At 40.0% G+C, this 123,306-nt stretch overlaps 10 protein-coding genes across 12 annotated transcripts; 2 read left to right on the forward strand and 8 right to left on the reverse strand.

The window, feature by feature from the left end:
* Positions 1 to 11,423: 11,423 nt before the first annotated feature.
* On the reverse strand, positions 11,424 to 12,194 carry LOC111229157 (relaxin-3-like). The gene is made up of 2 exons (XM_022755362.1): positions 12,002 to 12,194; positions 11,424 to 11,626 (listed from the first exon to the last, which is right to left on the reverse strand). Exons 1-2 carry the CDS (start codon positions 12,192 to 12,194, stop codon positions 11,424 to 11,426), a joined length of 396 nt encoding a protein of 131 aa, XP_022611083.1.
* Positions 12,195 to 16,449: 4,255 nt separating this feature from the next.
* Positions 16,450 to 20,923, reverse strand: LOC111229021 (potassium voltage-gated channel subfamily V member 2-like). Its single transcript, XM_022755170.1, has 4 exons — positions 20,339 to 20,923; positions 19,571 to 20,204; positions 18,465 to 18,590; positions 16,450 to 16,924 (listed from the first exon to the last, which is right to left on the reverse strand). The coding sequence occupies exons 1-4, from the start codon at positions 20,875 to 20,877 to the stop codon at positions 16,607 to 16,609; spliced, it is 1,617 nt and encodes a 538-aa protein (XP_022610891.1). The 5' UTR covers positions 20,878 to 20,923; the 3' UTR covers positions 16,450 to 16,606.
* A 1,137-nt stretch (positions 20,924 to 22,060) lies between these two features.
* Positions 22,061 to 24,647, forward strand: rps28 (ribosomal protein S28). The gene is made up of 4 exons (XM_022755349.1): positions 22,061 to 22,131; positions 22,424 to 22,471; positions 23,457 to 23,579; positions 24,522 to 24,647. Exons 1-3 carry the CDS (start codon positions 22,093 to 22,095, stop codon positions 23,577 to 23,579), a joined length of 210 nt encoding a protein of 69 aa, XP_022611070.1. The 5' UTR covers positions 22,061 to 22,092; the 3' UTR covers positions 24,522 to 24,647.
* Positions 24,648 to 42,270: 17,623 nt separating this feature from the next.
* On the forward strand, positions 42,271 to 49,047 carry angptl4 (angiopoietin like 4). The gene is made up of 7 exons (XM_022755118.1): positions 42,271 to 42,920; positions 43,754 to 43,864; positions 43,981 to 44,056; positions 46,761 to 46,874; positions 47,065 to 47,160; positions 47,379 to 47,663; positions 47,768 to 49,047. Exons 1-7 carry the CDS (start codon positions 42,393 to 42,395, stop codon positions 47,950 to 47,952), a joined length of 1,395 nt encoding a protein of 464 aa, XP_022610839.1. The 5' UTR covers positions 42,271 to 42,392; the 3' UTR covers positions 47,953 to 49,047.
* Positions 49,048 to 51,459: 2,412 nt separating this feature from the next.
* dpp9 (dipeptidyl peptidase 9) lies at positions 51,460 to 64,120 on the reverse strand. 2 transcript variants are annotated; one of them, XM_022755347.1, is made up of 21 exons: positions 64,022 to 64,120; positions 62,581 to 62,671; positions 62,213 to 62,451; positions 61,881 to 61,993; positions 61,320 to 61,493; positions 59,554 to 59,722; positions 59,208 to 59,318; positions 58,953 to 59,081; positions 58,788 to 58,849; positions 58,601 to 58,701; positions 58,209 to 58,386; positions 57,922 to 58,081; positions 57,669 to 57,748; positions 56,827 to 56,979; positions 56,157 to 56,292; positions 54,819 to 54,964; positions 54,499 to 54,645; positions 54,237 to 54,389; positions 53,629 to 53,771; positions 52,819 to 52,930; positions 51,460 to 52,568 (listed from the first exon to the last, which is right to left on the reverse strand). In XM_022755347.1, exons 2-21 carry the CDS (start codon positions 62,634 to 62,636, stop codon positions 52,476 to 52,478), a joined length of 2,655 nt encoding a protein of 884 aa, XP_022611068.1. In that variant the 5' UTR covers positions 62,637 to 62,671; positions 64,022 to 64,120; the 3' UTR covers positions 51,460 to 52,475. The 2 variants fall into 2 exon arrangements, with proteins under 2 accessions (XP_022611068.1, XP_022611067.1); XM_022755346.1 differs by having other exon boundaries at positions 59,554 to 59,725.
* Positions 64,121 to 64,786: 666 nt separating this feature from the next.
* rps15 (ribosomal protein S15) lies at positions 64,787 to 67,405 on the reverse strand. The gene is made up of 4 exons (XM_022754963.1): positions 67,346 to 67,405; positions 66,846 to 66,931; positions 65,904 to 66,138; positions 64,787 to 64,948 (listed from the first exon to the last, which is right to left on the reverse strand). The coding sequence occupies exons 1-4, from the start codon at positions 67,346 to 67,348 to the stop codon at positions 64,835 to 64,837; spliced, it is 438 nt and encodes a 145-aa protein (XP_022610684.1). The 5' UTR covers positions 67,349 to 67,405; the 3' UTR covers positions 64,787 to 64,834.
* Positions 67,406 to 70,324: 2,919 nt separating this feature from the next.
* On the reverse strand, positions 70,325 to 76,885 carry LOC111229025 (calponin-2-like). Its single transcript, XM_022755175.1, has 7 exons — positions 76,603 to 76,885; positions 73,844 to 73,965; positions 73,658 to 73,724; positions 73,099 to 73,236; positions 72,886 to 73,002; positions 72,070 to 72,216; positions 70,325 to 71,798 (listed from the first exon to the last, which is right to left on the reverse strand). Exons 1-7 carry the CDS (start codon positions 76,657 to 76,659, stop codon positions 71,493 to 71,495), a joined length of 954 nt encoding a protein of 317 aa, XP_022610896.1. The 5' UTR covers positions 76,660 to 76,885; the 3' UTR covers positions 70,325 to 71,492.
* A 3,614-nt stretch (positions 76,886 to 80,499) lies between these two features.
* On the reverse strand, positions 80,500 to 85,578 carry LOC111229162 (mediator of RNA polymerase II transcription subunit 26-like). Its single transcript, XM_022755371.1, has 4 exons — positions 85,309 to 85,578; positions 84,181 to 84,255; positions 82,801 to 84,088; positions 80,500 to 82,751 (listed from the first exon to the last, which is right to left on the reverse strand). Exons 1-4 carry the CDS (start codon positions 85,378 to 85,380, stop codon positions 82,339 to 82,341), a joined length of 1,848 nt encoding a protein of 615 aa, XP_022611092.1. The 5' UTR covers positions 85,381 to 85,578; the 3' UTR covers positions 80,500 to 82,338.
* Positions 85,579 to 91,840: 6,262 nt separating this feature from the next.
* Positions 91,841 to 108,882, reverse strand: LOC111229073 (CREB-regulated transcription coactivator 1-like). 2 transcript variants are annotated; one of them, XM_022755237.1, is made up of 15 exons: positions 108,756 to 108,882; positions 106,377 to 106,493; positions 104,612 to 104,737; positions 103,320 to 103,381; positions 102,590 to 102,684; positions 101,751 to 101,836; positions 101,620 to 101,660; positions 100,395 to 100,585; positions 100,107 to 100,252; positions 99,717 to 99,809; positions 97,895 to 97,993; positions 96,085 to 96,189; positions 93,234 to 93,317; positions 92,915 to 93,095; positions 91,841 to 92,091 (listed from the first exon to the last, which is right to left on the reverse strand). In XM_022755237.1, the coding sequence occupies exons 1-15, from the start codon at positions 108,879 to 108,881 to the stop codon at positions 91,886 to 91,888; spliced, it is 1,758 nt and encodes a 585-aa protein (XP_022610958.1). In that variant the 5' UTR covers position 108,882; the 3' UTR covers positions 91,841 to 91,885. The 2 variants fall into 2 exon arrangements, with proteins under 2 accessions (XP_022610958.1, XP_022610959.1); XM_022755238.1 differs by lacking the exon at positions 96,085 to 96,189.
* Positions 108,883 to 116,830: 7,948 nt separating this feature from the next.
* On the reverse strand, positions 116,831 to 118,599 carry LOC111229131 (growth/differentiation factor 8-like). The gene is made up of 2 exons (XM_022755320.1): positions 118,248 to 118,599; positions 116,831 to 117,624 (listed from the first exon to the last, which is right to left on the reverse strand). The coding sequence occupies exons 1-2, from the start codon at positions 118,597 to 118,599 to the stop codon at positions 116,831 to 116,833; spliced, it is 1,146 nt and encodes a 381-aa protein (XP_022611041.1).
* Between the last annotated feature and the right edge of the window lie 4,707 nt (positions 118,600 to 123,306).

Here is a 123,306-nt window from a genome sequence, read left to right on the forward strand (position 1 = left end):
CCCAATGTTTTTACTTGCTGAATAAATGAAAAAGACATGAAACTGAAAGAAAGACGGAAGTCTGATACTTCAAACTCATTAACATGCACATTAACATGGCGTTGGTCAGGCCCCAAACATCACCTTGTCTAATGTTGGAAGAGAAATACACTGGCTGATGGGGCTCCTGCATTGTGTATTGATGAGCGTGACTGGATAGGATGACAGCGCAAAGTGAAACCAGAGACCCTTCACAGAATTAGGCAGGGAGGGAGGCGGTGACAGTGGTGGCTGTGGTGGTGTGATTTAGCATTTTAACATTATCACTTAACAAGACAGGCCTGGCACTCAGCCCCAGTGTAGGTCCAAGGAGAGCAGGAGGTAAGGGAAGGAAGGAGGGCAATGAAAGAGAAGGAACAACAGAAGCCCAGTTCTCCCTGGCCACCTTTACCTTTCTTTTTCACAAGACAGCAAGAAAGGAAGACAGAACAACGTGGAGACAAATGGAGGAAGAGAAAACCGAGAAAGAGGGAGGTAGGGTGGGAAGGTGCACTTCCACTAGAAACTTAATTATGCATGGCAGGGCAGCTGGAGCAAAAGAGAGGAGGAGAGATGGATGGAGAGGGAAAGAGGAGAGTACCCACCTACGCAGAGGAATGAGGGGGCAGGTGGAGAGGAGGGGGAGCAGGAAGGGCAAAGGAGATAAAAATGAGTAAGAGGTGGTGGTGGTGGTGGCTGTGTTTTGTGGAGGGGTGGGGAGGTGAGGGGGTGAGGGGATGTGTCCTTCTTGCTTAAGGGTGGTTGTAGGTGGTGAAAGTTGCCAATACACAAGAGAGCCCTTTGTGTGGACTGAGCTGCAGGTGGTTCTGCAGTAACAGTTCATCTGGGCAGAAAACGGAACAAGCACATAATGTCAAAATGAACATGGGTCATTATTCTTTACATCAAGAAATTACTTTCTATTAAGACCTGTGAAAGTACGCTCTGTGATACAATGAAAACTCACAATAAAGTACCATTGATTCTTTACTAATTGCACACATGTATTGAAACAAGGCTGAGTCTACAGCCTCATTAGTTTAGCTTCTTAGGCATAGTGGTGCTTTGTGCTAAATGCTAACATTAGCATACTAACAGGCTCCCAGTAACAATGCTAACATACTGATGTTTACCATGTTCATCATCTTAGTTTAAAATGTTAGCATGCTCATATTTGACAATTAACACTTAAAACAAAGTCCAGCGGCGGCTGATGGGAACGCCATTGTTTGACCAGATGAGGGCACCAGATGAAAAGTTAAGGGATTACCAAAGTTGTTAGAGTTTATTCTGGGGGAGACGTGAATGTCTGTATCAAATTTCATAGCAATCCATCCAATAATTGTGGAGACAGCTCACTGAAAACTCACTCATTTTCTCTTTTAGATATTCTGGTCAGGACCAAAGTGGTGCACCAACAAACTATTGTCATCCCTAGCCACACGGTTAGCATGGCTAAAACCGTAATGTGGAGTGAACATGGCAAAGATGAATATTATTTTGTTAAAGTCAGTGGGTTGCAATATTTTGCAAATAGAAATCAACTGTTTCAGTGATCGTGTGGTATTCAGTACAATTCTGCACCTGTGCAGAAACCTGCTGTAGGGCTCGGCCATATACCAGCATTTAGTTTAAATGCCAAATATGGAACAAAAATTCAATTTCAGTGGCGCTGCTGTGATTATTGGATGTACTTGTTGAGATGAAGTAAATTTGTGCTGAGCTTTTGCATTGGGGCCAACTTTATTGAACTCTGACCAATTGTAAAATTGTCTTCACAGTGTTGACCTTTTAGGGATTGGAGAGTCCAACATGGAGGAATATATCATATTAGCTGTATTGCTCTATTCAGTTTTATATAACCTTGCTCTGCTGAATGACAGCCAACACCAACAGAGCTTTCGTCTTCCATTTAGCCACAAACAAAAACCGACAGAGGCCACTGCTCAGCCTGCATCCAGCTTCTAGTGCCACCTGTTTTGTGAGTGTGTGCATATAGATTTAACTGTGTTGTTTCTATGAAAACTATGACATGAAAGCTAAATATGAAACTAAATACTAACTATTAAAAATGTATGCTTTTTGTGGAGCAGAAAAATAAGACAACTAGCTTGTGTCCCCCACCCTCTTCCTCCTTTGCACCTGCCAGGTTCAGGTGAATCCTCTTTAAAGGCACATTTGCCACAGAGGAGGCCTGAACCATTAAGCCTCTGTATTCATTAATGGCTCCACTTACTGGAAGTGACAGAGAAGCAGCTTTTCAATTTCTTAAAAAGCTGCCTCACTGTACTAAGATACTGTTCCTGCTGTTGCTCTGCTCCTCTGGGCTTACGTATCCCACTGAGTCACACACCACGAGAAGGAGGAGAGGAAGAGAGAGAGAGAGAGAGAGAGAGAGAGACAAACAAACAAAGCCAAAACTGTCCTGCACAACAACAGAGAAAACATGCATACACACTTTCAAACACACACGCATATACACACACACACCTCAGCTTGCCAGGAAACCCATGCACTCTCATTCTGTCTTCATCACACACCCTGATGGGGTGGAGAACTGGAAGTTACACAAGCAGCTTAGCTCTGATTAGGTGAAGTGTATTGAATGGACTGCTCATGTTTTAACAGTAGCCCCCCCACCCCCACCCCCACCCCACCCCCACGATGGACCCAGCTGATAACAGTGACAGGAATATCGAAGGAAGCAGGCCAACAAAATGTGTGTGTGTGTGTGTGTGTGTGTGTGTGTGTGTGTGTGTGTGTGTGTGTGTGTGTGTGTGTGTGTGTGTGTGTGTGTGGTCTTTGCATGTGTGTTTCCATGCACATGAGGTATGGCTATGTTTGATTTTACTGTGCAAATATTTGTTTTGAGCGTCAGGTCTGAACACTGCTATACATGTGTATTGCAACACAAAAAGTGAAGGCCTATAGCCATAAATGTAATCATTCATCCACTACATTATTCAAATCTCTAACTATGTTTTACCATCACATCAAGTATCATCTTCTCTTACATCTTCACAGCAGCATCTTTAACGTGCACACCGGCTAAGTACTCCAACTCAGGAGTATTTTGTCAACATTACGTCAGCTACAAACAGCCCAGTCACACATGAGTGTATGAAAGGATGAGATGGAGGGAGTGATGGATGGAGAGAAAGAGGTGCAATGGAGCAATTGGGAGCAGCTGTGAAGGAGCAGCTGGAGTAATCGTTTTTCTGGGCCTGCCCACTGCTGTCTCTGCCCGTCTCTCCCCTGTCTCGTTTTTCTCCTCTTAACCTTTTCGTACTCCGTCACTCTCGCGCTCAGACAAACACGCACGTGCATTTTCCATCTTTATCAAATCCCTCTTCTTCTTTTTTTTTTTTTTTTTTTTAACTACACTGGAATCTAATGTTGTTTTTGTTCATGAAAACTGTGAAGAAATACATTCGTCAACAACCTTCTTTCCCACAACAAAGACGAGACTGAACTGATATTTTTAAAGAATAATTGTGATTAAATCTTCAGACAATACTTTTGACAAAAAACATTGATTTGTGTTGAATGCTAAGAGGTTCCAAATATTTTCTTTACAAATGTATTTAATTAAAGAAGTGTGCAAACCCAATATAAACTCAGACTGCATGACACTGCAACACTAGCACTAACACAATTACACAATAAAACCAACACATTTCTGGCACAGTGCTGAACATTATAGGATTTATTGCAGGGCTGTTGTTCAGGCTTCTTTCTGATTGTGTTGGTTTTTCTTTTTTTCTGGATACTCAGGGTTTGTGTTATCAAACAACAAGTTAAGATCACAGCAATGATTGACTCATATTGCAAGAGTTGGATTGCATTGTGTTTGCTAATGTCACCTTCACCAGAGTTCATTGTCTTATCCTCTTCAATATCTGGATGTATTGCTTAAATGAATAACATCAGACCTGACATCAGTTTTCACTCAAACTAGACTAAAATGATCACAGCATTTGTGTCAACTAATCTTCTGATGACATAATAAAAACTTTCTTAGACATTAAAATGTCCAAAGTTTTAGTCAAATTAAAAACTGACTGGTAATAAAAAGGATGAGGTTGACTAAATATAATTAAAACTAACGTATGAGAATAGCAAAAATTTGAAAAAATTAATTCCACTCACACGCACCCACACATACAAACACATAACGTGCATGGGACAGCAACTGAGTCTTGGGTGACAGCATCAGAGTGAGAGCCGAGCTGCAGGGGCCAACATGCAATATAACGGCCTCATATCAGACGGCAACAGGTGAAGTGGCATCGCGTCGCAGTCATGACATCACACACAGGGTGCTCTGGAGTAAAGGGTGAGCGGCACGAGGTGCTGAAGAAATGAAGCAGTCTGACGAAGCCTGTGGGTAAAAAGCTTTGACCCAAACACAAAGTAAAAAAGTACTCGTGTAAATCAAACTGAATCATCATAAAGAGAGAGCTCTGGGGTTACTCAAGCAGTAGATTAAGAGAGGAAAAGAGTGCAAGAATGTGTCATCTTCCACAGCTTTTGACACCATAAAAGCTTTTTTTTTTTTTTCCCAAGGGTGCAAAGAATCAGGAAGTACATGTACAATTACATCTTGTAAGAGTTACAACAACAGGAACAGTCTCCGTCTCTGAAGCGTCAAACTGATTCATTTAACAGCATCTTTGAGACGCAGCTAATAAGAACCAACTCGCACACAAACTTGTACAGAAAGGTGACACTCCTAAATGACACCATGTGTTTACAAAATAGTGATGATCGAGGACAGGTCCTTTTTTTTTTTTTTTTTTTTTTTTTTTTAAAAACACAAATTATGGGATGTGTAGATTATCAAATTTTAGCAAAATCCATTCTGGTTGTTGCTTTGCTCTGTTTTACACTCACAGTTTGGATTTGATTTTAATAAATTTATTCATCCACACTTCTATTTGAAGACAGTGCACAGTTCAGTTACATATTAATGCACATATCAAAGCTGAGCAGAATACATACATTTAGATTTTAAGTAACTGTAAATAAAATATTATCAGTATATATATTTTTCATCATATCAAAAAAAATCTGACTAAATGAAATGATATGAATATGGTTAAATGCAACAGGAAACTACAGATTCTCAATTATTCAACACTGCCATCAGATTTGTCTGCAAGCAGCAAAGCAGAGCGTCGGATTACCTGAGATGCGCTGTGGCATTCAGCTCTGCAGCTGCAGAAAACTCGCCTGCAGTTGGTTTAGCGGCGGCTGCTGCTGCTGCTGCTGCCACACTGCCCTCTACCAGCTCAGCTCTATTAGTTCAGCTTCACCACCTCCCAGTGGCCCCAAGGTTGTGACAAAGTGGTAGTTAATGTCTGTGTGTGTGTATGTGTGTGTGTGTGTGTGTGTTTGCTGCATGTGCTTCTATCTTTCCACCAGACAGTTTAAGCGGATATAATGACATGCATATGGAAGACCGTATAGGGCGAGAAAGTAATTAAGGAAGTTGAGGTAGTAATTGGCTTTGGTTCAGAGGCCACAGGCTATGAAAAATATGGGGACATCTCAGTTTTAGACAAATAAAAAATAAAACTGCCGCTATATACTCCCACAATCTGCAAAATATTAACCAAGTCATCCTTTACATCAGTTCATCAAAAGAACCAAAAATTGCAAAATACACTCTGATGAGCCAAATATGTAACATTGTACTGACAAAAATTGCAGAATGCGCTAATGCTAATAGGACAATCAGGGAGGATGAGACCCCTGAGAAAGCGACGTCGACACCGTCCATTGATCACCTCTCTGCCGTCTGAGCCGCAGCATCACTCTTCAGAGAGCTGAACACTGTAAATCCTTTTTATTAACTCCAAAACACACAGTTGATGCTTTTACTCGGCTGTAACAGAGTTTCATCTTGATATTATAATTTATGAGTCTACATAAAATGAAGGTGGCAGCCTGTAATTTATTAGATAATATACTGTGTGTTTATAATAACGGCCGTGTCTTAGAAAGTGTTTTCAATCATTGCACGGGTGGAACCATAGGTGTGAATACATTAGAACATATAGACTATATTCTAACATCAAATAGATATACTACAGATTTACTACTGTTTTCCATGGGGGATAAAAATAAGCTTTTTTGCGGTATCTAATACACAACGCTAAAGATAGTGAGGCACAAAATTCCAGTCATGCAGCTAGGAAGATGAGAGGAGATGAGAGCACATGGAGAGACAACAGGAGAGCTCCTTTGGAAGTTCTGTCTTCCTCCTCCCCCTGGGAGCAGCGTCTAAGCACACGATGCTACTGAAGCTGTCACTGCTGGTCAGGCCGTCTAAATGTTGTAAAGCACTGAAGAAGACAGACCCATCATGTCACAGTAGGAGACGGTGAATGATGCCGATGGAAAGATAACAACGTTGCACAATATATGGGATGATGTCAAGAGCTGGACATGAATTAAAGACTGAGGTCTTGACTGAGCAGTGTGCAGCAGTGGAGATGTCTTGTCTTTTTTTATTTTTTTTTATTTTTTTTAGAGCTTTTAGGTTCAGGACTAAGATCTGAACTAGAAATGTGATTAATGTGAAGCTCTGGACACAAACACAAAGTGGCTGCAAAACCAGGATTTGATGTAAAGGCTTCCGATTACAGATAATAACACGCCTTGGCCCCCTGTAATCCTGGTGCCGGATAAACGCCGGCTTTCAACCCACATGTTGTTACAGACAACTGACAGATTATTACTGATCTATAAAGCATTAATACGTTTTATTAGCCATCAGTAAACCAGAAGTTACAACTCATAAACCCTTCATCAGAACGCCTTACGACACAGTGGAGCGTACCTGTAAGGTCTATATGCATCTGTATGCTGCAGTATGAGACCAACACAACATATAGTATTAAACCGTGTTTGATGCTGCATGCATATTGTATTGGACTTCATTTAAAATCATTTTCCACCTTGTTCACATCAGCATCCAATTCAATGTTACATTCAGGATTTTTCTAAAGGCTTATTACGTCTGACTTGCCACTTACACTTCACACCACCCAAAGTCCTTTATTCAAAAGGATTTGGTGTTATAATGTCAATGCACAGTATTTTTTTTAACCCTCACATTAACAACTCTACAATCATACGACCGTCTTAAGTTGTTTAGTGAAGTGAGAACTCACAAGTCGTAAACATGGTAATCTATATTAGCTAGCCTGTTTCAAAGATCCAGCTGATTTGGTTAAAGGCCACGCTTCCACAACACTAGCAAACTTGTGATCGCTGAAGACGGAAACAATGTGTATAAGTCATCGGAAAGTTAATGAAAACCTGAGCAAATGAACACAAACTGTAGCAGTAAACTTAGGCCAAGTCAGTGCCATGGTAGTTGTAGATGTATGTAGACAGCAGTGAAGACGAGTACATGCGTGTCCGCTGACTTTACAAATTAAAAATCAGATTTCCATTTTAGATTTCATTTTCTTGTTGCTTCATTTATTTCTAATATTCATAAACAGAGTAGATCAGACCTATTTCATATACAACAAGCTTGTAATATAAGTCATCTTCAACTTTGCAGTCAAGACTGAAACACAGCACAGAACAAAGACAAGGACCCTGTTACTGAGGATTTCTTTGACACAACATCTGACAGTTTATGTTACGTAGCAGCATGCCCGGAGCACTGACAATAATGGACACACAAAAAGACATGTCAGTCATTCTCTTGGCCTCTGCTCCCATACGCACATGTGCTCACTGGTTACAAAATAAAAAAAATAAAAAAAAACAAAGAAATAAAAAAAGCTTATATGGACGTGAACTTCAGATGGGTTTTCCTGGGCTTCTACAGCCACACAGTTTCTGCAGAGCACATGCACACAGTATGTGCAAACAGACCCATGCAGAGTATGAAAACATACACACATACACCAAATATAGCATCCTTAGCCTTGACACTTTTACTGTTGGAAACAAGAGCACTGAGAGCCATTTCATTTACATGCAAATTGACACCCACCAGGCCACACACACACACACACACACACACACACACACACACACACACGCCTGACAAGCTTGTGTTCCCATGTGTTTATGTGTGTTCGTGCATGTGTGCGAGCGGTGTAGCTGCGCTGCTGGCACTCAGTGAAGGTGCTGTTCTGTCCTGCTGCTTTTCCTGCGAACTGGAACTAGACACAAAGAGACAGAAAGACAGAAGGAGAGAGAGGCCTGGATTTCATCGTCATTACTCGGTTTCGCAGCTTTTCAGTTGACAAAAAACAGGCACAAGGAGAAGCCCCATCAAAAGAGGCCTCATGCAGCCGTGCGTTTGTCATCTCATGTTGGTACTGAATAATGATGGGCTGAGGCCTGGAAGTGTCCTCTGATCAGATTTCTCCTCTTGTCACAAGGATCACCTCAATCACTTGAGGTGATTGAGCGTTTTAGAGTAATGAGCTTTGAGAGACTGATCATCATGGGAGGAAAAAGTGGCAGAGATGCAACAGAAAGGCCTGAACTTGATGCAGTGACAATAAAATTCAGAAGTTACAGCCTTATGTTGGCAGAATGAAGCAGCTCCCCAGTGTCAGCAGTGAGGAGGCGAGTGCTGCTGGCGAACGGAAAGCAGAGTACATCACTTAAAATCAGATATCTGTCACTCTCTGCTGGTTAACATGAGACACTGCATAAAGCTGCTGTGTCAAATCACATCCTACCCTCCCCTGCTCTCCCTTCCCTTCATCTATTTTAGGTGTGCACATTACTTTATTATGAATAAAATCATACTTTCAAGTTGACATTTTCATTTACAGTTGTGCAAAATGTTTGTAATTTTAGGTTTCCTGGAAATAATTATTCAATTTGGAGTTAATAATTAAGAAAATACTGGGTTTGAGTTTCTAAGTAATTTTAGATTTTCAGAAGAATTTCCTTGAAACAACTAAACCAAGTAAATATTTTTTATTTATTCAATTATTCTTAGAAACCTTCTCCATCTATGTTACATTAAATGTTTGCGGACAAGTTTTATTTTCACATGTCCAACTGAATAACTTACACAAAACAAAAATGGGAAGTTAGTGACTAGTTTGGCTCACAATTTCTATCAAAACTCACTTCTCTAAACCATAGCTCAGTCTGAACTGAAAATGTATGATAAACATTTTTAGATTCAATGCGATTTACATTTTCTGGGGATATTCCTAATTTCTTTTGCAAATGAACATCTCTAAAACCCCTTAGAAAATCACAAAAAAAATGCTTCTCATAATTTTGCATACTGTAAACAAAACAAAAAACAGTGTTGAAGTTGTAGCCCAGACCAAAACCCCTCGTCTATTTTATACCAGCGATTAATTAATTGGAAATGTACACCATCAACACTGTCCTCATTTTCCCTATAATTAGTACCACATGTCATACATTAGGAAATTAATATAAAACTACAAAACTAAAATAAAGTGCGACCTATTTTTGTAATTTAGTTTTAATTCATAATTTCATTTTAAAAACATAATTTGATTTGTAGATGATGAAATAAATGCCCTCAAATATCATTGCCTTACTTGCCCACTTTTACTCCTTGCAGTGCAATAGTAGTTTTCTAGAAAACAACTCAAGTTTACTGGTGCTAATACTTAATCAGTTCAACATAAGGGAAAGAAAAGTGAGCTGAGGCCACTCGTAGAGAGGCAGACAACTGAGGAGCACCCAGGGGTGCTACTGCGTGACCGAAGAACACTTGTGTCCCAGTTCTCTTACTTGCATGCGTAAAGGGTGGGGACCTCATGGTGCCTACCCTCCGAACCTTGCAGCACTGAGCTACACTCCAAAAGAGAAGCTACTGCAAAACAATTTATCACAAGTAAAACAAACAACTAAACCAAAAAGGACTAAAAGAACAAAGAACCACCAACAAACAACCCAGCTGACTAAACAAATGAAACCAATAAAGCAAAATAAACCATGAGGTCAAACAAAGTAGGTAGAACCAAGGCAAAAACATCCAAGGTAAAAACAACCAAGATAAAAACATTCAAGGCAAAACAGCAGGTGAACCTAGAAAAAGAATTAGTTGGCTCACCATGGTATAAAATGATGTATGTTTGTTTATTTGTTTGTTTGTTTTTTTAACCACTTACCTGCTGCCAATGCTTCCAGCCACAATTGACAGGCACCTTTCTAACCTGGCCCTGATGAGGGGGTTGGCTGGGGGAGGGGTCATCGCAGGGCTGTGTTCACAAACCCTACACTACCTGAAGCGTTCCCCACTCCACACGATTACCACAGGATCAGGGACAAGGCTCAAGCTTAGAAATTGGTTTACTGTGTTGAAAGAGTGTATGTAGAGCCAGTTGCAGGGCTGGCAGCAGTTTGCCAGATGTAACCAACTGTTAAAAACATTATCAGACTGTTGCTCTCTCTTAGCGGCTGTAGTTAAAAACCTTCCAAACAGCATCATCTGCTTCTAACTTGATCTGAATTTAACATTCATCTTCGGGTGTTTTGTCAGATAACGCAGAAAATAAAACCAGATTCTCAAAAACCAATTGTGCACACGACACAATCCGTCCGTCCCCAAATAAAACCAATTAACCAATCAGTCACTGTTGGCTGATTTCATTTGCTATTAGGAGTCATTTAGGACGCCTGCAGTATAGAGTGGCAGATAATCAGAAGCATATTTGATTATCCATTGAGGGAATTATACACCCGTCAGTGTGAGGAACTGGCCGGGTTGCAGAGATTATTTCTGTTATTATGGAGCTGAATGGCTCAGCCAATGGCTTCAATCCGATTTAGTGCTATCAGAGAGAGCACCACTGTTGTATAAGTATAAGTATTAATGTTTACATTAGGAATTACAACAAATTAATATTGTTATCATGTTGTTGTAAGTACTTCCACCTACTTGCAAACTAACCTAGAGTAACCTGGTGTCCTTGTGACGTTGCACCAATAGAAGTTGAGAAACCATCACAAAAAGGCTGAGAAATCACAGATAAGAAAATACAGTTTCATAAACAATCATCAAAAGCTTTATTTCAGTGTAGTTTGAGGGTTGGAAATAAACTTTTTTCTACAGTGAGGAAGAGAGAATAAATTACTTTAGTACAAAATAAACAATCATTTCAATTTGACAGTCTCAGTAAAACTCAGTGTACATTGTGATTTTATCTTTTGTTCTGCTTCATGACATAGACAATAATTTAATTAAATATGATCCAGTATATATAAAACTACTGATGTGCAGTGTTTGTCATCACTGGAAATATAGCAAAATCATTTTATGTGACTTCTCAAGCATTAGGCAACTTGGTAAAGTTTCCCTTTAAACAAACTTGCAGCTCAGACCAACCAAGACCAAGACTGTATTTTATCATGTGACGAGTAGGAAGCTAAGTCTAGCAAAACTGTATCAGCTCTTTCATGCTGCATCCTTTCTCGCAGCAAATATCAGATATCCTCCCAGCAGCTCGTCTGATCCGAGAGGACATGGGGTACCAGTGAGGAGCCAAGGAGACGACGTCCTCCTCCTCGTCAGACTCTGCATGGATGTGCACTGTCTCTGAAGCCCGGCATTCCTCTGTGGAGGCGTCATGGTCCCCTGTGCAGAGGAGAGGGAAAGATATGTGGAATTAAGAGTGATAACCGGAAAACACACAAGATTTCTTGGTTTCAGTTGGAAACCTTCTGTGAAACTGCAAAGGAAATAAAAATAAAAAAAAAGGTTTTGCATTTTGGAGGGAAGCCCGTATGTATTTTGCTGGGTTGATGGATCAGATAGTCACTCAAATGATGACAAACTCCAAGTAAGGCATCTTCCTGCACAGCAGCAGACACTGTTATGTAAGACGGTGCACAAATGTGGCTTTAAATGTTTAAAATGGTAAATATCACTTACATCTGTGATGATGTTTGCAAGGAGTGTCTCTCAACCCATGCACATGATATGTTTAAAAATGTAACATAAAGTACTTACAGTGAGGAGCGGGCAGCTGCTGGCCCATTTTTACGTCAGGGATGCTTCTCCTTAGCCGTGAGTTCCCACAGGATGAGACGGCCAGACGTATCAGCTCTCTGCCACACATCTTAATCCTCTCCTGTGCGTGAACCACACTCGCTGCAGCCACAAGCACCACCATGAGAGACGCCAGACGCTTAGCGGCAGCCATTGTATGATGTGTTACTGCTCCTCAGTTGGTCAGCGGAGGTAGGAACTGAACGACGTTGGGCGTGTGGAGAGTGGTGACTTCTGAGGCGAACATGAGGGGGTTTATATATTCATTGTTACCCACAGTGACGGTTTCCAAAAAACTTTGAGGCCACATGTTTGTTGGAAACATGTATTCAGCCTTGGTGAGGGAAAAGCATGTCCTGATCTGGAGCTCAGCATGATAGTGAGGCGAAGTCTCCTCAAGGTTGAAACTGTCATTAAGATTAAAAAAAAATGTCTCATAGTGAGAAAGAAAGAAAGAAAGAAAGAAAGAAAGAAAGAAAGAAAGAAAGAAAGAAGGAAAGAAAGAAAGAAATACTCTGTATTGTTTTGGGCCATTGAGCTTCACAAGAACATCACACAGCTCCGACAGAGGTCTGAGTTTGGGCCTTAATTGAGAAAAGCAATAAAACCAAGATACATTTCAAGCAGTTCAGATGCTAATAATCCCTGTGTTTACAGATCACAATGTGGTTTTAGTGGTTTTTAATTTGTTTCTTTCAGAGAGACGTGCCTAAGCTCCTATTTCGCTCACGGCATGTACGTATGTTTGTTTGAAATTTGTCATCACGTCATAATTCATGTTATTACGGTGAACAATTTTCCTTGAATGTGAGTGGCTTTTACACCTTATCTTGGCACCTCTTGAGGGATGGGAGCTAATTGGAACAGAGTGCGACTGGCAAAAAGATGTCAAGGATATTGACGCAACTATTCACACACATGGTCACCCCGGGCCATACTGTAGTTGCATAAACATGCCAGTGATGACCGTTTCATATTTGCAGCGCTGATGAAAAACATGAAAGGTGGCACTTTAATGTATTAAACGTACTTCTGGCTATGCTTGGCATTTTAACCTCTAATGACGATATCACTGGTAAGTAATGACTCTCAGTTGCTGCTCTGAGCAGGAGGTAGAGATGTAAGTATCAGTCATGTCTAAATCCTTTCACCTCACTGATTCTGATCCCTGTCCTTTATCCCTTGTAGAAGGAGGTTAAAGTCCATGCTGTTCATTACAGTCCACCCAGATATTTTCTACAGATATCGAATTAACCACACTTTGTTTGGCTCATCATATTACTCGCCACTGTACCGCTGACAGAACATTAGACTCCAGAAAAATGTTAACTGTGAACCGAAAGCTTGAAAGCTGATTGTTTTCTGTTTGGTTGATTTCTTCTGCCAAATTTTTTGTTTTGTTTTGTTTTGCACTTCAGGGCAAAATTAATTATAGATGCAAAATCATCCATGCCTCTCTTGAACAAAAGGAAACATCTGAGTTTCAAGTTTCTCTGTCTGATGTGTCTTTTTGAGGACGTAAAGTTTAAAGCTGCTCCACGTTTGTATATAAGCAATGGATCGACTGACTGTCTGTAGTGATGAACCCACAGTGAATCATCAGTGGGGGAGTTTTAGTGTCTTTTGGCTCATCGTTTTGGTTTTATGAATCGTAACCTTAACGTCTTGGTTCAGTCTGAGCTGCTCTCATGAACCTTTTAACAGCAGACAGACACAGTTAGCGACTTGCTGCTAAACCCAGTAGAGCAATTAGCATCTAAAGTGCCGAATAGAGCCAGAGTGGAACAGTCTGCTGGCTGTTTCAGTATCACCCATTTGCTAACACTTATGTATTACTTAAGATCTCTTATTGCTGCTTTAAGGTCATCAAAGGTTTTATGCCATCCACCAAACGTATCGGGTACATTTGGTGTCTGCCCTACGTTTGGTGGATGAAGTGTATATTTTACAGTAATCCTGCGAAACCTTCAACGTCTTGCTCTTACATCATGTCATCATATCATATCAAGTGAGAATTATATACTATATATCAAATATTAGCTTTTTATCAGCAATAATTTTAGTCAAATTGTTGTTCATCTATCCTTGAATATTCTGTATGTGTCTGTCTTCCTGTGTATCTGTGTCTGTCTGATTGTCTTCCTGACCTTCCCCTGATGTCCCTTTTGACTGCATCTATTCCTGTCCACTCTGTCCAGCCAGAGTCACACGAGACAGCCAAAATCCCTCAGTACTCTTGACTTTTAATTGATCCTGACGACACCATTAAACCACTGGCATCTCTCCCAATACCTTATCCTGTAATACTATTAGACAGGAGCACCGACCCTCAGACGAATGAGACAAGTGTCTGTTAATAGACACAAACGTCAAGTCTCTTGTATTTAAAGGAAAATAATGATACAAGAATGATATGAGGAAGAGATTTTTTTTAATTCAGCAAGAATTTCACTTTTGATGGGAATTGAGGAGTACATATTTTAATACATAATAAAATCTGTGTTTGACATGGTTTCCAGCCTGTATTGCATTTAATTGTTTTTTTCTGTTTTGTTTTTATGTACGATAAAGAAAATTAATGACACATTTCACAGTATTCTGTACAGTCACTGAGTAATATACTGTATAGATTTTCAACTCTGAAAAAGGAATGAAATAAATTAAATAGCTAAAAAATACCTGTAAGATTTCATAAAATGTCCTCTGCCTTTGTCACCTTCTGTTTACACTTTTTAACCAATGCAGTTTTTTTTTTTATAATATTCATACAGTTACAATCATTCATGCACAAGAGGTATAAAACTGATCAGACTGAACAAACTTCAATCTGATCAGTTTGAAATCAGTTTGAAATCTTTTGGCTACTATTGTGTCAGGAAAAATATAAATAGAATGTGGTCACATCTGTCACTAGTTCATAAATAAATTCTTACCCTTCAACAAGTATTTTTGTATTTGCATAAAACTCAAATGAAAAGATTTATAATGTTATATTGATATTTCACTCAATAATTCACTGTCCCTAAATGTGTTTCATTTGGGGGGAACTAATGACTAATACTTTATAAAGCTGTGTTTTTGTAAATCAGAGGTGACCAATGCAGGTGCAGGGTGTTTTGTCATGACCAGAGGCACAACACATCTTCAGCACAGCTGGACAGAGGGTCAGTGGGCGTAATATAACGAAATGGTACTCCAATGCACCGAACAGACCGGTCTTGAGCAGATCTACTACAAAAACTGCAGTCTTTGTCCATAGCACTGAGTGAGTAGCCAGTACAACACATTGAGATGAGATAATGCATTTGCTTACTGTACTTTTGGTCTTTGGAGAACTGTTGCCCAGGGCAGGAGCTGGTCTAATGATCTTAGCTGAAGAGCTAAACACAGCCAGCACACAGTGCAGGGACAGTTCTTACTACAGAACTGGGACATGCTTGATTCTGACATTAAAAGTCCAGCAACATTCAAGCTTAGTTCTCACTCCCTGCAGGGACTGTGCCAAACATTGACCTGCTGCTTATACAATTATAAGCTCTTATCTGCATTTTCCTGTGTGAGAAACCTATATCAGAAACTAACTGATATGCTATCACTCATAAAAGTGGCTTGTAAGCACTTGAATAGGACCTGATCGTACACACCTGATCAGATTTTCAGTGCGACTCAAATAGCGCAGGACCTCATTGACTTTTGCCCCTGTCCAACCAGGCAGGAGGTGCAAGCGGAAATCCTGGTAATCCTTGAGAACAAATTTACACTCATGATCTTAATAGCTACTGACACCCCCCCCTGCTGCACCTCCCCTCCCACTTAGGTACAGTCAAGAGCACGCTGAGCGACCGGACAGAAAGAAAAGGTGCGGTTTCCACAAGAATGCTACGCATGACGCATGGCACGTGATGGGAGAGCTTTGCACGGGTGATGTTGATGATGATGATTTTTCTCAAGTTTTCATTGCTTGAACATTTAAATATCCTCAGTCTAAAAAAGTGGAAAACAATGACTACAGTCCAACATGATGCTTCACCAGCTATTAGCCAAAATTTTTACAGAAGACTGAAATCAAAGTAATACTGTCTGTGCTGCGGAGTATCAGGAATGTAAAGTAACATGTAAGAGACCATGTAGTTGTCCAAAGCAGTTCATTAATAGCACTTCCAATGAAAAGAGTTTTTCGAAAGCACCCTGCTCCCTTCAAAGCGCAACATTGCTTCATTAATAATGTTACTACCTGACCTCCTTCTGTCAAACATCTATTTCAGTTTAGTCAGAATTGGTTGCAGCCGGGCGCTATTCTTGGAGACAGACAACAAGCTGTCCAGCAGGAGCATCTTGTCTATTTGACAGAGTAGTCATCACCCATTGCGTGCAAACAGCAATGACTATAAAGCTGAGGCTTAAAGCTTATCTCAACTTGCTGCTGCCTCATTTGCCCCCCCCCTTAGATTGTTTATCTTAAATCACACAGGCTCAGAGTTGGAGGCAGATGGGGTCTCACACTTTCTACACCCATGGGTGATAAGGCCATTTAGGGTTAGCGACTTAGTGACCAGGCAGCTTCTCTCAGTCCTCGCTCTCACGGATGGTTTGCCTTCCACTGGGCCGGTAGTGTATCTCATCATCGGAGTCGTCTGGCTGGGGTTCAAAGCAGCCGTCAAACTTACGCCTCAGACGTTTCTTGAGCTGGAAGGTGCGCTCTGTGTTTGAATACGTGTATTCCTGTTCCTTCAGCTTGGCGTAGTAGTCGGAGAACTTGTTGAACAGAATGGAGATGGGCATGCCATTGAGGATGATGCCAAACGAGATGCAGCCAAAAGCCACACAGCGGCCAAGATAGGAGATAGGGACAACATCTCCGTAGCCCACAGTAGAGATGCTGACCTGTAGGAAGAGAGTAATGTGAGCCATCTTACATGCATCATCGGAAATGTGCTTTACTATCTGCATGAAATAAATGACTGCCTGCGCTGGTTTTTATATTTTTAGATGTTTTTATATTTACAAAATATAGAGAACTTGGTGGAAAAAGAGAAGTGGGATTTCCCTTATTTTGCTCCAAAGAGAGAGGGCTCATCCTCATAGTGCTTTTCATCCTGCCCCACAATACTCTTCGGACATGGCCTCATGAGAATCCAATAAAGTTCAAATGTTTCTTTTACTAATCATTTGTGATCATTCGCATCATTCGAATCATTTGTGTTGCAAGTTGGGAACGAGCAGGATCAAATAAACCTTCAGGAATGCACTTCAACACTTTCCATCTCTTGAAAGCAATCAGTGCGTCTGGCCACAAACAAGATGCATTACACCGTATTATAGAGGATTAGACATATTTAAGTTAACAGCTGCCACCGGATAAATAAAAACCAAACGCCCTTACATGAGAGCGCAAGAACACAGAGAGACAAGTTGGTGATGTACAGTGATACTAAGGCCTGTTAGTACATTAAAAACAAAGACAGAAAAATACTGTAAAATTGTTAATGTTATTAATTCTGACTATCCCAACAAACGTCAGAGAAAATGAATCTCTTCTCTTTACCTCTGGTTGCCCTGTGAAATTCATTTATGAGGAGAAACAGAATCCAAGATAGTGATCTTATATAATACCTACTTATCCAAATAGCTAATTAGCAAAATATACTTGCAACCCATTGTGGAATGATAACACAGAACAGGCTGAAAAACTTTTTAAGTTGTCTTTTGTGTCGGCTTTATTCTAGCACCCATCCATGATATTTGATGGATATTTTTTCCTGCTTAAGACATCTATATCAAAGTCGGTTTAACCAACCTTTCACTAACAAACAGAGATTATACAATGAGTCTTTAAATATAGTGTTATCATGAATGCATTGCTTGGTAGAACCACAGAAATAGCATTGCCCTGCTCTGTGCACTTCTGTCCTGGTCTGACTAGACAGGCAGCACAAATCCTGGTATGCCTAATCCTTGACCCCTGAAATGCCCCCCCCCCCCCGAGCTTCTCCTCAGTCTCTTCAGCACAGTCAAGAGGAACAGCTTAGCAAGGTTCATAACCATGCTAACTGATCCGGAAGAATCTAAGTAGCAGCCATAAGAGCTCGTCCAATCCCCATTAAGATGAGGGGCAGTTCAGGTGTTACCTGGCATCATATAAATATGTAGTCAAATGCAGCTTAAGCTGCATTTTGTTATGTCCGTCATGGCTTGATCCCATTTTTCTTTGATTCAATACATGCTCATGGTCAAGGAAAAATGTAAGAAAGGGGAAAGCTAAAATAGATTATTACAACATTTGGATCCAGCCAAGTTTGTTGTAAAGTCACTAAAATACCATTTTTGGCCACAAAATACATAAATAAAGCCCTCATTGCTATTCATTCCTGCTGTTTTGCATTTAGGCAAAGCCCGTCTGGAGGTTGAAGTTCATCCTACTCACCGCAGCCCACCACCAGGCATCTGGTATGCTGCTGAATGGTGTCCCGGGCTGATCCACTTCCACAGAGTGCATCAGAGCAGAGAAGGTGAAGATGCCCATGGCAATGAATAGAAACAGACAGCACACCTAAATAATGACGGAGGATTATACGTCAACAGCAGTGCCCATTTATATTTGGATTGGGCTACCAATCAGGTCACATGTTAATATTGTTCATTATGACTGATCTAGAATACCTACATATTTATGTATTAACAAAATGTGCACATGGTATTTTCAGCATGAATGGTCCAAATAAACAGTAGCTGTCAAAAACTACTAAGCCAAGAATAACATATACTCTTATTTGGATGAGGCTGAGGATTTTTCCTGTACAGAAGAACCTTGTGTCAGATGTATTATATCAGTGTCGCCACAGGTGGGATCACCGAAGGGAGTACAGTAGTAAGTTGAAAAAAAAGAAGAGGAGCATCTTAAATTCTTACGCTAGCTGTGCAAATCACAGATTATAAAATTATTATTTGACTTCTGACATGATTGGCACATGTACATGGAACCTGTCAACCTTTTATGTGTTACTTCTTTTCCCACCAAAGTTTCTGTAAATCTTTCTAGGTTCCTGAGGAAGTTATGGTGAACTTGTTAGCAAAACTATTTAGTACACATCCAGTAGATGTAGTGAAACAGAAGCATCAATTTGGAGTCACGTTTATGGCCATGTAGCAAGTGTAGTAATGTTTTTGGACTTTACCAACTTCGTGAAATATCTGCCTCTTGAGCAGCTGAATGCTCCACTATCTTTATCAGCTAGCTGCTAACTAGCTAGCTTTTTAATTAAAACAGTTCCCCTCTGTGGTCGGAAATGCTGATGAATGGTGAGACTACACCAAAAACAGTAAGTTTAACACTAACAGTACAAGTTGCAAGTCACAAATCATATGATCTAGTGTTAATATAAGATATTGATTATAGCCGCTTTCTTTCAGCTCATTTGGGAATTACATGTATGCTCCTTTGTTTTGTGCGTGTCACCTCAGTTTAAGATGTCCACAATGGGTATTTTTTGTGTTTGTGTTAGATTTTTCTCATTTGATATTCCTACATACCTGCTCAGAGCACTGGCGGATGGTGAAACCAAATGCTCTCATGCCTGTAGAATGACGGGCAAGCTTCAAGATACGGAAGATGCGCATCAGCTTGACGACCTTGAGCACCTTGCTGACTTTACTGACCCTAGCCATGGTCTTCAAATCTTGCTGCCCACTGACATCTTCTGCATCTATAACAAATGTCTCAAAAATGATCTGGATGAAGTAGGGCATAACAGCCACCATATCAACAAAGTTGAGGGCACTCTTCACAAAATGTTTGATGTTGGATGTGGTGACTAACCGCAGAAAGTACTCTGAGGTGAAGAAAAGAATGGAAGCGATCTCTATCCACTCCATGTAGGTTTTGCCAGCGAGTTTGTACTGCCTGAGTTCTTTCACTGTATTCATTGTCATGGCAACAATCGAGATGAGCACGAAGAGACTGGAAAACACAGCAAAGGCTTTGGCTGACAATGAGGAGTAGGGATTCTCCATCAGGTCCCAGAGAGCCTTTCGAAGGTCTCCAAGAAACATATTCTTGTATCCTTCGTCATCCTGGTGAGGTTTAATCTCATCAAGCAGCTCCTGGTTGACCTTGAGTTGGTCTCTGATGTCATCCACTTTTTCCTCAAACAGAATACGGCAGCACCTGAGCAGAAGAAGAGGAGAATTACCACCAATTTTTACAAGAACTACTTTTCAAAATCATGCTTGAAATACACAAACAGTAACAGACCAAGCCACACAATACACGTAGTAGGCTATCAACTATCTGCAGCACACCTTGGAGTGTCCTTCAGTTTCAGTCCCCAGAATGACATCTCTTCCTCAAAGTTGACAGGGCAAAGGCTGTCCATAACCCACAGGACATTACTGCAGTAAAAGTGGAATATGTAGTGGAAAAACATGGGGTCCCTGTCGAAAAAGAACTCGTTGTTCTGAACATTGTAATCGTCACAGAGTGTCAGACGCTTGACTGGATCATCGCAGAGGGCAAGGACACCAATCCTTGTTTTTGGGTGTCGGAGGACCAAATGTTTCGGGATGTGGAACACCTTTCCACCCACGTTGAGGTTGACGATGTTTGACTGCCTTGGGTTTGGTGCGTCTTTGGTCTGATCTTTTGTTTCATTTTTTTTCTCATCAGGAGCATCAAGGTTGTTCATAGATGTCCATGGTTTCACTGAGCTGTCCTGTGAAAAAGGAAATTCATGCTCCTGTTCTTCAATGCTTTGTGAAAAACTAATTTCCCGTTTTACGGTTGCAAAAAGACTAGAGCGACGCTTCTTTAGCACTTTCACCTTTGGTTTCATAGTCTCCATTGTGACCGCTCCTTAGAAGACAAAAAACCAAACAGCAAAAGTTCTGTACCGGGTTCAGATAAAGTCAGAGAAAAACGACAACAACAATATTCCACAAGATCTCCATTTAAGCAAGATGTTGTCCCTTGAAAATTTCTGCTTACAGGTTGAAACAAAGATAAAGTAAGAGCTCCCGTGCTTGTCTCTCAGCGTGCAAGAAGATCAACTGCATGAGTTAGGGATTCAGCCTCCTCACTGATTCTCTAATCCTATTGCTGTTCTTTCTGTCAAACACAAGTTAAAAATACTGTTCACAAGGATTAGTGTTGTGATTTAAAGCTTTGAGCTCTGAGAGAGGAGGAAGAGGAGAGGGAGTGGTGTGATGACAGTATTGTATTGCTAACGAGGCTATGGATAGCTTTCTCACAGGAAATTCATATGGTACAGATAGATTACATAAGATAGCTTGAGCTACAGCATCTGTGCTGAACAATAAAGATAAGCCTCACTTTGTAATATCAAACAACAGAATTTAACATTTAGTATTAAAAAATTCTATTTTCTCTATATTTTTACGAAAGCCTTAGGTGTATCTTTTCATTTCTATTCTTCATAATCAAATCCCTGTTTGGAGTTTATCTCTGCAAAAACTCCATATCATAAATAGTTTAGTCATTTCAAAATAAAAGCAAGCCAGAAAAAAATCCAGTTTTGGATTTTTTGGATTGGAAATATACACAAAAGGGATCATGTAGATATGTAGTCTTGTAGTTTGTTGTAGACATCCCAATGAAAGAACTGTATACTGTACTATAAAAGTATTCATAGTTACTGCAAGAATTCCATATATAATACAAAACATTAAGAAACAAATCATGTACAACAGTGGGCAAAACCATGTAGAGTACATTTATCTGGGTCTTTTATTTCACATTGTAAGGTTAAATTTAAAGTACACATACAGAGAATAATGGTATGGCCCAGGTTTCCACCCATGGAAGCTTTTGTGAATGGTATTTCCCAATCTAGCGGAAAAGGAAATAGGAATATAAAATAAAATTATTTTTTTAATATAAAACGTTTTACTGTGTTCATATGTACATACGTGATTAAAATTACTTTTAATTTAATTATAATTTAATTAAAATGGTCAAATTTTAAAAAACTAAAAGATTACAGTTGAGATATATACCGTCTGCGCACCACGTGACTTCCTTTCCGGTCTAACCTGACAACATGGACGCCAGCCGCGTGCAGCCGATCAAGCTCGCAAGAGTAAGAAAATACTTAATATGGTGAAAATAAACGTAACCAGACGGATAGACAGCTTCAGAAACAATTGCTGTCTCATACAGTGCCAAAACATTGAAGCTAAATTAACGTTTAAGCAGCGATTAGCGTACGGCAGGTCGGCTCTCGTGCTTCCATCATGGAGGCCTGTTCATGCCACAACCTGTGCTGCTTCACCGTCAGTCCCGTGCATGCTGGTCTGGACTGTGTGTGGCCACTGTAGAAAACAATTATTCCTAAAGTTGTAATGTTAATCTAAATTTTGTTTTACTTTCAGGTTACCAAAGTACTCGGAAGAACTGGTTCCCAGGGACAATGTACACAGGTATGCTAACATAGCTAATGTTTCAGGGTCGACGGTTCATCTGTTTAACGTAGGGATTTGTTCGGTCTTCTCTTTCCTTAATAAGTTACCGAACAACCCCGACAAGTTTAGCATGATCATAAACGTTTTCAATGTATTTCCCCTTGCAGGTTATCTGCAGGTTGGCTTATTGTCATTTGCAAAGGTCCTAAACCTGTTTGTAGCCTTGCTATGGGTAGTAATGTTACTCAAAACGAGTGTGTGAGTGTAGCAAAAGACAGCTGAAAAATCTGCAGTACCATTGTTCCGGACTTCTGATACCCAAAAGTCACATCACAGCCTTTAATAAATAATTTTTTTTTAAATAGATGTTTTAGTTGTCTTAAGATTACTTTGGTAAACCCTTCAGAAACACTCATGTTTTCATGTGTCTGACTTTTGGCTCGCAAAGACAAATATCTCGTAAGACAATAAAGCTGGACTTGAGCTCTGCGGATGTGTTCAAACTCTTCTTGTGTTCAAACCTATTTATTAGAAAAGTTGTCAGTGAAACAGTAATTTTTGTTAGGTCTATTAAATAAAGCTGTATAAACTTGTCCTATATTATAAATAGGGAAAAATGCCCACTACAGTTTCATGGAGAATATGTCGATGTTTGCAAATACTTTTTTCTGTGTTAAGAACACAAAGATAACCAATTTCCAGTCATGTAAACAGGGAGAGGAGTAAATTCTTATATTAAAGAACTTGGAATTGGAGAACTTTTGATATTTTTTGCTTGAATAATGACTTAAATGATAATCAGTTAAAATGACCCAGCCAAATGATCAATCATTTTAGCTCAGCACATTTATAAATGTGATTGCTGTAATTCCTTCAGTTACTGGGGGGTACACATTAAGTCATGGCTGCACCAGTTCCTGTGTAAATAATTGTCGACCATCATGTGAGATTTTAACGTGCAAAGGTCTTAACTTGTTAATGTAATTTATCTGTGTACCTACAGGTCCGTGTTGAGTTCATGGATGATAGCAACCGCTCCATCATCAGGAACGTGAAGGGCCCAGTCAGAGAAGGAGATGTGCTGACACTTCTGGAGTCTGAAAGAGAAGCCAGGAGGCTGCGATAGGTGAGGAGACATGAGCCCAGCTATGTCTGTTAACCCATTCACCAGTGTGTGTTTGACTTTATATCATTGACACCATTAAACTGTCAACATTATAAGCCTTCCAGCAATTTGAAGATGTAGCTTTGGGCTCTGGTGATGTGTAATAGACACATGTACTTGGACATTTTATAGACTAAACAGCAATATTTTTAAGGAAAAAACCCAGCAGTTGTAATAAACATAGTTTTTGCACAAGAATTTATCACAGTGTAAGAGACATCATGAACTCCAGTGTGAGGTAATGATACAACTGTGCAATCAATATGAATAAATTTTGATGCAAGTGAGTAGATTAAGTAGTTGCATTGAACAGCATTATATTGTGCAATTTATGTAAATGGGAGGTGAGGAAAACATTACAGCTTTTAATGAAGTGTAATACAAAAACACAGCAGCTTTGTACTACCATGGAGTTGAATGGAGCTCTTTGGCACTTTTTACGAAAAATGAACTGTTTCACAAAGATACGGATTATTGCTTGGCATTTGAACCGTATTATATGTTGTACTGGTGTTCATATTTGATTTAAGCGTAGCTGTGACCCACTTGATCTCCTGGCCCTGATGACATTGGCTTGCCCACCACTTTCAGTGACAGTTGAACTCTTGTGACTTGTGGTTTACCATGCATTTCAGCCATGTCAGCGTACAGGGTTAGTCCTGTGGTCCTCTGTGCTGATCTCAGGACTCACGGTGCAGAAACACTGATCGATTTTTGGCAATATTAAATCTGATACTTCACAATCAATTACTAAATTACCTGAAAGGAGAGTCTGTAATATTTCCCTGTTCTTTGTTAGTGTCCTGTTTACGCAGAAGCATTGAAAAAGACGGTTTTGTTTTTGTTGGCTGTTGAATGTGAATATTTTTGAGATGGAGTGTGACTGATCTCTTGTCTTCACAGTGCCCACTGAAGCTGTGAGGTGCCGATCCAGCGCTGTGGAACAGAGGACACCATCAGTTTCACTTGGAATGGCCTACATCTCATTTGTTCAGATGTTTTGAAATAAATTTGGTTATTAAGATGGAAGTGTGGAAGTCCTGTGTTTATTTTATAGTAGATGTGAACTGTTTAAGGTTTTTTTTTGCTTACCATAATTAACAGACTTTGAGGCTTTGATGATTTATAGAGTAAACAATATTTTTTAAAGTTGTGACAACTGTAATAACTATAGTTTATTAGTTGTATTTATTACATTTGTGTATAATTAATTGCAAAATAATTTATCACAGTACACAGTCAACCTTTTGTCTGATATGTGGTCAATTTTGCTCACCAAAGTTTTTTTTTTCTGTTACTTGTCAGTAGAGGTATACAGGCAACATGCTTGCACAGAGATGTGTAAATAAACTCTGGATATTGAGGCAGAGTGCCAAGTTATGGAAGTGACATCAGCCTATTAAATTTCAATCGGTGCACTGCAATGGTAAAATACATGATTTATAATTGAACTGTAATCCAGAGTCTCTTGCCGTAAGAGAAACCTTAAACATGTAAAATGAAATAATTCATGTTAATGTTCCTTTTTAAAGTATCAAAAACCAGTGTTTATTTTATCTTGTTTATATGTAGTTTTCCTACAAGCATGTCCACCATAAACAACACTGTAACTTATCTGACCACTGAAACTAGAGCAGATTATTTTTAAATTACCAAATGTCACAAGGGCAAGTTGATAGAAGCTAAATTTGTTGTTCTGTTGTGAGTGTTGGGTTGCTTGATGCTATTTTTGCACATTTATTTCCACAAATGCATTTTAATGTGTCTCAATATACATACATCTACAGAAAAGGAACATTATTACTACCAGGTTCAGGTTGTGCGGTTTGCATTCTGTCCAGCAGAGTGCAGCATCGCTCTGATCATCACAATAGTGATGAGTAATTTCAAGACAACCGTTGTTTTAGAATAACTAACTAAACAAGCCCCTTTGCTCTGCCTTATTTAACCTTTAACTGAAGAATATTCATCTCTTTCATGTATTTTTAAACACAAAACTCTGTATACAGGCAAAAATTAGGTGCAGAAGCAACAACATTAAAAACACCTGTCTAAAATTGTGTAGGTCTCCCTCTGACCTGCTCTGAAGGAGTCGTGTGGCATCAGGCACGATGACGTTGGCAGCAGACCCTTTAAGTTCTGTTAGTTGCTAAGTGGGGCCTCCATGGATCGCACTTTTTCCAGCAGATCTCACATTATTGCTCCATCAGATTGAGATCTGGGGAAATTTAGAGACTGTTAACATTTGAACTCTTTGTCATTTTCTTCAAACAATCCATGAACATTTTTTGCAGCTGGAACAACCACTTTGACGATGAAGAAACAAAACACAATCTCATAAATAAATGTGGATTTTTAACCGAAGTGTATCTAAGCATATTTTATGACCAACAATGTTTCAATTTATATATTTTTTGATGAATTTTAAAATAAAATTTTTGAAAATTGAACAAAAATGTACCACAAATGTGTTTATCTTGATTTTTTTTCAATTCTTTCTCACCATATTTCCATATTTCATGCAGTTGTTCCTTTCTTCTGTTTCCTAAATCTACATGTTCCAACAGTACACCACGCAGTGTTCTGACTTTTTCATGGTTGCTTATGATCCTGGCTTAGCATAGCTCTGTTTAATGCTGGGGAACAAATAACTTGAAACCAATTTATTTTTGCTCTAATGGTCTTTATGGAAGTGTACAACCTAAATAATGGTATGAAAGATATCTGAATATGAAATGAAGTATTTCTACACTGGGATAGAGTTTGTAAATCAATGCACTATAGGAATTTAGAAATCGCCATAAAACTCTTTCTGCACATCTATATATTTAAATATTATACTATATATTTATATTTAAAACTTTTATGTGTGAAAGTTGTTTATGAGCATGAAGTTGCTTGGCTGGATTCCAGCATGAGGTTCATGAAGTGCCTGTTTGAACAAGGAAAGCAGGTCAGTTTGGGCTGTGTGTTGCTAAGTGGCTGCCTGCTGTATGTATGTGTAGTGTAGGTTAAATGATTTTCCATTTTCCATTTTACTTTGACCTACTTTACACAAGGCTTTGAACTGACCTGGGGGTGTGGAAAAGTGAATTTATTTTAGCTGTAAAAACAACATGATGTGGAATCAGGGCACCTGCCAGACACAGCTCTACTACAGCATACTGCTTTGATATCTGTATGAATACAGCTTTAAAGGGGAACTCATTTATCTGTTTAACAGCATTTCATAGTCATTAATAAGTTGACCAATTACAAAAATACTCTAAAAAGGTGTTCCTTCAAATCAGTTTTTACAATATAAGCCCAAAAACCCAACAACACACCATTGTTTGAAAGTGTTTCACTGTAGGGAAAAATAGAGGTGCTAAAGAATGTCCAAAATAAACATTGCAACAAAGGAAAGTGTTTTACTCGTGGTTGCCACAGTTAATACTTGTGCATATCCATGCCAAAAGTAACACAGGTGCACCCACGTTCCTCTCACGGTGCAGATTATTTATAGGATTGCATCTGCAGTTCCTGAGGCTTACAAACTTTACTGCAGTTTCAACCAGGAGGGCATCAACCAGTAACATGGAACCAGAGAGGGAAACCGACACCAAACCACAAATTAAATTCTGGCAGCTATCCATTAAGTTAAAGTAAGACGTGCAAGACCAAGTAGAGCATGCTGGCACTTGACAGCCAGACTCAGTGAACCAGAAAGAGAGATGATAATACAGTGACAGAAGCGAGAGAGAGAGAGAGAGAGAGAGAGAGAGAGAGAGAGAGAGAGAGAGAGAGACAGAAAAACAGTTTTCTGATCTTCTTAATTCTACAAATCCAGTCAGAAATCAGGGTGTAAATCTGGCTTAACAGTATTTATCTTGCCGAACACCGATGCCTACATCTAACAGTATGTTTGTACAGTGTGCCTCCAGAGCCCCATGTGTGCATAAACAAATGAACAAGTTGCCCAGTAGTCTGTGTATCAGAAAACAGATTTACAAATCCCACAGTCTGGATCTGACTGTTAATCACCTGCACTTGTTTCATTCTCATTTTGACCTAAAGGACAGAAAATAAAAGAAAAAGCAATAGAAACAGACGATCCAAGTATATTTTTCAGCAGGATTCACAGTCAACAACAGCCCTGTGCTTGAAAAACGCTTGGTGGACCCTTCCCCCCCCCCCCCCCCATGTCATCATCATTCTACACCTCTCCATCTCCTCACTTCACCCACCCATCCAGAGCTACGGGTGGCATGTGTTTACCATCTCTCCATCTCCCCCGTCTCCCTCCCTCTCTCTCTCCCTGTCCCAAGGCCACTCCCTGTTTGTCTGCATGCCACCAAGGTCTAACTGAGCCGGGAGAAAACACCAGCAGTGGACATGTCTGTCTGTCTGTCTGTCTGTAGGCAGTATCTGGGATCTGCAACATTAAACCAGACACACAAATATCAAGGACACTGCGCCTAGAGGTGCAGAAGTGTCGCTCCTATTTTAACTCTGTTGGTATGAAATGTTTGCTGCTTTCCAAATTTAGACCAAAATAAGGGCAACATTTATCTGTATTCGTTATCTCTGATTTCATTTTATCATATCATACAGGACATATTATGTACCCATGTAACCCTTAAGTTTATTTAGGATTTTGGCACTTGATCTTACCTGAACCCACAAAGCAGCTAATCGTGGCCCATATTTAAGTTAGGGTTTTCTGACCCCAAACATCACTGTTTTTGTTCACTATCACCTCTTTCACCATCTTGCATGTTTAAGCCACATCAGGAGGCTGTTTCCAACAAGACAGCTAGAGAAAACCACCGTACACTACCTGCTCACCACCAAACGGCAGGAAGACACAGGTAGCAACTAGCTGGTAAACATAGTGGAGAATTCAGCAGCTAAAGAGACAGATATTTTCCTCAGGTGTTTGGCGGAAACCAAAACAGAGCTAAAATGAGATTGAATATTTAACATAAATTCAACAAGAAGCCAGAAACATGATTCCAAATGAATGATAATGTTTCTCCACGAGTGAATAAGCAAGTGTTGGCTAACAATGTCATCATATCAACTTTGAAGTTGATGATGTCAGTGGCCGAAAATTTTTTCCAGGTTTATGCAAAAGTGTATAAAAAAGTGATAAAATCGTATCCAAGTATTCATGCAGAAAAGTGCCCCTTTGCTATTATGATGTATTATATTGTTGAATTGTTACTTAATACTGTTACATGATGAAGCTGGTGAAGGTGGATTAACTTGAACTTTAACTACTTGAATTTACAATTCAAGTAAACAGTAAATAAATGTAAAGTAAAGTACCTCAAAGCTAAGGTAATGTAAGTACAGTACTGGAGTAAATATACTTTGCCAGGGGTGCTATTTAAGGTTCTTCACAGATTAATTATCTGTGTAACAAATGTACTGTACAGTGACACAAGTTCAAACTGCAGATCATCTTGTCGAGCTGGTGTAGAGAGGCTCACGAGAATTGAAGGAACTTGGCAGGAGGCTTTGGGCTTTGTTGCTCCCATGCTGGTTAACAGGATGTGCAGCAGGGAGGTCGTGGAGTCTCCAGGGGGAGAGAGGCCTCTGATTTACACACTCTGATCTCTGCTATGACCTGGGTCACGGCCCTCAAAATTTACAAATGGGGCCCATAGGACACAAGGAGGGGATGCCAAGAAGACAGTCCCTCCAGAGGTAACTAAAGGACATTCCCTGCCCCTCTCTCTGCTGGTTTCTGTCCTCTTTCTCACAATCTCAAACCTTTCTGATCACTGAACTTTAGTACACCCTGCTTCTCTACAGACTCCCCTTGTTTCCTGCCTTTAACTGCAGAAGGTGAGGCTGGTCTAATTAGGCTCCAGGGGGATAAGCCAAAAGGAGAGCTTTACAAACAAAAAAAGGGTGAAAATAAATGCTAAAGATTAGAAACTTGGCATGCATAGCATATCTCACATTATATCTAGGACACTCAAATCACTAACGAGAGAGACAATTAAAAAACAAATATCTTTGAGAATAGGCATTAAATGAAACCTTTGTATATGTGTGAGAGCAACAACAGTGTAGAGAATAAATAAATACAAGACCAGAAAGGGTAAATGAGAGACAGCTTGAAGGATGACAACAAAAAGCCAAGCACAGCTTGGACATTCTTGATTTACTTTTATGTAAGCAAAAGTGCAAAAGGGGGAGACTTCATTGTGCGAAGGTCATAAAAACAAGCCATCCATTTATTTTTTGAAGGCTCCGTCCCCCACAATGCATATGTCTTGTAAAATATCTTTGCCCACAATTCCCTGCACAACTGTGTCACAGCACAAACAGCAGGTGCGCAGACAGACAGACAGACAAAGTGACGGGCTGAAACACAGGGTCAGACGCTTGGCTGTTGATAATAACGGAGCCTGTTGTGGAGGGCGGGGTTGAGAAAGAGCTGTTTTGGAGTTCTGTGGCACATGTCCTTTAATAAACATCGTAAAACAAAGCTTCTTGGACTCTGTCCCCTGGCCTGACATGAATGCTGGCACAGCGTACTGGCCATATATACAGTTAGGTGGTGTTCCAGAGAAGTGTTTGTGTTGCGCTGAGGGAGAATCTGATGTGATCAGGCTTGTTTTATGACTATGACACATGAGGCCTATAATTCTAAGATGACAAGCAGCTTCAGATTCAAGTTCACCTAAGAGAAACTATTTCCTCTCCAGTTTACACTTGTTACCCACCACCACTGAATAAGAAAGCCTCTTAACTATGTGATCAGTTTCCTACTCAACATGGTCCTAAAGGAACAGTTCGACATTTTGGAATATACGCCTATTTGCTTTTTTGCCGAGGGTTAAATAAGAAAATCGATACAACAGATATATGTATGAGAGTTGTATCAATCTTATCCTCTTGGCAAGAGAGTGAAGAAGTGTAGTTCCCAAAATGTCCTAATCCATTAACATCTGAGCCATCTGTTATCTTCTGATGAGGAACAAAAGTTTGTAGTAGAAACACTAATTGTATACTCAGCAATTTGCAGGAGGAAAGGACATTATCTGGGTTAAAGGTTGTGTTGATGTTCTGTCTTCTTTTGTTTCTTTATTCAGCGTTCAGGTTTGTTTTCTCTGCTAAAGAAAGGGACAGGCTGTGTCAGTATGAACACAGGTACACTATGATATACAGCAGTCAATGACACCTGTAAAAACCCGAAACTCGAAAATAACTCCCTGCAGGGTTAAATTTCAGTGGCATCACATACTGATTCTATATTATGATCCTGGAAGACATTTTACAGGCGCTCAGCAGTAAAAACCCTGAGCTGCTGACACACTTAATTAGAGATCAGGATACATTCAGGAAACACAGCTGGGTCAATATTTAGCCGGAACAAACTAAAATGGAATTTGACAAGTTAAAATCCAAGTTTCGGGAGCAAAAATATTTACCAAAGTTTTAAGAGACAGGTTACTCTAACCTTCTAGCATTTCAGGTTTGCCTTGACCTGTCCTTTACGCCGGTGTTTGAATATCTGCTCAGTGAGTGCGTAGGACAAATGTTTGTCATGGCAGCTCAGAGGTGATGGTGCCACTAACTCACCTCCTGTTGGCAATGATCAGCTCTGCATTTTCAACGCAGCCACAAAGAATGCATCATCTTAAATTAAGGCTCATGTGTGAAATAAAGTAACACTAAATACCACAACAGGTCATTTTAGCTGGATCAAAACTGCTGCACACGCTAAAGTAATAACTGCAATCACAGGACTGTTTCTGTTGATTCTATCCACAGAGAGGAGTCTCACAAAATAAGGATCCCTGGACTGATTTACCTCCAAAACTCTGAAACAACCTGTTGCATCCCTGACTTAGTTGTGAAAATATAGAAAAATACAAAGCTGAAAGCACTTCCTGGGAGCACTCAATTTCAATTAGATTTCAGGATTTGAGATTAATTTGGATCAGGGATCAGTCATTAGAGATTACAGGGGTTTTAATAGAGTGCCTCAACAGATGGTTAGAAGTCAGAGACTCAGTGTGACAGCTGATAATTCTTTAAGTGCATAGGTTGCTTTTCCATTAAACGTCTTGATTTAAAAAGACTCTTGCTTCTAACCGGTCTTGGCTCACATAACGCAGTCCAAACCACAGCAAATGAACTAAAACACCCTTCACTATATGTAACATGCATAGTACACGTATTCACTTTCTTGCAGAGAGTTAAATGAGAAGATTTAACATGTCTGTACAGTAAATAGGAAGCTACTGCCAGCAGTCGGTTAGCTTAGCTTAGCACAAAGACTGAAAACAGATGGGAACAGCTGGCCTGGCTTTGTCAAAAGGTAAAAAAAACCCCACCAGCATCTTTAAATCTCACTTACTAACACATTTTTATCTTATTTGTTTTAATCCATGCAAAAGTGCAAAAACAACAAGTTGTGGTTTTATGGGTTGTTTTACAGTGGTTTTTGAAGTCACCGTGAGGTTGGCAGGTAATTGGTAAAACTGCAAAGTGACATTGTTACACTTTGGTTTTTGAACAAATTAAACAAACATGATAAAGCATGTTCATTTTCAGCTTTCGAGGTGCTGGTAGGCAGGTTTCATTACCTTTGGATAGGGCAAGGTTAGCTATTTCCCTGTTTCCAGTCTTTGCTAAGCTAAGCTACACATCTGCTGGCTCTAGCTTAATGTGTAACAGACGGACATGAGAGTGGTATCAATCTGAGAGCTGCCTCTGACATACAAAAGCTTTTTGAAACTGTATGCTGCACAACAAGACTTCCAGAGGGTGAGTGGTTTCCAAACAAATGTGCAGTATATTGTCCTTTCTGCATCAGAAATAAGAGACATAAATGTATGATTTCTGCAAAAATCCTTGCCAAGGTTCTGGCACGCCGACTGGAAGATGTTCTTCCTTCCATTATATCACCAGACCAAACAGGTTTTATTAAGAATCGTTATTCTTTTTTCAATGTCAGACGCCTTTTTAATATCCTTTATAGCCCCTCTCCACCTGGTGTGCCAGAGGTCATCCTCTCACTTGATGCTGAAAAGGCGTTCGACCGCGTGGAGTGGGGCTATCTTTTCAGCACGCTGGAGAGGTTTGGATTTGGCAATAAATTCATATCATGGATCAGACTTTTATATACTTCTCCGGTGGCTGCTGTTCGTACTAATAATAATTTGTCCCCTTTTTTCGAGCTTAAACGTGGTACAAGACAGGGATGCCCCATGTCACCGCTTCTTTTTGCAGTTGCAATGGAGCCACTAGCTCTAGCTCTGAGGCAAAACACTGATATCAGAGGAATTCAACGAGCAGGGGAGGAGCACAAAGTCTCGCTTTATGCGGATGACATGCTGCTATATATATCACAACCCCTTTCAAGTCTTCCTAAACTAATGGTCTTATTAACAGAATTCGGCAAACTATCCGGCTACAGGGTCAATGTTCAAAAAAGTGAGCTGATGCCTGTTGGCACTAGTAATAATGAGACATCCTTAATTTCACTCCCCTTTAAAATTAGCCCCAAAAAATTGAAATACCTCGGTATATGGATTACAGATAAACATAAAGATCTTTATGCTGCTAACTATCAGCCCCTGTTATCAAACTGAAATCAGGATATCGAACGATGGGATCCCCTCCCTTTCTCTCTGGGTGGAAGAATTAATACAGTAAAAATGAATATACTACCCAAGTTTTTATATATATTTCAATGCCTTCCCGTCTTTTTAACCAAGTCCTTTTTTACCAAATTAAACAATCAAATATCAAGTTTCATTTGGAACAAAAAACCGCCCCGGATAAAAAGAAGTGTACTTCAGAGACCTCGCTCAATGGGAGGGATGGCACTCCCTAATTTCTTGTATTACTATTGGGCGGTTAATATTCGAGTATTGTTATATTGGATGGGTAACGATAATAATAACACTGACAATGAATGGCTAAGTCTGGAGGGGGCATCTGTAAACTCCACTTCTTTAAAAGCCTTACTGTGCTCTAAGTTGCCATATATACAACCCATTTCTAACTTTACCTCTAACCCGGTTGTTTTGCACTCAATCAAGATCTGGAACCAATTTAAAAGATCCTTTGCACTTACAGATCTATCTCAGGCTGCACCAATTGCAATGAATCATATGTTTGTTCCATCATTAATAGATGGGGTCTTTGATATGTGGTCCAGAAGAGGTATGGTATCACTGTATGATCTGTATATTGATAGCAGCTTTGCCTCCTTTGAACAGTTGGTACAAAAATATCACATTCCCAAATCACATTTTTATCGATACCTGCAGCTTCGGAATTTTGTATTCTCAAACTTTAAATGTTCTCCCTTACGTCCTCCAACTGGTCTGCTGGATTCAATTTTTGATCATAAACTAGCCAGAAAACGAACTATTAGCACAATATACGAAATACTGTGTTCTCATAACTTGATGCCTTTGGAACTCCTCAAAAATAAATGGGAGACAGATTTAAATGAGCAAATCACAGACGACACCTGGCACAAAATAATACAGGGAATTTTTTCGTCTTCCATTTGTCTTAGACATGCTGTCATTCAGTTTAAAATTGTACATCGACTGCACTGGTCTAAAGTTAGACTCTCTAAGATCAATGCTGATATAGACCCCACTTGTGATAGATGTGGGCGCGATCCAGCTACTCTCTTACACATGTTCTGGACATGTCCAAAGCTTTGCACTTTCTGGCAGTCCATCTTTAAGACCTTCTCTAAGATCTTTGCGAAAAGGCTTGTACCATCTCCATTCGTTGCGCTTTTTGGTGTAACCCAGATAGACTCCCATCTTGAGAAGTGGGAAAGAATAATGGTGGCCTTCTGCTCTCTGCTAGCTAGGAGACTGATATTATTGAAATGGAAAGATCCAGCACCTCCAACATACAGTCATTGGGTTAGGGAAATCATGTACCATATCAAGTTGGAGAAGATCAGATACACTATCAGGGGGTCCACTAGAAAATTCTATAACATTTGGCAGCCTTTCTTAATATCTGTTGAAGATATGGAGGCAGACAATATAATACTGTAAACCTCTACTGTTGTCCTCTGTCGTCATTATTGTTATTATATTTCTTATTCTCCCTTTTTCTTTTTTTTTTTTTTTTTTTTTTTTTTGTCTGCTATTTAAATTCTGTATTCTTGAAACGTATGTATTTTAAACTGTGAACTCTGTAAGTCTGGTATTTGTGGGGGGTGTTTTTTTTTTTTTTTCTTCTCTTCTCCTGTGTGTTCTGTTGGACCTATGCTAAATTGTAAACCATTATTTGTAAAACTGAATAAAAATACCTTGATCAAAAAAAAATGTATGATTTCTGCAGAAGTGTCAGTGCTACAGAGTGCACAGCTGCTGTGGTGCAGTTACAGGTCAGAACCCCTTCTGTTCTGGAAGAACACTTTGTAATTCAAGCCTTCTTTCCTTTTCCCTTTCCAGACCACCGGCTGCTTTGCACTTGACAGTAAGAGGCTTCCTGCCAATACCCGCATCTTTCCCAGAACAAGCCTCATTCATAGTTAGATCCCTCTTCAGTTCGAGTGTCCCCTCCATCTGACCTGCTTCCACCTCCACTCTTGTTGATTAAAATTAATGGGGCAATGAATTAGTATCATTGTGATCAGTAACCTACACCCAGCAGCCTCAAGTGCTCCTTCCTCTTTGGTAAACATGGTATACGTGCTTGAATGTTTTACAGGAGGCCAATTAGTTCATGGGAATCAGGCTTGATAACTGGGGCACACACCGCCATGGGGCCGATTTTTGGGGACAAAGCTGCGTCCTCTGAAACTCTGGGGAGACTAAACAGCCACTGCTTATCACGTCTGAGGGTTTGGGTCCATTAAATGTAAAGCATGGGTTCTGGAGAGCTCATTTAGCACCCACAGCTGCGGGTGCAATTGGAGCAGAATTCCCAGACAATGTAAATGTGTGTTATATATAGCAACTGCATTTAGCATGGAATTCATCCTTGACCTTGGTAAGTTGTTTTGGTCTCCAGTGGGATTTTTTTTCTGTGTAAACACTGCAGGATCCAGGCCATATACATATACACATGCTTTTGTTAAGTCACAAATAATGCATCATTTCCTTGTATGTATTCATTAGTACAATGTTATATTATAATATAACATATATAAATATACTGTATATATTATATATATTATAACAATATTTTGACATTTGAAAAATATGTTTATTCACTTTGCCAAAGGTTGGATGAGACAACTGATCCCACTCTCACATGTGTGCATTAACTATGAAGTTTCCGCCAGCTTCATAGTTTATCTCAACATAGTGACTGTAAAAAGAAAGTCTGCCGTTTTTAAACATCATTTTTTGCACAGATTAAACAAATGGGTCATAACATGTTAGTGAGCTTCAGAGATGCTGGTAGGTGGGTTATTTCTGTCCTTTAGGCAGAGCCAAGCTAGCTCTTTCCCTGTTAATATTGTTTATGCGAGCTGTAGCTTCATATTTAAAAGACAGATGGATATTATTGATCTTTTCAATAGATTAATCAAGTTTGACATTTTGAGAAATCCACTTATTCATAAAGACAAGAAAGGGGGAGAAACAGCTGACCTGGTTCAGTGCAAAGGTAAAAACAAAAAAAAAGTTAGCATGTTATGTTTTGTGTGTTTAATCTGTGCAGAAGTGTAAAACTGGATGGCTAACTGTTTCCATGTTTCCACTGTTTATGCTAAACTAAGCTAACCCAACCATGTCCTGCCCGGACAGATGTGAGAGTGGTATCAGTCTCCTCATCTAACTCTTTGCATGAAAGCAGATTCCCACTATGTGTCCCAAACTTTCCCAAGATTTGGCACAATCACTTTAAGCATCAGCTGTAGTTCTTCAGTGCAGTCTGTTCTGTCATCGGCCCACATGGTGTCTTGCATGAGAAACAGACTCAGTAAGTGAAGCTTGGGCTTTGTTTTACGCCAGTTGTGTAACTGTGGGGCTTCCTGCCTGGAAGTGAAGACAGATCAGGGCTGGAAGGCAGAAATGACTCAAAGTGTCCTTGCTATTTTTCACCAATCTGCCCTGACACTAAATGTCCCGGTACTCACTCAAGAGGATGTTTTTGTAAGTGTTGTCTTTCCTAAATGTAGCCACTGCAGTTAGCCCAAGGATCAAGTCTAATACTGTTTGCAGTCTTACAAGGATAGCTCTTATTTGTTTGGTGACAGAGTAAGAGCCTAACCCAAGAATACTGTAAATCAGTGCAGAGAGAAAGAACTGACAGCGTACACAGCTGCTGAGGTCAACCACAGTCTATATGTATTTACATTATCCAAACTGGGATATGCGTACATTCTGTACTTTAATGCTTCCTGCCATCTGGGTCACTCATTTAGTCCATGAGCAGTGAAAGAACTGAGGGAAAAGCATGAAGCGTCTGTTGAGGTAAAAACCAGTCTTAGAAGTAAAAGTATCTCATCGCAAACAAATACTGACCCAGCCAAGCAGAAGCAGTAACAAAAACACATTCATTTGTATCATGTAGCACATGTCTGTGCATGTGTAAGCTGAGATGTAGCCTGAGGAATGTAAAAGGAGACAGCAGTGTGTATGTGTATGTGTATGTGTATGTGTGTGCATCTAAGCATGAAAGACAGATAGAGTACATGTATGAATGAAATGTGTGTATGTGTTCATTAAAGTCTTTGGTCAGCTGCACAAACAGGGCACTGGAGCACACGGACAACAGTTATGCATTCTTTTGACTTACATAACTTGTCTTATGTCACAAAGTTTTTGACTGTTCTCTTCTTTTCTAGAAAAGAAGTAACTGCTACATACTTCTAATAAGAACTATTCCAACTTTGCAGGATGTTAAAAAAAACAAACAAAATGCAGCTATTTAAAGCCTCAGAAAAGTCAAATATTTGGGAACTGACAGAGTCTCTTGATACATGCTGATGCAAAATGATGGACCAACCTTGTCCAAAGAGAGCAGGACTCAACACAGGAAATCTCTTACATCCTCTCAGCCTGCTCCCCCCCTGCCTGGGCCTGTTTCTGACGAACCAAACCAGAGGTGAAACGAGTCACACCCGCCGGTTTTCATTTGCGTCTGTGCCATGTCACATTCAGTACGCAGCTCCTGGGACAACAATAGTACAACAGTCACCAAAGGGTAATGAATGAATAAATGAGCAGGGGTCAAGTCTGAACAAAGAGGAACGTTATGCTCTCGATTTGCACCACTTGGGGGCGGTAGTGTGTTTCATCTGGCTGTTCTGGAAAATTGGTTCAAGGCAAACGTTTTCTTCTGCACGTCTGGTGGGGCCCCAGTGTGTGTGAATGAGGATGTGTGTATCTGTCAGCAGGTTTGTCTGTCCTCACTGATTTATTTGCTTGATGGCTGAAAAAATGTTGTAATGTAATCGTAAATGTCTCTGTGAATTGCTGAGATGAAAATCATGTTTTCTGAGGTCATTTGTTTCCGAATATGAGGTGAAATATGGAAATATTAGAAAATTTGAAACTGATTAATGGTGGCATTTTTATATTGGCAGAAGCACACGTGTAACTAACAACATTAAATAGCTGTATTCCATTTAGTTATACCAGTTTCAGGGTCTCAGCACAGTCACTGTTACTAGTAACACCCGTGCTGTTCATTCTGTTCAAGTGAAAATCTAGCATACTGTACATTCCTGACCACACCCCAACCAAAACTATAAAAATATCATTGCTTCATCAGTTATGATTACGGTGTGCCTACAGAGCAGCATCCATCCTCTTGTGTTTAATTAGGGCAGACAACTCCCTGCTGTTCACCCGTATTTACTTCTCCAGACCGTCCTGACTGACGTTTCTACTCAATCACAAGACAATCATAAGCTCCATTCACTAACCCCTGCACCGCAGTGGCCACGCAGTGGTTTTGGTCTGCTACTCATGAATATCTCATCATATAAGAAAAGAGGGAAATAGGACAGGTGATGATCCGTTACCCTATCTGACTCCAAGAGATGTGATGTAGGTAGGTACACATCTGAAGACAACCAGTATGTGTGTGAAATTGAGTGCCTTATTTTGATGATGGAGTCTTGCTTGGATATTCATATGCTGAGATCTCATAGGTCTGAACAGGAGCATGCAAGATGAAAATCTATAGTTTCTTTTCCTCCGTTTTCAGTTTTCCTTTTAAAAACTGGTCTAACATCTTTATTCTAGATTTTTTACTTCAATTAAATGAATTCAGATATATACTTCTGACAGACACATGTGGAAAATCAATACATACAAAACCTCTAATAAAATAGTCCCAAATGGAAAAGATCACAGATCAGTGTCTATCCATGGGAACCAGAGGTTTACTGCTCTAACAGGCTCCAGCACCTGTTTTTTTTTCTTCCGCCCTCTTTCCATCCTCTTGTACATGACTAAGTCTGGGGGCCGCACTGGGATTTACAGATGTTCTGTGTTCGGAATCTGGGTAAAAGGTCACCATGCCGGCTAGCGATGGGAGCGGCCATTTTGGGAAATTGAATAAGCAGCTGTGGCGAATCGTGGATCCGGTGATGATCCAGTGACACGGGACTGTACGGCTTTGCGAGTACAAATGAGAGGAGAGAGGATACAGAGGAGACAGATTCCTTCAAACCTCGCACATTAATGTTTATTTAATTCATTTGTTTAGTCTTCTCTAAAGTAAATATATTCCTACTTGCAACCTGATGATTAGTCTGTTGGTTCTTGCTTGAACTGGTTCAGTGTGCTCTGGATGAGATCCAGTGGTGGAAAGTTACTGAATGCATTTTTACTCAAATACTGTACTTAAGTACATTTTGAGATATTTGTATATTATTGCAGTATTTTCATTTCATGTTACATACTTTTACTCCACTACATTTTGAAAGAAAAATATAAGATATATAATATAAGAAAAAAAACATTTTTTTTATTCTACTGACATCATTATACTGACGATGTTATTTTGTAGATTATAATTTTACATACAAACATATATTATACATGAAAGAAGGAAAATTCATGATTGGTAACAATGAAAATAGGTTCATTGCTTTCAAACAGTATATTGATAAGAATTAAACTTTCATGACGAGAACATTAAAATGCTAATAATTAAATAGCAATCCGCATTAGACTACACTACATAATAAGTAGCCTACCTTTGAAACTTTGAGTTCATGTTTAATAACATATGTATTTTTACCTAAGTAAATTTTGAACGTAGGCTTCTTACTGATAAGGAGTATTTTTGCACATTGGTATTACAACTTTTACATAAATAAAATATCATAATACTTCTTTCACCACTGATGAAATCACAAGGATTTTAAATGCTGAGGATCTTGTTGAATTATTATGCAAGTCTGCCTTTGTGGTTATGAACAAAACATGCATGAGTCATCCAGCAATTACAGTATCAAGAAAAACTGGATTTCGCCTGTAACAATTTGAACCAGCACATTCAGCGATAATTTTCCACAGCTGAACATCAGACGGGTCTTTCATGTTCGTTTAAAGAAAATTAATTCTCCCCATGTCTGACATTACACAAAGCCAAAAAAATGAAGGCCTGCAGTCCATCTTTCACACCCTTACTGTGCACCCCACTCATATCCCTGACAGTTCTCCAATGTCCCAGAAGAATGCAATAAATGTAATAAGGCACATACGTATACATACATACACATGTACAGTCATGACGCTCATACCAGACTGTCATAAAGTTCAGCTATTAGCATGTTCCTCCTTGTACCTGCTCCACACACATACTCTCCAACCACTTGGCCTTTCATTTACCTGTGAAAAATACTTAAGAAAATATCAAAGAATATTATCATTCAATGATGGTGAACTGTAGCTGAAAGAATATGAATCATCACCGCAGCTGCTACACAAGTCTGTCAGTTTGAAAAAACAAAAGCAAATCTGTCTACAATGACCTCAGGGCTCCTATGAAATGAAAAAGACTACCTGGAATTTAATGAGAAAAGCCTATTTTTAACCAGAACACTGCAGTCTTTGCTTGCTTCAGTGGAAACCACTCTCTGCCAAGGCTTTGGGAAAAACAATGCTAATAATGTTTGTTACATTCCAGCGTGTAAATGAGGGCTGTAATTCCTCTGCACTGTGTTTCCCCTCTCAGCACCGTCAGCAGTCTCCCAGTTACCTTTCACCTACTTAGTCTGGGCTGCAGACAGGAGAGGGTTAAACCGGCTCCTTCTTTGTGGTCTGGCCCCGGATCACGTATGGCCTGTGATCTCTGTAAAAAAAAAAAACCCTTCTGCTCGTAATGTGGGCATTCTCTGTGCTGTGAACTTTCCCCTAATTCTCACAGTCCTCACAGATCAAATCTTTGCTGAGGAGCACCTCAGGCCACATCGTTTGCATGTTCCTCTCCTGTCTGTGACTGACTTCGTTCATTCCTCGCATTGTCCAAGAGGAGATATCTAGGACAGCCTGGTATACTTGCTCTACAATAGCTGTTTTTTACGGGCTTTTAAGAATCATATTTGAATCATTATCTGATCTATCTCTGTCAGTCAAATGAAATATCAAGGATGCTTTATTAAGTGGAGTACAATTTACACTTTTAATAAGATTGTTGTGAAGGCTAATGATTGTAATCAGGCTAATTAAGTTAGAGGGAAATTGTTTTAACAATCTGTATCTGTTTTTAAAGCTATGTAATTATCTACTGTACATAAATCAACTTGAATCTTTTTGTTGCGCAGATCAATTCATGTTCCCTAATTCTGCCTGAATTCTTTATCAGTCTTGTGAGGAAACTATTTAGGATTTAATATTCAAATGCAATATATCTATTCAATACAAATCTGAATCACATTAAACTAACCTAGACAAGACAGCATGTGATCCCAATGGATACAGGGAGTATAAACAGAGCTGAGTAAGAGACACAGTAATAGTAAAATCAGTAGCCTGAATGACGAGGAGCAAAGATTTCATCTGGCGTGAGGTTGCGGGACGTTGAATACATGGAAAATGTTTCTACTGACAGGAAGAAGAGGCTCAGAGTCTCCGCTCAGATAGTGATGAGTATAAAGGTCTGGCCTTCATCTTTCACTGGCTTCAGTGTGGGTGGTCTGCTGACAGCCCACAGTGGCATTTGCCACTTTCACTTTCACAATTCACACTTCAGTAAAAGGCTGCTTAAAAGTAGGTGTTTGCTGATATTTTAAAATGGCCTTTTAAACAAGGCTCTGCAGAGCTACAGTGATGTGTTTTGGACTGACTATGAGCATAATCAGGGCTCTGATATCTTTATCAACCAATTTCAGGATGTTCCTTATGATGATGAAGGGATTACCTCACTTATTCACAAATACTACACATGATATACTTAGTGTTAATTCAACAATACTTCACAGAAAATGATTTGTTTCACTGCTGGGGATATCAATTGTTTAGTTTCCTCCAGTAGATAATGTATTCCCTGTCTCCCACAGTGCAGAGATGAAAGCCAATCTTTTTGTTATATCATGTCCCTCCTCCGCCTCTGACATGAATAGTTAACAGAGAGATGGAGGAGGGACAGAAACCTGAGAGTAGCTGCACCCCTCCCTCTCCTCAGCTGGCCAATGGCAGGCAGCTTACAGCCTAGAGTTGAGGGCTGTGAAACTATATAACAGTGGTGCTGTGACTGTTCAGCCAGGAGCCTCAGCTCTCATAATCAACTTAGCAAGACAGGGCAGGACACTGCACACTTCTGCAACAAGGCAACACACATTTCAAAGCAAGATTTCAACACTTAAGGACAACGGGAGAAATGAAGACAACGCTAGCAACTCTGACTCTCTGCCTGGTGGTACTCCTGGCCACAGGTTTCCCTCTCGAGAGGAAAGGGGGATCACCCGGCGGTGCCGGTGCCAAGGAGAAGCGTGTACAGTATGCAGCATGGGATGACGTGAATGTCATTGCCCATGGCCTGCTGCAGCTGGGCCAGGGGCTGAAGGAGCATGTTGACAAAACCAAAGTCCAGATGAGGGACATTTCCACCAAGTTGAAGGTCTTCAATCGTACAGTGACTGAGCTGGGAAAGGAAAGCCAGAGGCTGCGAGTAGAGGGGGAAGCCCTGAAGGTTCAGGCCCAGGGACTGGAGGACAGAGAGGGGCAGCTGCTGAATGTCACAGCCGAGCTGAAGGAAAAGGCAGAGGAAATGCAGCAGGAGAGGAGGACAATGAGTGAGAGGATGAGCCGGCTGGAGAGGAGGGTGGACAGCATGCTGCAGGGAGACGCGGTGCTGTCTGAAACAAACGCTGGTGCCAAGAACAAGAGCGATGTTCGCAACATCCAGGTGAGAATGGAAGCATTTCAGTCTATGGGTTCTGATGATGAGAATTTGTTTTAATTTGTTTAAATAATCAGAATTGTGTTATCTGGATTAGTTTGGGAAGAAAATCAGCTAAATGAATCTGTCCACTTTATGCAAAGTAGCATTCCTATACTAAATATTACCATAAAGCCATAATATTGCAATTGCAACAGATGGTTAAAGGGACTCTTCAAGTTAGTGGATCTACAGTATGCATGGATAGTTGGCTTTTATGGTGGGGCTTTTCTCTGAGCTCAAGGGCACTAAATGAAAATGCAAAGAGGGCAAGCAGTGGGCGGTGGGTGTGGTGGAGTGGAGTGGAGAGAGGTTGGTTAACAAGCCTGCAAGGCATGGAGGACGGAGTGTGCAGTACGTGCAGGGAAACACTAAACGCTGCCAGACAAAGGGATCTGCAGGCATCAGCTACAAGAATGTGTGAATAATTTTCCACAGCTGTCACATTTTACAACGTGGAGAGATTCAACCATGTGACACACAGTTGAAGGGGCTTACGAGAGCTGTGCTGTCTTTGTAGTTTTGCTTTTACAAAGCAGTGTGTGAGCCTGAAAGGCTTTATAGTGGGATGGAAAATCAGTGAGGGAGTTACATAACCGCACCACAGACAGTTGGAAAGGACAAATGCTTGTCATTGAAGGGTGGAAATGTCTATGTCTCCTGCAAGTGGCCCTGTTCGATATGTTAATTCTACTGTTTCTTGCAGTGGTATTACTGTGCCATGAGCACACACAGGCAGAGTGTAGAATAAAGTTGATAAAATACTAAAAAATGGTACCTTTGTGTTAATCTTCTGTCAGGTGATGCTGGAGGCTCAGAACAAACGCATTGATGATCTGATGGAGAGGATCAGACTCCAACAGGAGAAGCTTGACAAGCAGAATGTGCGCATCAGGACTCTGCAAAGTCAGGTGAGCAAGCATTACAACCAGCAAACCAACATCTCTGCATTCCCTGTCATAAAAATTGTTGAGACGTATTCTATTATTTTTGCCACATTTTCATGACTGATTCTGAACTTTTTCAGATCCAGCAGTCACGACAGAGACCCTCCCCACAGAGCAGCGACACCGACAGCCCGGAGCAACGCGACTCACCAGCCGGTAAGTAAAACCCCCTCCTGACACTGTCTTAAGTCTACTAGAAGAAATCTGACGCCAAATGTGGCGGGCCATCTGTTTAGTAAGGCTACAAAGAAGCTTAAATCACTGGCAATTAAAATCAAGGAATGGAATCAATTTGGGACACGCTTCTCTGCTCAGCTTGACGCCTGTGGAGGACTTTTTCACAGACTCTGTGGCTTTTAGCCTTTAAATCCTAATGACATTGTTCGGTTAATACAGGATAACATTAACAACAATGACACAAGTAAAGTAAGTGAGGATAAGTTGTTTAAAAGCATTCAATTAGGCCAACAAAACAAAATATATGTTTATTTGGTTTGTCTAGACCTTATTTCCACTACCCCAGAGAAAAGACATCTATTGGGATAAATAGTAGTAGAGAAGCTAAAATGGGGAATTAACATTGACAGTCTTTTGTCAGTGGCCCTCATACTGTTGTGTACAGTCATTGTAAGAGGCAGTAAATGATGCCCTCAGTGTGAAGCAACGCCACGCAGCTGCTGCTCCCAACTGAACTGAACTGTGACTGGCGCAGCAGTCATAATGACTGCTTTCATCCAGACTGTACCAGACTGGATACACTCCAACTGCGGAAGAGCTGAGACTCCCAGCTTCCTTAGCCCACCACATTTTTGTCTCACTTTACTTATGTTTAGTCTTCAGAGCGCAGGGTGAGGGTGATGATGGGAGAAAGAGAGGAATAAACACAGAAATTTATACATATTGAATAAGTAGATTATAATAATGAATCAGAGTGAATTTGAACTTGTATATCTGCTTCTGATGGCCACAAATGTGAACTGGGTGAAAGGTGAACATGGCTGAGGCAACAGTTGAGTTCAGCCAGTCAGTACAAATCACAGTAACACCTCCGAGCTCTGACATCAGCAGGATTTGAGGAATGAGGAAAAAGAAACGAGTTTCTCTGGCAAGGTTTCAACTGGGGGAAAGGTCGCTGGTCTTTGAGAGCGTTCAGTCAGGGTCACACAGCTCAATGGGATTTCTCACACTGATCATTTCTGTGGTGTCAAGGGGTGGGGGTGGGGGGTAAGGGAGGGAAGCCTGGAAAAGGCAAAGGGAGGCTTTGTAGAAATCTAGCATGCAATGTTCCTCAGATTACTGTCCTTGTGCCTGAGCCAAGAAAAAAATGAGGGAAAACAAGGTGGAAAATGGGAAAAGCCAGTCTAAATTTATCTGTGAACTTTGTACAGATATCCTCCAGTGTTTTGAAGACCCCCACCCCCCTTTTCTTTAAGACATCCAGCCTCTGTGTGTAAAACAAACATTTGTACATCCCTCAAGAATGAGCAACCTTTCCCCTAGATCTGTCAGGGAGTCAGACATCCCCCTCCGCATCCTCCCCCTCCACCTCAGTCATCCTCTCCTCTCCTCCCCCATCCTTACACACAAACACACCCTCCCCACCTCCACCTCCTTCTTCTCTCCCATTGTAATGAATAAGAAGTGTGCCAAAGTTCAGGAGAACCCCTGACCCCAAGGTAGACTACAGCCACAACTGGCCACACAGAGTTCATGCCTCTAGAGGAAAAGTCATTACACAAAAATTAGGTTTTGTGTTTCTGCGATCAGCTGGCATGCTTACATTAAAACAATGACCAGCAAAAAACAGCAAATCAAATCAAAATGAAAAATTACACTTTACTGTAATTTTTTGTGTGTGTGTAAATGTATTAAATAGCATCATGTGATGATGTCATCCATGTTAAAAAAAAAGGATTACTGGAGGGGTGCTATTAGTCTCGTGCCTCATTAGCCACATGACAGCTTCAATTGGCTCTGGAGTCCCCTGCTTTGTGTTCCTGCCGTCTCAGATGTCCCTTTTCTGCAACAGCCCCCAGCCCTCCTCCCCTCACCATCCTCTGATCACTCCCTTTGCATGCGCCAGCCATGCACCAGCCATGCACTCCTGCATCACAGAGCGGCTGCTGTGCACGTGAGAGAGGTGTGACAAGCCAAGGAGGGAATGGGGAGCCAGAGACAGGGGGTGGGAGGGGGCTTAGGAATGTAGAGGCTAGTAGTGTGCAGACTGGAGGGCCAAGCAGCCATAAAGAGAGACGTCTGCTTGGGAACTGGGAGAAAGGTCATATTTATAACCGAGAAAGAAATTCTCACTCACTCTCTTCCTTGTTAAGGCTAGGTCAAAGGCTCTATCGGGTACACACGCATATCTCCAGACTTGCTGATAAACTCACTTGGAGCGATAGTCTTATTTGCAAACACTCTGCTCTCGCAGCGCAGAGAAACCTGTCGCTGAGAGGTTCCCTAACTGTGATTGACCTACTTATCAAAGCTGAGTAGAGTAAACAAGCTCCGATTCACAAGTACCTCTTTCACAAAACACATACGACAGAATCAAATCTAAAAAAGCCTCAAATTAGGAAACATGTACAAGAAAAAAGATGATTCAATGACCTAATACACTATTGCAACATTGGGCAGCGGTCCAGCAAATTTACTCTCAGTTTTACAAACACTGTAACAGTACAAAGTTCAGGGGAGTAAAGCTGAAGAAACACAAATCTGTTAAATATGTCACATATAAATAGCATGGCTTGCAGGTTGGTTCACACTTTGTACACTGTGGGGTCTTGCAGTGATACTTTACAGAGCTGTTCCTTTTAACATTGTGTCTTTTTTTTCCCCTCTTTGTTCCTATTGTTAGAGACGGCATCAGACTGCCACGAGCTATTCCTGAGAGGAGAGACCACTAGTGGGGTCTACACCATCCAGCCAGTAAACGCAGAGCCCTTTAAAGTCTTTTGTGAGATGACAGCTGGTAAGTGGAGTTAAACTTCTTGTTTTGTGTTCCAATTCAGTGCAGTTTGGCCAACAATTGCCAACTACTCACACAATAAGTCACTAATTTCAAAGAGTAGAATCGTTTGAAGTCTCCAGTCTGGACCAGAAGCGGTTCTTTTGGCCAATAAAACATTTTCTTATCAACCCCTTTCTGTATTTCTCTCCAGATGGTGGATGGACAGTGATCCAAAGGCGCCAAGACGGCTCAGTGGACTTTGACCAGCTGTGGCAAGCCTATGAGAAAGGCTTTGGCAACCTGAATGGTAAATTCCCTTTTGTCTTTGATCTCATTCTCACTAACTCCTGGCTCTAGCTGGCCTGGCCAGGACCAGATTAGTTCAAACAGCATTACAGTATTTACAACCACCATATCAGTGGGCAGGAGACCATCTTATCACAGATAAGCTTGAAAACAGTGTTTCAGCTGCAGTAGTTTTCTCACCATTTCTCTCCTTTCCTTTGTCTTTGTCTTCTTCTCCAGGAGAGTTCTGGTTGGGTCTAGAAAAAATCCACTCCATTGCCAAAGATGGTGGCTACATCCTCAACATCAAGCTCTCCGACTGGGGGGATGACTTAGCATCCGTCCGCTTCCCCTTTCAACTGGGCGGAGAGGAAACCAAGTATTCGCTCCAGATTCAGGAGGTCGGCACTTTCAGCATCTTGGAGAGTTCCCTGGGGACTGACGCCACCTCCAGCCTTCCTTTCTCCACCCGCGACCAAGACAATGACCAGAAAAATGACACCAACTGCGCCAAGCACCTTTCTGGTGAGTTGTAAATGACAATCACAATGATAAATGCCTCTCTTTCCAAGTTTTTACTTGAGTTTAAATGCAGCATCTAACCTGATATGGTTCTTTGTCTTTTACAGGTGGTTGGTGGTTCAGTAACTGCGGTCGCTCCAACCTAAACGGTAGATACTTCCAGAGTCCTCCTCCCAAGCAGCGACACCAGAGGAAACAGGGCATCTTCTGGAAGACCTGGAGAGGCCGCTATTACCCTATGAAGTCCAGCATGATGATGATCGCCCCCGCTGCAATCGAGAACAAGTCCTAAAGAATAGAACGAGACAAAGAGAAAAGGTCAAAAGAAAAAGAAGGGGGAAGAAAGAAATACATTTTGGACTATTCTTTCTTTTGCTGGTGCTTGGTTGATGAGGCAGAGGTTTCCATTTCCCTGGTTGTCTCCCTGCAAGGAAGACTTCATACCAGAGCTAAGGCCCTCAAAATAGAAGCAGAACTCACACTAAATGAGTTCCACGTTTCCACTGCTCTGTTGTCTGAGAGACGAGCAGATTCCTTCCCTGCACCTAAAGCCACAGTTGGAAAAAGAGACAGAAAAACATGCAGTGGAACATTTTTTGTTTTAGTTTTGTTTCACCATTGCAGTTGATTCTTTTTGTTGGTGTGAGGCAGGGGCCCTATAGTCAGGAGAGCATCACAGAGCGAGTCCAGGCCTGTCTGCTGTCCTGTAAGCCCTAAAGCATTTCCAACAAGTCGAGACTCCTCACCAGACTTGTGGTGTCAACGGTGCATGTGGGTTGTTGTTGAGTTTGAATGTGGGTTTGTAGCGTGTAAACAGCACTGTCAGCTCAAAAACAACTTAAGAAACTGCTCTTACTTTGTAGGGGATTCATGTTGGAGTGAAATGCAGGCCGATTAAGCGAGCCTTTTAAATCCAATGGTGCGGACCAAATGGTGACTTAATTAAAACAAAGAACCATTTTCCACATGAACATGAGATCAGTCTTCAAAAGCATTATGTAAAGTTATAAATCACTGTAAACTAGGATTACGATGCAGAAACTGTGTTAAGACTGATGTTGGAAAGCTGTTCATGGGGTACTGAAGATCATTCCAGGCTTTTGTACAATATACAGTATATACTGCCTGCAGTTTTGAATCAAAGTAAGTACATACTTCACTGACTTAAATTTTTCTGTGGAGATTTTGATGATGCTAAGTCATATTGACTAGTTTTAAGATGAGAGACATGGTTTTGTACATAGTGTATGAAGGAATGTGGTCAGTCTTTTCAGAAATGTAACTGTTACTGATTTGTCTTGACATTGTCTGTTTTGTCGTGACTTGAGAGTTTGTTATTGTAGATGTTCCCTTTTCTTATTTAAATGATGTAAAGAATCAATATATATATTTCTGGTGCTGCCTGTTTGTAATTTATATTGTCCTTGTTGTGTTTAATAGATGTAAGACAGTTTTTTTTAAGAGAAAATACCAATCTTTTGGCTAAAATGAGCCAATAAAATTGATTTAAACTAATGTTGATTTTGTCTGTCTATTATTTGCTGCTTAAGGTTTTAATGTACATTCACATAATTTAGTTAACAGAACTAAATGAAAAATATTTTACAAAAACAAAAATAATATAATATAAAATATACTGAATGTAAGCTAATAAGTCCAAAATGGCAAAATGTTGCCGTTGCCTAATTTGTTTGCTATTTCTGTAGGAAACATTTCATTGCAAGCTATTTGTTTAAGGTTTTACTGGGAGGACATTTTAACTTGTTCAATGTTCGTAGATTTTTCTTTTCAATATCAGAACAATCAAGGTTTCTCTTTGATTTTCATTTATTCCATCAATTCAAAACTGAGAACAGAATTAAATGACAAACAGCTGAATTTTTAGATATGTAAAATAATCCTCTGTATTTAAATGAACACATTAACTTGACCAAACCTGCATGATGCATGTTTTTTTCATTTGGAAACTGACTGCAGGCTCAAGCACAGAGTAGAGCGAAACCATTTAATTGAGTCACACGTGGCAAAACACTTGTGTCTTAAAGACTTTACTAGCTTAGTCATATTACCTGGAAGCAAACTTCAGTAGCCTCAAGGTGTCAGTTTTAATTTTCATTGCACCACTGCCTGCTTCCTTGTTGGGCTTACTGTTAATGTGCTTCATCCGCAGTGATCCTCCGAGCACTGACAACTGGTTAAGGATCAACCTCTGTAACAGCTGATCTGATGGAGTGTGCTCTCAACTGACCTTCAAGGTATCAAACGAGTGGAAGTCAATGTCTTGCTAACATGCAACAGGTGATTTCAAACAGAGAAGACAGCACTTGAAAAATGAAAAACATAGATGGTGACTTACTCAACGACCGCATGACAAAATTGCTCTGTGAATAATGGAACAATTGTCATCACCAGTAGTTCCATTTAAGATGATAAGTTTTACATCATAAGCAGAGACAGATGGAGTGCTCAGATCCTTTCCATAACAAAAAACATTAATACCGCACTGTATGAATAACTCACTACAAGTAAAAGTATGTAAGTATAATCAGGACAATACATTAACATATACATAAACATTTTAATGCAGTAAAATATGAGTGTTGCGCTATTATACATTATATCAATGGGTTATTATTACCGATGTCTTGAGCAGCATTTATGACTTTAGTTGGTTGAAGTTGATCTTTTTTAAACTACTTTATATAAGGCTGCAACTAATTATTATTTTTAATTAATATGCAGATTTCTTTCTCAATTAACAGATTGCTTGTTTAATTTGTAAAACTTACAATTGTGAGAAATGCCATCACAATTGCTGGAGTGAGGTAAAAGGTGCAATATTTCTCTGTGGAATAGAAGTATAAAGTGACATGAAAAAAAAAAACTCAAGCAGCAGAAATGTGTACTGAAGTACAGTACTTTGCAGTACCTGAGTAAATGTACTTAGTTACATTCCAATACTGAAGAGGTATCCCACATGTTCCACATTTTTCAAAGTTTCATATTTAGGGAAATATGCTTATTTACTTTCTTACCCAGAGTTAGTGTAGCTGAGAACATAGGTATCACTTCTTTATAATTCTAGATTTATATATTCTTATGTACGCTAACTAAATATGAAGTTACAGCTAGCAGAAGCAGTTACCAGGCAACCAGCTAACTGGGCACTGCTCCCACCCAAGAAATAGTTCAGCACTTAACCCCCGTAAAAATACAAGCAGTTGGTCTAACACTTTGGTTTTTGTACAGATAAAACAAATGAGATAAACCACGTTCATCTGTGAGCTTTAGAGCAACTTGTAGGCAAATTGTGTTACCTTTGGGCAGAGCCAGGCCGGTTAGCTTAGCTTTATGCTAATTTTTTAAGATTCCGTTACATAACCTCAAATCAAAGCGGGACTCACCTATGAAGTATGAGCATGAGTACTCCATTACCAAAAGGGTTACCATGGAAACTGTGCTGCCCACAAGGAAAGGTGCCAGAAGGACCAACAAGCCTCTGCTGCTTCACTCGTGAAAGATCTGGAGTGCTTGAAAGCCCATGTTGTGCAGGTTTGGTCAGGTGCAGCTCAGAGCAATTAGGAAGACACAATGAGGCTACAATTGAGGTTTTGAGTGGAATCTTAATAGAGGAAAACACACTTGAGATGAGTGTGGTTCCCAGTAAGATAGCTTGCAATGGACCCTGCAAAACATAAACAGAAAGACACATGTTGTAGCTAATATATACAATCTAACATGTTGAATAAGAAGACTGAAGTAAAAGAGAGCGTGTGATTGATTCATACATTTATTCATTATCATGTACAAATTGTATTCCGGTGGTACAAAGCTGTTGTAAGACTCCAGTGCTCACCCTCCTGTTGTCTTTATTGCAGTAAAAAAAGGAAATACCAGCATGATCAATAGTCAAGAGGTACTTTGGCAAATATAAATTATGTGTTAAGAAGGCAAGCAGACATCTCGAGCAATGTAATGTGAGGGGAGAAAACGGCACAAAACTTTCAATGAGCAGCTTCTGTCAGCACTCATTAAAAAAAGAATAAAAATCCATAAAAATATTTTATTTTAAACAACACACACTTAAAACACGTAGACAGAGGAAGAGACTTGGTTTTCTTCCTTTCTTCATCATTACACAAACTGCCAGGTACAGACTCACAGTATATATGGATATTGCAAGTCTGTGTGAGTGTGCTTGTGAGTGTCAGTGTTTATTTATGAAATAAACTGTATTTTACACATAGTGTGTGTGTTGATGTCTGCAAATATGTTTATAGATTCCATTTCATATCTGTGAACTGTAACCCCATTTCTACCACTGACTCAAGTGAATAAAACAGGTGGGGCAAGGGGGAAACAACACGATAACATTTGGCAAAAACCATCATGGTTGCAGATGAGGACGTGGCTGAGCGATGAGTCAATGTGACACAGCCTGCAAATATTTCTCCATATGTCCTTGTCTTTGTTCAGCTTTCAGGGTGAGACACCAAATCTCTGTGCTCGTAAACCATACCCCAGACTGTACACAGGGGGAAGGGCATGGAGGAGACAGGGCGAGCAAGTGAGTAACAGAACAAGAGACAGAGAGCGCGAAAGAGGGAAGGTATGGTGGAGAAGTGAGATGACTAGTTCATAGGAGAGAGTGGCTTGTGGCTGCAGAGTGTCTGACAGTCTCTCCACGACAGGGTGAACAGTTGGAGACGGGGTTTGGGATCGGGAGGTCAGGGAGAGTAAAGATGGGTGGTGAGCTGGAGGGAGTAAAGGAGGACAGAGGGGAAACTAGACTTCACTTCTTCCCGTTGTCTCATTTCAGAGGTATTGTTGTAGAAAGTGCAGCAGCATGATCTCGTAGTGCTCTCCAGACTCAGGGCAGCGAATACTGTGTCGCTCGTTGGGGTAGACCTGGACGATTGAAACAGGGTAACCATAGTTACCATGTGTACTACATGTATACAGTCTAAAAAATCCACTTTAGAAAATATCTTTGGAAAAACACTAAAAACTGCACTACAAGTGTTACTCTGAATACAAAATTTTGAAATTGTATAATTTATTGGAAAAGTTATGGAAACTGTCAACGCAGATGAAGTGATCTCATACAGCAGCATCAAACAGATGTGTTAGTGATCAGTATTAGGTATGTGATGCCTACCTGAAGCTGGTAGGGCTTCCCAGCACGGATTATCTGTGACACTAGGAAATTGGTGTGGAAAAAGTGCACATTCTCATCTAGAAAACCGTGAAGAATCAGCAAACGATTGGGCCTGGAATGACAAGGATTACAGGGTTACAATATGATACACTACAATATGAAAGGCTTTCATAGGACAGACAAGATAAAGAGTGCAATTCCTGAAGTAGAACATTGTCCAATAGCAAACAGTGAGAGACTCCATTCTTTCAGGTGTTAAAAAAAGGAAAACCTTTAGAGATCCAAATTTATAGAAAGCTGAAACACTGCAGCTGCAGAGCTTCAGCCTCTCTACTATGCATCCAAGAGCAGTGCTCCAACATGCCGCCTGTCAGGCCCTCAGGGTCTGTAAACAATGTTACTAAACGCTGAGGCTTGATTTAGCCTGTCATCTCAAACAGGAATAATTTCACCCTTGCAGATTTTAACAGTTGCAACTAAAACTCAGAAGCTACTGTTTTTCATGTTCAAGAGGTTCTAAGGTAATGAGTCACATTTAAGATCAAGGGTGAAAACAATCACAACTATCTGGTAAAAGAATGTCATCAGTACATGTGAAACAGATTACCCAAAATTTCTTTGGTGAACACGTCAAACTCACTTTCAAAGTATATGAGTCATGACTTTGCAGGAAAAAGGACTGCAGTCATGATGAAACATGCAAGAATATCTATGCAACCACAAAGGACATGCAGCATGGTTAAAAAAAGGTTTAAATCCCATATAAAGGCAGGGACTCTTGCCAACTCATTTAAAGGTGTGTATACTGACTCGCTGGGCAGCTTGTCCACATGCAAGGCCACAGATCCTTCCTCGTAGCCCTGCTGGTTGTTCTCAGGCACATCCATGTAACGCTCTGTGTAGCCAGTGTCGTATGCCATCCACACAGTCACTGGGGCACCTGCGATAGCCAGCTGGTAGGGAAGCACAATGTAGAAGGAGGGTAGTGGTTTAGAGTTGGCGGGAAATACCTAATTAGACTCTGAGTAGACTCTAATGCTGATGTTATGGCTCAGTTGGATATATATTTTGGCAAATGTTGGTACATAAATTAAACTTTTAGTCCCTCTAGCACAGGGGTGCACCTGCAGATATCCTTACTGAATTAATGCTGTTAGTACCATAGTGTAGCACTGTCCAACACGGACACCATGTGGATGTAAGTGGCAACTACATCTGCACTTTTGATATGAAACTTCATACTTCAGGAATTAGGCAAGTAATTCTCATTTTGCTCAAGTTCATTACACGGTGATACAACCTGTGTTATGCTTTCTCATTTCTGGCTAAAGGAGACAGCAGAGAATGCTCTCTGATAGAAAGTGAGTGCATGGTTTAAAGATAAAAAGGATGGCTGAAGGGAGAGACGGCTTCCTAACCTTGAAGACATTGGGTCGCTGGATGAGGCCCATGAGTGAGAGGAAACCGCCATAGGACCAGCCATGGATAGCAACACGGCTCAGGTCCACAAAGTTAAACTTCTCCGCCACATACTGCAGCCCCTCCACCTGGTCCTCGATCTCCACCTGACCCTGGAGAGACGAAGGCAAATCGTGTTATGTGTTCATCTTTTCAGTCCTTTTTCCCTTTCCCTGCAAATCTGTTTACTGACACTGCAGTTATTTAATTATCTTTCTTTACCATTTTGTTTTTTAGTGCCCCTTCAAATTCAAGGCCCCTCTGACAGGAACCCCTCCCATCAATGACAACCACAGCGTAGCCCAGAGAGGCCAGTGTGTTCAGACGGAGGTACTTCATCCCCTTGAAGGAGTTGTTCACCAGCTGCACCTGAAAACACATACACACACAAAATGTCACTCTAAATGTTAAAGTTGTTTTCCCTTTACACAGTATACAGATGTGAAAGCGCTATTTCATGTAGTATTTAGTGTACAAATAGCACAACACGCACAACACAGATCACAGACTCAAGCCAGAATAAAGTGGACATGGCCACGAACCTGTGGGCCTCCATACACGAAGAGAACAGTGGGGTGTTTCCTGCCAGGCTGCAGGTTGTGAGGCTTGTACACCATCCCATAAAGTTGGAAGCCCGACTTCCCTGGGAAGTCAAATATCTCAGGTGGATTGTAATCTCCTGGGCAACCTGGAAGACATATTACTAGGTTAGCAAAAATACCAGTGTCTGTGGGTCAACTCCGTGTGGAACTTCACCTAAATCAAAGTGTGTCTTAAAAAATTTTTTTTACACAGCAATAATTCTTGATTTGACATTAGCTTGTGACACACTTTCTAGTGAAAAGCTACTGATGCTCTGGAACCAACACTGCAAAATATCACCTTGTGATACTGGGGTACAAGTTTGTTTTTCCTTTACAGTATCCATTTTAATTCTGGAACTGGTCTACACTGGTACTTCAGTCACACTCTTCTACTTCCAAAATAAAAAAAATAGGTGTTTAATGCATACTTGATGACAATATTATGCCCTGTGATTGGGGTGGCACTTACCCGTGACTCCTTCATTTCTGACAAAGCAGAAATAATTTGGAAATGCACATCAAGACAGTAAAGGATTGCCCTCTAACTCCTGGTATTTTTAATCAATTATACACAACAATCAACTCTGACCCAAAGTGCTCATGATGACGTACGTGTTTGAGCACCACATTATCTGATTGCTGTTAGCATTGTCTGGAGGACAGCATTGTAGATCAAACTCACCGTCCTTGATCTAATCAAAGCCAGACTCGGCTCTATTGATTGTTCCAAAAATAAAACCACAGATAGGTGGCCAACCTTCACACTTGGCCAGACTGCCTCCCTAAGACAAACTAAATGAGATCAATTATGTAAATGCAATCTCTGTATACGGAATCAGAATCAAATCTGGGTGCTAATTTACGGCTTCCTTTTTTTTTTAACATCAGGTTTGTAATTTATCATGAACGGCAACAGAACTGAAATAACCTCAACATTTTAAAAAAGTTGCTGTTCAAAAACGTAACTAAAAAACTACTAATGACATTTACTAACAACATTTACTTTCCAGTGGTGTAGCCCGTATTTTCGAAATATCTGGCAGGTAAATCAATCAGACACTAAGACACATTTTAAACCAGGATCTGGTATTTCAGCGACTCTTTCATGATTCGTCTTTTAGTGCAAAAAAGGCGGCAAAGTTTTTTTTATAAGTCAAAGACACATCTCGATGTTGAAACAAGCCACTTCTGGTCTGCACAGGGGAATACAGCTGGTGTATGATACTATCTGTGTACGTTTATATTTTTGTTAGGAAAACTATGGTATGGTGGTTGTTCACATCACATTCTGTTTACCTGGTGACTCCATCATGCTGGCCCAGAACTCAGGTACCATGTGTAGTGGGTCACCTTCTGAACTGGTCAGTCTGTAGACGTGAACACATGGAGGCGTACTCACGTTACTGTAGTGGCTGACAAAAAAGTCAAAGTTCTGCAGAGAAAGAAAGAAGTGCAAAAAAAATCGTAAGTATAAAGAATTCTGGACCAAATTGAGTAAATATATACAAGGACAATGGAGGAACTGAAATGCTATGAGAGGACAGGATGCAATTGCAATGCTACACCGCATACTACAAGGATCTGTGCTACAAGGCCCAACTTCAGCTACTGTCAGTGAACACTGCTGACAGACTCAGAACATTTATCCCATGTACTGCAGACTATCCAACCAATCCCTGGCTTTGACAGCTTTCCCCAGGTTTCTAAGGTGCTTTAACTGATCTGATTAAATCTATTCCAAATCTTCTATCTCCCTCTGTTAGGTCATAACATAAAGCAAGGAAAATAATTTAAATACATCACTGTTCTTTGTGCCCACAAGCAGAAAAAAAAAAGAAGTGGCCTACAAATGACTATTTGTAAGTACCATTTTTAAAACAGCTGGCTGACAAAATTAGTGGATGGACTGAGGAAATGTGCACGTATGGATTTTTTGACCAGTAGGTAAACAAATGAATAGTTTTACCTGACTAACAGAGCAGCTATGAGAGAAGCCAGGCTTGGTTAGTCTGACCACGTCTCCGGGTGAGTCATAGCTGACCACGTAGAGGTGGTGCTCCAGAGGAGTGTCTCTGGTGCCCTGGAAGTACACCAACTTTGATGCCTCATTCACCCAGATCTAGCAAGAGAGGGATAATAGAAAAATGAAAAGGGATAGGGTTAAGGTTAACTTCTTAAATTCTGTATGAAGTTTAAAAAAAAAAAAAAAAAAGCCTACTCTTATATATATGTGAATATAAACATTCACATAAATTCTGCAGTTCACATAAACAGTTCAGTCAGACAGTATTAGAACAGTGACGTTTTAATTGTTTTGGCTCTGTAGTCCAGTAACAGCTTTCAGCGTTGATGGTGTTTGGAGAGAGTTCATGTCCATACTGGGTGAACAATGTCAGATTTCTTTTTTTACTCAGTTCTTCGATTTTAGTACAATGCAGCAGCACAATAATCCTGAGGACCAGACTGAAGGCAAAAATCCCCCAAACTAGCAAGAAGTGAAGGTGGCTGCAGTAGCGGCCGGGCAGAACATCATCAGGGAAGATACCGTGTGTCAGCAGATGTCCATCAGTTGTAGACTTTAGACACTGAAGTGAAGTCCTTCATCGGATGTAGATGTAAACTAAATCCGATGAAGTTGAGAGTCAGGACTTCGCCGTTTCATTTCAAAACCAATGTGCCGGAGTACAGAGTCAACACAACAAAATATACGTAACTGTAAACTCTCTGAGTCTGACTGCACTCTATACACCTGTGTATCTTTTATAGGTATGAATTTTGTATATCCAACACTGAGGGACTTTGTCTAACCTTGGAACCATGTCTTGCTAACACTTCCCATTCTCCACTGGTCAATGTAATCTCCTCCTTGATTGCACATTTGAAGTCTCCTGGAAAAAAACAGATATGAGAATCAACATGCTCCTTGACATACTGAAAACTGTGACGTACACCCTGGTAGCTCAGTTCAGATGAGATAAAAGAGTTGTAGCTTTAAAAACACACAGCTACGTAATTATTTGACAGATATCATTTCAAGCAGGAGCATCTCCTCATCTCTTACCCTCTATGTGTTGGTAGTCCTCTGTCCAATGGTAGCAGCCCGGTTGAAACAGGGATGTGATTTTATACAGGTGGCTGAAACCCGTTTTTGACTCATTTACCCAAATGAAAGTAAACTCATCCTCTGTCGTTTGAATAAAGGGATAGAATATATCATGAACCTGCAGGAAAAGAAGAACAGTTAGTCTGCTCTAGAAAAACCTTACAACACTCACAACCATTACAGTTACAGTGCAGAAGAAACAGATGACCAAGATAACCAAAGTGAGCGGCATGTGAAAGACCTACATTAATCCAGACATCAGTGGTCTCTTCATAGATTATGTATGGCTGTGTGTTACTGGGCACGGCCTCCAGACTCTCCTGCCTCTGAGCTGGGTCATCTGTGACGGGGATGAAGAGGGCTGGAGGCAGCAGGACCAGCTGTAGCTTCCTCTGACTGCGGTCCAGAAGCACTGCCCAGCCACTAGGGGAACACAAAACAAACTAAACTAAAAATATTGTTTTTTAACCTGCTTCTTTAGAAACAATAAACATAAGCAGCGTTCCCCATTTACATAACCACTTTTCAAACACTTAAAAGAATATTATCCACACATACTCATATCTCAGAATTATTAGTGCCAATACCAGAAAAAAAAGCATCACTCAGTCAACTAAATATTGACTGAAACACTCACTATTTGCCATCACTCGTCCATCCTACTCTGGCGATGTATTCTGTCCCAGGAAACAAGGAGGTAAAGGGGACGACCAGTTCTTTATCTTGCGTGCTCACAATCTGTTAAGTACAACAACCACACGCACATTAGGAACGTCTAATTATCATGTTGGAGAAGAAAGAAAGATAATAAATGAAAAACTCACTCTTCCTTGATGGTCTGTCTTTATCTCTGCCAGTTTAAGGGTAGCCTGGGGATTTTTGCTACCTGTAAATAAAAGACATTAGGAAAATATAAATGATAGGAACGGTTACTAAAACTATTCACTGCTCCAAGCCTGTATTGGCTCAGTGTACAGGGCTACACTGACCTGTACGAGGATATCTGTATGCGTCTGCTTTCCGCTCCTCCAGTGCTGGAGATGGAACATGAATAATCTCTACTTCCGTCTCATCCACCTCTTCATACAGAAGGTACACTGTTTTTCCTCCATCAGGGTCTGACAGGGGGAGAAAAATAATGAATTCAAGGAGAGTGTACGCAAAGAATAATAGATACACGACGAATACCAAGCAGCATTGGCTGTCAGTTAGTCTTATTCCTTGAGTACACGGATGACTCTGACCTTCCACTGCTGAGGGACTCCACCAGTAGCCAGTGAAACGGTCAAACTCTTCCTGGATGACAAATGTTGCTACACCTGCAGACTTTGGGTCCTCCTTCACATTATCCACACCTGGAAGATGTTAAATGAATTAGGAAAACAAAAACATGTGTGCATGTACTGTTACTGGTATAATGGTAAATTATGACATGATTTTTTTTCCTTGCATGTAATTTGAAATTAGATTAAATTGGCTGCACAACATTGAGTTAAAGAAGGTATTAAATACAGAGAAAGTAAAGCTGCTCAACACATGGCATTTTATAGCCTATTCAAATAATCCAAATAAAGGCGAGAGGATTCAGACCTTTGTGGCAGTAAGTGAGTCTCCTTTCCTCGCCAGTCTTAATGCTGGCTATCCACAGGTCGTTATTGTTGATGAAGGCTATGAAGTCAGGGTCTCCAGGGCAGACCTTGGGGTCCATTCGGGTCCCTGAGCACTGGGTCTTTATCTCCACAGGCTTTACAGGAGCAGACTGCTAAAACCAAAACACTCAATTTTAGTTATTGGGAAATAGAAGTGGTACATTGGATGCAAAGATATACTGCTGGAGGAGGTACTTGCTTGATGAAAGCATCGTCTTAAATGCAGACACTGACATGAAAAGGTACATTGAGCACAGTCAGGTGCACCTTGTTCATCAGCAGGCGTTCTTAAAGACTTCTCCACACTGAGCTAGAAGCTGTCTCACCCGCTGATGTTTTGAAATGATAGTGGTGTTTGTTGGAATACAGAACAGGCCGACGGCTCGCTTTGTAGACTGCTTCAAAAGTACAAAAAAGCTTTTCCCAGTACTCATCAACACTTCTCATCTCATTTCTTCAGCATCACATCTGAGTAAAGGCCTGTCCTATGCACAAATGTCACACTTCATTGATGTTTTTAAATGTAATAGCTGTTGAATAAGTATGAAATCAACAGGATTATTGTATAAAAGTAATAGAATTTTTATACAAATTGTTGACTCAAAATGTTGCATCTTGTTAAAGCAATCAAAAGGTCACCAACTACCCAGATCCCTTAAACCATGCAGCAAGTAAAGTGTTATCAGTTACACCATGAAACAAGACTTTTTTGTTTTGGTTGGCCATTTGTGGCTTTATTATGATAGGGAGACTGAGAACAAGACAGGCAAGTTAAGGAAGAGAGGGAGAGGGGATGACATGCAGCGAAGGGCCTGAGTATGATTCGTACCCAAGCTGCTGCGGTAAGGACTGAGCCTACATGGTACCAGGACGCCCCAAGACTTAAACAATTTTAAGGTAACTGTAACAAAGTTACAAAAGGCACAAACACAATGCACAAGAGCCAAAAATTGGAGAGCCCTTAAGATGCACCAATTTTGATCAGTATCCCAGATTCAAACCAACTGCATCATGTAAGATGAACTGAAATCACAAGCTGAAATCAGCTGAGTTCTGAGCATCAGTGACAGTCGTTCCCACAGAACTTGTCTGGCACTCCTATGATGGGCTTTAAAGAAACTACATGTTGAGTTTCATACAACCAGGATTTATGGCAAAGTTGTCATTCGAGGTCAACACACAAAGATCAACAACATCTGGTAAGGGCACAAAACATGAAGCCCAGAACAATGGAAACTGAATATAGTCCCATGATCATCTTTCCTCCCATGATATCTGTTACTACCCCTAGGCAAGCTGGGTGGCAGTTCAGGAGTCTATGCTATTAAAAATACATTCAGCACTGACACATCTGGATTTTAATCTTTGGCAACATATTTTATAAATATATTAACTATGCCCAATAAATGGATGACACTACACTAAGGATCAAATAAACCATTTGCAACACGGACCCACAATGAATTTACTCACTGCCAAACAGAACATTTTGTCAATATTCACAGCAAAAACTCAGCTCTACCTAGCAAGCAGATGCTTGTGATATTCTTTGTCTATTCAAATGGCTGCAGACTATTTAAGTTAAGTCGGTGTATTCAGTGCACCAGTGCCTCCATAGAGCTGTACTGTGGACCTTGCTCTGAATTAAATCTTTCCTGAGTATCTAGGGATTCTAAATTGAGGGGGAAAAAATAGCAGTGTACTCACGATGAAGCCATTGTTGCCTCCATCCTGACAGTAGAAGAGGCTATTGCTGGCCTGGAAGAGGAACAGGCCTGTCTGAGCATGGTAGTCATAGGAGGTGATACCAAATGCTCCCAAACGTTTACGCTCTCTCAGCAACTCCTCCTCCCGAGAGTAAGCCCCCTGGTGTGGTGTAGCCTTAAAGAACCGACAGGAAATACAGAAGATATATAACATTTCTAATAGACTGAAGAGATTTTTTTTTCGACAGAAGTGTGATAGGTAAACAAGTTTTAGTGAGCTACTATATACAGTATTATTACTGTGAACTATAGCTGACAGAGCCACATTGAACTGACCCACCCCCCCCCAGTTTAAATAACTGTATATTGGTTGTACAGTACAAGCTTTCCTCTCATAGTTTCTACCATAGTTGCTTAATCTTGTGAGTTTTAGAACATATTTCTGGTGCTATAAAAAGCAATAATGCCACACCTTCAGGGACTGCTTATCTCACCCATTTGTGAGACACATCACCCTGTGCTGTTTGGTATTGGCATGAACAGGAAGAGAGGGGGAATTCACCTGGAAGTGATCCAGCATCTGTTTCCATGACAACACCAAGAGGGCCTCTTTACGGATCTTCTTGGGGATTTCTGAGTAGAGTAACGAATTCTCTCTGCTCCCATAAGGCATTCCTGGTAAGCACATGGAAAAAAAAACAAAAGTAAAAATGCTTGTGCTAACTTGAAAAGGATAAATTCAACAAAGTGACTGTTTTAATGTCATTCTGCTGCCTGGAGCAGGAAAACATGACCGAGGTCAAGTGAAAGGAGAACAAATTAGCTGCAGTATACAGAAAATACAAATCATAAGCTGATATAGGCGATTGTCTGAGGCACCAACAATCATCTTACCGAGATAATACAACCGGTGGGAGTGGGGTCCATTCTCATCCTTCTTCTGCACAAACTGGAAGTCATGGGGGGCCTTGTTAGCGATCATGCCCGAGTACTTCCTGCTACAGTGGATAATGTCACGAAGGCCCTCCCAAGAGTGTTTCTCCACGAAGTACTGAGATGGAACATCCTCCATCTCCACCACCTCTGTACTGTGCGAAAGGCCGTCCACAGCCGTCATACTCACTGTCACACAGCTGGATGTCGACATAAGAAAGAACTGATAAGAGGTGCTGACACACAGACACACCTGGTTAAAACATTTAGTCATCCATCTTCCTAAACAAAACGGTTAAAAGGCATAACATCAACCTGTCATACTGTACCTTTTCCAGATACCCTCTTTATTGTCACAAAGTTTGACCCTCTTGACTCTATGCATTCACCGGTCAACGCACCTCACTCCAATTCTGTAACCTATGAACAAAGTACAGTCCTAATATCATTCAGAATTCCTAAATAGAAAATAACAAATAGAGTTAACCATGATGACACTAGGGGGGCAGTAATTCCTTATTATGACAGCTAGGTATGAACATACTTTTATATGCATGCACTAGTCTTCTCTCTTGGCAGATAAGACTTTCATGACTGGAGGACATTTGTGCAGTGATCAAAATGTGCCTCAAGGAGAAGTGGAAAAACATAAATCATTCATAAAGCTCCACTGTCACTGTAAAGAAACATAGAAACTTTAAAGAAACATGGAGCTATAGATTTTAAAACTCCAGACCAGAGTACCAATTAAGGATCATAATTCCTGTTAAATTTCCCATGTCAAACAACTGATATATCTCCAACTCAAGATTTCAAGGGGATACCCCACATTCCTTTATAATCTGTGTTGGGTGAGGGATCAGTATAATGCAAACAGCAGTGAGAAAGATCATATACTCTCAACAATTTAAGTAAATTTCTTATGTTGGTGTTAGGAAGGTGTCTGACACTGTGGTAAGGCACTTTAAGTCTGTGTATAAGAAACACTGAGCTCACAACAAATACACAAACCAGCATATACTTCAGCTGCTGGGGAGATCTGTATGAGGCGTGGGCTGATGGAACCATATTTATGAATGAGATCACCCAAATGTAGATCTGACTTTTTATCTGGCTGTACAAGAGTAAGTGCACCTATACTACTGACTGTCTTCTGCTAAAAAACCTCCCCTGAACATTAAACTTTTACTTAAAGAGGTCTCTGTGATATTCTATAAAACATGTTAAAAATGGAAGGAATTACTCTGCAACTTGTAACGTTATACATGGAGAGGCCCTATTTGGTTGAGCTGGTTACTTGGGAGCCTTTAGCAAGCTAATAGTAAGGGTGGGGAACAAGTCGAGTGAAATATAAAATACCGGTACCGTTAATGTTAACAGTTAGCTAGCCTACAATAGATCTTTGTTCTCGGATTTCAACTACTCAGTCACACTGGGAAAAACACCGGCAAATTCATTTGTGTTAACACTTTAACGACACGAACGTTACAATTGGCAGTGAATGACAAAACCCCAAGTAGTTAGAAAATGACAGTTATGAAGTAGTGTCTAAGGTTAAAAAATCTCGCTTGGGTACATTTTGACATGACAGCTCTCTTCTGTCATTTTCGCTCTGAAGCTAACTAGCTACCTACCGCTAACCTAGCTAAAAACCAGCTAACCGCTAGCTAGCGGTTTCTGGTTTTCTGTAAAGAAAAAATAATAATAAAAATACCAGATGCTCAGACGACCGTCTTCACGAAACAAGCTAAAATTAAGGAAAATACTTACCAATCTGGTCACTGTTTCTTTGACCAAGTTCTAGACTGTATTAGCTTGGTGTCAATAAACAGATTTTGCAACTGCTAAAGGTTGTATCCATGGCCCAGAGTGGCCACACACAAAATGTAGCTGGCTTTCAGATCGGAAAGAGGAGGAACCTTGAATCTATTAAGAGTACACACCGGTACGTTTTCAGGGCTGCACCGCCACACTGAGGAGGCGTCAGCGACGGTCAGTGTAGTGAGGCGTGTGGTAGGATGGTTCATGACCCACAGACCGACTCCTCTACTTCGCACATTTGTTTCAACAATTTTACATGCACTAGTTTTGACTGCACAAAGACTACTACCGCCCTCTTGCAAAATGTTTAACTCTATGCAGATAAACCAGTGAAAGGCAACACCAGCGTATGATATCTATACATTACCCAACGTAACTAGATTTAAATTATTTTCCAGTCAAATCAATGTACTAAAATCCACTAGCATGAATCTGGACCACACTTAATTCAAAACTAAATGTTTAGTCTTTGTTAATGACAGATTAAACAATTTTGCTGAATTGTAATTACTCTGGTTTTCCAGCTCAAATTACAACTCCTAACGAATAGAGCACAACCCATTCTGTGAATTCTTCGTTATTTTGAAGACACCCACGTTATTTATTAAAAGATCGAAAAAATGTTGAAAACTTAAGCTGTAAGCAAATACCCTGTAAACAAGCATTTCATCTTCATTCTTGAAACAATATGCAGAAGAAAGCAAAGCAGACAAGTCGAGTGGAGCACCCAGTTTTTTTATTTATACAAAGAATATAGCCATTCTACTTCAGAGGAATGAACCGAGAAGAGTGTGTGGCTCCAATACCGGGGCGACCGTGCTTGACTGGTTTGTAGGTGATGGAGAACTCGCCCAAGTAGTGACCACACATCTCAGGCTGTGGAGAGGAAAAATAGCATTATGTTAGTAACAAGACACATCTTTCAGTCTGTAAACAAAAACGGTACAGAACACTCAAGTAGGAGATGGTAGCGGTTATTAACTTATGGAAATGACATTCAAAACTAAAGACCAAACTTTAAAAAACTTTTTTTTTTTTAAAAATACATTGCGTGACATTGCATATAAACCAAACTTAAAGCCATTAAACAGTTGTGTTTTAGTAGCTGCTAATAATGTACTGAGGTTTGTGGCAAGATTCTCTGTGGTCCTGTACAATTTAGGCAGGATTTATTCAGTGTTCACCTAAAGCTAGAGGTCACTAAAGAGTATGGATCAATGCATCTCAGAAGTGGCTTACACTAGCTTTGTTAGCCTGCATGTTCCTTTAGGTTACATTTATAGCAGCATATCTATTATTCTGCAGCATCCTGCATTCATATTGAATAACAAAACCATGGTGCTGTCACTTGTCTATTTCATGGCCTTGAATGTTCTGCGTACTGTAGTTCTGACATCAAAGTTTTAAGCTTGTTGTAGACAGGGAAATCTGACATTTTTTCTAGTGGAGCCATTATGACTGAGAAGGAGGGATGATTGAGGAAATTTACATGAGAATGCAAGCAAAAGACAAGGACAGGGAGGATCAACTTATATAAATTTGCCAAATATTTCAAGTAAACAGGAATAACAATTTAACTCCTACAAATGAGTAAGTATTATAGCTTAGACTTCTTAGTGCACAGTGGATCAAATATAAGAACCCACATTGCCTGGATCATTATATGCTTAATTTGAAACAAATTTGACCTGACCTCTTTTCTAGGGACGATACCCATTATGTTTTAACACTAATGTCAGTGTGTGACATGCTTTCTTCAACATGACAAAAGTAGTATATGTGGTGGTTCATAAAGGCCCAGGTTTCAAAACCTTGACCAACAGCACCTCACCTTGATTTCAACCTGGTTGAAAGTCTTGCCGTTGTACACGCCAACCATGGACCCGACCATCTCAGGCAGGATGACCATGTCCCTCAGGTGGGTCTTTACCACCTCTGGTTTCTCCATGGGGGGAGCCTCTTTCTTTGCCTTGCGCAGGCGCTTCAGGAGGGACTGCTGCTTGCGGCGCAGACCACGGTTCAGCCTCCTCCTCTGGCGGGCGCAGTACAGCTGCATCAGCTGCTCACTGTAGGGGGAGAGAGGACAGTGATGACTATGAAATCCCTGACCACCTTTGAACCAAAATTTTAGTTGCTGGTCAAATGCAGACAGAGCACAGCTCAGAGGCAGTTGTTGACTGAGAAATGCTGTGTCTGCAAAAAACCTCTCATCTCTTTGAGCTACACTTGCATAGACAACAGGAAAGGGAGAATACAAAGACAGCCAAATATGTAACAATAAAAAAGTGCAATCACAAGTGCCCAGACAAATCTGCCAAAGCATTTCCAGTTTCAGTGTGGTCCCCAGCCATCAATGGCAGACTTGCAGATCAGTTTTATTCAACTTCAAAACATGGACAGCAAGGTAATTTAACATTTAGGGAAAGTTATATGATCAATGTCAGGAAAAAAAGTCTGTTTCACTACCGATAAAAGCCACTTCTGTCAAGACAATCAGATTTACTATAATTCACTCGCAAAAAGAAAAAAAAAAATAGATGCCAACAGTTGAAGGACGTGAATTTCAGATTTTAGATTTATGGACACAGAGACATGCCAAGATCCTTAAGCCAAAACTGAGTACATGCAGGTTTTTGAAGTTTGTGTGCAGTCAGCGTGATTCTGAAACACGCTAAAGCTTCACACCACTTATATGAAACAAAACCTCAGTTTCTAACAAGTGAGACTGTGGCATTGAAGCTGGCCAAAATGCAGCGACAGCAGTGTCACTTACTAGGACATGTCCAGAAGCTGGTCCAGGTCCACACCTCTGTAGGTGAACTTCCTGAAGGTACGCTTCTTCTTGATCTCGGTATCCGCCTGGAAAAGACATACGGTTCCCGGTCAGTACGTAGCATACACAGTTAGCATTCATATTATAGCGCAAATGCCTGACCCATGACTGCCTCCAGTGACGATATTAATTCACAGAAAAGTTTATTAATTCTCGCTTGAGCACTGCAGGAACATTACAGAGACAGGTCATGTTTAACTAGTAGTTCAGACTGTGTAGAAACACTGGGTTAGCTTAGCCACAGATGGCCATAGCTCAGGCTAATACACAGCCTACAAACATAGATTTATCTGACATTTTGGGCAACGATTTTCTGCGTAATGGTCAGTGAACGTGTGGAAGTGTCGGATGGCATAGCCAGCTATCTTAATTGTTTACTCTAGAGCTCAGATGCATATAGATTCTGTTTTGACAAGCTTCTGAATCAGTAAATGACCTACCATCTTGCCTGATGTTCCGGGGGAAAAGAACGGCTACAAGTCTCGTCAGGCCTGATATCGCGCGATTTGAAGCAAACATCCGGCGGTGTCTTCCGGCGTCAGTTCCCTTTGTGAACAGCAGATGGCGCAGTTGTACCATTACTGCGGTTTCTGACCAGTGTCAAGTTTCTACCAACGTGTCCCGTTTTCATTATCGTTTCTGTGCATCACTGTTTAGTCCATTCTTTCTTCTGTATATGAGGAGGAGAACAGACAGTTACAGAGCAAAAACTAAACAGGAAAAAACTGTATTTTATTGATTTGTATATTTGGTTTTTAACACAGATGTAGCTCTAGCTAATAAAAGGCTCAAAGGTAACCACATTTACTCAGGTACTAACTTAATTCCAGTTTTGAGGTACTTGCACTCCAGTATTTCCATTTGGTGTATCTTCTAATCCAAAACATTTTAGAGGAAAATGTTTTACTTTTAACTGACACTTTTCTAGTTTTTTTTTTTTCCAGATTAAGATTTTACAAACATCTGAAAAGATCATAAAATACAATAGTGTTTAAGATCAAACCAGTGGGGAACCCCTTACAAAAAAGCAGTGTCTAGTTGGGCGCCTTCTCACGTTTCTTGCACTGTATCTCTGTGAGTTGTTACCAGCTTCACCAAAGTGACATTCCCCTTTAAACGTCTCACATGGTTTCATTTAAAGAACAGTTTGAGGCTCAAAGATGTAAAAATCTCCAATATATCACTGTTATACGAATTAGTTTTATCTTGTTACCACTGTACTAAACTGCCTAACTTTACATAAACTATCTCCACCAGCTACAACAGTAAAATGGTGCTCAGGCCTACAGAAACATGCCTCAGTATTAACAATCTAATAATGTCATACATAACAAATTATCAGTCACAGCGGCCACTTTGGTGGAGAATGAGTACCTTTGATACTTTAAGACCATATTGCTGATAACAATTAACACATTTATTCATGTCCTCTTTCAGGACCAATGATGACAAGGTCCTCAGTTTTATCCTTGTTTAAATCAAGAATATTTCACCACCCAAACATGCCCAACTAATATTTAATATGCCCGTTTGTTGCACTTCTTTACCTGATCTCTCTCGCACTTAATGAATAGATGTACTCCTATGTAAATATTTTTGGGATATCCAACACAGTTAATGTTTGAAAATTTGACTTGGACTTATGTTATGGAGTTTTTCTTTTTTTCCATTGCTACAACTAAAGGGTTTCAATATAATTTGCTTCAAAGAATTTATACTGTGCAGTAGCCACCCTTCCACCCAATTACAAAAACACATGCAGTTATTTCCACTTCCTCTGTTGGTGTCTAATCACTCAGTCAGCTTCAGTTTTATTTACCCAGGTTTAGATATATCTGCCTCCACCCGAACACAAGAGTGAAAGTCAACATGGACAATTGAATTAGTATTTATTCTAATTTCTCCAGTGTTAAAATGATATAGTCCTCATTTTTGTCTGTGATCTGTCAATTTTGCTATAGATGTCAATGTCTGATAATCTGATTATAGAGATTAATTGAATATGACTTCCTTTATTTTTTGGCTCTGTAGTGTTGTTTGAAAATGTGTACTCTGCATTCAGGATGTGGCTTTAACTAATTTGCTCATGTTGGCTGGGTACTTTTGCACAACACGATAATGAAGACTTAATTCATTGACTTTTAAAACAAATGTTGATATTGAAGTTTATATATGGACATTTTCAGTGCTCGGAGTTCCACAGATTAAATGCCATTCACCATCAGTGTTTTGGAGTGCAGGGAGCAGTCTCAAAACCTGAACAAAAATACAACCAAAACTATCTGCATACCAGAAAATGTTTTACACAGTGCATTCTATGTTCTTTTTTCACATTTTGTTATGTTGCAGTCTTTTGCTTAAATTGTTTAAATTCATTATTTCACCCTCATCAACCTACACTCAATACCTCATAATGACAAACTGAAAAACAGCATTTTACACATTTTTCTAAATTGTATCATTGTATTAAAAGGAAAAACTAAAATATCACATTGACATTAGTATTTACACATGTGCAATTTGGCTCAGGTGCTTCCCATTTCTCTTGATCAACTTTGAGATGTTTCTACACCTTAACTGGAGTCCTCCTGTGGTAAATTAAATTGATTGGACATGATTTGGAAAGACACACACCTGTCTATATAAGGTCTCACAGCTGACCATGCATATCAGAGCAAAAACCATGAGGAGGAAGGAACTGCCTGCAGAACTCTGGGATGGGGTTGTGTCGATGCACAGATCTGGGGAGGGATACATTGAAGCTTCCCAAGAGCACAGTGGTCTCCTTAATTCTTTAATGGTAGAACTTTCGAACAACCAGGACTCTTACCCAGAGCTGCCCGACCAAACTGAGCAATCAGGGCAGAAGGGCCCTGGTACGAGATGTGACCAAGAACTTGATGATCACTCGGCTTGAGCTCCAGAAATCCTTCTTTGATTTTAGCATAAAGCTGCAACATAACAAAATGTGAAAAAAACAAAAGGGATCTAAAGACTTTTTTTGAATGCACAGAATGTATTTCAAGTGAACAGGACCTTTGAAAACACAAGTTTGTTTTGTAAGGGTGACTTGCAGCATTATACAAAAGTGTGTAGTAATAGTACCGCTCCAGCACTGCATGCAGAGCTACGGTTTCATTGACCCTCCTTAAGTATTTTCTAAAGACTTGATAAACAAGCCTCTATGCAGCTAGTAACAAATATCTGTTCATTATCTTTTTTACTGAACACCCGACAATTGTCCTTTTATATTTGTCAGGCACTTCGAGCTCCGTCATGTGTATGAAAAGTACTTTTCAAATAATCTAATCAGTTTTTATTATAATTTGATTCTACATCACTGCAGACTAAGAAGTCACAGGCCTATCCTTTGTGCCACACATTACATCAGTCTTTTTACAAATCAAACGGACACCAGATAATGAATACACATCTTTATTACATAAAGATCACAAAAAAAATGTTTTCCATTGGCATAAAAATTATTCCAGAGGAAAAACCGATAGTCCAATACAAAATGTTATTCAGAGTCAAGGTACAAAGTAGCCCCCATTCAAATCACAAATAAGCATAAATAATAATCTTAATGATCAAATATAATCATGATTGGTTCACATATCAACCAATATTAAGATTGATTCACTTAAACATTACTGACAAGAAAAGAATCCAGTATTCTTGCTTGGAATGTTCAAAACTTCACTTGAGTCTTATTTTGTCCACTCCCCCCTGCTCTCCCTCTCTCTCTCTCTCTCTCTCTCTCTCTCTCTCATCCAAAGAAAACAAGCTCAACTCCAGTTGGACTGGTTATGCAAACAAAGGAAATATTTCCTCCTTTAAAAAAAAGAAAAAACTGAAATGAGTGAGAGAACAGACAAAATATAAGATGATAAGACTGGTTTGTTCGAAAAAGTAAATTGATTTTGTTCCCTCATCTGTCTGAACAACCTAAACGGTTCTACTGCATGTGTGAATGACCAATACTGAAGGAGATACTGAAGAAGTAACAAACACAAACAAATGTACATTCTCATTCACAGGAATTACAGAAATAACTTGATGTTGTTTACACAGATGTTATAACTATTATAGATAAGCACAAGCATGGGTGTCTTGATAGAAATAACATGCGTTTCCTACAAACCTACAAAAAAATGTTTTTTTTTTTTTTTTTTTTTAAAAAGCCCCTAATGTTTCACTTTTAATTTCATTTTGCCCTTAAAAAAAAAAAAAACCTAGGGATCTCCCTTAATGCAACTAATGACTCAGCAAAAACCATTAGGGGAAAAAAAGGGGGCTTTGGCACATAAAAACAAAATCCCTGGGATAGAAAACTAGCAAAGCCAAAGGGATTGGCTTTTGTGGTCACTTTAAATATTAAAAAAAAATAAAATAAAAAAGATTCCGAAATACAGTTCATGATATGTGTAACATTGGTCTTGCACAAATAGGGCTAAGAAAACAATTTCATACAATACTAAAAGGATGAGACCTAAAAAAGGAACAACATCCTATGGATATAAAAATAAGCCGCCTGCCTCGAGGAACACGCCTCGTCATTTCCCTTCCTCAGCTCTCTCCTTCCGCCTAGTAATCCGTCCCGTCTTCTTGGTACACCTGCTCTTCTTCCTGGTAACCTTGGTAACCCTCGTCTTGGTAATCTGGGATGTAGTCGCGGACGCCCCCTGCCCCGTTTTGATCACCTGCGACCTCTCCGGCTTTAGGACAGTACTTGGCGTCATAGATCTGCCTCCCCAGGCCGAAGTTCTGGCCGCTCTGGTTGGCTCCCTGGCTGTAGCCCATCTGCAGGGACATGGTGCTGTTGTCACACTTGTCTGTGCCCAGTTTCTGGTCGTAAATGGCACGCCTTGTACCTGGAGCCGTCATCCCAGCCTGTAGTAGAAATAGGGAACAAGGAAATGAGATAGTTTTATGACATTATAATATTTACGTAACAATTGTATTTCCTTCAAACAAAGTCCTGATTTCACTGAGCCCAGTTTTGACTCGGTGTAGACAATCCAGAGTGTAGAGCTGTCTACAAGTCTAAACATGACAAGCTTACAGCAGTGAGGGGACAGGAAATGAGTGAGGCCCTGAGGCTTATTTCCACTGCCGTCCTATAATACTGAATTTATGAGAAGTTGGGAATATGTTGGAGTACCTGGCTCGCCCCCTTGTTGGTTCCCATTTGCAGACTGATGGTTGTGTTGTCCATGGGGGGCTGGATTTGAGCTTTGTGGTTATATAAGTGCCTCCTGGTGCCATATGCATTCATACCTGCCTGACTGGCACACTTGTTGGTCCCCATCTAAAGAAAAGAAAAGAAAAAAAACAAACAAAAAACACCACAATATATCAGTTTTAAAAAAAACGAACAAAAAAGAAAAAAAATGTTTTTAAATTAAAAAAAAAAAAAAACATACAAGACTTGCAAAACAAGAGTGCTTTAAACCAACTCGCTGCACTTACACAACAAACAGCGATAAAATGTTGCATAATAACACTGTATTTTAGGGAAAAAAAACTTTTTAAGTGTCAGTCACTTGTTATAAACCTGTTATAAACAGAAAGTTCTATTGTAACCTTTCCCCACTGCATAGGTAGCCCTCATTTCTACTTGACATCTTTGTTGTTGGCAGAAACAATAACAAGCAAGAGGCTTAAGAGGCCGTAACAATGAGCAGCTCTTACACAGAAGTATGCTATGCTTGACATGAGATCATGAAGTCTGGTTTCGCAGTAGTTTCGCCACATGCAGTCATGTGTTCAGTTTTCCAGGCATGTGCCTCACCTCCGTCAGGCACAGGCAAAGATATCAATAAGATATAGTGGAGCGTCATTTCACAGTCCAATACTCTTTTCCTTTATTGACAAAATTGGGAAAATTTTGTTCTGTCCCACTGGATTATTGTCTTCAATAGACTGAGTATCACTGACAGACCTGCTGCTCATCCAGGAGTCTCCGAACAAACTATACCTGTAGGCCAATGACGCACTGTCCCGCCTTCATCTTCTCCTCATCAAACAGCCTCTCCTGCTTGTCAGCGTACTTCACCCCGATGTCCACCCGTGACTGGCAGCCCTTGGTCTTGGCCTTAAGAGGGAAATAAAGTGTAGAAGGTTGTCATTGTGGATTTCCAGAAGCGCAGTCATAAACATGCATTTTTTTGTTGTTTTTTTTAAGACTCACCATGCTAGCCAGTGCCAGCAGCGTTGTCTGGACCTGGGTCATGTTTCCGCTCTCAAACAGGTCGTTGGCTTCGAAGATATCGTGAGGTTTCAGGCCGTATGACGTGATGGCTTTGATGAAGTTCGTCAGGTTCTCCAGCTAAAACCACACCAGTTTAAACAAGATCAGCAACAGTGTTCGTGCAGGATTCGTAATGACATTTGTGCAATTATTTCTGTTTGCACGCCATCTTCTCGTCCTTATTAATAAGATGCAGTCATTTAGGTGTAAAAACAGTTTGTAGTCTGAAATGTGGAGCTGGTTTACAGTGACTGGTTACACCTCAGTGAAGAATCCAGTCTGAAAAGATGCTTACATCACTGCCAACACGCGAATATAACCATGACCTAGCATGATTCAGTGTGCTGACATCCGAACATTTAAAGCACAATACAAGAGCACAGGGAGCTATCTGTTGACCATTTATATATGTATGTAAGTGATGTCATTAGGAGGCAATTATTAGCATGGCTCCGCCACACCTTCAACTGGTTAAAAAGAATGTCACAAACTAACACACCTGATGCCAGTTCAGGGCAGACTGGTTGATCTTTTTCACTGAGCCTGGTTGAAGTTTGTTGATGAGTCTGTGGCAGAAAAGCAGAGAGAAAAACCATTCAGTTTTTCCAAAACACTGTACACAGGAAGACAAACGATCAAGGCCCTCGTGTCGCAGTGTAATGGACGATCGACGATCTCTGCTTACTCGCACAGAATGACTCCATTCTTCAGGCCTTTCTGGAAGTCTGGGCCAATGGAGGAACCGGTGATGTCTTCAATCCAGATCCTCAGTTCCTCTTCTTTCTGAGGGTCATACTTCTGTGCAATCTGGTTGGACAGAGAGGTGAAAGGGTCACATGTGTCTCACGAGTAACCACGATAGCCAGCAGCTCATCTGTTAAACAGTAAATGCATTGATAGTTTGTCATTATCTCTTTTTGTTCCTCCCTGCCCACGTTGACCTCCCGCTCACACACATGTGACGTAAGATTTATAAGAATTACACAAAGACACAGATAACTAAGCTGTACATCATATAACATAACATGTTAACATTTGTCCCGAAGGTGTTATGACTGCATGAACTCATGTTTCATGGTCACCCCTGAATTTCACTGTGCCTCAGTGTAGTAAGCTATGTCTACAGAGGTGTTTTTGTCTTGTTTAGCCCTCATAAAAAGAAAGGTGACACTGACATGCCCTACCATACACACACACACAAGGATATCCTGTTTGGTAAACTGCTAAATTCTGCACAGGAAGGCAGCGACTGAAAAAAGGGAGGGAGGGTGAGTTTTAAGGGGCTTAACATTGCACAAAGATTGACTCTGGTGAGGGTGCCACTGTTGAGGCGTTACTTTGATTTATAAGCTTGTTTGGATTGGTGACATAAGTGTAAGAAACGTGCTACGCCGACTCTGAAAAAGACCATTCAGGAAGAGCATTGCTGTATGGTCACATAAACAACAGTCCACTCTGTTGAGTGGCACACTGGGGAGCAGAAATGAGAAGAACAGAGGCAAACATTTCTTCTCCTCCGGTATAGGATGAGGTGTCGAATGAGCTGCGTGCAAACTATCAACCAGCTAACAATCTCCCTCTGTTCCCAGAGGGCAATGAGAAACTGAACCGCAGAGCTCAACCTACCATATACATAGAAGTTGGCCACACTCTGCTCACAGCTGGTTGCACTCTTAAGGAATTTCTGTCTTCTAATTATGTTTCCTTCATTCCGTTATCCCCACATTAAAAAACAATATTGGCTATTTTAATTGCCCACAAAGAATTTGACAGATGTAATTTGCAGAGACAAGCTGAACACAAGGAATTCAGTCCGCAGTGCTCGGATAAAAGAGCTGAATGAAGCAGCGAGGGAGCAGGATTGCTGTGTGTTGAGCCAATGAATGAATACAGACTGTGTGGAGACTAAAAAAAAAAAAAAAAAAAAAAAAAAAAAAAAAAAAAAAATGTTGTGTACTGCTGCTGCTCAACTTTAAGTTCAGGGTCTAAACTTCAGTATTTTCTCGCCGGTAAATGTTCTGCACCTTTTTAAGCAAAAGGAAAAAAAAGGGGAGGGGAGCCAAGGGGAGAGTAAATCCTTAAATGCCTCACATTTCACAGAGGGGGCTACGTCAGCAATGGCAGGAAATACCACTCAAGTCAGCATCTCTTTAACCCCCCCCCCCCACCTATCAACCCCCACCTTCAAGGACGCCACTAGTAAGAGACAAGGGAAATCTGCATGTTTTTCTTTACGTCCGGCACATGTTGTTCTGTGGAGATTTGGGGAGGGGACATGACCCTTTCTCTCCTGTACAAGGGCACAGCCAAGGAATGCAGATTAAAAAAAAAAAAAAATCAGTTGACGGTGAGTTAAAATAACTCAAGAGAGAAGGTTGAGCAAAACCAAAGATGTCTGAAGCAGGTCAGCTGCAACTTAAACTACATTTGAGAAAATGTTGGCCACGCTAATGAAGCAGTATTAAACAGTAGCACCACATTTATTCCCTACATTTAAAAAAAAAAAAACAAGGGGGAGAGTTGTCAAGGTTATGCAGCTCAGGGTGATACACACTTAATCTCCAGCATCAGTCCTGGTATTTTAAGTGGATCCGGGTGTGCAGAGATCTGTGCAGACAGGCCCAAATAAACAAGGTGCTTTCCTCACCAAGGCCCCACTCAGAAAGTTACACATTACCAAAGAGTGGGGTTTACTTTGAAGCCTGGTTTGGTTTGAGTGACTTCAGTCTGGGGCTGATTATACAGGGTGAAATCTTGAAATAGGAAAAAAAAAAAATAACCCTAACCCTCTCCTCTTCCATTTTGCATTGCAGTTTTGAGCGAAGAAAAGTTAAAGTATGAGAAGCAGCACGACACCTTACCACAAGGGGGGAAGTAGGAAACTATTCTTGTTATTTCAAAGAAGCAATAAAAAAAGGGAACAGGGAAGGGCAATAAAGAGGATGGACTGCATCCAATGCAGGGGACTAATGGGTGAATTACATTATCTGCTAATGCAGGTCACAACGCCGGGTAACAAGCTGCACACTCAGGGAACAGAAAATCCTGGAAACGGGGATAACAATTTTGCCACAACGACAGACTTTTTTTGCCAAGAGGGACAACGCCCATAGTCTGGTTTTAAGTTAGTCTCCTGCATGGGAAACTTAACATTAGCTTCTCAAGATGCAAAACTCGAAGATGGACATATACTTTGCAAACGAATCACACACAAAGAAAGTTTCATATAAATCATAAAGTTAGTTTAATCTTTAAAAACACTTAAATCTCTCTTTTGACGTCTTTTCATCCACCTCTGGCTACCTTTTAACCTGGGCACGCGTATCAAAATGGACGCCAGGTGACTTTGCTGCTGCCGTTCAGAGAGACGCACAATGAGGATGATGGGAGTAAAAGTTGAATGCAAGTTACTTTATAATGATATATAAAAATATGTACACATACCTTGTTCTTGACTTCCGCAGATAATCCGTAGGCAGGACCTTTGTTAAAAGCAGCCATTGTCAAAGAGTTGTTATTTTTCTATTGGAGTTATAAAAAAGAGAGAGACACTGACCTAAGAATAAAAACTGCGCTAAATTATCTTCGACTTTCTCTTCCAATGAAACCTCGGTGAGAACTAAATACTTCCTTTCTCTTTTACGGCCGCCAATTAGAGCGCTCCCACGGTTTCTATCAAAGATAATGCGTTAAAGAGTCAAGATAGTTCACTGCCGGTAGTCCAGCAGAGCAGTACAGGGGAGCGAAAGCTGGGGGGATGCCTCTTATATGAGGGAAGCCTGAAAAAAAATCAGATCTTAATGAATATTCAACACAAGGCGTCAACAAGATGTAGTGTTAAGCTACTTTACGATTTCAAAAGGGGAGGGATAGTCTGAGGACTCAGAGGAGGCCCACAAGAAGTTCATGTCTTTTATTTTTCTTTATGCTATGTTTTGAGTGAAAACTTACATACATGACAGGTATTTTTAAGTGGATTTTTTTAGAAACAAAAAATTTGACTTATTTTGGCCAACCACATATGAATGAATAATGACTTTCCACTGAATTCATCCAAGAATTGTATTCTTGGTGGTGTAGTTAAGGCTTTGAAACTGTAACTACACCTTCATGATGGGAAATTAAATTCACACGAAGTTTAAGTGAGCAGGTAACTCAATGAATGAAACACGACAAGTTATTATGTGCCACTCACAATCCACATGACAGAAAGATGTGTCATTTGTCACATGTGAGGTGATGCTTGCAGTAGCACACGCCAGACACATCAGAACAAGTAGTAGGTGGGATCTACCAATCCAGGGAGTGAATGTGATGAAAGTGCTGCATTTCTGCAGAATTGAAGTAACTAAAGCAACAACTAAACTCAGATGAGGGTGAGGGTGAGGGTGTTTTTGCGCACTGGTGTGTGTTGAAATGGTATGAAAGTCGTGGGGGGTGGGGTGGGGGGGACTCATGACCTCGGTATTTCCAACAAGCTGGCGATAGCCTTGTGCACAGCTATCTAATATTTTTTCAATGTGATCATGCATTTTTACAGCATGTAGGATTTGTGTTTCGAAGCTGATTCATTCATACGTCAAAAGGACGCGTTCATTAAGCTTCACTGGTTTTTATTACTATTACAAGTTTATTGTAATAGTATCTGTCTTTCTCTTCATGTAGCCCCAGTAATACCAATTGGCGAGAAACAGCTTTTACTTCATCCTAACACATTCAATATCAGTGAATATTGTCTATATTGACTATCCTTGTGATGCAAAATATTGGGATAGCGACACTATATGCTTAGTTAAAAGTCACCTATAGCCTATACTACAGACTCTATAAACCAACAGTCACTACAATGTACTAAACTGCCCTTTCATCCCCGCTATAACAAGTACACAGGCAGACATCCTCTTGCTTCTCCTGAATACTCTTTGGTTATACTCTTCGTTAATCGATCCTAAGCTCCACCTTTCCCCTGCTCTTCCTTAGGTCGCGATTGATATCAAAAACTCCTTATATGGAAGGAAACTTCCCAAATTCCTGAATGGTGGGAGTGATCCGCGGGTCCCGCCCTGCATACCAGACGTGCAGTGGACCAGACGAATGGTCGCATTTTTTGAGTCACTGTCGATTAAAAAAAAAAAAAAAGTTTTGAGGAACTAAACTAAGCACAATGGGCTACTGAGGTGACGTAATGTCGCTGCTATCGGGTTTTAGATAACAGACACAACTTCTCCTCACTTGCCAGGATTTGTAAAGCTACTACAGAATAATGTCCTGTGGTCCAAATTTCAGTATGAGACAACAGTTTACAGTTTACCCTCTGTACATATTAATGTCACCGTGTTTAATGTAACCTGACAGAGTTGGAAAGAACGGGGAATTTCTTCTCGGGGGCTTTTTCTTTCTCTTCCTTTTGTCAAGTCAGCTCCACAACAGCAGGACTGGTCTATGCCTTGGTGCTGTTTCTAAAAATGGAGAACCATAACTTTTAAATGGAAAACTATCTAAAAAATATATCCAATTTTATTTTCCTCTTCACACCTAAATGTGGGGATCATGAGGCAGGAGTACATCGTGTTTTGTTTTGTTTTTTGTAAAAAAAAAAAAAAAAAAAAAAAAAAAAGTAAGTGTTAAGATGTTGCAAGTTAAAACTTACCCTCACAAGTCCATCAACGTATATTTCCTAATAGGAAGCCTAGACACGGTGACACATGACCCAGCCGTGTTTCCAGAGAAACTGGTGTCCCGTTATGAACAATAGTGCTACTAGTAAAGAGGGCTACTGACATTTGGAGAGTCAAAAATAAAACTGGCCAAAGATACAGCTAGTTACCTTAAAACCTGATTTTTTTTTTTTTTTTTTAAATAGTTTTCAGTTTTATAGTAATTATAGTGATTTCTTTAGCGACAAAACTTTGATTTCTGTTGGAAATGAAGTTAGGTGTTATGGGTCAAAGCATGTTTGATGTTAGGGAACTTCTGACTGGGAGGTTTCATGCTGAAAATCAAACAGTCGGGGTCCGTGGTATTTACCCAAAGGACGTCTTCCAATAGCAGAGCTCTCATTGCACTATTGTCGTTATCTTCTGCAAAGTGAAGAGCATTTTTGTGGTTAATAGTTTTCATACAGATAATTGTTCAGTTAGCTAATCAATTAATCTTTTCAGCCATTTTTCCAAGCAAAAGAGGAAAACATTTGCTGGTTCTAGCTTCTCAAATCTGAGGTTTGATGCGTTTTTAAATCACATATTGAATGAGAGGGCTTCACATTGATGAAAAACGAAAGTCTAAGGAATCGTATTGGCCTCTGGGAGATCGTATAGACAAACCAATCAATTCATGAAGACAAAGGTCAGCAGATTAATCAGTAATGAAGGTAATCAGTTGCAGCTCCAATATCAACATCAGCAGATTTCAGTGAAATGCACAACTTCAACCTGACGTAGTGTTCGCTGAGTCTGAATCCTTCATGATACATTGCCAATCCTTCTCCACAGATTCAAACCAGACAAGATGGGACGTAAAATCTTGGGAACGTAATAATGACATAAGCCCAGGTGTCTCTCCTCTGACAATGTGTCTGGTCGTAAACACAGCTGTTATTTCTCAACTTTTATATGGCTGGTAATTACGTCATACAGGTGAGCAGAGGGCTGATTCAGAGTCAGAGTAAAGACACCCGAGGCGAGGCCAGTTACTCATCCTAATAGACTACTTATATGAGATGACATCAGCTCACTGAGTCATGGCAGGAAGTAATGTAGCTGTGATGCCCCTTCAGTCCATCAAACTGTCAAACATGTAGGGAACCATATGTGGTCTCTGTTGAGGCCACAATGCTAATAAAAACGTCACTTTTGCACAGAAGGCAAATTCTTAACTGAGGTGATAACAATTCCCGGCTTCCGCAGATGGAAGCTGATGGGAATCTTAAGTATGATTGTTTTGTTTAAAAATAGATGCTCAATATTCTCTTTGGGCTTGCAAAAATTATATTTTTCCCCACTGAAATTACTCATACCATCCCACCCCTTACATCATACATACTGATGCAGACTAAAGAGGCAAATGGATAACGTGCACCCCCACGTGGAGGAACTGGGTAAGTACAACAAATTACAGCAACTTCTACAGTGTGGTTCAAAACAGAAAGCAGAAGTATACCGAGCTCAGACTGACCTTTAAGTTTCCATTTCGGGGGAAAATATTCAAGATCAATTGCACTGTAAAAGACCCACCAGTCAGTCGACTGAGCTGAAGATTTAGATCATTTTATTTTTCAAACAATTGAGAGATGTTAAACACTGAACAAATAAAGATGCCCCAGTCAAAACTCCAGAAAACAGGTTCTTATCAACCAGTTGTAGCACTTTTCCTTTATTGCCAGCTGTGTTGTTGTGCAGTTTCTCATTGTCTGCAGCTTCACCCTTGCTCGATCAATGTGTACAAAAAGTTAACAGAAACGGTGCATATACCAGCTTCATTTTGATCATGGGATTTGGAATTCTCGCACATAAACCCAGCTCCACAGACAGGCGTGTTTTATGCGGAAGCAAATCCAGATTAACCATTTACCAAGGCACATTGGTAGGGATGAATGACTGAAAGAACAAACAAACAAACCAACAAGAAAGGCTGCGCATAAGCCTATCTTAATTCAAATTGTGAAGAAAAAGTGGTAGTGACTGATGAGTATAAAGGGAAAACAAAATTAAGTATTAGTTGTCACATGAACAATACCAAGAATATCTGATGCACACAGCTTTCTCTCTCCCTTTTATGTTTGCTGTATTTAAAAATTGAAGCAAAGGAAATGCTACCTCAAAACAATGTCCTAATTTTTTTTCTAGACTCTTGAAAGCAGCTGAAAGAACTTTAAATGTGTCTGAATAAACTACGGGCACATAACTGTAACTTGTGGGAGGATCACTCACTATTCACACTTGAATCAAGTCAGCGATGAAATGACCAACAAATTGTCAACTTATGTACAAGTGCATAAGAGGTCTCAATCCTGTACATTCACTAAGGCTGTTTAACATACAAAAGTCAAGGATTTTCAGAAGGCAAACAATATCTAAAGGAATGGAAACAAAGTGAGTTCCAGCATTCAAACATTTCCTTGTTGTTTTTTTTTTTTCGTCTCAAATGCAAGTATTGATTGGCTTGGGAGAGAATTAGTGGGTGGCAATAGTTTTCACTGTAGTGAAGTTTCAAAGTAGCACCACACTATTTAATGGAACCATTTGAAACCAAATAATTTCTCAGGATTTACTTCTTGACAGTTGAGATTACTTGGACATATAAGAGCTGTGTGATGAGACAGAGAGAGTGAAACTGGGTGAAGGGTGGAGTATGGAATGTTAATAACCAAATGCATTGATCAATCTTAAAGAAAGACCATGCAAAAACATTTGTATGCCCCCTTTAACATTGAAGATTAGGCTGACAACATTGTGATGCAAACAGGAAAAAAAAGAAATCTATAGGTTTTTGAACATCTGTTTTGATGAACTGGTCAAAAATAAATAGATGTATACATGATACGAAATTTATAATTTACTCTTTATATCTCACATAAAGCTTCTTGTAACTGCCAAATATGCTCCAGAATTTCATACTCTGGACATGTTCAGCTCTACCTGTGCTAGATGAGCTCTATCAACACCTTTTCTGGGCACCAACATAGCGGTCTGGACAGGACAGCTAAACCCCAGCCTTCCCCTCAAATTTAACACTAGATTGTAATTCCTCATTAGAAACTAGAAGGTAAAAGAAGAAGGCAGTATCATCCCAATAACCCTGAAACAGGGGTACAATTCTGAACATTAAGAATTCACATCATAACACCATTTCTGGTTGTCTGGGATAATTCTGCCCTCTCTTTTAGGCCTTCTGTGTTAGTACCAGCACTCTGCAGCTAGGGCCTCATTATTCCTGTGGCTTTCAGTTTGAAAAATAAAACAGAAACAGCCCTTGGTATTACAAACTCAACTACTTCTTTTAATCTTTACTCTTTTTATACCAAAATCTCAATAGATTATCACAGAAAGAGGAAGAGGCATGGGGGAGTTTAGCAGGCCTGGCTTTTGCTAAACTCACAGTGGACAAACAAAATCACAAAGTATCTTGTCTCTGTAGAGACAAAGAAAGGAGTGGAAAAGGACAGCAACCGTCCCAAACCCCTCAGTCTAGGCAAACATATGGCAGGATGTTCAATTTGCTTTCATCCCCATGAGGGTCCAATGATATGCACTCTGTCCAATCATACCAGGTGCCCTTGGTATCATAACAACCATTCACCCCTGGCCAGTGCTGTGTGTGTATCCTGTCCAGGTCCTCGTCTGTCACCTCCCGGCTCACGCCTGGTAAATCCCCTACTGAGCTGTCCGTCTGCAGAACATGTGTCTTCCTTGAATCCTTAATCTCCTGTTCTTCCCTTTTCAGATACTCTGACATGAAAAAGTGTGCACTAGGGGCCTGGACCCCTGAGGAGGTGAGCACATTGCTCTGAAGGTTCAAGTAGGACTGGATGATTTCATTTCTGGACAGCTCCTTCCAGTTTGTTTGGTGGAAAGGGTTAGGGCTAGGGCCTGGGGCTGAGGATGGGGCTAGGGCTAGGGCTGGGGTTGGGGTTGGGGTTGGGGCTGGTGGCTGGGGCCGGGGCCGGGGCAGGGACTGGGGGAGTGGGCTGTTGTACAGTGCTTTCAGTTCTCTGCCTAGATTCAGAAGGTTCAGGATTGGGGATTTCCTCTGTTTGAGAAGGTTCTTTATGTACCAGAGGTTTGATCTGACCTGTCACAGGGTCAAATGTTAGTCTGCGTTCTTTTAACCGTACAGGTTTAGTCGTGTCCTCTATTTTCTGGCCATCTAAGTTGACAGAGTAGTCTCTAGACCTGTACTTCCTCCTTTTATGCTCTGAGTTAGGGGCCGTTGACCCGTCTGTGTCATCAGACACAGCCATGGCTCCCTCAGATGTCGGTCTGTGTAGTTCTGAGTTCTGTTGGGGGAGAGAGGTTGAAGGGGAGACTGACGGGGATTCCAGTGTTGCAGATATGTCTTGTGGTGGGCAATGAGAGGGGACTTCTGACGAACTGGGCCAGTGCATTGAGGACCTATGAGAAGAATGTGGCAGCTTGTCAGCGTATGATGCTTGGGCTGGAGAGGATACAGGCTGGGACAAAGACAAGGGAGAGTCCCTAGAGGAAGGGCTTGGGATTGGAGTTCCTTTCTGTGCATATACTGAGGAGCGCTTGGTCACTGTGTCTTGCTTCATGCTCCTTGGACTGGTAGTGAGGCCACGGGGACTTTTGGCTTGATAATAGCCCCCTCCTCCTCCTTCATCCAGTCTGGCCTGTTGCTGCATCACAGCAACCTTGATCAAAGAGGAAGTGCTAGGTAGTTTGGCCACTCCAGGGGAGCTGGGGCGAGGCTTGACAGCATTAACCGGAATTCTGTTGGTTTTATCGTTATCAAGGTGCTCTATTCGAGATCTGTCAGGAGACGGAACAACCTCCTGATCAGGCTGGGCATCTGGGCTGCCTGCAATCCCATTGGTGGGTGGTGGTGAAACATTGTTATCATATGGAGACATCTTGGAGATTTTTTCTGGTAAGTGCACTCCACTGTCTCTGTGCTCTGCCCGCCGCTTACGACTGCTTGATTTTTCAGCTTTTGGTGAATATGTGTTGTGAACATCATTTCTGATTTTGACCTCAGTGACACCCTTCCCTGACACAGAAATATCAGGAGGAGAGGCATCTGTTCTGCAGGGATGAGAACTACCATTGGTAGACCCAGGGGCACTCGCAGCCACAGCTGGCCCGGGTTCAATCAGCTTTTGCCAGTTCCTTAAGAGTTTCTTAGCACGCTTTGCAAGGTCTTCATCCTTGGTCTTCTTCCTGACATCATTGATCAACTTTCCTAGTCGAGTTTCCTACATAAATAATGTGTGTGAGAGTTAGAAACAAATAAAGCTCACAATTTTTCTACATGAAGTAGTAGTTCATGTTTAATTACTTGTCTTACCTCAAGTGCTTCTTTGGTGATAGGATATTTTTCAAGACAGGCAATTACCTCCAATACAACCACCATATTGCATATCTGCAGGGAGGAAATACAAACATTTTGTATTACTTCACCTCCACACAAAGAAAATGTTTGGTATTAGCCTAAACTCAACCATTACCTGTGGAAATAACAGTAGAAGTGATTGTTGAATTGGAATTCCAATCTCACTCTTTATTTATGAAGAAAAACAACGCTAATGACCACTGCTGGCATGATTAACCAAGTCTCCCAAATTGATGTGAAAGCCATTGAATCGTGCCTACAACGTGTGTATGTGGGGCGCGTTAACGTTAGCTTTCACGTTAGCCTGGGAAACATTAGCTTGTCTGTCTGTACGACGCTGAAAAGTAAAGATGGAAAAGTGTCAACTCCAAAAACCTTTTTCATTGCAAAGGTTTTAACAGAAGTGTAGCATGCGAACAAAAGCTAGAACTAGGAAAAAAACACAAACTTTAATCTAAGCGAGTTTCTTCGTCCTGTCGACAAAGTCAATCAGCGTTTGAGTGTCGGCAGACTTACCTGTTAGCTGAATTGGCTACCGCTAGCATTTAACTAACTTGAGAAGGAAGGATCCGACTATTTCCTACAACGTAGCTTCAGCTTTTCAAGCTAAGAGTAAGCTAGCTACCACTCACACTTCGTTAACATGGAATTTTTGGTGTGAAACAATCAACAACGAAACATAATCTAGTCAACAGATTAAACAAGCAGACGATTCAATAGTAAAATAAGCATTCCTAGGGAATATGTATGCTTTACGTCCATGCCGTGAAATACTCTAAAGTGGCTTCTGTGTTTGGGCTAAGCTAACAGCTAGCATGCTATACAGCTAACGCCAGGACTACTGTCTAACCATGGCAACACTGCTACTATGTTAGCTTACAAGCTGTCAACTGAAGAGTTCGGCTTCTCTTCGCATTTCATGGACATGTTGGTGCTCACCCAAAACATAAAACACGCATATTTAAAACAAACAATACACAGTTATTTGACAGTTGTTGTGTGAATTGCCTTGTCGAGTGTCCTGGGGTGCAGGTAAACAAGCTAACGTTCGCCAGCTAGCCTGTTAGCTTTAGCGTTACTCACATTGCTCTGACTGTCGATGGCCTGCAGCAGCCGGTCCCTCATCTGCTGCGGGGTTGCTGAGACCGTTGTCATTGCCTGTTCGGTGCGATCCGGAGGATGGAGGGAGGAATCCTCCAAAATGAAAACCGGGTGACAATGGTGACTCAAAAGCCGCTGCGGTAACACGTCAGGCGTCCGAACAGCATATTCTTCTGTCGCCTGTAAGGTACACGGCTCAGTTTGTCTCACATGGAAGTGGGAAATGTGTGCGCTGTGTTGGCCGCTAGCTGCTGCCTGCTCGGCGCTCTAGCAACTCACTACCAGCTGCTGGATCTCTCAACGGCCTCCTGCTGCATGCTGGGATACGGTGAGTGCGCTTTGACGTCTGCACGTAGTCAAGTAAACATCCCTGCCGTACACCTTCACTCCTGGGTATACCCCACTGCTTCTTTCTAAATGCCTTACTGACCCATAGTAAATTAATTTTACACAGCAGATCACTGAACTGAACAACGGAATTTGAAACAGTCCCCCACAAAAAATAATGAGCATGAGTCTATTAATATGTCAGAAAATTGTGGGCAGTGGCCATCGCAGTTCAGATTTCTTACAAGGTTCAAAACAACATAAACAGAAAAACGTGCAGCAGATCCACCAAAAGAATGTTTGGCATTTTTGATGGCTAAAGTCTTCTTCAATTCTTCAATACGCAATATTGTTGTTGGTCGATTTTCTGTCAATTAACTAATTGAATTATCCACTCATCATTTCAGCTTTCCCCAAAGCCACATGTCAAATCAAAGGACAGATATCAAAATGCAGATTACATGTAATACATTTAAAATGCACTATTTTCTGTCAGCTAGATCTCTCCTCTTTCACTCCCAGGTGAGAGAATTGCATCAAAATCAGCTGAGGAAGTTAACACTCTTTTAAATTAACTCAGGGTTTTTTTTTTTTTTTTCCATAATTGCATCAGTCAGCCCCCAGAAGCTCAAATAATGTGTTTGTCACAAGATATAGATTGTTATGAATGATGGATCTTGCTGACTTTATGTTACAACATTCAGCCAGCAGATGGAGTCATGCATTTAAAATAGGGTACAACTGTAAGAGGGGGTTGAGCCAGGAGAGAGTCAGGATGGCTGGAGGAAAGTGATTGTAAAACACTCTTGAGTCATTTAAGGGTATCAGTTGTGGTGAAGCGCGGGAACTTCAGCGTGAGGGGATCAGTCATGCTTAGTTTTAGTGCAGTATGTTATATTTTATTCCCCAGTGGCTAAATATAATATCTACAAACATAAAAATAAACTTGTCAAATTTCTTGCTAATTTTATAGGTATTGGTATTAAGAAATAAAAATTGGAGATTCATTTTGAGATGTGTCAGTTCTAATAAAACACTTCCAGGCTCAAAGTAACTCCTCGACAGCTGCAATATAAGCCAATAAATGAAAACCTTCCCAACATCATCATGACCTTACCTATTGTTAAAAAAAAAAAAAGACAGAAATCTTACCACCAGTCATCTTGACTTTTGTCTTACCCATCCCACATGCAAAATGTCTACTATCAACTCACATTAGTGTGGACAGAGTGGGAGAGGCAGGGCAAATGCTGGGCGTGAAGCTGTGCAGTGGGAGAGAAAGTCTAAGTTATGCCAGTTATGGGGGCTGCAATCACCATGCAGCTACTGCTTTATCTCTTTGTTTTCCAGTGCTTTTTGTAATCCACCTAAGGACAAAATAAGATGAAACATCTCTGCTTATTCAGATATATTTATTCTCATTTCATTTACAAATAATAATGCAAAGATACAAAGACATAAGCCTTCACACAAGAAAAATACATCAGGTACAGTTCAAACAGAAGCATATTTCATTTGAATATAGCACACATTTACAGCCAACTTGGATTCTTTTGGTCCGATTTGACAGAAATTAGAAAACACACAATTTGAAGGATTGAACCAGTCATTTTTTAAAGGGTTAGCTCAAAAAAAAAAGTACCAACTTGCCAAGCTGTGCTGCAGAACGCTAGATTTTGCATATTCTATGAGCATAATGTTTCCTGTTGCTGTGGGTGCACTATAGGAGCTTAGCGCACCCCTTCACGGCAGTAAAATGCATGTGCAGTGTTTGGAATAGTATCACTGTACTCTGAAACAAAATACATTATGTAACAATTTAGCTGCCATTGTATGAGGCTTGAACCAGCAGTGGGCAGTCCTCAAAATGCACACAAAGGATTCATAGATGTGGGTAACCCACAGAGTGACCATACATGATTACGTCTCCATTTCATCTTTCTGATTCACTATGTGTACATGTTATGTCACAAAGTCAATATATATATATATATATATATATATATATATGTCAATATATATATATATATATATATATATATATACACAGATATATATATATATGTAGCCTGACTATACAGTGTTTGTATCTGCTATTTCTAATGTTATTTCTTACTGTATGTCTATGTGATTTCTCAGACAAGATGTATATAGTTGTATTCACTACAAATTAGTGTTTGACTGCAGATTTATAAAACAAAGGCAAAACTAAATACTTAATTTAAAGCAAAATACAACATGTCAAGGTATTTTCTGACATATTTTGAAATTCAGTATCATGCAGAAAAGAGATTTCTCAGGTAGTGGACGGGACACATCAGTCACATCTCTTTAAGTTATGCTGCAAGACTTTCAGTAATCATGTTCGTTGTAAACAATGCATTGATAATATTATGCATGAAATAATTTGTACCGCAATAAAGTATTTTGAAAAACAACGTGTTTCAACAGTTAGGAGGATAAGATGTCTCAATTCTCTATCATTTATGGCTGTTTTGAACTTTGGCTTTTTGGCTTAACTGTTGATTTAACAAAGAAAAAAAGAAAGAAAAGAATAAACAGTGCTGATGACAATTTTTTTTGTAAAGCTAAATCCAATGAATCTAAATAGTACCTACTCTCTTAAAAAACGTCTGCTGGCAGGCTGCCAATAATGGGACATACACAGGGGAGGGAAATTTCTGCAGAATAAAAGTCTGTGAATTAAATAAAAAGTGCTTTCAGGGCCTCGAAATGCACAGGGATGAAAGAATATAATTACGGTCGTACAATTGAAATTACATTACTGATTCAAAGTTGATCTACACTGCAAGTGGTTCATATGTAGTCTGTTATTGTAGATAAAGTATTTAACTAAGTTGAAACATCTTATGAAGAGAAAAACAAACATTGCTCTGTTGTAAACTCTTGTTTCTGTAAACACTGGTGTAACACCAATGGATACCTGAACGTTGATGCATAAAAAGGTGGCAGTAACAGGCAACACATCAGTCAGAGCTATCTACATGACAACAAGAACGTTCAAAGAAATATCAAAACATAAAGTGGACCTACAAAGATGTCAGGCTCACTATAAAGTCTGAGGTCCAGCAGAGAATATAGAGCCACAATAACATATTGCAGCACAGTATTTCTCAGTGCATTTTCTCACTTTGACATCATATCACATAGAGCACGAAAAACATTGTTCCTATAATAGCCATATACAAAGCTAGTCTATACCATGACATAATAAAACTGTGTGTGTTGCACAGAAAATAAGCACATACTGTATATTGCAGTGTAAAACATAGTACCAAACAACAGCTTCTACATGTGCATAAAAGGCTGATTACCATATTTCTGATGCTTTTAGGTTTCACGTAGCAGTTACTTAGCCAATCCATGACTCTGAATTCAAAAGGGACAAGAGACAATTTTACCACACAAGAAAAACAAAACACTTAGACAAACAAAGCTGAATCCACCATTTAACGGAAATAAAACCCAAGCCATCGAGGGGCGAACATGTCCAGCGATTCATGCAGTCACAAAATTATTAAAATAGAAAAAAACAAGCAAAAAAAAAAAAAAAACCAAAAAAAAAAACCACTGCATCAAAAGTCAGAAACATGATGCATCCAGAACATTAGAATATTTTTTGAAAAGGAAAAAAAAGGTCAAGGTCAACAACTTAATTTCAGCTGATTCGATCACATTTCCTAGAACATTTTTGATTCACGCTGTGTGAGAATAATGGTGAAACATGCTGGCACAAGAGGACCTTGACACACATCAACAGACATAATGTAGCAGCTACAGATTAGCCTTTTTCATAGTGTGGAATATTGATGGGAAGTGGCTATATAGTGTCCTAGAAAATAAATTATACTTTATTTTATGGGCATTTTAATAACAATATACCTGGACTGAATTACAATATGGATTCCATAAAATACATTTCAGGGACTTATTGATCTCACCTGGCACAATATTGTGATAATATGCCCCGCAAATTTGTGAATGTTCTCATTTGAGAAATCACACTATATCTGTATCTTAAACTATTTTAGTAATAAACTTTTAATTTGCTACTCAGTGATTAATTATACACATAGTTCATTTAGTTGAATTTACCCGAACCTGCTGTCAGTAGCAGAGAGAGCTGCAACACAGGAACATGACCGACACAGCTCTGATCACCACTGTCCCAAAATACAAATGTTTTCCAAAATTTTGGAAAAACCGTGTAACAGTAGAGAGCTAACAAAATACTCACTGATTAAGAAAAACAGCTCTTTTAAATAGACAATCTATATAAGAATTTTCAAAAATAACTATAATTTAGCTTTTTTTCATATTTCTCTTTTGTTTTTTTTTGTTTTATACAAGAAGGCAGTTTAATCAAAGACAGGGCAAACAGGTCCAGTGCACATAACAGTCACAGGGGGTGTTTGGTATAAACTCTCATAAATCAGTGGTTTAAATAAATGCATAAAGTGCAATAATGACATACAGTTTTGAGTGAATCCAAAGGATCCATTCACTGAGAAACACACAAAGGAGCAAATGCTTGAAGCCATATTAATGCAGAACCAAAGACCATGAGCTCGATGAGGGGCGCACACAACATGAGCATGACGAAGAAACTGATATTCAGTGTCACCGCAGTGTCAAGGAAACAAGCAGTCATATATAAAACAGTATGCCACGTCTCCTCTGTAGGGAGAAAATGAACAGGTGAAAGATTTTTGGTCCTACAGTACATAAGGGCTAGAGATGAGAGGCGATGAGGACAAGATGGCAACAACACAGCTGTACAGATGTGACCTAAATACATTCTCATTGCATCAACAATGCTGTTCTAGGATAGAGGCAGTTCAATTGTCTGGAAAAATATATATATCTCAACTACACTGAGGTCACATCTTTGGGAGTAATCCAGGAGAGTTTCTACTGTATGTCACACTCACCGAGCCTTTTTTTTTTTCTCTACACATCACTAGTCTGAAAGCAAAATGTAAAGCGTTTCAAAAGAAATATAACATGGCACCATCACTGTGCATTCTGTAAGAATCCTGCACATTGGCTTCCTCTATATAAGGGTTCATTTTATCTGTCTCATTTTACAGTCCTAAATCAATCACTGTAGTTTTGCATAGATACTATTACGCAAAATCTAATCACATTCTGTACATGTAAAATGCAAAATAAAACACGCCTGTAAACATCTATTTCATAACAAAGGATTCATTTATCCATTTATATTAGACTGATAAATGAATGTGATAAATGATATGGTAGTGACAGTGGATGAAGTAATGGATAAAGATCAGCACACCTCAAAAGTACAACTACAATAATGCAACTGTGAACACTGTAGGCCAAACCACCTGTAAAACAGTAAAAATGACTATTTTTCTCATTTACAGAATAGAAAAACAAAATGTAAAGCTATTAAGGCAAAACAAGTATGCACAGTGATTTGTGATTTCATGCATAACTGATGACTGCTATTTACTATGGTAAAAATCAAAATTCAGCATTTCCTAAAAAATAACTTAGGTGGCAAAATAATGACTCATTCCGCTTTACATCTTCACTCAAATCAAACTGGACCTGACTTTGGCTCCTCTAACAAACCACACAGGGATCAGCGCAAAATTAATATCTGTACTAGCACAGAGGGAGGTTAAACTTGACATGTGCTTCCTCTGAGTTATCAAGCTACTCTATGTTAACAGACGAGCTGTGCACTGTAGTTTGTGAAGGGTTTGCTCTGCAGCTTATAGCTTAGTCAGTCATTGATAGAGATACGAGACTTCCGCCCTCATGATGTTCTCATCAAGCTCCCTAAAATGAAAACTAGGTATCTGAAATAAATCAAAACTGGATGACAGAAGAACCACGAACATGATTCATACCATAACTCGTATGTCATCAGTCGTAAATCATCTCTCCGGTTCTAAAGAGACGGGAGGCTGGCAGCAGTCTTCAAAAACATTTTCGATGCGTTTTCTTACAATACAGTTTCTTTTAAAAGCTCTCTTGTGGGGTTTGATTGGGTCGCTTGGTGTGGAATTGATGCTAAACCCAGACGAGGTCTATACCAACATACTTCAGAAATCTGCTCCTCCTAGTTTTATCCTCTCAGACGAGAAACTCTCGCCTCCTTCCCCTACCCCCCCACCACCACCCCCCCGCCTGGGGCTACAGCGTTCACACACCTGCGCATGAGCATGCTGTGCGGTGGTTAGAGCCGGTCGAGGCGAAACGCGTCCTCCGTGGCGGGGTCGGCGAGGACCATGTCTGGGTCGTTCAGCATGTGCAGGCCGTCCAGCGTCAGTGGGTCGATTTTGAGATCGTCCAGCGGGAACTGGGAGTCGACATCGAAGCTGACATCGGTAGACAGTGGGCCTGTCAGGTCCTTGGGCAGGCAGGGGGGAGACTCTCCACTCACTGCAGAGAAACAAGACAGCCAATTAAAACAACAGATGTACTAGTTCAAGACATTAGTTGGCAGAATCCCTGATTTAAAAGAAAAAAGAAAAAAGAAATCAATGGCAGCAAGAAAAGAAGTTGAGGAGTCTGGGTTATGATTTGATAATGACTTAGGAGGTCTGACATCTTGACATCTTAATTATGCATTTCAGTAAAGAGGCAGTTCACAACAGACTCAGTTCAGAAACAGCTGAAGGGAAAACTCAGCGGGACTTTAAATTTCTGTTAAACGCAATTGGCCAATTCATTTATTCCTAGATTAACAAGGGTTTGAGTTATGAATCTGAGTTAAATTTTTTGTTGTTGTAACTGTCATTCATGGCAAAATTTGACAGTCTCATTTATATAGATTCCCCACTCCCTTGTGTTTTTATACTGTATTCCTTCATTTCAAAATCTGCTTACCTGTGTCAGGCTGGTTCATGTCCTATAGATTTGGTGGGACATGTCACTTTCTAGTAATGCAGAACTCAACACGTCCCTGTTACATTTCGAGATTTGCTTATTGCATGAGCGGCAGATTAACAACAGTTTATTGGGTGCACCGGTACAATCTAATCTATTAAAGCAGACCTACAACAATCAATCTTTGTGAAGCTCATAATGTTTGGTTTTGGTTGACACAGTCTCAGAGAAAGTGTTACAATAAACAGACATGTAAGCACATATGAAGCACAAGCTTTAGGGGTTTTACACGTCTACCGCTGAGAGTCTAAAGTTTGGTGCTTTAACAAGAAGTCTGCAGTAAGATTCAAGAGGCCACGCGATGTCGAAGCAGCACCTGTGAGAATGATGTTGGGGATGTTGCCATGGTTACTGTAGCCCAGCTGCTGTGAGTCTTGAAGGTTGCAATGGCCACCAGTCAAACCCATCATAAGCGCCTGGGAGTAGTTGAGGGTGGAGGACTGGGTGTACAAGCTGTCAGAGCTGATGGGGGTTTCAATCATGTTGAACTGCTCCAACTGGCCATCACAACAGAAAGAAATGAGAAAACTGCTCAACATTTTTTCGAATGCAACTGTATCTAACATGTGCTCGCTCTGAAGCGAGAGCAGGTAGAAAGCAGAGCTAAACATGGACGACACAGACAGTGCCCGTACCTGTTGAGAGAGGGCACTGGCCTGGATGGATGGGAGCTGCTGGTCGTAGAAGTCTGCGAACACGCTGCCCAGTATGGAGTTATGCTGCGGGAAGAAACAAGCAAATCTGTTTATTTAGAAGCAGGTAAAAACTCCTTGTGCGGACGACCAGTATGAATATCCTTGAGCCAAGCTGCAGAAGTTACAGTTGTATGCAAAAGTTTCTACTGACTTCTTTTCACTTCAGGGGATGCCCAAACTTTTATATACAACTGTTTACATTTAACATAAAACGTGGAATATGAAAAGGACACAGTCAAAGCAGTCACAACACTGAAACAACAAACTGCTTAAAATCACCTCAAAACAATGTGACAAAGAACAAAGAAATGTCTTTCCTCTTTAGAGTTGGCTTTGCTGATACGCAGCCAGTTTATGTATGCTAATGCGTCCACTGTTCTGTATGTGCGTCATACAATATGTGTGTACACGTTGCAGTGTGTTCACGCATTAACACAGCTTAAATGTGTGCTCACAGAAAAAGGGGACGGTGCCAAAGAAACGTATAATTCAGAGGAAGCATTTTCATTCTGAAAGGATGTTTAAGACACAGACACCAACCATCTGACAGTCCACCAAGAAATGTGTAGCCTACTGTTTCAATAATAAATGCAAGCTAAGCGGGTCCCTGCAAGACTTTCAACATCTTGCATTATTTGCAGTGTTTTCTGTGATATTTACACGTGTAGCAGGCACAAACTCGCTACCACAAGAAAACATAAATATTTCACTGAATGAGCTACTTACAAGGAACCTAAGGGCCACTTGGCAGCTTTTTTCCATCTCCAGAATACTTAAAAATTGCATGGATATTATTGAAACCCAAAAAAATATTTTTTATTTGGTGTGAAATAAATAACTAAATAAATAGATGACTAAATTAGTTAATAAGCAAGCAAATAAATAACTAAGAGATTAATACCTCCATTCCATGCCCTTTACCATTATCCCAAAGGTCAATATACACATAACACTGACAAATGGAAACCCATGAAATATCAAAAATCAGTTAGCTAGAGATACGGACGGAGTCACCGCCTTCCACATGAGCCTCTTCTGCCGCCTTCTGGCCTCTGTGTTTTAATTAACATGAACCAAATGGAATGAAATTCACATGAAATAAAGTGAATTATTGAAAAAATAATCCATTTGTGACTTTATTCTCCCTCCACTGACTCATCCAATGAAAGATGATTCTCTTGAAGTCCCTCATTTGACTGTCCTCATTCAACCAGCAGCAGAAATCCTCCTATTTCATCGTGGCCTCTTAATGTATAAGTAATTGGATCATATTCTCAGCCCGTGCTCCTCCTAGTTCAAAACCAAATTATCTGTGTGTGCTGCAGATGTCCCCACAGGGCAGAGCAGGATAATAGAGCACACAGCCTGTCAGTTGTGGTTTAGCCCGTGGATAACCTCAGGACTACAAGTGAGCCACTTCAGCTCAGGAAAGAAGTGAGTTGGGTAAGCAAACAGCAGGACGAACATGTACAAATGTGCAAACACACACACACACACACACACACACAAACATACATACACACACACACACACACACACACACACACACACACACACAGCGTATATCAGCACTGTCACTTGCAACGTTTCTCTTCCTCAGCGTTTCAAGGATACAAAGTCACACTTACAATTCAGTAGAAGCAAGTGCTTAGTTAAAATGCTACCTGATTGTTTAAAGGCTTTATATGTTTTCAATACTGAATTTAATACTGTACATACTGTACAGTTTAACATGTAATTAAAGGATTTATTCAGGCAAATTTTCTACAAGCAGTGAACAATTTGCACTACTACCTCTTTACCGACTGACTCAGATTAACAACCCTGATCCATGTTTACCTTATCTTACAACACCACCCTCAAAGTTTGTTGAGATTCAACCATGGGAATGATCAGCAGCTTCTCCTCAAAAATGCTTTGAGGGGGACTTGCACCATACGCCCCCCCCCAACCCCCCCCACCCCCCTCCCCTCCATTTGCCAGCTCAAATCCCCATGCCAACAATAAACACAGAGATCTGATTAACATAAAAACTCCAGCACAGAGTCTCATATAGCGGGACTGGGGAGGAAACAGTGGAGATGCAACGCAGATACCACAGAAGCAGCAGAGAAGGAAGGTCAGGGGACACAGCTACATCACAACACACCAACGACACGGAGTGTTTAGAGAGACTGGTGGTCAGATCTGGGCAAAAGAGGAGCTGCTTTAGACCTCACAGTCTATCAGTATTTAATCTAATCATCTATCACTGTAATCACATAACACTGTAAAGTGTGAGATACAATCTTCTCGTGTGAATTCGCATGTTCAGTCAGTTTTCTCCCAGAATGTTTCTTTGACTAGAGAATGTTTTGCTTGACCTTTTATCATGTCACAGCATGAAAAGCACCGCTGTAATTATTAACGTCAATTATGGTGTTGTGGTTGCTGGGAAACTTCCATTGACAGACATTTCCTGCAATTTCCTGCTATGACATGTTAAAATGTCAGTTGAGGAAGAAGTGCATTGTGTTGCATATTGATATCAGAAGATCTTACTACTATGATTTTTGAGCTAAAAAAAAAAGTGACTACCAAACTAACTTTATGGAGAAAAATAGCCTGGTTTGATTTGATTCATCTCTATTTTATTTTATTTTATTTTTGCCCAGATCTACTCATGTCGACACAATAAAAGCAGCTGTAGGGGGTCAACAGAGTCCTACTCGGCAACCACAGAACTACGATGCAGGGGACGGTGAAGTTTATACAGAGCGAGCCAGCAGCTCGTTGGTTCACACGCCCTTACTTGAGGCGAGCCTCCAGGTGAGAAGCCTTGATTGGAGACAGGGGAGGTTGGAGACTGATTGGCAGAGGATCCGACCCTACTGCGGTACTGTTGGAGGGAGGACGCCTGATACAAGAGGATATGTTTGAGTTATTCACAGTGGAGGATTATCTTTGTTGGCGTCTATGAATGTTAATGTGCTCATGCTGGATATGTAGTTTTGTTAAATATATCTGTGCTGTTTGTCTTACAGTCTTACAATGGGTAATACTTTTCCCAGCATCAGCTCAGCTGGAAATCATAAACAGCAGGAACCCTGACTGAGGAAATCACTGAAATACTGTCTTTAATGGCTGCAACGCAGAATATTTGTATCTTGTACCAAAATTAAATTAAAAAGATTGGAGAATGTGAGTGAGAAAAACAATGTGAACACCATGCACTTCATGTCACATCAATACTGGAAAAAAGATCTAGGAGAAACAGTGAAAACTACAGGGGATTAATTAGGAGAGGAAAAATATTGCCAACAATCCAAGCAGAGCAGCTGAACACTGTAAAACTGGAGGATCAGAGAGAACCGACTGCGTTCTTTTGTTCTGTTCTGCCATATCTGCTCTTTTCTGTGTACTCATCCAACAAAATCAAAAAAAGGATATTTGCACAAACCAAAAAAAAAAAAAAACGAAGATAAAATCACAGTGAAATTCTATTCAGATAACAAAATCAACTTGACTTAGGCAATACACGACCGTAACTGTGGAGGGAAAATATCAAAGTTACTATCACAGTAAATAACAGATAAACTATCGAGTAATTCAGATGTAGAGGTGTATCAAATCAGAGTGATAAACTCTTATCACTCAAAAGCCAACAGGGGTTCAAATCACAGCATTCCTAATCTATACATAGATAAGCTATCAAAACATCGGTAGCATGAGATATAGAGGTGATAAAGCAGTTCAAGGTCTCTGGATACAGATATAAACTAGAGCAACGACAATTACTACAGTAGACCTGTTTGAACTCTCAAGAAACCGAAACTGTATTTGCTCCAAAACTAAAATGTACAGGTTAGAAGTGGAGGAAGAGACATGTGAAACCACCTCTGAAAACAAAGCAGTGCATAACTCCTAGACAGCTACAGATGAGATTCTTAATCGGGGGGTTTATAAACACAATGTTAAGTCTAAGCTGCAGTCCTACTGTGTCTCCTCACAATGTTTCACTTGACCCCACACAGCAAAGTCTATAACTGAGATGAAGAGAATGTAGGCCACTTCATTTCTGCAGTAATCCAAACACATTCCCACTGCAACAGAAGTAGAGCAGCGAGAGCCAAGATCTGGAGGATGCAGAGTGCCTTGCAAAAGCATTTAGATTCCTTGATGTTTTACACATGTTGTTGTGCTTTTATTTTTTTGCATTAATTCCGTGCATTAATTCAGTTTTATTGTCTTAGTTCTGTGCAAAGCTTGTAAAGGTAAAAAAACGAAATTCTGAAATTTTAGATAAGAGAAAAAGCAGAATTGTGCCGTCACGCACACTTTTATACAGAAGACGTTTTCGATCTAAGCGATCGTCGCACAACTCGGTCTTTCCACGATAAATGCATCCTGGAACAACTTCATATCTCAACAAAATGTGCACAGCGCCAACAAGTCTGAATACTTTGACAAGGCGGCGTGTATTCACGGAGACCGACACACTGATGTCGCCTGAAAACACACTTCCAGGGAGACACAAGAATAAGCCAGGGAGAACCAGTCACCACCGGCAGCTTCTGTCATTAAAACCACACCTGATGCAGACAGATGTGTGCGCTGCTCACCGTGTTCATGTCCATGGTCATGTTGGTTTGTGAGGACGTGTGGTTGTCTGATGTGGAGCAGGAGTTCACGGAGGACGGCAGCTGGATCAGACCTGTCTGCTGGAAAATAAAGAGTAGAGTCATAAATAGATACAGATGATATGCAAGTCATCAAGTACCACTTTATAGCTTTAATACTGGCTTATCACAAATAGTACATCAGTATCTGATTTATAGTGTGCTGGCAGATGTGTCAAAAGAATTAGCAGAGCCAAATGGCTACAGGCTGAATTATTATGTATATTAGGACATTTTAGTTCTAGTTTTATATATACATACAGTATATATTATTTATAGTCATTTAATTTCCAGTGGTTTACTGTTCAAACTTTACCATTATCTTATATTTATTCTTACAGTTGTATAATGTAATATCCCACATATCTTGTACATATGTTTTGTACAACTCTTCATTATGTGTTTATGTCATAATAAATATCAAACATCATTACTAGCTGTGATAATAATGGTTAAATGTTAATAACTATATCAAGAGAACATAACATTAGTAAGAATAAGACATTAAGGAGGTCTAATTTTTTAATCATGACCCCGTCAACAAATCATAGTCAAATCATTCATTAATGAACTGCTGCATCAGAGCAACTCTACATCAAAGGGATTTCCTCAGAAGTGTTGAAGTGAAGTGTTGATCAAAGGACAGAGGAGAGTTTCCAGAAAGCCAAGGAATATCAGTGGATTTAGATTTGGGTTCTGGATTTTAATGAACATATTTCCTCTTTCCTAGTTTCAAAAATGTTTTAGTATTTTTCTATTTTCTGGTGGGAACCCTTCGGATAATACAATTTATGTGGGAGAGACTGAATCGCAGAGTGTGTCTCAGGGATTATCAAGCACAGCTCAGAAGAAACTGAGGTGACACACAACATAACAGAGGTCTGTGCCTTGCTGGTAAATAAGAGATTTATTTATTTATAGAAATACGCTTCAATTTATAGATGACTATCAAGATTTTCTGCAGCAGAATATGTCCCATTTTGCTATTATTTATTTGTATTTGAGATTAAGAAGATTATACCACCAGAAAAAGTAGTTGAAGGTCAGGACAAATCATCTTCAGTGAGTCTAGCTTTTATCTCAGATGATTATCCCAGATGTGTTAATTTATCTCATTTAACCACAATTTAACGGCTCTAGAAAGTCGTTCAAGTATGACTATAACCCGTTTACAGAGACAACATTGGGGTTAATAAAATCCCCATCATCAACCAATCCGCAAAGAAAATGATTGGCTGAGAGTCAGGATTGATTTTATTTGACACTGACTTCAAATTGAATTATTTTCTGTATTTAAGAGCAAATTCATAAATATGCATAAAAGAAATATGCATAAATATTTATGCATAAATGCATAAATATTTCAAGAATTGGACAAAACCGCTCGCTCTGGTTGAACGTTATTCAGAGATGTGATCACAAGATTGCAGGAAATAAGGAAATGATGGAGTCATATGTAGAATAGCAGTTTGCAAAAACTGAAAAACTAAACAAAGCCACAACTCTGTAAAAGAAAAGACGGCTAGCCTCATTTACAGCACCAATCAAATTTGTCAATAATTTCAGTGTAGTTCAATGTGTTTTAATGCAATGATGGAACCCTAAATGCATATTGTAAATCATTTAATTTTGCTTTCTCTCAAACTAAAATTAGTCTAGAAATGCATGCGATCTGAATAACAGTTAGTTTTTGTGTGTGTGTGTGTGTGTGTGTGTGTGTGTGTGTGTGTGTGTGTGTGTGGAGGGGGAGGGGGTTGAAACTCACTTGCTGGCTCTGGTGAGTCTGGGATGACGGCTGCTGGTTGAAGAAGGCGTACTGGGACAGCTGCTGCTCAAGGTTCATAGCGTTGATGGCCGCCTGGGGGAGAACAGCGGCAGATAACGGATGAGGTTCAAATATTTTATGGAAAATGCACTGATTTCCGAATTAGCAGGCTGCTCAGCTGCCGGATTTTACACCTACCCAGTTAAAATGTATGTACCACCTAGGTATTTATACACCACGAATATAACCTCATAACAAAATGTCAGTCTGAACCGATGGGAATAGTAATTGTATATGACTAGTAAATGTAATCAAAAATGAAATCAAATACACAATAATTAACTAAGCTTGCATGATTATTTTTATTCAGGTCAGAGAGCAGGTCTGTACCTGAGAGAGAGTGAGAGGTGGAGATGTCGAGGAGAGCTGGAGGTTCTGGTGCTGGTGGGAGTCTCCTGCATTCAGGATAAGAGGAACCATGTTGTCCTGCCCAGGCTGCATTTCCATGGTTACTGTGGGCTGAGAGGTGTTCACTCCTACCCAGCACACAAACAAGGCACATGGAAAGAGTTTTCTTAACAGCACACACACAGAGTCTGAAATTGGCACCCAACAAGTGCCAAATTCTGAGATACTGCATTTAATTACAGGAGAGTCTGAAATTTTCCATAGTGCTACCTTGCGTGTTAGCCAGGCTCTGCGTGCTGTTGGAGGAGCTGAAGGAGGCGGCTGCTGCCTCGTCCGAGTCGAGCGGTGTGGGCAGCGGAGGAGGGAACTGGATATTGGTCAGGTCAGGCAGAGAACCACCAGTGTTGTGGGCTGCTGGTTTTAGTGAAGTGGTCAGCTGCTGGTCCGGAGACGGGAATATGCTGCAGAAAACAGAAAGATGCAGTGAACTCAACAGTGACGACAAGCTCAATACCCTCTGAAAAATGTAATCAGAAACATAAACACTTATGCAGATTACTGAGAAACACTTGAAAACGCTTTCAAAGACAAACAACTCCAGAGATATTTGGACTTCATGCATTTGGCCAGTGGTACTTTTGCTAATGCTTTGGCTCCATTATATCATTACTTTGGCAGTCGGATGAGTACACTACCGGTCAGATGTTTTACTACACATCAGTTTTTCCAGCTGTTATTTAAATTGACATCATTCAATGTCTCAGTGTTTCTGAAATTAAAGCATAAAACAAATAAACATTTGGAGAAATCATGAAGTCTTATTGTTGAACTAAATTTAATTTCTATTTTTGACTCATCCGGCAGCTGAACACACTCGTGGTGTTCTTTCTACAATGGAAAATAAACATTGTTCAGAAAGTTCCAACACTGTTTCAGAAGTTCCCACAAATGTGTTGTGTGCTGGTCTTCCATCATGTTTTGGGTCATTATCTTGTTGTGGGATGAATCCCCTGACCGACCGGTCTGTATTTCTCTGTTACCTGGCTTTTTCTCTGAGAGAAATATACAGCACTGCTTCCTGCATTACAGGGTTTGTAAGTCATCACCTCTAGGAATTGTTTGCATCAACTTTCTAGGTGTTATTTAGTTAAAAAAATTTGAATCCCTGGACAATCCCTGACATGAACTTTTTTTTTTTTTTAAACCTTAAATGGCTGAAATTTCAATAAAAACTGAAAAACTTTGGTGTTTTAAACCTTTAGACCCACAATGTAAATGAAGATGATGTTTAATTAAAGTCAGATGACTTCAATTTAGAGGTATGTTTTATTCATACTTGTTCTATTGGTGTATGTTAATATGCACGAAATGTGAAGCTGCCTGTCAGCTCTTTATAACAGAGCAGACAGCAGCCAGAGCTAAAACATCAATTCATTATGGTAATCGTTAAGCATCCTCAGAATGGCTCACATGAGGAAAACAATCAAATACTCACTGGATCCCGGGAACTTTGCAGGGCTTGGACCTTGAAATGTTCTAAAGGTGGAGAAAATTTACAGCTGGAGTATTGTGAAGACAGTGAAAGCTGAAAGAAAAACATTTACTTGTGTGTAGATCGTTTTTCACCTTTTTACAGTCCCAGTTCTGGTTTTGTGCATCTTCATCAACCTCTTGTTTAATTGCTTCAGACCCCGGTACAGTGAGCAGGAGAACTGGAGAGACAGAGAAAAACGAATCCCCTCAGTCTCTTGGGTCCACAGACGTCCAGCCCGTTTGAGCTTGTAATAATCACAGCCCACATGTCCTCGTTTCACATGATCAAATGATATTTCAAGAAGACGATAGAAAATCACGGGGGAAAGAAGAAGGGACAAGAAGTGTGACATTAGGAAGCAAAAATCGTAACTACTGAATGGCAGTAACGGGTAACACCCAAAATGTCTCCGAGGAGATTTACACAAATTCAACCAAAGTGCATCAAATTAAAAGAATCCGCCTCACACGGCCATTAGCAGTAAAATTCATCGAACACTTAGATGCAGCCCGTCTGCTCATCAGTCATTTTCCTCCTCTGCCTTCAAAGCCACATTCAAACCCTTTCATCATACACTGGAGGGCACTCGGCTGAACCATCAAGAGAAAGCAGCAAAATACCACAAAAAAAAACGACAAAAAAAAAAAAAAAGACATCACCATCCCCTACTGCAGATAATAAGAGAAAAAAAAACACCTGAACAGTCTGGTTAGGGATTGTGACATTAGAGGTAGACATTGTTTATCGGCTCAGTTTATACAAAATGTGTTAACTTTATGTGTTGTAACAGCCTCTTGCGTTACAGTTTTTCACTTAACCCACACATTTATATAATCATTTTCCTCAATACTTAAAGTACACAATGTCAACGACCACGTCCTTGTGTGTGCTAACAACTTTTAAAATGTCGACTCTTTCAGAAAATGCGTACCTCGTTTTGGCTGGAGCTCCTGTGATCCTCCGGTGAAAGAGGCCTGCTGGGCTGGGGTGATTGTGCTCTGGTGCAGTGCTGAGTCAGAGTTTGTCCTGCAGCGCAAGAATTTAGAAGTCACACAGAGCGATGTAAAGTGAAATCAAAGAAACTTCTGAATAATGTGCATATGTGTAAAAATACAAAATACATATCAGTGAACAACAGAGCTCTGCAGCAGATAGAAACAATAGAAGGAATAAATCTCAATTATCACCACAATTTAGCCATGATGACAAATCTTTAAGTCTCCGCTAATCCGTGAAAAATAGGGAAACACGTTCACACGTTTCAAAAATAACATGTTCTTTGTAAGGGGTTTATGTTTTAAATCTCTTGGTGACCAAACTAAGCCTGAGACTAAGTATAGCAGTCACAACTATATCAAGTAATGACTTTTATCACCAGAATCTATAACAATCTGAATGTGATCCTGTATTTTGTGATGAAAATCTAGAGTAAATAGAGGATTTGAGTATATGACTGTAATATGTGAAAGTAAACATGTGATAATATAATGTGTTTTAAAACTCAGTTAGGATTTTAAAAGTGCTGCAGTGTGTTCAGAGACTTCACTCTGAACCTGTCTTGCGTTGTTGATCTGACACTGCGTCTAAATGATTGATGATGATAAAAAAGAGTAAACACTAGTCACACAGAGACAATGTTTCATGCTTAGAGGCTGTCTTACCTCCTCCAGCTGGTATCAGGTGGCGGTGACAGATATACTGAGCCATATGGACAGCTGTCAATGTGAGATCTCAGGTTAAGCAAATACAGCTGGAGACTGAAAGTCTTGGCAGAGTCAATGCGTTCATCCCCGTGAATTCTTTAAACACAAGAAGATATAATTAAAAGCACAGTGCTGATGGTATGTCAGCCAAACCAGCATGTGATTTAAGAGAGGAACAGTGAGCTTCACATCAGGGTCTGATATTTGTCAGGGCTTCATTTGCGATACTGATTGGCTCATTGTCCATCTGCCTTTTTACCTTCAACCAAACACTTCCAAAATGTGTCTTTAACATCTTTAATTAATTACACACTGAAGTCATTTACAAAACTAGTTCAGTGTTTCTGGAGCCATAGAAACATCTGTAAAATTTAACAAGAGACCATCTTGCGATCGGATCGCTCCAGCCACGACACATGTCAACATGCTGAGTATGGAGTACTCACGGGTCGGAAAAAACGCCCATCTTCAAACACAGCCCTCATTTTGATGTGAGCTACACACACCTGTAAAGTTTTGTGACTCTATCTTACACGATTGTGACGCTGTGGCAATGACAAAACCTGTGCACAGACGGACATATAAACACCCGCCAAAAGTAGACTCACAAGGTGCAAACGATGGCAGCCACACGCCGTCACGGCTGGTAATTATCAGCAGACTTGAATGAAGATTTAGGCCTTATGGACAAATTAAAAATATTACCTCTATATCATATGTTTGCCAATGTAATGTGACTACACTGGTCACTTAACGGAGTACACCTCACTAAATCTAATTCAATACTATACATCTGACTTTTTTAAGACTTAAGAGTTGTAGTCTTTGTTGAGACTGTATCAAACAGCTTTTTCTGGAAGGTGTATTTCATATTTTTGTTGAACTGAATTTCATAATATATTATTATATACTTTTACTTTACAATATACTTTACTATAATGCTATACACTTAATGCTATATGTACTTGTACACTTCATAATAAAGCAGCCTTTAAGGCCAGGAAACTCAAATTTACTTTCTACCACAATATTAAGACAAACCAAAATCTGAGGAAATATGTGGTATTACACATATTTACCAGTGTGGATAGTTGTACTGATTGATCACCTAGTTCTACTGCAGTGATTAGATTTGAGCCGCTACACATCTCCACAGGTGATTCACAGTTTCATTTCGTTGCAGCCATTAGTGGAAATTATAACTTCATCATTCTTGTTAGTAGCTCGAGTCTGACAGCATGAAAGGATATCTGGCGTCCGTGTTTGTCAATAGACAGGGGTTTTCGGTGGGGGGATGTGATGCGGTTCCGGTCCCGGTAGACTCTGTCCACCAACCCGTGGTGTCGCGTCGATCGGTTTGTGTCAAGCCCTGAATTCTGACAAACGAAGACAGAAAATTTTTTTATTAACTGATCAAATTGGGAACATTACTTTCCAGTTCAAGTCACCTTTTTTTTTTTTTTTTCCAAAGTAATGGGTGTTCAATATGAAATGCAAACAGAACGTTAAACTCTATCGCAGAGGCTCATGTAGCTTGCGCTTTAGAGGTTTGTCTTGGCCCCAGTTACACTGTCCTTGGCTCGCAGAGAATAAACCTGTGTTCTGAGCTCTCTCATCAAATGGGATGAACGTTAATGCGGCTTGAGGCAAAAATGACGACAGAAAATTGGGAAATGCCTGTGAAATTAAAAATTAAAATTAAAAGGATCTGGAAAAGTGCCCATTTTGTTCTGTTCACACATTTCTTAAAGTATTTTCTTAATATTTATGAGGGCCGTCATACTGTAGCTGATTCGTGGGGGAACTGAGTGTTGACGGGGAAACAATAGCACTAACTCCCACCATCTTCAGTCTAAATAATAACACTTCACCTACGTGGGTTTTGCTGGGTTGTTAACGGGAGGGTCTCAGTCATATTCAACTTTGTATCTCTGTTCCCAAAGAATCAATTTCTTTTACACATAAATAAATAAAGCCAAAGTGTTATCAAGCTACTAATGCCACTACAATCCATTAACACCTATCAAATTTAATTTATTTCTTTTCACATGGGCATATCATGGCAATAAACTGTATACATTCGTCTGTATAGAGATATAGATATCCATAGAGATATAAGGGAAAAAGGTTTTCACCCCCAAGAGCACCGCAGTGTTAGATGACCATTTCTGCGAGGAGCTAATATTTCAAAAATTCCCTATCTTGGTGAAGAAATTCAATACCTTTGTTTGCCTTGAGCAAGGCATTGTTTCTGATGCTATTCTGAGTTTAAAAAAAAAGGGAAAAATGGAGCGTCTTCTCTCTTTCATATACATAGCCTGTCACAGTGGACAATACTGCCATCACACAGCTCCATAACATTTACAAAATAAACTGCCAAAATATGTCAAGTAGACAAATGTTCATTTGTGATGGAGCAATGTATGTCCCTGCTTAATCTCATAAATTTGAATCCAAGTATAATATATGGTTAATGTGTTGTGTCAGCAACATATGACGTTAAAAGTTACTGTTGAATTCTCTCTGTAGATGCTGTAAGTAAATATTTACTGTTATTCTGGGACAGAGCTCTGATGCTGACACAGAGGAAAACATGGTTCAACGTACTGTAGTGAAACAGACACTTAATGTAGGTTGTGGAATGGTATATTTACTCTCCTGCTGTCTATTTATTCTAAACATAGCACTGTTGTTGCTTGCACATACAAAGTGTGTTAACTTCCTGTAGCACATAATTTAGCCCAGGAAACATGATAGTGTTTAAAAAAGCAAATGTAAACATTTTTATAGAGCGGCCACAGGCTGAGTCAAAACTGTGGGATATTATTTGGACGTAGACACCGGCAGAGATGATATTTACTTATTTGAAATAGCGGCGCATGATTACTGTAAAACTAAACCTGGTACAAATTACATGTTCACTTTCCAGCATTCAAGACAAATTTCATTGATACAGCAGCTGTTACCAAAAAGATTATTTTTAAATTCTGAAGAAAACCTCAATAAATCGCTCACCTGAAAAGGCACATCGACAGTGCTGTTTCCAATCTGATTGACATTTGGCAAAGATCCTCCGTAGTACTGCCCACGATTCTGTCCCAGCTGCAAATACTGAGTCTTCTGCAACTGTAACTGGAAACAGAACAACACCAGGTAAGACAAGGTGAAATTATGTAAACTATACAAAAGAAATAAATGACTGTTTCTCAGTCACGGCAGGTTCATGCTCCAGCGACAGAAAACCAGTAAATTGGCTATAAACACCGAAACAGACCTACAACAACAACATGTAGTCAATCATATTATTGATAATGAGCTCAATGTGATTCCCTGCAGGAAAATTTTAAGCAAAATGCTGTAAAGGGGACATTTATTTATCCTTACACTAGTCCAACCCCAATCCCATTAAGTTCTTACAGCTGCGTGATTATGTTCTATAGACGGCAACATTGAAAACACCATACTGATTAATGATGTCTTCATTAACGACCTGTTTGAGGAGCCAAAATAAAGAAAAACATTTGCTGATGTTTGCTCTAAATTTAAAGCTGTCACTGCAGCAGCATATTGTGATCTTAATATCTTTGGTAAGAGGTATTAAGAAACTTTAGGTGGAAGCAAGGCACTGCACAGAGAATTCACAACTGACTGAAGTTGCACATGTGTAAATTTCTAAGTAAACTCCCTAAAGCCTTATGACAGAGTTTAATTCAAAACAACCTCCAGTTTCATTTCCCATTACAGCACCCATACTCGGTCAATTAAATTTTCTCATGCAGGCCCACTGCTCACTGTTGGCAGGGCAGAAAATCTAATAAAAACAATTACTAAGCCTGCATCACAGGTGTATTTTGATAAGCCTCTGACTTTATTTGTTTAAATACATGCAAACCTACTCTGTTGACAAAGGATTACATATTGTAACATCTCTGGATCAGGAAGAGGCCAGACCTAATCTTTTTAACCACATCGAGTCAGGTACAGAAAGAAGAGAGAGGAAGGCTGAAGGGGAGAGGGAGGGGACAGGGCGAAGAGGGTCAAACTCTAAACCTGAGGCCTACTTCTAACAAGTCTAACTTTGGCTCAGACAAGAGCTTCCTATCATTTCTCCATTCATTAATGAAAATAAAATTTACAAAAATGAAGCCAAAGGCCTCAAATCAAATACACACATATCCTAAAATATACATTTATAATAACATATTAATCATGACACAATTTGTATGTCAGAAAATTAAACAAATGAATTACAATTTTTCAATTGTATCCGTTGCTGTTGTCGTTTATCGGGGGAAAAAAAACGACATTTGCTGAAGCTTAATGAACAGGCTATTTTCACAGCAACATTGTGACTCGTCACAGCAGGAAAAGCATAGAAGTCACTAATATCATTAGCAGTGGCTCCATTCTGTTCAAGTGTCCCACTAAGTCATGGAAGTGTGACAGTGAGACAGCATGCACAATACCAGGACCTTGACACTGAAGCAACTAACTGGAATTCAGCTATTGTTAACTATTAAATATTCAAATATATACATATTACAATTTCTGTGAAAAAGGCATGTGAGAAGAGTTTTTGTCCTGCTGGTCAGACTAAATTTGCAGTTTGAAGTTTTATATTCTGACATTTTTTTCTACATGCACAGTCCTCTTCCACTCTATACTGACAGTTAAGAGTATACAATAAGGATTACAGTAGCTCCATAGCCAAAGTCTTTCTGCCCATCATGTCTCCACTCAGCAGCAGCCACTACTGAAGCCCTGCCTCCATAGGATTTATTCTGGAGGCCTGTGCTGTATGTGGCTTAAATTCCACATAATCTGGTTGCCGTTATCTTTGGTGTAAGTGTCAATCATGTTGCAGTGCACACAGGCCTGAGGACCTGTCAAACAAGTTTACAGAGCCACGGTGCACAAACACCTCACCGTACATTACTGCCATACATACAATGGTCAAAAATGATTATTTAATATTACAACACATATGTATATATCTATTTTAATGGGTGATAACCGTTTTGTCTATTCGCCTCTCCTCTGTGAGCACGAGAGGAGGAGAAAATCATAGCTGCAGTTGGCCGCGCGCTGTCAAATACGCATGCACGCCCCTTTGCTTTCTACTTGCGTGGGACAAAAATTGTAATAACTTTTTCGGACGGAGGTCCCCGTCGTCCATTTGTACATTAAAGGACTGTCACCTCCTGCCAGCTCTGTTCCTGGTCACTGGAGGGAGAAAAATGCTACAGCTGGCAGGAAGCGTCGTTTGTTATTGTTTACCTATTCTGCCCTGGCTGCGTGCAGCCGCCGCGCTACAAATGCATATTTGACAGCTCGCTGAAAACAAACGGAGAAGAGGAGGTGAGGGGGAGAAAAAACAAGATCCGGTTTCGTTACCCTCGCTGCCCTGGTAATGCTGAGGTCTTTCATTACTTCTTCAAACGCCGCCGTCTCCTCTGCCTGCTTCTGGTTATGTAAAGCGATTTTCTCGCTGAATTTCCGCGGATTGTTCGAAGTCGCCATGTTTCGCTCTTCTGCTCCGTTTTCCTTCAATGGTCAGCATCAAGTTAAGCGAATTACGGACACTGAACTTCCGGTTGGAGATGTTGACATAAAAGAAAACACCAAAGAGTAACTCCAATTTAAAGGTGCATTAAGAGGGGTCTCTCCACCAGGGGACAAGGACGACTCACAGAATCCCTGCCCTGATATAACCAGCAGCTAATCAAGTAATTGTTGCTAACATGTTAGCAAATATTTGTATATGCTGGTGGAGTCTGACCATCCGATGAGTGGACATTTAGCTCTATTTCGATCTTCTTCAACTCTTGACAAACCATTAGCATTATCTGTATATTTAGCTCGCTCGTATCTGTTGTGTATTTGCTGGAGATGAATACAGTTTTATATCGGTGATTTGTGTGAGCGGTGAGACAACCAAACCAATGTGTAGGTCTTTTCCAAAACAAAAACAAACAAAACAAAAAAGCACAGGTGTAGCTAATGACATAGGCTACAATAGCCTATATAGTGGGGGCTCCATTACATTATTTATCCCAGCAAGTCGCTTCAGTGAGCAGGTATGCACCACCGCAGAAGTCCTATCAACATGGACTGTAGCCATATCATTAATCAATATTATCAGTTACACCTGTGCTTTTCCACATCAAAATATCTGCTGTGGAGAAAACTCTATGAACTCAAATCTGCAAAGCAATGCATAGATGGGCACAGTCACTGCAGTTGATCAGTTGTCTGGTGATTGGTCAATTGATTAACCAACTTCACTAGTTGCCAGTGGCTTTTATTCCCTCCTTGTCTAACTAAACAATTTGTTGGGGCAACTGTATGCTTTTATTTTGAAGCCAAACTCGTTTCATTTCCGGTATATGTTGGGTTTACTCTAGTGGACTTGACGCAGCTCCCTCGTTGGGGCTTTGCGTGCTCACGTTGCTGCTCGGGGGGTGTAGCGGAGGCGCACCGCACATCTGGACTGCAGAACAGCCGCAAAATCGCACTTTTTAAGAAGACGAATTTGTGCATACCTCTTCAATATTCAGTAAATTATTATTATTAATATTATTAATATTAGCATTATTATAATTATTATTGTTGTTGTTGTTCATGCTAGAGCATAACTGGCACTAGCAGTGTAGAACATGTCTGTCATGTCCATTCATTTTTTAGATCTAAATGACGGGTTATGAGGAAATCATACATGTGTTGGAAAATAAGCCTAAATTCAGTTTACTTGCCTTTTTTTATCAGTGGAAAAGAAGAGAAGTAACATTTCTGTTCTGACTTGGCCTAAATATTCATGACATGAATTCTTGGGCCAGAAAGTGGCAGTGTCTGCCTCCTCTGGGGCTGTATGTGAACCCCTGCTGACTGAGGATAAATACTGTCACAACACTGTCTCCCCCTGCTTTCCAGCTGAATAGATACACAAGGTGAATGGACTGCACTCCCCTGTTAGAGAATTACTCATGTGGAGAAAATGAGAGATATGTGAGAGAGATAAGGGCAGTATTTCTGTCATTTATTTGTTAAGCCTTTCCCCCAGTGAATTGATAATAAATGCTTCACGATCAAGACACAAAGAACTCAGCATGTCCATTCTTGTTTCTTGACTGCAGTGGGAGTTTCATTTTCACAGTTTCTGCAGCAGCAACAGCAGACTCTTAGCCACATAAACAGCTGAATACTCAACAAAATCACCAGTGAGTTTTATTTATGACTGTATATCAAGCAAAGTAAAAACAGCTCATGTGCAAATTCAAATTAATGCGAAACATTAAACATCTCAAGTATTTGTTTTTCTGAGAGGCCGGACGCCACACCTACAATAATTGTTTCTTCTTCTTCTTTTTTTTTTTTGTTGTTACAGTCACTGAAGGCACAGTGGAGCTGTTTCACCTGCCATTCAGGAAAGTGTAATTTGGTTGTAAAGTAACCATGGTAACGTAGAAAAAGAGGTGACTCCAGGGCAGGTGGAGGGAAGGTTTATTCTGTTATTGCTGAATAAGCCTCCAGGGGGGGAAAAGAGTTGAAGTTGATTCCGTTATAATGAGAAAAAACATATGTTGCGGTGTATTTCTGTATCCAGCTGTGCTTTGCCAGATATTATTAATGTGTATCTTATCCAAACACAGCAAGAAGCAACATCTTTCACTTCACTTCATCATCAACATCAGTTAAACCTAAAAGTCTCTCCTTTGTTTTCTTTTTGCACCACTAAACCACAATTTTCAGCCACTTTGTTGTAGCCTACTATGATATTATTTATGGTGTACAGAAGGATGTTGGAACAGTAACAGACGTACGTAGTATGTTGTTAATGCATGTGAAGTTCACTCTTGAGGCCTGTGACATGTGCGTGATTCTCGGAGCAGTATGTTCACATAGATGGAAGTAGCCATTTAACATATTTACATATATTAATTAGATTCTGATTGAACAACAAAACAGAACATCCTCTCTCTTTTTTGGCACAACAGGCTCTCGAATACCAAATGATTCAAGTTAATTCATGTAGTCCAAAGTAATCACCTTCAATTCCTCTAAGAGGGCTTTCCAAAAAGTACAGTGACAGTAGGACTCACCAACAGATGCCTGCATGTCTATAAACCCATAGCCTATCAATAGCAGTATGTGGTGTGAGAATAAAAACTGTATCTCACAGCACTTGACAACCTAACACGTGTGAGCCCTGTTAAGCAGAAGTTTATATAGAGTTATTAGTTTCATTATGTGCGGTTGATTCATTTATAGTGCAAATGTAACAAGATGGCTTGATATATTCTGTATATGGGGAATCAAACTGACGGCAGGGGGAGGTAAAGGTCCAGCTGAACTAAATAACCAGCAAGTTTAGTGAGAGAGTGTTTGTAGACTAGTTTCACTTTTACAGTATAATGTATTTTGATACTACTTCACACTGCTTAAATATTGCATGTTTGTTGTTTGTTGTTTTTATCTCTCTCTCTCTCTCTCTCTCTCTCTCTCTGCGCGTGTTTGTGTGTGTGTGTGTTATAAATCTCCAATCTATGCGACACACATATTTATCCTTTCTGCATAAACTCCGGCATACATCCAGAGTTAGAAAAAAAAATTTTTTTTTTTTTTTTTGCAAATTTGAGACTTTTCAATCAGAAGAAGATAGAAACACAATTTTATTGCAAACTTTCTTCTGTTCAGAATCAATTATTTTATCACAACCAACATCCTGTCAAGCTAAAGTTAAAAGTATTTCAGTGCTCAGGTTGGAAATTTGTCTGTTGTGTCATATTAAATTTAATATAACTCAAATTCAGCTCCTGTCAGCAGCTGTCTAATTGCAGAAGGAGGTTTTACAGGAAATCTTCTGGTTTCAGCTCTTTCGTTTCCTAGTTCCATTATTTCACTAAAGGGAACTTCTTCATTGCAAGTGTGAGGTGCTGAAGAAAAACTACATGACTTCACACTCGGCTTAGACTTTGACCCACAGCATTGGAGTATTGTCTGGTAAGATCGCTGTTTTCTCTTTAGCCACACTTTGACAGAAATTTATTTGACTTGGCTTATGTGCTTTATTTTAAAGCATTTCATGGAATGTATGTATTTTAATCACTATTAAAATGCAAATCATTTAAGAATCTTTTCTATTTTGATGTAATAGAACCTGGATTGGTTAACTGTTACCTGGAAGTGAGGGGTGTACTTTGTTTATTTACAGACCTTTTTGAATAAGAATCATAAATGACTAAAACTTCTTTAAACTGTTTCAGTTAATTATCATGTAATGTAAATTGTTACACATGACTCCATATTAGCTTTAATTCTTGAATTTTCATATTTGCAGATCATGACTGTCAATGGCACAGAGACACCTTTTGTCAGCGCCTCCAGCTCCTCCGTGGGGTTGGCTGTGGGGCTGACACTCTTCTTTCTGCTCCTTATGACTGGAGCTGGTGTGATCATGTACAAATATCAGAATAAAATTAGGAATATATTGCAGTCTGGACAAAGAAGAAGCCCGAAGAAGGAGGACTATTCGGAGACGGCAGAAGCTGATTCTCACCATTATACCAGTATGATCAGAGAACCGTCAGCAGGACAGGGGCCTATCTATGAAAACCTGACAACTCGAACTAGGCCTGCTGACAACCACAGCAGGTAAGCTGTAGTTTAAGTGTCTTTACACCCTGCGTTTTTTTTTGTAACAGTCAGGGCAAGTTTGAAGATCAATATGGAGGTAATGTGGAGTCTGAAATGCCACTTATGAAACCACAGCGGTTCAAAAAGATCAAACGGAAACAGATGAAGAAACACTGTGCATGGTGTGAGTTTCCCCATTTTGCACAATGCTTTTGTAATATATGCACACACACAATTTGGCCGGCGTCTGCAGGTGATTTCATCTGTTGTTTTATGCAATTTAAAGCCTATTAATCAAACGAGACAGCTCATGACTCAGTGCTGGAGTTTTTCTCTGAGCAAGAATAGAAACTGGCGAAAAGTAAATCCACACAGTTTACATATATTTGTCTTGCGTCACAATGGTTTTACATCAGCAAAGTGCTTTCTAATAGGAACATTTTCTGCTACACTTATTGTTCCTCCACAGGCCGCCTGCTCAACCTGAAGAGGATTTGTACTTGGCGTGTGATTCACCGGATGATGCAATATACAGCAATGACCCAGAGTGTAACCTTGCCATCTCTCAGGAAGAGGACGTGTACATTATCCCAGATTCATGACATATATAGAAAAATATCTGTATAACCGTCTGAATATTTCTATTCCATTTACTCTATACGCCATTCATTGGCTCATGCTATAAATATATATTGTTACAAGTTAAAAGCTGACCCATAAACAAAAATGAAATTATCTGTAGTGTATTGATATTCAGTACAAGTGTATAGCTACATGTATTATATTTCATATACATATACTGTATGTTTTATTCTGCATCATCTGTAAAGTTAGTTTTCTAGAAGCACTGCCATTAAATTTTGCAGTTTTTACACAACTTTTATTGCACACAGTTGAAATTATGACAGAGAGAGGATGAGTGTGGACAGTTTATTCACACTTGTGTTACCACACACGAGTCATGCATACTTTCTGCTGTCCTCTTTTGTGTCAGCAGCTTTTGTTTTCAGCCTCTATATGATTTAGAAACAGCGGCATAGAAAATTTATATTTACACTAAGTATTGTTATTTTCTTCATATTGTTCACAAACAGAGAGTTTAGAATAAATCTACAAATACAATTACTTAAAAAAAAAAAAAACTTTAACACTGAAATACCAAGAGGGGGAATCTGAATATAAAAATATGATGCACATAAATGCATATGCATAAGTACGTGGATGTGTGAACTTCTATGCATAGTATTCATTATGTTTTGTAATAGAAAACACTTCTAAAGCTACCATTTATACATCATGTTTATGTGATCAATGAACTTTTTGAACACCCTCAAAGTTTGTTATAGGATGTCATTGTTCACAGCAGCTGCATTACTGATAGAGGTTACTATGATTTCATTGAATTCATTCTGTTTTAACCCTTTAAACTTACTTTGTTCTGTATAAAATGTTCTATAACTTGTTACAACCAGACACATTTTAAAACATGTAATCCTGTTAAAATAAAGAGAATATTGATAAAAGTCATAAAGCTTTTATTACACTGACTAAGATAAGTTTATGAAGATAAAACACAAAAAACATATTAAGCAAAACAACAACTGAACATTTATTTACAATAAAAATGGTCTCATGTATTTTAATTTGAACTATCATGTTCCTTAAAAATGATTTGCCATTAGCTACCATTTCGGTGTCATACTAGGTTTTAGAAAAAGAGATGAGACAAATATAATTTACTTTCTTATCTGTCAAATACTGCAAATGCAGATACTGAAAAATGTTTTATACAATATATGCAGAAAAACTAAGAAGAAAACATGGTGTTTACATGAAAACGTATTTAAGAAGTGCATCAAGTCAGAACAATGCAAAGGTCAGCACTATAGTGGGTGTTTTGTGGTCTGTTGGTTTTTCAGAGGAGATATATAGAGGATGTGAAAATCTGTCTGGCCATGTTGCTGAGCTGAACTGCTGTTGAAATGATACCAGACCGAGGCAGAAAAAAAAAAGGAGCTTAAAGCTTTGTCTAAAATTTGTAGAATAATAAGATTTAAAAAAGATTTGTGCTTCTCTGGGCGGATAATGACTGGAGATGGGCAGGAAGGTTTACAGAACATGATGTTTTCTTTGCTTTTATTTTTGTTTCCTGTTGTACCGACATTAATTTCAGTAATAGTTTTCCAGGTTAGCTACGTGAGGATTAAAACCAGGGGAAAGCCAAATACCGGAGGCTAATGAGTTCATTCTGTCTATCTTAGATTACACACAGAAGGCTTTGATAAATCCTGTCTCTAATTCTTTCATACTTGTATACTTTGGGTGGTACTGAAACTCTGGACCTTTCAGAGTCTAAGATTGAAGACCTTTCCATCCACCCACAGTTGTGTAATGAGTGAGGATGTCATCCCTGAAACAAAGAGTAACAGAACCAAAACAAAGAAATGAATGAGCAGTTACTGGACACAGGTCTGAATTTAAGTGTAATTACGGTAAGCATTTGTGTCTGCAGCTCTGATTAATCACCTCTTAATTCATCTGCCTATTTATTCAATCGTCCAGGATCATTCAAGATGCCCCACCCCTTAAATGCATCGACTTTATTAATTGTTAAACAACAGATGTTCGCATTGTGTGACCTTTACTCATTGAGAGATAAAAACTATAAAACACTCATTAGGGGTGGTGGTGTCACTTCTTGGAATGATTAAACTATCGACATTTCAGTTGAGCTTTCTTCTGATTTGGGGTCACCTGAGTTCACTCACTTAATATCACACTTATCATCTGTTTATCACTTTTATTACTTTTATTTAAGCTCCAAAACCTGGAGCCGCACTCAGCTGCGTCTTCTGAGAGTCATCTATGAGCTGCTGTTGTGATCTTTCTAGTCTTGGCCATCACACTTATCGGAGGATATCTCACATTGTTATTTGTTCTTTTTCTAATAACTTATCTCAACAGCACTTAAAGGCAAATATTACAGACACAAGCTCTGATAATGTGCAATAGAAATCTATTTACAGTATTGTCAGTGATATGTAATCTGAACACGTTTACACAGCAGGCAGCTGCAAATTCCCATTTTCCCTGTCAAGTGAAACTGTTCATTTTGTCCCTTTACTTTCTGGTCAAGGACACGGTGAACACAACTGCAGGGTTAATAATGGGAGATAGAAGTTATCATATCTTTACATGCTGATTTCTCTGTCACACCCTGACCCTCATAATCTATAGTGGCTGACGGTGCTTATTCAGCGAATAAATGACAAATGTGAGAAAATATAATGCTCATGTGTTTATTATGAAATGTACATGTGGATACATTCAAGTGCGACAGTTCAGTGGGAGTCAATCACAACATTTATTTGGGCATATCATTATTGAAATGTAGAAGACAAACAAAAATATCTCATAAAACAGTACTTTAAATAATAACAGTAAAATTAAATAGAAAACAGCTCTAAAATAAGTTGTAACAAAGCACACAAAACAAAACACAAATAGGAACCATAAATAACTAACTTAAAATAAATAACTAACTTTAAAGGCAAAGATATGAAAGAACAGATCTACTTTTTGATTCACAATGCAAAACAAAACAGTGGCTCTGTGCAGCAGTAACATCTTCCTTCATCTTAAACAAAACAAAAAAAGAAGTGATGAATGAAAGAAGGCGTTTTTAATTTAGTTAACCAATGAAAATATGTGATAAAATGTTCATTTAAGAACAGTCAGGTTCACAATGTAACATATATTTTTCTAGTGGAAATGCTCTCCCAATGGTTTGAGTTTACAGTAAAAAAAAAAAAAAAGTCACTTGCATTTTTTTTTCTTCAGGCACAGTGACATTTACTGACAATCAAGTCATCGAAAGGTGTCAGCTTTAACTTTCCCCTACTGTCATAGTGCATGAGGACCATGGGCTCGTAGGTGGCTGGCACGCAGCAGGGGTGAGGTGTCCCACCTTTGGTAATCTGGTGCAGCCGAGATTTCACCTGTGTGTGCATGCTGGCTGGCTTGTAGTTGTGTGGGCAGGTGCCGTCACAGTAGTGCATTGTGTATTCGGCCGGGGCCACCACCCAGTCCGTCCAGCCGATGTCCTTGAAGGACACGGCGAGTGACTTCCGGCAGCACCAACCCCGTTCGTCGCAGTCGTCCTCCTTGTTGGAGCGACGTCTCCTCTCTGCCGGCTCTGGCTGCACGAGGCCTAATTCCAGAGAAATGGTTGGGTTTGCCTCGAGGGCATCTCTGTCAAGCACAACCATCCCTACATCCACCACCAGAGCCTGACCGCCATCACTTCTCATCCACTTCTCCACCTCAGGGCTGATGTCCAACATCACATCTTGAGTGCTGGACACGTTGCCATGGACGGGAATGTCTGTCTGTGTCCAAGCAGGAGAGTTCATTGACTTCCTCCCGTTGACTTTAACTTTAATGTCTCGTCTTACCTCAGGCTGAGCTGATGTGTGTTTATTTATGATCTGCCTGGAAATCATCAGTTCTGCCCGAGTGAGTGTCAGTTCAGTCTGAATGTTTGGGTTTTTATGGAAAACAGCTCTGTGCCACTGCATGTGTCGATCTGACTGTGGGTGTTTTTCTTTCCAAAGCACTTTCACTTGCTCCACTAAAAAAACACACACACACACACACACACACACACACACACACACACACACACACACACACACACACACACACGCACGCACACACGCCATTAGGAGTTGGCAGCATCCTGTAATGATTTAGCAAAGAACATATAGGAAACAACATGGCATGGAACAACTGAGATTAGAAAAACAAAGGAAACACAAACATATTTTTAATCTATATTGTACCTATCGTCACTGGTCGGCTTATTATTGATGACATTGATAAAAATGTGTTCGCAGTGTAACATCATGTGAAAGGTGTGCCAGTCACGCTCATGATTTCTAAAAGCTTGAAGGAATGTGTTTGCTTTGTTTACAGGACTGTTTGTCTATTCACATATGTTTAAACTCTGCAGATAAATTCCAGGAAGTCAGCGATCTTTACCTGGAGCATGAACTATAGGGACAGAAGCTATTTGTAGTGTTTGTAACCACACCAGTACAATAGCTTTTGTCTGTGTCTGCAGAGGTAACTCACAGCGTTCCTTCCTGCTCCCACTCAGACTTATCAAATTGGCTTTTCACATCAGTTATTTAAGTGCAATGATGACTTAATTAAATGTTTTCAAGTCGCCTCCTCTTCTAACAAATGTCTCACCTGTGGCTGGAAAGAGGACAGTAGAAACTGTGGACTGCCCGGTTTCCCTCATCGACTGGCTGGCATTTCCTCTCATCACTCTCAGTTTGTCTGTGTAGAGCTGATGCATCTTCTTCAACTCCTGCACCGTGGCCTTTTGGGTTGGCCTGGGCTCCCTGTCCATACCCAACGAGCTGAGGATCCCCGTCTTCACCGCCTCCAAAAGCAGGACCTTCTGGCTCTCGGTCCCGCCCACGTCAGGTGTGCCTTCGTGGGCCTCGGAGTGAGGCCGGCTCTCCCCTGAGCTGGAGAGGGAGACGAGGAGCAGCAGCGTGCAGGGGATGAGTCGATGGAGTGTGCGTGATCTGAGCATGGTGAGCCGGCCAGGTAGGTCTGGTTTGAGATTGCTGCAGCTCAGTGGATGGGGTTTGTCCATGACATGAATGAAATTCCTGACACTATTTATAGCACCTCTGTGTTGCCACACCCCTGTCAGTCAGGTGAGTCAGGTGAACCTGTGATGGGCTATATGTCATTATGTTACGACATTTCGCACTATTGTGTTATGTATTAACATGTGACCGATGAAATTACAAATCCAAATTAAGAAATTAAGCTTTAATTAACAGGGTTTTATTTCAGTTTTATTTCCACAGTGGGGGGGTGAAAGCAGAGATGGGAGAGACATGAAATAAAGGGGTTTCTGGATGAGATTTAGATACGTCACAAGTACATAGTGTCACCACGATTGTCCAATAATGCGTCACTTAATCAAATAAATGACCGTATGTCTTACAGTGACCAGTTCTAAGAAGAGGGAGAATGGGCAATTAGCTCCTCTGGGGTTATCAATGACAATGTGATAGTTTATTGATTCCTGTAAGGCTGTGACGCTGGTCCCTTGTAACCCTGCCCAGTACGGTCAGCGGTCAGGATCAGCTAGAGACGGATTTAGAGTTTTGTTAATTTGCCATCCAGTTGCCTAAACCTGGGAAGCCCCATCTCTGTACAGCTCTGCTTGACAGCATACAATACATCAATAATAAACATTAAATAAAGACAGAAAACAATGGAGAGAGTTAATTTCCTGTCACCCCTCTCTCCATTAACCATAAAAAGAGATAAACAAACTGAGAAGTTATCTCCTCTGTTGAAAAAGAGAACTGTCTCTGGCTTCTGTGACAAAGTCTGTGACAGACTATTATGAAAGTAACCATATCATCACACAGCTTGACCTTGGGGAACGCCGTGTGTAGGTGCTCTATTTTATGACGATTTAAATAGACTGAAAAGATAACTGATCTCAACCCGTACTGGTTAAAAGAGCAGCATTCCTGCTGTGTCAGTAGTGATTGTTGGGACAGACCAAAGAGCAAAACACTAGATCTGTGTCTGCACGGTGGAGTACTCGTCAAGTATTAGCATATTATGTGAAAACGCTCACTTCTGACAGTAAATAGGATTAGGACACTTCCTGATTAGAAAGTAGTTTCACTGTTACGTGGCCTTCTGTGTCACTGACCCTATTCTTTCCACATAAGGGCATTCCCAACCATTTGCTGATAAAATAACCGTATATTGAGTTTATGGACACACAGATTGTGAGTTTGGAATTATAATATTCTGCCTTTGAGCAACCAGATAGTAAAAGTGTTGTGTGATAAGAGGGCTGTTGAACGTTCAATTAAATACTTACATGTACATTATAATATAATAAAATAATAAAATAATAAAACAATAAAAAATAACTGCCGCATAACCACATGATTAATGAGGTGAAATCTAATTTAATTTGAATGACAAGTCATATTAAATGTCATAATTCAAAGCTCATGCAATAAATTGCAAAGGAGCAGTTTCAGGACAAATTGGAGAAGTCAAGAGAGAGAGAAAAAAACATTTCTGCAGCATAACATTATGTTTTTTTCATGTGAAGTGATGACCTATTATTACTAATAAACATTCAAATTCAAACAATCAGAGAAGATAACGTCATTCTTCTCCTTGTCCTTCCAACCTGTGATGATGGTTCACAAGAAGCCATTGTAGAAAAAGCGATGGGAGTAAGGGCTAGAGCAAGTCTGGCATCTTTTTACCAACAAATAATAACATGTCACAAAATCATGAATAATTCCCAAAATTCAAAGCAAGAAAAATATTCTGTGGTATGAAGAAGTTTTTGTCCAAGTATCAAACGATGTAGAGATGTAGCTTCTTCGACGGTGTGGAGTGTGAATTTCTGAGCACTGAGTCACTGAGGTGATGAAACAATCATGTGCTTTTTCCAGGTGAGCCTACCTTGCAAGTTCAAAGTGTGTTAAAGGTGTAAAGTGACTCATGCAATGTTGTTAAGACGGTCATGTAAGACTCTCACTCCTGTTCCCCCTGTTCTCTGGCTAGTTCCCCTTTTGATCGCGTGACAGAAGTGGAGAAAAGAAAAATTAAGAAAAACCACAAAATGGACATGAAAGAGAAGTGTCTGAGAAACAGCGGTGAATTTCAACATACGCTCTGGTAACGGATGGAGATGTTGGCTGTTAAACTTACTAATCAGACAGAGAAGAAGATGACAGCACATTGCATTATTCACTTAGTGCAGTTTTACCTGATCTGGAGGTTGGGACCCGCAAAAGAGGATGTGAGAGCAGTTATTTTCTAATACATGTATATTGTATATATATATATATATATATATATATATATACACTCGGTACACTTGTGCGTAGGTTTTAAAGGTACTGGGGTGATTTGCTCCGAGCATCTTTGAGAACTTGCCACAGTTCTTTTGTGGATTTGAGGCGCCTCAACATCTCTGTGTCTCTTCATGTCGCAGACTGACTGAGGAGTCCTTGTTCGTCTTGTCTCTGAAGACAGTTCTTCATGACTCTGGCTGTGAGTTTAAGGTCATTGTCCTGCTGAAGTATGGATTTGGGACCGATAAGACGCCTCCCTGATGGTATTGCATGTTGAATAAGAATCTAAACAGCTAAAGTGCCTAAACTTTAGCACACTGCTGTAGATGAAAGTGTTAATGGTAAATGTGCAAATAAAGAGGTAGAGAAGTTGGTGTTTTGAGTCTTTTTGTTCCACTGCCATTCTTTCACTATTAATTCTTTCATTTATCAATCCATTCATTACTTCTTTTTTCACCATTTTTCCCTCTCTTTTAGCTTTCATCATATTGTATTCAGAGCGGCAAGGGGACTGGGACCTTTCCCAGGATGGATTGGCAGAGTGGATAACTAGTCATACACAGGGTTAATATAGCCAACATAAAGCTCCATCGCACCCTCTTGTGGCCATAAAGCACAGTACAGGATTTAATTAACTAGGTACAGCCTGCTTTGGAGTCAGAGGGAGCTGTGTTTTCCAGAAGCTCAACTAAAGGCCAAATGTAAGAGTATGATATATAAATATATATATATGTGTGTGTGTGTGTGTGTGGGTGGGTGTGTGTGTGTGTGTGTGTGTGTGTGTGTCTGTGAATGTGTGTGAATTTCACAGAGAGAGAACGTCTGCAAGAAAGAAGCCACTGCTTGGTGGGTTCTGATTGGTTTGTTTGTTCAAGCTGTTCCAGTAGAACTAACCAGGTTTATGATTTAACCCGTCAACTAAGAAGCACTGACTGTGCCAAACTTTCACATAATTGAACAGCTGGACTGTCAGAAAACTGGGAGCAGACTCTTTTTTTTTTCTCTTTTAGTTCTGTAATGGAATAAAACAAGTAAGTGAGGTTAAGATCTAAAACACAGGGTTGGTGGAAACACAGATGACTGTGAAAAGAGCTCTGCAAAAAAGAGGAAGAGCTGACTTTCATGCCTGACTGGACCCTCTAATGAGCATGGAGAATTTGAAGATGACCTATGCTGGATCACATGGAGATCATGACAAAAAGGACACATACTGACTTTGCAGCCTGCGCCTCCCTCGCTCCATCTCCAAACTCCATCATCAGTCTGGTGCAGAACAAAAGTCCAGATACACATGTACACACGGACAGTTCATTTAAAGAATTTTCCTCTCATCGGTTTGTGATGTTCAACTCATAGAAAGAAAATGAGTCATACAAAGACAGTAGCAGCTCACAAAGATGGACTCACCCATCTTCCCTGTCACTTGGACTGAACTCTCTGAAGTCTCTCTCCTTGTTAGGAGCTTGTTTGTTGATGAAAAATGATAAAAGGGCGAGGGAATTACACAGCGACAGACACACACACACACATGCACACACACACACACACATTAACGATGACAACTATGATCTGCAGCATTAAAGTATTGTGGATCTGGATGCAAGCATTAATATAAGAAAAAAAACAATGATGTTTGTGTAAAAAGCAGAGAATATATAAAGATTTGGACCACACACACACAGATGTGTTTTTGTCTCTACAATGGCAGATTCCTGACATTCCTAAGTGGCTGGTTCACTTTTACTCTTTTTTACTGGCATCAAGGCTGCAGTTTGAAAAAATTAAATCAAGCAAATCTTAATTAATAAACAAAAATATTAATTTACAATCATTCAAAATACACGTGCTACAGCACAAAATTAGGATTGCAAACACACTGCTCAATACAGAATACTATAATGTATTAGTGTTTTATTGTCCCTTCTTGAATCGATACAATCTAAAGCCAGGCAAAACCAAACCAAACTGTACATGAAGCAGTGGGAGAAAGAAAGAAAAAGACACAGTATGGCCCCCCACCCAGACCAGAAAGAGGGAGAGAAACAGGAAAAGAAAGCATCATTATTTACCATTATTAAAGCATTATTATAACCAATGATTTCAACTTCAGATAGCCTATAAATGTATTTCATACAAAGTAGTCGCCTAAAGCAAATCTTGAAAACCCTAAAGGGGTATCTAACTGGGCCGCTCACTTACCCTGTAAACGTTTGATTTTGGACTCTGACTTTTCACTTTACACTTTCAAATAAACAGTGAACCTCAAAAGGGAACAAGGGCGGATTCACGTCCATCTGGCTTACATAAATGGACATGTGACAGCGCAGGACAAGAGAATAACCATTGTTGGACATGGAAAAACACATCATGGTACCAGGCACAGATCA

Source organism: Seriola dumerili, unplaced genomic scaffold, assembly GCF_002260705.1.
Source record: "Seriola dumerili isolate Sdu_G_001 unplaced genomic scaffold, Sdu_1.0 BDQW01000226.1, whole genome shotgun sequence".
NCBI classification, from domain to species: Eukaryota; Metazoa; Chordata; class Actinopteri; order Carangiformes; family Carangidae; genus Seriola; species Seriola dumerili.

Excerpts from the sequence above, each read along its gene's own strand:
- LOC111229157 (XM_022755362.1), bottom strand. The coding sequence starts at position 12,194 with ATGGCTGCCGCTAAGCGTCTGGCGTCTCTCATGGTGGTGCTTGTGGCT. Across the intron at positions 11,627-12,001 it reads GCAGCTGCCCGCTCCTCACT|GGGACCATGACGCCTCCACA; the intron begins GTAAGTACTTTA and ends TCCTCTGCACAG.
- LOC111229021 (XM_022755170.1), bottom strand. The coding sequence starts at position 20,877 with ATGGAGACTATGAAACCAAAGGTGAAAGTGCTAAAGAAGCGTCGCTCT. Across the intron at positions 20,205-20,338 it reads AAACTGAAGGACACTCCAAG|GTGCTGCCGTATTCTGTTTG; the intron begins GTGTGCTGCAGA and ends TCTTCTGCTCAG. Across the intron at positions 16,925-18,464 it reads ATGCCTGGTGGTGGGCTGCG|GTCAGCATCTCTACTGTGGG; the intron begins GTGAGTAGGATG and ends CTCTTCCTACAG.
- rps28 (XM_022755349.1), top strand. The coding sequence starts at position 22,093 with ATGGACGCCAGCCGCGTGCAGCCGATCAAGCTCGCAAGA. Across the intron at positions 22,132-22,423 it reads AGCCGATCAAGCTCGCAAGA|GTTACCAAAGTACTCGGAAG; the intron begins GTAAGAAAATAC and ends TTTTACTTTCAG. Across the intron at positions 22,472-23,456 it reads CCCAGGGACAATGTACACAG|GTCCGTGTTGAGTTCATGGA; the intron begins GTATGCTAACAT and ends GTGTACCTACAG.
- angptl4 (XM_022755118.1), top strand. The coding sequence starts at position 42,393 with ATGAAGACAACGCTAGCAACTCTGACTCTCTGCCTGGTGGTACTCCTG. Across the intron at positions 42,921-43,753 it reads GCGATGTTCGCAACATCCAG|GTGATGCTGGAGGCTCAGAA; the intron begins GTGAGAATGGAA and ends ATCTTCTGTCAG. Across the intron at positions 47,664-47,767 it reads CTGCGCCAAGCACCTTTCTG|GTGGTTGGTGGTTCAGTAAC; the intron begins GTGAGTTGTAAA and ends TGTCTTTTACAG.
- dpp9 (XM_022755346.1), bottom strand. The coding sequence starts at position 62,636 with ATGCATAGAGTCAAGAGGGTCAAACTTTGTGACAATAAAGAGGGTATC. Across the intron at positions 62,452-62,580 it reads AAAGAGGGTATCTGGAAAAG|CTGTGTGACAGTGAGTATGA; the intron begins GTACAGTATGAC and ends GTCGACATCCAG. Across the intron at positions 58,387-58,600 it reads TGGACGAGTGATGGCAAATA|TGGCTGGGCAGTGCTTCTGG; the intron begins GTGAGTGTTTCA and ends GTGTTCCCCTAG.
- rps15 (XM_022754963.1), bottom strand. Across the intron at positions 66,139-66,845 it reads CAGCTTCTGGACATGTCCTA|TGAGCAGCTGATGCAGCTGT; the intron begins GTAAGTGACACT and ends CTCCCCCTACAG. Across the intron at positions 64,949-65,903 it reads TCAACCAGGTTGAAATCAAG|CCTGAGATGTGTGGTCACTA; the intron begins GTGAGGTGCTGT and ends TCCTCTCCACAG.
- LOC111229025 (XM_022755175.1), bottom strand. The coding sequence starts at position 76,659 with ATGGCTGCTTTTAACAAAGGTCCTGCCTACGGATTATCTGCGGAAGTC. Across the intron at positions 73,966-76,602 it reads CTGCGGAAGTCAAGAACAAG|ATTGCACAGAAGTATGACCC; the intron begins GTATGTGTACAT and ends CTGTCCAACCAG. Across the intron at positions 73,725-73,843 it reads AATGGAGTCATTCTGTGCGA|ACTCATCAACAAACTTCAAC; the intron begins GTAAGCAGAGAT and ends TTTCTGCCACAG.
- LOC111229162 (XM_022755371.1), bottom strand. The coding sequence starts at position 85,380 with ATGACAACGGTCTCAGCAACCCCGCAGCAGATGAGGGACCGGCTGCTG. Across the intron at positions 84,089-84,180 it reads TCACCAAAGAAGCACTTGAG|GAAACTCGACTAGGAAAGTT; the intron begins GTAAGACAAGTA and ends TTATTTATGTAG. Across the intron at positions 82,752-82,800 it reads GGCCCCGGCCCCAGCCACCA|CCCCAGGCCCTAGCCCTAAC; the intron begins GCCCCAACCCCA and ends CCCCATCCTCAG.
- LOC111229073 (XM_022755237.1), bottom strand. The coding sequence starts at position 108,881 with ATGGCGACTTCGAACAATCCGCGGAAATTCAGCGAGAAAATCGCTTTA. Across the intron at positions 101,837-102,589 it reads GGAGCTCCAGCCAAAACGAG|TTCTCCTGCTCACTGTACCG; the intron begins GTACGCATTTTC and ends CTGTCTCTCCAG. Across the intron at positions 93,096-93,233 it reads CCAGTGCCCTCTCTCAACAG|TTGGAGCAGTTCAACATGAT; the intron begins GTACGGGCACTG and ends TGTGATGGCCAG.
- LOC111229131 (XM_022755320.1), bottom strand. The coding sequence starts at position 118,599 with ATGCTCAGATCACGCACACTCCATCGACTCATCCCCTGCACGCTGCTG. Across the intron at positions 117,625-118,247 it reads TGTCCTCTTTCCAGCCACAG|TGGAGCAAGTGAAAGTGCTT; the intron begins GTGAGACATTTG and ends GTGTTTTTTTAG.